Source organism: Pseudochaenichthys georgianus, chromosome 6 (genome assembly GCF_902827115.2).
Source record: "Pseudochaenichthys georgianus chromosome 6, fPseGeo1.2, whole genome shotgun sequence".
NCBI lineage: Eukaryota > Metazoa > Chordata > Actinopteri > Perciformes > Channichthyidae > Pseudochaenichthys > Pseudochaenichthys georgianus.
In genome coordinates this window covers 17,969,400-18,113,578 of record NC_047508.1, presented here as the reverse complement: position 1 = coordinate 18,113,578, position 144,179 = coordinate 17,969,400, and the positions used below count along the sequence as shown (strand labels likewise).

The following is a 144,179-nucleotide window of genomic DNA, read 5'->3' as shown; positions in this document are numbered from 1 at the left end:
GTATCATGCCTACATATATGACGTTTGCAGAACCCTCCCCCCCGTGAAAATCAGTTTTGTATTCAGCGAGTTATGATTGATAAAATGCGCTGACACTTCATTGCGCCTGCCAGACAGATTACACTGAGTGGAGCGGGTGACCGGTCCAAGATGGCGGCCCCACGGCTCGTCAGCGCCAATAGGCAGCAGCGGTCGATGCGGCGTCTACTCTTTATATGTCTATGTGTTAATCCATGTGTGTGTGGAAATAACGGACGTGACGTTGTGTGATCTCTCAGCAACTGAAGTCCGTGAAATATAAACACCACTAAGGTTCAAGGGTCAAGGGTTTTTGTTATCAGATGCTAGCTACAGTGTAATTTTGGCATTTCAAATCTTAGATCCCGAGCTCCTCCAACAGTGCAACATAATATAAATAGGACATAATAAGAAAAATACATAAAGATAAATAAAAAATAGTGCAAAATACACCACTTTTGGTTCAAATTATGAAACCAGTAGATTCATTCATTTATTTATTTATTTGTGTTACTCCAGCTAAATCGATGTTAATCCATTTATGTGGTTGTGGATTTACTGTACGTTACGTTGTGCGGTCGCGTAGTAAGTGAACACCATGCTACCGATTACTGTCCGGTGACCATGAACGCACCGGACATCTGCTACAACCTCCTCTCTGTCTGACTTCGCCAAGCAGGTAATGTGCTGCACCGCATGCCTCCAATATTTGTAATGTTTATTGCAAGTAAATCAGTTGTAGTTACATATCTTTTTAAAGCACGAGCTAGCTAAACACATATTAGCTTTACTTGACCGGAGATATAGTGCAGTGATGAGTCCTATAACCCGGAAGTGAGTTCGCATTTTACAACTATTAGTTCCCTCGTCTCAGAGTCAATGGGATTTCTCCATAGGATTTTGGAAAACAGCTCGAAATAAGATCTGTGGAAAACGAACCTGCTTTATAAATGCACGTTTTGTTCAGCCGGATAATCTCCACATATCTACCCCTTTTATACTTTTCTAATCATAAATCTAATGGCCAGAAGCAAAATGCTAACGTTATGCTATAAACTAACTACAGACCATGGATGTATAATAAGAACCTTTAGAATAATTACCTTTTAGAAGTACACAAAAACATAACTGCTAACAATGTAAATGCTGTGTTGGAAAAAAAAGTGAATGTAAGAAATGTCGAGTTAAATACTTTTGGCACTGTATATACAAATCTTGGAAAAATGCCTTTGTGGCTGTCATACTTGCATACAGTGGCAACTAATAGTATTATGAAGAAATGTCATGACAACCATCTTCAGGACTGTTACTGCACGCTGATTGTTGTGGTCCTATTTAGGACAAAAAGTTCAGAGCTGTCCTTGTTCCAGTCCGCCCCTGATTGATTAGTGCTTTAACTCGTAAATTACCCCCAATGTTAAAGCTTGTTGATGATATGTGAGATTGTAAATTGTCATGCATTCTAAAGTGTTCACTGTATTTTTTTCCTTCAACAGATAGCCTACCAAAGAAATATCAAACAGCACTTTTAAGAGCCTTTTTCAATTTCTTCTCTTCTCCCTCCTCAGAGCTATATTCCCTACTTTCTTCCTGTCTTCTCCCAATTTTTACCACTCTTTTATCTCTTGTCTCTTTACCACTTTCTCTTTGTATTTATACACACACGTTACGCACACACACACACACACACACACACACACACCACACACCACACACACACACACACACACACAACACACACACACACACACACACACACACACACACACCACACACACACACACACACACACACACACACACACAAGCAAAACTTACAGGGAAATAAAAAATGGTCTTATTCGAGCTGGGTAAACACAGTAGACGACGTTTGCAGTGTATTATACTGTAGTACGCTATAATTCTAGATTATATTATAAAAACAATTTTATATATAGGATTCAACAGATTAACATTATCACTATACTTTTTGTCAAATTCAAAATAGTGCTTTTACAGTGCAATGTCATGGTCAAGCTTGTAAGATAGTAGAAGTTGTGTAACCATACGTTCGATTACATAATATTTTACCGCTGAATTTTAGCTTTGCTTTGAAATTGTACTAAAACTAAGTAAGGGGCCATTATTGCATTGATACTAAATTAATTTACTCAAATTAAATAAAAATGCAAGTGTTTTTATTCTATTCTAAACAGGATACAGTTTTTGTTGTAGCTTGGGGAGGGACTTACAGTCACGGACTAGACAAAGGAAAATTAGTCAATATTTGTATTTGATTGCATTCTGAATTTGAAACCCAGTTTTAAATGACCTTGTCTTTTATTTGTCTTTATCTCCAAAGAATGCCAGGACCAGGTTCAACTTCGAGGCAATGTTCAAGCTGCTGCATGTCACTCAATGTGGCATGCAAAACTTGCAAGTTCTGCAAGGCGGTGCAGCCCCGCAAACTGCGCCTTAACAAAAAGATGGAGAAGTTTGATACAAAGGCAAACACCTGGGTCCAGGCCCAAAATAGAAAAGAAGAAGAAAAGAAAGCTAAACCAAGCGAGGAACAGCTAGAAGACGCCATTTTACTTGCCGATTTACTTTGTAAACAACTGAAGGTACATTTTTCAATTTCAATTGTATTGGTTTTGTGCCCGATGTACTGATTAGGTTGATTGATTATGTGCTTGTAATTTTGTAATGCTTGTAAGTGAATAGGAATACACTGGGAATGAAAAGCAGCTTGTTGTGGTAATGCATGACTACTTTATTGAAGGAGGAAGAAGACAGGGCCAGAGCAGCATCTAGCAGGAGCAGAATCCGCTGGGTAGGCAAAGATGCTCAGGGGCGTCCTCTAAAAAGGAGGGACAGAAGTGGGGCAACCTGCCGACGTACTAAAGGTTTGTGCATGTATACAGGTATTCGTGATTAACATATCATTTTTTGTTTTGATTTGTTCGCAACATGATTGGTAAGCATGTTTTAGCTTAGAGAGGTATTGAACAAATATCTGTTATTCCGTTGTACGTATAAAAATAGGCCATTGTAATAAATAGTTAGAGTTGGTTAGAACTGTTTAGAACTCTTTTAATGCATAACATTTGCCTGCGATTGCCTCCTGTTCTCTATAATTATTATCTGTTATCAATATATCTATTATTATTATATTTTCAGCCAGAACTGTTGCCATTAACAGTCCAGTGACTATGGAACCAGCTGGAGCAACCTCTGCAGTACCCCCCTCAGCTTTTTGGTAGGATGACATTTACTATCATTGGAAGTTAGGAAATGTGTCAACATAACATCAAAGGAATACGTGATGCAATATGAATACGCTGTTGTGATGCTGAACATTTTCTTTTTTTGTTTGTTTCCAGAAGATGAGATTCAGCAATTACAGGAGCTTTTGGTTGATCAACCATCAACCTCTTCCTCATGGTGCCTGCGCCAAAGTGCTGCCCAATTGGAGTGGCAAAAGGCAAGGTCCCATCACTTGGACAGCTTGCTGTCTTCAACTGTGGTACCGGAAAGGAGATGCTCACATTGCTCCGCTCCTGCGGTCCTTCGCTGCAGAGAATGCATGCCCCTTGAATGGTTGTGTCATGACTGTGACGTTTCTAAACACAGCATACACACCCTTCATAACAGGGAGTCCTTCAATGAAGGATATTTCAAATGTATTCCCCCAACAATGTCACTAATCAAGACAAATGACATGTTCACTTTGAGACACCAAGGTATTTCACTTAACACAATTTAGCCCCAAGTGGTTATTTTATAACTTCCCTAATGTGCTGGTAGTTTAAGAACATATGTTTAACCTCTCTTCACAGATCGTCTTCTGCCCACTGGTAGGCCTTCACACTCATGTAACCCTGAAGGTGTTACAGAGTCTATAGGCAGGCCTGTCATTTTCGTCTGCATTAATGGTATGATTTTAAGTGTTCCTTTTGTCACCCTAATACAGGTAATGAATGCGATTGTTTTTACTAAACTGTGTTTGTTATTAGGGCGTTATGATTTGCATCTGCCCAAGAGGGTGTGCAACACATGCCATTACGAGTGGACACCTGATTGGGGAGACCTCATTAGAAGCGGTTACTGGCCAGCTTCTGTGAACGGAGACACATTATATTCCACGGATGTCTTCAAATCTTTTGAGGACCTGAAGACTGTGGCACCAGGTTTGTCCAGACAGGCCTTTTTTGCAGATGCTGGAACGGAGGACACAGCATTATGGGAGGGTAAGATGACTTTCACTAAGTATTGCATAAGTAGAGGGCATTGTGAAAGGATGCATTTTATTTTGTGTAGATGAAATATGTTGATTGGAAATATGTTTATGTCAAAATAACTACATTGAAAAGCTTACACTGTTACTGAAAGTAGTTGAACTAGTGTTACATTAGAGCTAAAAACCTAGCACTGGTACAGTAGATGTAGGACATACTGTAAGATCAAACATATCATAATCACACTTTTGTTCTTTACTGAAGAACACAATTTGTATGATGAAAAACATTGTGCTCTTCTGTGGGAAAAAATGGGATTCTGTATTGTACTGTATAGAGTCATGGTGCATATGACAAAAGCTGAAATAATGTTCCTTCTCTTTCAGCATCTGCCAATCCTAACCTGACCTTCACTTTTCAGGATATCGTGTGTTAGGAATACTCCTAATAGCCCCCCTCTAGCCTCCAACCACTGTGAAAGTCTTCCTGTTTCCTCGCATTATTCTGACATGTGTAAGGTAACAATTTTGCTTCTCAAACTTCCAGACAGGAAAAATCCATGGAGATGTCTTCCAAAGGAGCTTTCTGGAGTATATGGCCTGCCAGTACGAGTGCCAGAAAATGATGTGTGAGGAACCCTTCTCATGCCCAGCTTGTACTCCCAAAATGTTGGCTGTGTCAATGGATGGGAATAGGAAACAGTACCGTTTCCGACTGTCACAGAGGTACATCTTTGTTGTATGTCAATTGAATTGAAGAAGTAGCCTATCAATGATGATAATAATGAATTGAATATTTATTTTTGAATTTAGGATCGATGAACCACTTTTTAAAGGGCCGGTCATCATGGAAGACTCGGCTGTCACAGACTTTGTTGACAAAGTCAGAACAAATGTAAAATGTTTAAGCACCGCATTTTTTTTCCTATCATTTTTCTAGCCTTTACTTGTTTTGAGAGTGTAACATTAAAATGTCTTTAATTGTAGACCCCAGGAAAAGGTACATGTGGTACCAGCCAGTGGTCAGCTGCTCGAGAGACAGCCAGAAGAGCCAGCAGGCTTGATGAAGAAGGGTTAGAGGTGGCTGTATGTAGACATGGAGTGCTACTGAAAGCTCTCAACATGTTCAGAGGAGAAATATTTGCCTACCCCTTGTTCCTTCAAACGCAGTTTCAAGCTACAAACGTGCATTTTTATTGCACAGATATTGCTTGTAAATACTGGCCCTACCTCGAGAAAGTGGCAAAGACAATGCCAGAACTGCGACCTTTGCTGAGCATGCAACCGTTTCTCTCGGTCATGCATGCCAAGGCCCATTCCACAAAGTGCGAGGTAGGCCCACTCTTATATTATTGTGATTGTAAGAATTTTTTATTATTTATCTATGACATATAATATGTGTACTTGTTAGATTGTATGGAGTGGGAGAAATTTGGAGGGTGCTGGTTCGACGGCCGGGGAAGAAGTGGAGATGGTGAACAGCTTTCTGTCACGTTGTGCCATCACAACTAAGTACATGACAAAATCAGGTATGTCCTCTTGTCATTAGACCAACATAATTCTGTCTTGAAGTTATTATCCATCTCTTACTTTACTTTATCTTTGTCTTTGATGTAGTCTGTTTCAACTGTACTAGAGTTTTTATGAGTTTATTTCCAAATACCCAAGTTATATGATCTGCTTGTCAATTTTACTTTTAAAAACAGCTCGCAATGACATGTTGACTGTCCATGCAATGGGATGGAACAGACGGAAGCAGGAAAACCTTCATGTGGTGTTGGCCAAGAGATATGTCAAGGTAATTGGCCATGTAAGCATAGGCATGACAAGATTAGATTTGTAAGGCTAATGTGCAAACCTGTCACAAACAAATAATTGTCCAAGCTGGTAAAGTGTTGGATACTGAGTGCTTGCGCAGGTCTGGAAAAGTTTGAATGATTAATTACTGTTTTCAAGACATGAAAAGTTATGGAAATTTGGGTGAAAATCTTGAAAATACATCTGTATCTGCAACATCTTTTTTACAACAGACAATCACAATGTTGGAGGGTGAGACTCAAAAAATGAAGGACACCTGCGAAGAGCTTGGATGCCCTGAGGACAAAGTCCAACAATGGGTTAATGATGTTAGAGACTGGGCAACAAACGGTATGCTGTTTCCTAACTTGATAATATAACATTGTTATTTAACGTATAGTATTAACACCAATGTTTTCTTTGTTCTCAAACTGTGTTTCTTGTTATTTACCAAAGACAACACATCAGGCGACAATCAGTCTCTCCAGAGGTCCATTGAGCAGCTATTTCTAGGGCTGTGCCAAAAGAAAGCTTGCCTCTATAGACAGACTGGTAAGTTATTATTATTCAGTTGCAGTCATGTAATTAAAAAATTCCATTGCACATTGTTTCTGTAATCTTTTTTACAATTACGTCATATAGACAGCAATAAGATTCGGCAGTTGCGTCGCAAAAGGTTAAGGGAGGAAAAGACCAAACTCTTAGCGGCAATACGCCAGTACAACACCGGACAGCCTCCTGAAACAGAAATCCAAGAAGAAGAGGTGGAGAGAAGACTGTCTGCAGAACAGCAAACAACAGACAGTCTAATATGGCCATGGGAAGTGCAAAGTGATGGTAAGAGCTTCTCTTGTTTGTGTTTATATAATATGTTTATTTTCTGGCACTAAGCAAGACCTATAACACCAGCTTCCCAGTCAATGGACTATGACCGGTCACTTATCCTACTGGTGCATGCCTTGGTCGGTAATGGTATGCTTGCTGTTCCTCTCTCTTCAGAATCGGTGTCCATTTTGGCCCAAAAAAAAGTCTTCGATGCCTACATGGGCAAAAGGAGACTTGTGGAGGAGAGGGCCATAATTGTGAGGGAGATGAGGCAGCACTGCCTTTATCTGAGAAGTCAGGCTGACAAGATCAGGATGCAGATGCAACATGTGTCTTGTGGAGGACATAGTGGTAAATTCCATGATACCATACCCAAATACTACTTAACATCCACAGTGTGTACTAGTAACAAAAATGAGATGCCTTTTCTCTATTCTATTCTCTATGTTCTGCCCTAGACATGACTCAAGAAGGGAGAGATGGATTAGCTAGTCTTCTAAAGAAAAGACTTGCTGACGTGGACACACACATCCAGCATCTTTCTTCGGCCTACAGCCTGGCAATCGGACCAAATGCCCCTCAATGGCCTGATGACTCTGTGGAGAACCATGACCAAGACAGTGACATCAGTGATGACAGTGAGGAAGACCCTGATGAGGACATCACACACACCCTACCCCCACCTTGAGGAAAGGACGCTGGAGCACAGCGCCTCTCTCCCCCACCCTACCCCCTCCTTGAGGAAAGGACGCTGGGGCACAGCGCCTCTCTCCCCCACCCTACCCCCTCCTAGAGGAAAGGACGCTGGGGCACAGCGCCTCTCTCCCCCACCCTACCCCCTCCTTGAGGAAAGGACGCTGGGGCACAGCGCCTCTCTCCCCCACCCTACCCCCACCTTGAGGAAAGGACGCTGGGGCACAGCGCCTCTCTCCCCCACCCTACCCTGAAGGACACTAGGGTGTACAGCAGGGGTGGCCAACCAGTTAGAGGTTGAGAGCCAATAATTTCCCTGCGTTACTGCAAAGAGCCACATCATACACATAGGCACACATGCTGGGTGTATGTCCCCCCACCTCTCTCTCTCCTTTCTGTGTGCTCCCTCAGTCTCTTCCTCTGTGTGCCACTCTCTCTCACATGAACATCTAAACATTTACAATAATTGACCCACACACTCGGACACACCCTCCCTCACAGACACACATACCTCTGCTCAGTCAGAATTCTTGTTAATGTCACACACCATGATATTGACTGAAATGTACTTAACCTCTCCTACCAGTATTAAGACCAGAGGCCAGTTATCGTCAACCAATAACATTGTGTGCACTCGCACACACAACCTCTCACTTCAAATAATGTGAAAAAAAGTTGTTATCTTACTATGCATGTTGCTTCTTTGAACTAAGTGAACATTCTGGAATGAATTGCCTTGAACAATCCTTAAAAATGTGGCTTGTGAGGAATATGTAAACGTTTGTATTTAAAACAAACCCATGACTAAGGTTGGTTCAAACATTGCTATGTATTGTATTTTAGTTAATTCTCCTCACATGATAACTATCTCAACCTTTACCTAACCCTCTGACTGACAGAAGCTCTGCTGACAGAGATGCACTTTCTCTATTTTTTATTTCTTTACCACAATTCACCTATTCGGGAGTCCTTCTGTGTCAGCAACCAGCTTTCCGTGAGCAGGCCCCTCTCTCCACACTCACACACACACACCTACCTACAACTACAAAGTGTTGCTGTTTAGGGTTGAAAACATTATATTGAGTTATTACGGTTTTATCTTAGATATTATCTTCAGAAGCAGAACTCTCCCTTCACTGTCACATTGCGAGTGCAGTAAAGCCTGCCTCCGGTGCTGCAGGATCTGCATTCTGATTGGCTAAATCACTTCTGTATTTAAAACTGTGTAACGATTGGCCTGGAACTTGTGTGTTGTTTACCCTTTGTGAACTGGGATAAATATGCGCAGAAAAACACAAAATTCTATATGAATTGAAGTTCACAAACCATGGTTTACGTGTCAACTCACTCATTTCTTTGTTGAAGTTCACATATCTGTTATCTGATTAAATAAATGCTATTTTAGCCCACTTCCGTCCAACTGGACAGATGTTATCCAATACCCATAGTCTGACAGGTATTCACCTGGCTTTCTTAAAGTAAAACAGGTACACAAGTTCACAAAATACATTTATTGTCATGTTTCTCACACTAGGAATGTAACATTAAAACAGCATTCATCTACATATAAGAGGCAATGTATAAGCTGTGTCCAAGTTCTGACACCCATGTGCAACATCTGAACTGGCTCATATATTGTCTTATTAATGTTTCTCATAACTAATTGTATTAAAATAAACTCATTTTCCATCAACCAGCTTGTCACAGGAGTCTCAATGTTTGTCACACCCTCTGAATGTACCATTACAACAGCATTCAGCTACATATAAGAACACATACAAGTTTGTCCAAGTTCTGACACCCTGTGCAACACCTCAACTGGCTCATATCAGAATCAGAAATCCTTTATTAGTCCCACAGCGGGGACATTGCCACTTGTTACAGCTAAAGTGGCATAGCATCTAAACAAAAACGGATGCATACCACAGAATAAGCTAACATATAATTATATTATATATAATTATATTTAAAAACATTTTAGAAGGTCTCACGAAATACTTTAATGTAAATTAAAATGTGAAGGAATGTGTGTAATGTTGGTGATTGCTATGGGGTGATTGACATTATTCACCCACGGATGTATTGTTCCGCACGGACATTTTAGTTAACCGGACTTCCTGTTGATGTGAAATCCGAAAACATTTAAAGAAAATAAAATAATACTTTATTCCGAGTGTGCTTGCTTTTGTATTTGGAGGTCATCACATAACGTCATTGTAATACACGGTTCGGCTGCATTAAATATTACATATCTGCCGTAATTCTATATTTATAGAGCCCTGATGAGAAGACTTCTAGACAAACATGAATAACTGCCGCCGAAACTGAATATGTGACGTGGATCATAAATATGTCAGCAATTAAACAACATCTTAAATTTCTCTTCACAATATAAGTCTCCTTGCAGTATCAACACTAATTCGGCTGACTTTTATATTTGATCGAATTGGTAGATGGGCTGTATTTACACCATAAAGGTGCACAGCTGATAGAAAGGTACACCTAGTGGTTAACCACGTTATTGCATTTATTATTTGTATTATTAAATATTAATAGGAGACACAGACAGACACACTAATAAAGCTTTATTTAAACATTAAAGAACACTTTAGGTTAAGGTCTTCTTTTGAATAAGAAAAAAGCTTTGGGGGTAGGCTATATAGATAAATATTAAGCCTGACTAAGTACTAATATTGCTTTCCTGCAATGTTAACTACTGTATGTGTAAGCACTTATTTGAACTGATATTATACATATGTATTATACTCTTATAATATGTATGTAGATAGTATAAGAAATGTGCAGAATGGACAGTTTAATGGTGGAGGTATACACACATATTGAAAGATGTCTTGTGATGCACTGTTGAGGAACCTGCGACCAAAGTTTTTCATCTCCGCCTTGTCAGGTATTGAACATCAATAAATAAAGAACACAGAATTATTTAATATAAAACACAGAATTTGTGTGATTATACTAAATGATTTACAAATAAACACCACTGCATATTTCCAACTATACACATGCTGATGTAACGCAAATGTTCCAACTTGGGATCAATAAAGTATATCTTATCTTAAGATGATCGATGGCTACTGCCATATTTGCAAAATGTGCCTCTGAACCTTGACAAGTGCATGTTTCAGGCTTATCAATGAACAAAGGAGGGGTCACAGACATAAGACCAGCTGTTAAATAAAGCTCTTCTGACCTTAGCTGTCATGTGGGTATATATTAATGCTGCCCATTATGGGCACAAGCAATTTTCACCAATTTGTTAATAATATATTTTACATTTGAGTGTTTCCTATCCCTTAAACCTCCAGGGATGTACACAGTTTTAATACTGGCAACTTCCTATTGTGTTCTTAAAACGTCTTTTAAAACTACAATTCCCAGTAGAGACCTGCCATAGAGCATGTTGTGAAACACACAATAGCCAGCATGTGTAGTTCTGGGGACGGGGTGGGGGAGGGGGGGGGGGGGGCGTACTCATCCTAATCCAGTTTTGAATAGTCTGCCATGGTTCCATCCCATTTAAAAGTGCTGTTCGATGCTCGGCGTAACCCACGGCACACTGCCACAATCACAGAGCTTGAGGACTCGTCACGGGGTTTGTCAAACATAGCGGAGCGAATACTTCTGTGTGTATGTGTTTGTGTGTGCCAGGTGTGATTCACATGGGGGGATGGGCACATAAGGGAGGGAAACACATACAGTGTGTATGTGTGTGTTGTATCTGATCCAGATGGTTACTCATTTCATTTATTTATAGCGGTCATTGGTGTTAAAAAGTTGACTAAATCATCAACAATTCAATGAAAATGCTGATCAGCAATTGTATATGTTCAAATGTCTACTGTGAAGGAGATCATAAGCCTTAATGCAATCGATGTAAAACAAAAAAGTTTTGATTGATGAAAGTAGTAAATCGGTCAGATTTGACCCGAAGACAACAGGAGGATCAATGACCACATTTTGTGTTTGCTTTGTTGGAGTTTTGTCAGCTAGGAAGTCGAACTGTTTTGTTGTTATATGTAGGTGTGTATTTCAGATCTACATTGTTGTCCTTTTGGTACAAAGAGCATGTGTTGCGGTCATGTTGCCATTAAGAACAAACTGGAACAGAAATTCTCATGTTGTCCGATTGGTTTATCAAGGACTAAGGAATATCGTTTTACCTCCTTAATCTCAGTAAGATGCACACTTATGGGATACAACTAGGTGAAAAAATGACATTGCCTACTCCTAGATCTAGTGCCACTAAAGTCCCGTTCAATCTGTAGACCATTCGGGTCAATATAAATACAATTAATGCAAAGCTCCTTTACCCTTGACTCGGCTCTCCTGTGTCTGCACACCCTGTCCATTCTGGTGCTGTTACCAAACTACATGTAACTTTCCTGACAGCAGCCGAGATGTTGCAGCCCCAGCTGACCAGACCATAAAAAATTGCTTATGCCATCACAGAGTCATGGAAGGTCTGACGTAGTGCCCCCTGCACTCCAAAATACCTGTCTCCTCAGCAGATAGTCTGCTCTGTCTCTTCTTGTAGATAGCAGCAGTGATCCGACCAGTCCAGTTTATTGTTCAGATTAACACAAAGGTACTTGTTAGATTTCACAATCTCAATCCCTAAATATTTATAATATTATTTCATGGGTTATATCTATTTGAAATGTGGTGTAGTAGTGTCTCATGACACAATATTGAAGCATTTGACTCCATGTTGCAAAAAGGGAAATGTTTTAATAAAACAAATAGATTTTTTTTTCACACGCACACACACACACACACACACACACACACACACACACACACACACACACACACACACACACACACACACACACACACACACACACACACACACACACACACACACACACACACACACACACACACACACACACACACACACACACACACACACACACACACACACACACACACACACACACACACACACACACACACACACACACACCAAAACCTTAACATAATCAACTTCTTAGATCAAAACAAAGTGCAATCTCCTAAAGGATGACAGGTATGAACGTAAACGAGAGAACGAGAGGAGAAAGTGGTTTGAAACATATGATCCCCATTGAGCTGCTGGTTGACGGACGTGCAGATCAAGGTCCTTTTGTGTCACTGACTTGACTGAATTGACTGGCAGGCTCCCAGGTGTCTTCCCATTTTCTCCCACTGAAGAACACAATGAATAAAAACAACCATAAGATCATTGCATGTGCCACAAGATAATTTCATATGCATGGGTTATCATAAAACAACAAATTACTTAGGGTCAGTTTTGTAGAAGCCTGATAGTAAACTAGTTATGAAGTAATACATTTATTTATAACGCAGTCTAAAAAAAGCTAACCAAAGAGCTGTGTTCTCACCATGACGCGCAAGGCAGCCAGCAGACCATTACCTCTTCTCTTCCCTACACACAGGCACACACAAACAGACAGACAGGCAAAAACAAGTGTTAGCCAGCGACCACGGGTAAATGCATTGCTGCTTCATGCTCTGTCAGTTTCAACATCTTACCTTCTCTACCCTTCTGTCTTTAACTCCATTGTAGTGGAATATCTGCTGCCTTGAGCATTTTCTGCAGCCTGAAATGGTGCAAATAAGAAGTTATTAACATCCTCCAGACGAATATTTGATTAATGACTTTCATATAGGAAGAGAACATTAGGTAATCTGCAATGTGGCCTATTTGTGTCCAACTTCGTTTTTGTTTTATTTCATGAAACATCATTTCTAACCACCTTATAAATAAAGACAAGTCATTGAGCAAACCTTTATGGTTATTAAAAAGAGAGGGATTATGGAGACCTGGATCTGATATCTTGTCTGAAATGTGCGTAACTTGTGGTGTGCAAAAGGACTTGGGAGAATACAGCCATTTATTTGTTCAGTAGGATGTACCACAAAAACAAAACATACCCTTATTCCTCTTCTTCATCCCTTCACCTGTGGCACTGCTACACCCATTTGCTACAGAGGTAGCAACTCTTGGAGTGGAGGAGCGCTCTGTGGGCAAACCTGTGACAAATGTAAGAAAGTGAAATGTAAGTGACGGTAGAGATAGCATAGATAGCATCACAACCTCTGTGGGCTATAGATGATTTTTTCCCTTTAAGTTCCTGATATACTGACTTCAAATATGGAGTATGTCAAAATGTATTATGTAACTTAAATAACTTTCATAATATTTTTTGTTAGCGTCCAGCTATGACTTTATCACAAATCACACCGTATTTATGGAAAGACGGTTTCCCTAAGATATCTGTGAATTGTGTTGTACTTCTGTTGTATATGTAAAATGACCTTGGGTTCCTTGAAAGGTGCATTTAAATGACAAGTGTTATTATTATAAACCATGATGCCAGAGGGCAAATAACACTCAACACTCATTATTTAAAATGTAATGAATCACACAAACAAAACACTAACCCTTCTTCCTCCTCCCTGGCTGGGATGCAGCCGATGGTGAAGGGAGTGAATAGGTGCTTGCAGCTGGGACAGGGATGAGTGTCAGGGTGTACATCTCCTCGGATAGGTTTCCTACATAGAAGTAGAAAGAGTAGAATGGATGTATGCCACCTTCTTCAATGTACAGAACCTCCTATTTCACTGGAATTCGCGATGAACTATGCTGTGCTACTTACCAGAGGACTCGGTGGGGGTGTCTGCCGTGGCAATGTGAACTTCTGAAAAAGAAAAGGTTACAATTTGTAAAACATACAAGTTGCTGTTAAAAGTGACAATGACTTTGAAGCTTACAAAAATAACACAAGTTTATATTGCATCAAGTACAACCACTCAATGCACCATGCAAACATAACTTTACCACAGAAAAGGGACACATTGGTCTCTCACCCCACCAATAGGAATGTCCTCATAAGTGCTAATAAAAGTAATGACATTAAGTTCTTAGGCGTTATTTGTCTCATTAGGCAGTTCAACAAATGTCATTTTGAATGGTCAGCTCCTGGCTGTTTATAAAATCCTCATATAACGAATATAGTCAGAAAAAAATAAAAAAGAGTGGTACAATAGACTTCTGCAATTACTTGATGTGGCTGGCGAGTTTTCCGCAGGAGGCTGTGGGGTTTCGGAGGCTGCTGCAGGCTCTGTATGACTCCAACCTAGATTAAAGAAAATAAGCTTTGGATAGCATCAACATCATCATGTCCTTCACTAGTTCTCCCATTTGAATGCTTGATTTAAGGAAGAGGTGTAAGTTCATTGCTGTCAATTACCCCTATGGGCTCCTCCTAAACTTTATTAAGAAAACGAAATCTAAGTGTCTAATTTCATTTCCAATGACATTATTGGTTAATTCTACAAAAATGTAAGTTACAGTACTACCTACTTAATTTCTTTATTCACTTTAACAGACAACAATACCTTTCGCAACAAATTCAAATAAGACCTCCATCTTTCGGAGGCAGGTCGAGGCATCGGTGCTGACATTGCACCTTGGCATCATAATTTCGCAGGTCCATTCCTTCTTGATTCCAGGCCGGGCTAGGAACAAGACGCCTCTGGCTCCAAGGGCCTGACATTTTTCCAACTTCCAACAAACCAAAATATACATTATTTCAGAACAATTATGCCCTGGTTATTTACAAAGGCAAAACCAGTTGTTAAACATAAATCACATATACTGCTTGCACAAATATTCAACCCCTATGCAATAACAAAGACATTTCTTTTATGCATGCATTAACAGCCTTAAGATTGTTGCGATCAGCAAGTAGAATCTTTGAACATTATTCTGCATTGCATTTCTCTTGGCGGAATGTACACTGTGTATCATCTAGGTTTGTGGAGCAGCACTGTGGTTTATGAACAGTGCCATAGATTCTACGTGGGATTAAGTTTAGAGCCATTCTACAACATAAACGTCGCAATTTTTGTATCACCTGCAGTATTTTTTTTTAGTCTTGTGCTTGGGGTAATTGTACTACTAGAAGGTGAGTATTCACTTGGATGCCTTACAAGTATACTAGATGTTCTGCATTTGCGCAGAGGCTCAATCACAATGTTGAGATAATATCTCTATCTCTAAAGTACACTGTGGAGTATTTATAGGGGTTCTATAAGATATAATTGATTATGGTATTCATAATTAGGTTTCCATTAATGTGTATAATCACCTCTAACTATTTTTTGTTGTGATTAGCTTAGAATAAGCCCTTCATATATACATAGCGAGCCGGTCTATTTCACTCTCTTCTATTTGCCATGTTACGACAGTACTTCAATCGGAAGAAAAAAAACACTGGCTCTAGAGAAGGCCTTTCATGTTGTTATGGCAATGGATGGCCACTGTAGGTTTTTTTACACGCTTATAAAGGGAGAGGTCCTCAGTTGGTTGCAATTTCGAAACCTCACTATTACACAGCGTACCTTTCAATTACATTGAATCAAATTCAGCGATGATTCGCCAAAATTAAATAAACATAACTTATCCCTGTGTCTACAGTAGTTGTATTGACAGGGAGCTGACACACTGATGAAAATGTCTATTTCGAATGTAAGTTGAATTGGATAAATGATTAAATAGTGCAAATGTATTTAGCTGTGTTCTGTCAGTGCTTTAAAACTTGAATGCACATATAGTCAACGTTCTTTTGGGGCACACAGTTCATGCAGGTCATGACATTTGCATAATGTGCACCAGCTCAAAGCCCATTTCTACCTAGGGCTTTGAGCAGCAGATTTGTATTACGTAATTATAATCAGATATGGTCAGATATTACATTTCTGTATCAAATGTAAATATGTTTTCAAAATCCAGAATGAACAAGTACAGGGCTGTTATTAATTATGCCAACAAAAAAAAAAAGTCCATCACATACCACCAATGCAGCTTGATCCCTCAGGTGGGATGAAGTTGTATTTCTTTTTTGGGCCTGGACCCAGGTGTTTGCCTTTGTATCAAACTTCTCCATCTTTTTGTTAAGGCGCAGTTTGCGGGGCTGCACCGCCTTGCAGAACTTGCAAGTTTTGCATGCCACATTGAGTGACATGCAGCAGCTTGAACATTGCCTCGAAGTTGAACCTGGTCCTGGCATTCTTTTGGAGATAAAGACAAATAAAAGACAAGGTCATTTAAAACTGGGTTTCAAATTCAGAATGCAATCAAATACAAATATTGACTAATTTTCCTTTGTCTAGTCCGTGACTGTAAGTCTCTCCCCAAGCTACAACAAAAACTGTATCCTGTTTAGAATAGAATAAAAACACTTGCATTTTTATTTAATTTGAGTAAACTAATTTAGTATCAATGCAATAATGGCCCCTTACTTAGTTTTAGTACAATTTCAAAGCAAGGCTAAATTTCAGCGGTAAAATATTATGTAATCGAAACGTAAGGTTACACAACTTCTACTATCTTACAAGCTTGTTTTTATAATATAATCTAGAATTATAGCAGTACTACAGTATAATACACTGCAACGTCGTCTACTGTGTTACCAGCTCGAATAAGACCATTTTTTATTTCCCTGTAAGTTTTGCATAACAAAGACATAAATATATGACACTGTTAGTCGATTGTAATGCTATATATAAATCGTGAAAAGTGTAAGTTCTTACCTGTGGGCACACTACCTGTGTGTGTGTGTGTGTGTGTGTGTGTGTGTGTGTGTGTGTGTGTGTGTGTGTGTGTGTGTGTGTGTGTGTGTGTGTGTGTGTGTGTGTGTGTGTGTGCGTGCGTGCGTGCGTGCGTGCGTGTGTGTGTGTGTGCGCGCGCATATAAATACAAAAGAGAAAGTGGTAAAGAGACAGAGATGAAGATGGTAAAAATTGGGAGAAGACAGGAAGAAATGTAGGGAATATAGCTCTGAGGAGGGAGAAGAGAAGAAATTGAAAAAGGCTCTTAAAAGTGCTGTTTGATATTTCTTTGGTAGGCTATCTGTTGAAGGAAAAAAATACAGTGAACACTTTAGAATGCATGACAATTTACAATCTCACATATCATCAACAAGCTTTAACATTGGGGGTAATTTACGAGTTAAAGCACTAATCAATCAGGGGCGGACTGGAACAAGGACAGCTCTGAACGTTTTGTCCTAAATAGGACCACAACAATCAGCGTGCAGTAACAGTCTGAAGATGGTTGTCATGACATTTCTTCACAATACTATTAGTTGCCACTGTATGCAAGTATGACAGCCACAAAGGCATTTTTCCAAGATTTCCAAGTATATACAGTGCCAAAAGTATTTAACTCAACATTTTCTTACATTCACTTTTTTTTCCAACACAGCATTTACATTGTTAGCAGTTATGTTTTTGTGTACTTCTAAAAAGGTAATTATTCTAAAGGTTCTTATTATACATCCATGGTCTGTAGTTAGTTTATAGCATAACGTTAGCATTTTGCTTCTGGCCATTAGATTTATGATTCGAAAAGTATAAAAGTAGGGTAGATATGTGGAGATTATCCGGCTGAACAAAACGTGCATTTATAAAGCAGGTTCGTTTTCCACAGATCTTATTTCGAGCTATTTTCCAAAATCCTATGGAGAAATCCCATTGACTCTGAGACGAGGGAACTAATAGTTGTAAAATGCGAACTCACTTCCGGGTTATAGGACTCATCACTGCACTATATCTCCGGTCAAGTAAAGCTAATATGTGTTTAGCTAGCTCGTGCTTTAAAAAGATATGTAACTACAACTGATTTACTTGCAATAAACATTACAAATATTGGAGGCATGCGGTGCAGCACATTACCTGCTTGGCGAAGTCAGACAGAGAGGAGGTTGTAGCAGATGTCCGGTGCGTTCATGGTCACCGGACAGTAATCGGTAGCATGGTGTTCACTTACTACGCGACCGCACAACGTAACGTACAGTAAATCCACAACCACATAAATGGATTAACATCGATTTAGCTGGAGTAACACAAATAAATAAATAAATGAATGAATCTACTGGTTTCATAATTTGAACCAAAAGTGGTGTATTTTGCACTATTTTTTATTTATCTTTATGTATTTTTCTTATTATGTCCTATTTATATTATGTTGCACTGTTGGAGGAGCTCGGGATCTAAGATTTGAAATGCCAAAATTACACTGTAGCTAGCATCTGATAACAAAAACCCTTGACCCTTGACCCTTGAACCTTTGTGGTGTTTATATTTCACGGACTTCAGTTGCTGAGAGATCACACAACGTCACGTCCGTTATTTCCACAACAACACACATGGATTAACATCGTAGCCTTTGTTTCTGCTGAAAGAGGTCTCGACCAGCTAGAGCCACAAGAAAATCGGCGAAATCGAGTGTGAGGATTACAAAATAAATTAAAAACATCTAATTTTGACAATAAAAACCGACCAATAGGCGCGGTAGACCATTTGCTTGGCACTTCCGGGTATTTCTCCACTGGTTAACAATACCGTGTAGCTGTCACGCCTTTCACGTTTTGAAAACAGGAAACCGTGACATCTTCACGTCTCCCAGCAATGGTAAAGCGTCACATGTTCACGTCTCACCGTGATACCGGATTGAAAACAGTAGTATTAAACTTACCTTGTGTTTTCACTCTCACTTAAGTCCCTCTCCCTTTGCCATCAATCCAAAATCAGCTGAGCTGCAACATTATACAGACAGGTAATAATCAACATAATCACAAGGACACAATATGGCTCTGCTAAAAACACTCACTCTTACACGCACCAAAGTTATATATTGATCTATTATTTAACTCCCTCCACCCCCACATACAATCCCGTTTAGAAGCCCCTCTTCTCTAATTCAACAACGTTGAACGAAATGACATTAAGAGAACGGAATTTACAATTAAAAGGCTGTTCAACGTGTGTTGCTAACTTGCTTCGGTATGCTAGCTTAATCTGTTATCTGTAAACGTTCCCTAAATCTACTAATTTAGGGATAATCCACTGACATCCTTTAATACACATGTTAATTTGAATCAGATGTACTGATAATATCCGCAATATAAATCTTTAAATGTCTTCTTACCTTTAAAAGTCCGTCACGAACGGTCTATTATGCTGCAACTCTACAGCTCTGCTAGCCTTGGCGCTAACTTCCGGGGAACGATTGAGAGGCTCCACGATCCGCCATTGCTGTAAAAAAGTGGTCCATTGGAGTGAACAGAGATGTCGTAACTCTCAGTCTATATGGCGCTGGCTAAACCCAAACTTAGCTTTCATCAAAGATTCTTAATGAGAGGTTGAAAACCGTCTCTGCTTTCATGGAAACCCCAGAAACGGGTTGTGACGGCTGCTGTTCTTTACTGAATGGTTAGTATAATCCATGTAGGGTCCAATTATTTGTGTTGGCCAGTGTTAGGTGTTTTGTACCCTACATCTATGTTAAGCTGTTCAACGTTCTACCAACACTATTTTATGTAGTTATTGTTGTGGAAATATTTTCCAAGGCCCATAACTTTGACCCAGTTTATCAGTTCAAACTGTCCTGACTGAGCACACGCACCTGCAACCTTGGCTGCTGTGCTCTCAGTGTTCTGTCTCCCTGTTCCTGCCTGTTGGCGTCAGCTGATAGAGGTGTTATGATTTTATCTTGTTATGCAGCATGTTTATGATGCTCTCAGAACTAGTTAAATACATGGGTCTGAGGGAGAGTTCTTTAGAATTAACGTGGCAACCCACCCGTGCAGTCTCAGCGTGACTGCTGTGATTTGTGATGTGAATGCTCCGGCCGAAACTCCAAATAAACCTCCAGTGTTTGACATCAAAAGCTGCTGCTCTACAGTGTCTCCTTCCTGAGTCGGTGACTCCCACTGCATTGCTACACAGAAGTTTCCCTTACAGTTATAATATAAGATAATACATTGAGAGAGCTGAGACAGGCTATCCAAGCGTATCTGTTTGAATGTCCTTAAATGACAGTATTCCAAACATCAGAACTTCTGTGTATGTGATGTGACTGACAACCTGACATGGTTTAGCCTTTTCCCACACCTATTACTTGCCTGATCAGCCTGCTCTCAGCTTTCTCATTTGTGGAGATTGCAGTGGCAAAGTGTTCCTGTGTAGCTGGAACAGCACTCTGCAACCACAATGTTGCACTGCTGTTCCAGACCGCACACTACTCCACACTCAACCTGGCTGCTGTCCCCCCTGTCCTCAGCTGCACTGAAACAGAGCAGCGATGGCACAAGCCAAGAACCATGGTAAGTACAGTATGTGTTCACAACCAATCCACGGTTTAATGAGTATTTCCTTTGTGCCATGAGCTGATCTAGTATGTTGCATCAAAAACCTTTTCAATTAATTTGACAATTCTTTTGTGTAATTAATAGGGTGTGAAACCAGGCAGAGTGAGTGACATGGTGTTCACTTCCACTAAGCCAAAGCAGTTTACAGTTGCTGACGCTGTAAGGTAATATCTATTGTCCTAAGTAATTGTATGTAGCCTGCTCCAACTTTGTGATTGTTGTCTGAGTGTACAATTGTTCTTAAAGTCCTAATTATCATATAAACATGTTCAAAGGCGTACACGTTACAAGGCCGTGCGGGGGTAGCTGCCAGACCCAGATGTCCTCAAAGTCAGCGAGGCATACAAAGACTTCTCAGCAGAAAAAAAACTAATGGCTCATTACTCAACTCAACGACTAACACTCTTTCAGAGGATATGTTGGAAATGCACACATTATATATATTTTTTGCATCTACTTTCTGGATATTGTACATCTGTTCATCTGTTATATAAACTAGCTTTACTTAAATATGCAGAGACTAATTGAAATGTTTAAATATGTATTTTCCCCCCTGATATAACATCAACCTATGTTTTGTAAAAGTTTATTAAATGAATCTGTAAAATGTTATCATATTGTGGATTTATTAAATTATGTATTTTCCTTTGTTATTAATGTGTGCGTTTGTTTTGAGGATATAATTCATTAGTACCTAAACATAGTATGGTATAACTGCTTTTTGTAATGAAATACACAATTTGTTTGGGAGCAAGAAATCTTTTAATCGTTGTTGCCCAGGCTTGCCGAAATGAATGGAAACTTATCTCCCGATTATAACATTGTGTAACTTGCTGCTGTTAAATACCGTCAAACTATGTGCAATATGTGCTTTATTTTTTTTATTTGATTTGTAGATTTGATTTGTTTTTATCTGTATTTTTGAAAATTATGTAACTTTTTATCTTTTTTTTTAGCATATTGTTTATCATATTATAACTTAGTACTTTTTTAGCATATTGTTTATTATAACTTAGTACTTTTTTAACGCATGTAAGATATTCAACACTAAGCTGTCTGTGGCTCTTTCCTGCTGTAACGCTGCACATGTCCCCTCTGTGGGACTAAAGGTATTCTGATTCTGATAACGGGACGAATTTGTACAAAGGGGCACACAGCAATGTAGTGCCGACTTTCTTACACGCTGGAAGGCCAATCGCTTTTTTTTTACCTGTTATTGTTTACTCTTCCTGTCTGCCTTCTTCTGGTGATTTATCTGACGTCCAGCGCTCCGTCTTTTTTAAGCTATTTTCCTTTCTCTCTCTTGATCCTCCTTAGCAAAGGTCATTATAATCCTTGACAGCGGCCTGTAGCTCTTATTATACATCCATGGTCTGTAGTACTGTATTAACAACGTGTCACGTGTTCAGAATCGAGTAACTGTGAAATGTGCAATACAGCTGTATATAATATACAGCGTAGGTAGGCTATATTGTTGGACTACTACATCTCACCCTATACCTCATTACACTTATATTTCCATAAAATGTATACTGTACAATATTTTCACAATGTTTTACCACTATTGTGACAATTGGCTTTGACGTTATTGCACTTTTGTCAAAGCAAATTGAACTCTAAATGTAAACATAAAAACACTGTACAGCACTACACGTAGCCTACAGGCATCTTCATTCATGGTGAATCATTTCTCAAAAATATTTTTACAAGGTTTATTAACAAGGCTTTTTGTAATGTGGCTGTTTCAATTGCATGTGGTTCACCTCGTGTTAGTTGCTTCTGCCACTTTACACAAATAAAAACTCATGAACTGTGGGTCCAGGAGAATCTTTATTGACAGGCCTGAATCGCAAAAACTAGACTCAGGCCTTAGATGAGACCATGAGTTTCATTGGTGGCAATGCACTGCTCTAACTGTGCTGCAAAATCCAAATAGCTCTCATGATGGCCAGGTAGGCGCAGGGTCAGAAAGCAGGTGGACGACCTGGGGGTAGGGATGTTCATAGTTAGTTGATAGTGAATGTGTCTTTAATGTTCTGTCTCATTGATTAAGTTTACCAAATGTAAATGATCATTTTGTCATGAGTGCTAAAGGGACTAAGTTTACATGTGAACATTCTGTCAATAAAAATCATAATCATAATTTATTAGACAAATGATAAACAAATCCTCTCCATCAAATTAAGTATGCCTTACACATTATAAGAAAAATATGATGAATTCATAATGTTGGCATGTATTTTGAATATCCCTACCGAGGAAAATCTCCTTTCATCACATGCATCTGCATTCCCTTCATTGGAACGTCCCATCCTACCCAGAAGGTGACCAGTTGTCTTAGCTGTGTTGGGGATGCTGAAGGAAATGGAAATAAAACAATAATTTGAAGAGTAACTGAAACATGATAGCATATTATGAATATGCTTTAATAAAGCACTCATCGGTTAGAAAGTCATCGTCCCAACAAAGTTACAACACTTTTTATGGAAGAAAATGAAATAATAAATCCCTGTTTTTAGAACTAGGGCAAAGCCATCTTAATGATATCCTGCCAGTGATGTCACAGGGACAGTTGACTCCTCTTTTGTAAACTTTAACTCTTAAACACACTTAGAGAATGAACAAATATAAAGAAAATCGATTACCATTCTCGATGAACTGGCGAAGATACTCTGCAACCTGACTTTTGACAGTCATAGAGTACTCCCCTTCGTCATCTGACGACAACTCCAAAGGCCACTCAATATGGTCAAGTGCGGTCTGTAACGATAACAGGTATAAAAAAATCTGTCTTTTAGAATAAACAAAGATCTAGATCAAGGAACATTGTATTTTGTAAAGCTATACCATTGTAAACATAAATTAGTTATGTTGTCCAATAACATCATTAACACATTGCACATGTAATGATCTTTTGCAAAAAAAACTTATTAATAGTTCACTTTCATAATATTTTAGATGGACATGCTGGAGTCAAAAAGATATTTAACCACATCTGCCCTTCCTGTCAGGAGTTGGAACACTTCTGTCTCCTTTAAGCCCTTCCGGATTTGTTTGATCTGGCGCATTATACGCCCAATTACCTTAAAGATGCAATAATTGCGACATTATGTTTATTACCAAGTAAAGTATTACAGTATATGATTTACGCTAGTAATAACATAGTTGTTGGAATGAATACATATTTATTTATATTCTAAGCCAGGTTCTTCAATGTTGTCTAAGGACCCCTTATCTAAAGAGACAGGACACTAAAGAAGAGACAGAGCAGAGCAGGGACTCCATATGTAAAACTCAGTTGTGCATTAAACTGGACCTACAATAACATGTTGGGTGTCCTAATAAGCCATGATACAAACTAAGGCTTGACAATAATATTATGAAGACATACAGTAGACATGTGTACTGTTTCTTCATGACTAGGCTGATAAATGTGTGTTTGTGTGTGTGTGTGTGTGTGTGTGTGTGTGTGTGTGTGTGTGTGTGTGTGTGTGTGTGTGTGTGTGTGTGTGTGTGTGTGTGTGTGTGTGTGTGTGTGTGTGTGTGTGTGTGTGTGTGTGTGTGTGTGCATTTACCGCCATCTGCAGCATTCTGTAGAAAAGCCATTTCCTGTTGTCCACAGTGACCCCTGGGAGGTCCCGTGTGAGTGCCAATGCTGTGATATCCTGCCTGTCAGACTCACTGAGCTGACTTTCTCCATCAAGCTTTGGTAATCAAATAATTATAATCAACGGATTCATTGATATTTAGTCAGTGTTGGGGTAGTAACTCAAACAAAGTAATGCGTTACACATTACTAGTTACTTAAAAAAGCAGTAATCCCTTACTTTACTTAGTAACTCATTGCTGAAAGAAATTACTTAGACATTTTATTTTTCTGTCCTCCCATTATGCAGATTGTGATAGTCGAAGACCTATTTAGTAAACTCAATTTACATGGGAAAGTTATTAAATTGTTATACATACCAGCCCAACTGTCTGTCGGATGTCCAGGTCAGCAATATCCTCCAGCTGTATTGTGGCTGTGTCCATGTTGCCCCCAAGCAACACGTGAATAACGGCTGGGCAGAGACCAGATAGACACGGACCACCATGAATGAAAGAATGCCCCATCATCCTGCCTGCCATAAGGAAAAGGTCGCTCTCGACTAATATCTGTGAGGTTGAAGGAATTAGGTGGTCCTGCTGTCCCTCAAACAGCAAGGTAGTGTTGGAGTTACCTGTAAAATAAATATATGAGATGGAAAACAAAAAAAAGTTAAATGTTTTGTTTCACTAATATTGTAACTTTTTTCTATATCAGATGTCCACCATTTACTTGTACTTGTTTTTTGTGTATTGTTTTTTTTTTACTATTTGTGCACCTGTATGTGTGGCTTTTTATCTAGTGTGTCTTGGCCTGTGGTGTTTTTCTCAACTACTACGGTAGAACGTATTGACCCTTGGAAACTAAATAACTAAATGAATTTGAATATCTACCAAAGTTGATGTGGAACCCGTGCTGGAGATTTTTCATTATCAGGCTGAAAAGGTGTCGGGTCACACCATCTCCAGTGGCGACATCCCCTACAAAATAGAAGGAATTGCACTTAAATGATAGACAGGAGACAACTAAACCAGAATGAAATCAACCAAATAATTGTAGTATGTACCTTCTAAAGTCCATCTTAAGGGCCTTGACCACTTAGTTTGTCGGCTTTTATAGAAGCTTATTATGGCCATCTCCTGCTTGTCCACATCTTCATGGATATCAATGCTTAACCGAAGAGGAGCCATCTCCTCCCTCTGGCCAAGCAAATTCCTCCTGAAGACTTCAGTGGCCCTCTGAGGGTCAGCAACAGTCTTCCATGCTGAAAATACAGTGTGAAAGCATTTTAAATGGACCAATTCATTGAAGTGCAATTTGAAAAATGGTAATTTAAGTTATCAGCATGGTCCAATTGGGATCAGGATGCCCTAAATAAAGGGACAACATTGCTAACCTGGTACACTTACGTGAGCGACGCTACATGAATAGATCTGATTGAACATGATTGACATTACATTTACAATTAAATACAATTTACAATTTGAATTAGACTTGATGCTGAAAAAAACCTCTTGGCTAACTGGCACATTTACAGAAATGTTGATTAATGTGCACTGTCCCTGTTAAATAAAGGAATAAATAAACCTGAATGCAACTCATTTTATACAGCCAGGTCAAGTTAAAAAAGCGTCATTAAAATGAAATGACTAAATGGGAACTAACATCACTGCACATAAATACAAGTAGGCTTATTGAATCAACAAATGTCTGTTATATCTAATGTTGTTATATCTAACTTGTGCAATTCCTGTGACTGTTAGTGACCCCAGAATGCACAATTCTTCAAATACACAATGTTAGGGGATAATAACACATGTATCCCTCTTACAAAAAACTGCTTTGGGTATCAGAGGGTTATAACATGTAAGTACTAACACAAAGTTTGCATTACACCGGAGAAAACAAAGACATGGGAAAATGGATGATAATACAAACCAAAAGAAAAAGTACCTGCATCAGGAGCCATTGTGTAAATCTGTGACGGTCCAGCCACACAATATTCATTCCTGTGATCTGCTTGTCCATATAGGCTTTCCTCTGAGCCTTGATTTGCAGTTTCAGCGGGGTGGTTACTAGAAATATGTTTAGATGTTTTTAAAATAATTTAACAAAGTATTTATTGTTAAATTGACTTAAACGTTGAAATACACTCAAGAACAGACAACATACATTTGACAAACAAAAAACGTTGGTTTTATTTACCTCTCCCCGCATGTGCTGGCGTGAATTTCTAAGAATTCAGCAGGGACTGTTGAACTGCAAATAGGACAATTGGTCTGCGCAGAAAAAAAAAGCAATTAAAAATAATGACATCATTTGTTTATTGTATGCTCCTAAAACCAAGGCTAAATACTTAAGTAAAATTACACTTGGCAATAAACTGTATCTGTATTTAATTGCCTAATATGCTTCATAATAAACAGAAGAAAACCCCCAGGGAACTACACACTTTACTGAATTCCCACATCCTGTTTGAACTTTTTTTTTTGTAGGAAACTCAGATAAGGATGTGAAATGTGTTGGGTCTAACAAAAAGTTAGTCACTTTAAGTTAAAGATCTGATATGACCTCCACAACAGTTTCCTTTGAGGATGACACCAGCAAAACCTCATCAGTGTCAGTGTCCCCAAACTCATCGGATTCAGCATTCTGGGAATTAAAAGTATTACTTGTAAAATCTTATGTCATAATTATGCAAAAAAGAATGTGTGGGCTTATTCAAGTAAATGTAGGCTTATCAACTCACATAGTCTCTGCACTCCTCCAAATGTATGCCGAGGAGTTGGAGTGGCATGCTCTGTCCACATTTGCGACAAGTTGACTTTGGCATCTTGGAAAATTCTGTAGCATTGAAAGGCAGTGGAGAATCCTCCAGATGTCCTTGCTGAGGGACAATGTAGAGGGAAATTTTTCCTCCGCTGCAGACATTCTTCAGTTGAGTTCCAGTATACCCTTCAAGTTCTGGAGTAATTACCGTAAGATTTCTTTGGCCACTGCCACCTTAAATAAAATAAAATATGTAAATACATTGGTAAACATTGTTTAAATGTGGTAAAAAATAATTATGTGATCCCGATATTAATATAACACCTCTACCTGTAGCCTTATAGAACAGCCAATCTCCGTTGAGGGACTCCAGCTTGGGAAACTCCATTTCAAAGATAGCACGGATCTGAATGTAAGAATGCAAATAGTTTAGAGCATTTATGGATTAAATGCATTCCAATTTATATAAAAAATAATTAAACTTGGTTTTACCTCACTATGGTCAGCATCCTCTGGGATTAGCGCACATCTTTTGCCAAGGCCAGCCCGCATTATTTTCAAGTCGGTGCTTGCATTTGGAGTTTTATTTGATGGCCTTGGCAGAGCGACAACACTGAGTTTCACACTTTTTACCATCCTGGGTTTTGGAGGATGTGAAAATCTTTTTTGGCCTCTTTTTGGTCTTGGTCCACCTCTTCCGAAGTGTCCAGGGAAAAGTCTAAATCAATGAAGAATGAATGAGATGGTGTGTTAAATGCACAGCATGATCTTATTGAAGAACTGGATTATTTCAGATCTGTATATGTTGCAATTTAAACAATTACCTTGCCATCTCAACCTGAATCCCTGAAGTACTAGGCAGCGGGGCAGCAGGGGGAGGAGTGGCAGCAGCGGCAGCATTAGGAAGTGGGTGGGCGGCAGAAGAATTCCCTCTTCCAGAAGAATTTGTGACATTACGGGATGGACTAGCCCCAATGGTTCGGCCAATTAGCTCAACCAGGTTTAAGGCCAGTGCCTCGACATCTTTTAGGTCCTATTGGATACAAATACATAATCAACAGTGAAAAATAATGCATGTTAATTAAATTACTTTGAGTATATTACTTTGAGGATTTCCCAAGGTAATTCAAAAAGTTGTTAAATGACACCAATTAACTTATTTGCGTTGCTTTGTCTCTGTTTTCTACATGGACAATATAACCCGTTCATGCGGCTTATGAGTTTATCCTGGTAATGATCATATTTGGGATATGTTTACATGAGCATAGTTATTCAAGTAATTCACATACTGTACTTCGTTAAAATCTAAATCTGAACATGGTACTGATTACTGAATAATTTTTGAGTCGGAGCCATGATTTTTACAGGAAAAAACTTGCTCATCACGTAAACTCACTTAGCGGCTATGCTGGTCATTTAACACTGTCATTCACATCGGTCCACATTGTTTGTATTTTTGTTAAGTCACTTGGCTCAAGGAGGTGTTTTGTTAATATGTGTTCCTACCTACTATTGCTGCTTAGCTTTAAAAATGTACACCAATATGACTCTTAGTCTTAGCTACTAAGTCGCTACTTGCATTTTCAGGTAATTGTGTAGATAACTTGTTGGCGGGATAATAAGGTAGATATGTGTGCTGGATATAGTTACACACAACTGTTTCTTTCCATGTCTGTAGACCAACCAACTAACATATTTGGGTTATCTTCATGCTCAAAAATAGATAGAACAACATTAATCCTAGAAAGCATAATTCAGGGTTCATACGGTCATTGAAAACCTGGAAAGGTCATGGAAATTGAAAATGCAAATTCCAGGCCCTGGAAAAGTTATGGAAAACAATATTTTTCCCAAAGTTTTGGAAAAGTCATGGAAATGTAACTAAAGTTGCGTCAAATATAATTTACATTTAATCTAATCGCTGAAATAATCTGCAGTCGCGAGCTGTTATGTGCCATCATGACGCGCATGGTGTTATTTTTTAATATAAATGCGAGCTGTGTGCTCGAGTCTTCCTGCCTGTCGGCTGAACTCTGCTGCTCCGGGATGAGGGTCAGCTACATTATCTACGGTGCGTTCGTTAACTGTGCGGAGTCACTGTGGCACAGACTGCACCGCTGGTGAACAGCTGTTAGAACGGGCCGTTCAGGTGTTCAGAGCAGAGCGGCAGAGCGTGATGTGAACCGAAACGTTTTTCTGTCGCAATATCATTTAAGGAATCGTTGAGCTAGCTAGCTAGCATACATTGTCACTATCTGCTAACGTTAGCTTTAGCCTTCGTGTTCTAATAGTTTTTTTCATAGGCTATAAACAGAGGTGGTATAAGTATAGATATTGTACTTGATTAAAGGTACTCAGATCTTATACTTTAGTAGAAGTAGGCTACTCAGATCTTGTACTTAATAAAAGTAGAAGTACTCAGATCTTGTACTTAATAAAAGTAGAAGTACTCAGATCTTGTACTTAATAAAAGTAGAAGTACTCAGATATTGTACTTGAGTAAAAGTAGAAGTACTCAGATCTTGTACTTGATTAAAAGTAGATTAGAAGTACCAGAGTGTAGGAATACTCTGTTTCAGTAAAAGTCCTGCATTCAAAATGTTCCTCAAGTAAAAGTAGAAATGTATTCTAATCAAAATATAGTGAAAGTAGCGACAGTAAAAGTAGTCATTGTGCAGATTGGTCCATTTCAGAATAATATATATGATATGTTTTATAAAGATTGATCATGAAAGTGTTCTCAAAGCTGGTAAAGGTGCAGCTAGTTTGAATGACTTTGTAGACTGCAGGGTAGCTTGTGGATTTACTCCAGGTGGAACTAAAGTCTGATTTAACACTTGGTTATATTTCACATCATTCATCCACATCTGTGAAGTAACTAAAGGTATTAAATACATGTAGTGGAGTAGAAGTACACCATGTACCTCTGAACTGTAGTGGAGTCGAAGTACACCATGTACCTTCAGGTTCAGGTTATTTATTTGTACCCGTAGGTAGTTTCTGTTTTCAGACAAAAAGGGAAAAGGGTTCCATCCTGACACTAAAAACAAATACAAACAACAGACACATCTCTAATAAAGGACTAGTAAAAGTACAAGTATACCCTGCTCAACCAAATCTCAAAATATTTAAAAAACATTTTAAGAAGGAAAACACTAGTACAAACATGGACATTCAAAATTCACAATTAAATAAATTAATAAAAATAGTCATCTGTGTGACGCTCCATGATGTATTAATTTGTGCAATAGCTGCTGGGATAACACTGTTTTTATACCGCTTCGTTCTACTCCTTGTGACGAGTAACCTCCGGCCCGAAGGAAGAAGCTTGAATTCTGAGTGCAGAGGGTGGGAGTCATCGTCTAATATGGAGCTGGATAACCGCTGTAACTGCCTGAGGTACAGGGTCTCTAGGTTTAGCTGTGGCTCAATTAACTGTAGTGGAGTCGAAGTACACCATGTACCTCTGAACTGTAGTGAGTAGAAGTACACCATGTACCTCTGAACTGTAGTGGAGTAGAAGTACACCATGTACCTCTGAACTGTAGTGGAGTAGAAGTACACCATGTACCTCTGAACTGTAGTGAGTAGAAGTACACCATGTACCTCTGAACTGTAGTGGAGTAGAAGTACACCATGTACCTCTGAACTGCAGTGAGTAGAAGTACACCATGTACCTCTGAACTGTAGTGGAGTAGAAGTACACCATGGACCTCTGAACTGTAGTGGAGTAGAAGTACACCATGTACCTCTGAACTGTAGTGGAGTCGAAGTACACCATGTACCTCTGAACTGTAGTGGAGTCGAAGTACACCATGTACCTCTGAACTGTAGAGTAGTAGAAGTACACCATGTACCTCTGAACTGTAGAGTAGTAGAAGTACACCATGTACCGCTGAACTGTAGTGAGTATAAGTACACCATGTACCTCTGAACTGTAGTGGAGTAGAAGTACAAAGTAGCAAAACATTGAAATACTTAATAAAGTACAAGTATCTCAAAACTGTACCCCCGTATAGTACTTGTTGAGTTTATGAACTTAGTTACACCAGTGGCTATACAGATAGAAAGACTAAGCTTTGCACAGAGGCATGAAAATACATTTTCAAAATGCTCAACTGTGCTGCCAGAATTATAAACTGACTGCTACACAATTACAAGAAATGCTTTTATATATTTCTATGAGATGTGACTCTTTGGCGTTTCTGTTATTACCTGCTGCTTTAGTTGTTCTGACTGCTAAAATCTTCTGTTATTCCTCATTTTAAAGCCGATATTCTGTGGGGTCGGGGGCTCGGATCCTTGTCACCTTTTTCATACCTGATGAGTTTGCATCCCTGACTACAGTTGCTTTAGCGTGTAGAAGCTAGTAAGCCTACTATTTGATTTGTTTTAGATAGGCACAACATGTTTCATATGCAAACCTTATTTTCCTGTTCCATGTTCAAATAAACCATTTTCAGTGGTAATTTTTTTTTGGTCATGGAAAATTAGGTAAAGGTCATTGAGAAGTCATGAAAAAGTCATTGGTGAAAAAGTGTATGAACCCTGATAATTACCATATTCAGGTCCATGTAACGACATATTTTATGTAAAAAAATTACATAAAGTGGAATTTATAGTTAAAGTGTTATCAAAAACATTAAAGGAATTTTACTTCAGAATTTCATTGAATATGTTATCTGTTAAGCTAGCTAGTGTTGGCTAACAGGCATGTGGCCAGGTAGCATTAGCTTAAAAGTATTTTGGGAAATATGCTAAACATTACACACCTTTTTAAAATGTGAAATTTAAAACACATTCGCTGGATCGTAAATAAAATAAAACATATTTAAAAAAGATGGAACTCACAGGGGGTTGATTCGGGTTGTCCATCTTGAAAGTTGGTCTCTTATATCGAGGTATGTCTGCCAAGCCCAAGTCTATCACTGTATCAAAACGGCGCAGCGCTCTAAGCCCCGAGGGTACTACCGCCATCTACTGGCTGCAGTGTTTTTGTGTCATGCATTATTGCATGAGAAAAACTAGAACACTCAGTAGCTATAACAGCATTTGGTTAAATCAGATGAAAGAATATAATTACTTATATTGACTGTGCGTGGGCCTGGCAGTGGCAGATTAATTTCAGGCAAAAGTGTGCACAATCAACGGTAGGGCATGTATTTTAATTGTTTTAATAATTTATATGGTTATAAAATATAACATTGAAACACTGACGCAAAGAACAAGTATGTGGAATGTGTTATTAAGTAAGTTTACTTGACTACAGTCCAGTTCTGTATCCTACATAATAAAATATGACAATCGTTAATTTCTTTGTCAATTACTTTTATCACATGAATATCCCACATTTGTTTTAAGCACTTTAAATGTTAGAAACAAATATTATAGTATTGATATAATATGTACAATATTTAAGTCCTGTACTCTGCAGGTACAGATAGATAGATAGATAGATAGATAGATAGATAGATAGATAGATAGATAGATAGATAGATAGATAGATAGATAGATAGATAGATAGATAGATAGATAGATAGATGGATATCATATATAATAATAATAATACATTACATTTATAAAGCGCTTTTCCTGGTGCTCAAAGCGCTTACGAGCAAGTAAAACAAAATAACAACAAAAGTAGAAAGTGCTAAGCTCGGAGGAATAAGGGCAAGGGGTTATATAGATACTTCATTCATCCCAAATTGTGAAATGTGTGGAAACAAGTATAAACACAATAACATTAAATACAAATGAAAGCAATAGACAGGAATATATCAGTGGAAAGGACACGGTGAATATTATAGCATTTAATGTAGCCTTACTATGAAGGCTGTGTATGTGAAAAATAAAATAAAAATAAACATTGATTGATGTGTCATTTCACTAATGTAAATGTTTATGATTAATATTGACATAACTTTTGTAGTGCTTGTTATACTGTTGGCTAGTTTAATATACACCAATGCATTATATTCTCATAAGTGATTATCTACGTTTCTCAGAGAAACAGCCCTGTTTCCAGCATTGTGACTATGTATTTGCAAAGGATGATACAAGCAAAACAATCTAATCATAAAATTAAATAAAGTTGTTGCATAAATGAAGTGGAGTAAAAAGTAAGAATAATTCCAGTCCTGTATCCTACATAATAAAATATGACAATCATGAATGTCTTTCTTTTTATGAAATCAGTATCCCACATTTGTTTTAAACACTTGCAAATGATATATGCTAGAAACCAATGGATTGATATAATATTTACAATGTAAAGTCCTGTACTCTGCAGGTGCTGGTAAAGAGCAATACAATGACAAAACCTTTCCAAACAAAACAACTAGTTGGTAGGTAGGTACGTAGGTAGGTAGGCAGACAGATAGATAGACAGACAGATAGATAGACAGACAGATATAGATAGATGGATATCATATATAGATAGATACTTCATTCATCCCAAATTGTGAAATGTGTGGAAACAAGTATAAATACAATAACATTAAATACAAATGAAAGCAATAGACAGGAATATATCAGTGGAAAGGACACGATGAATATTATAACATGTAATGTAGCCTTACTATGAAGGCTGACCTAAATACGGTGCTTTTCTACAGATTACTTTATTACTACACTGGTAAAGTAAAATTAGGCCGATTAATAAGATGTGAAGTGCTTTGTAACTTTGACCCGCTTGACTGAATACACAACAAACAATGAAAAAAGAGTTTTATCTGGGCTGCTTCGCTGCCAGCTGCTCCCCCCCCCCGGGACCCGAAAGTGGCGTATCGCCTGCACTTCAACATCAACGAAAGTGCAACAACATGATGATGAGGGTGATGGTGATGAAGAATGCATCTAACGTTCCGCTGTTCATTATAATACAAAAACAGGAGACCTATCATGCTATATGTAAATGATATACTGTATGACCATACCTATATAAGGTATATTTACATTTTATTTTTCAAAATACCAAACAGATCATTTTTTAGCCATGCCTCGTTTCGCTCATTTTCGCTCTATTCCAAGCCCGTTTTTGACAATTCTGAGCAGCAGCTGACCACGCCCCCCTGCAGAGCCGGCGAGAGTCACGTTACCATGCTTGCTGTGATTACGAGTGTGTAATAAACATGTCATCTCAGAGCAATGCATGTGTTTAAGCATATTATCAATTTGATCCAGAGACTGACCCTGAAGCCGCGGAGGTTTTAGTGGAGGTGCAAACATCTCGGTTGCAGCAGGACGTTTCTGAATGGTTAGTTGACAAGCTGTTGTCCCTATTTATTTTACTCTGTTACGATGCTTGCTACTTATTCCGTTCATATTTTGGCTAATTAGCAAGAATGCAATGTGTACAGTTTATAACTTCGAGCTTGTAACGCAAAAACAGCAATACATATATATATTTATAAAGGGAGACATTCATATTTTCAGCATAGCCTATACAATGAGCTCATTGCGTTTATTAATAGTTTACAGTCCTTTTCTTCCAACATCGTGCAACAACCGTTGGAAAGTTCAATAACTTAGGGTGATAAAAAGTATAACTCCAACACCTCAGTTGTCAGCAATGTGTGCATTTTCATGTGTTTTTAAAAGCTCAGTTATTGACTTCTTTCTACAGGTGTACATGTGCAAATTGCGCCACGATGCCTTCTGAACGGAGAATGTGTGCTGCATGGAGATACCACAGGTAACATTTTTGATAGCTAAGTTGTCTGTTTAGAGAATACATTTTTCACATGTCATTCAATATATGTTTATCACACGAGGTCTCAAGACGGATGCAGGAACTTAAGGACTCTGTAACCTGTATGGTGGACCATCCTGGATTGGAGCCTGTGTACCTGAATGTGTTCTCCCTGCAGAATGCATTGAATATTTACAGAGCTGAACATGATGGACTACAGTTGAGGCAAATAGAGCAGTGAGTGGTTTGTTTGTTTGTTTGTTTGTTTGTTTGTTTGTTTGTTTGTTTGGACTGAAATTGTAAAACAAATGCTAATATTGTTCATGGAAATAAATACTGGTGTATATGGCTTTATGCAATCTTTCATTGTACATGTACCATTATATTATATTATATACTACACAGCAATGGCATAACACACCCATGTGTATGACAACAAAAGTCCACACACAACCTTATGCTTTTGAAATCAGAATATTCTTTACCCATCCAAACATGAATAATCACGACACATTTGATATCAACTCGGAACTTTATTGTCAAAATCAACGGTTCTTTGAACCCATAAAAAAAAAACTAAATGTACTTGTATTTTGTATAAATGACACTAAATATATTTTTTAATGATTTCAGGCGTCACAGGTATCTAGCCTACAGAAGCTTTGTGAGCGGGTGCTGAGGCTTCCTTGGACGCAGGATCAGAGTGGTGATTCCGGCATGCGTTGTCCTCAGGATACGCAGGGAGTTTCCTGATCCGCGAAATGTCTATGTTGGGTTCAGACAGCAGCCAAATTGAACCGTGTAGCATACCTGGCGATGACCTCCTCCCTGTCAGGTCGCTCATAATGGTGCAGGGTCCACAAAGACTTGGTCGAAGATGAGGTCCATCAAGTTGGCCACGTAGGGCTGTGCAATGTTAAAAAAAGCACAACAAAAAATGTGGTTTAGATTAGTATATGCATGTAAAAAACTGAAAGTTTTTTTTATTTTATATTTGTAAATAGTTGTATAATAAATATTTTAAACACTTACGGAATGTGGGGTCAGTCTTTACTGGTTTTGCTCTGCATTCTCCCTTCCTGGCCTTTGGGAACTGCAGTTTATACAGAGGGTTTCCAGTGGATGTAGTGGCTTGTGCACGCTCAGCGTTTTCATTGTAGTGCAGGGCTGCCAGGTACAGTCTTTCATTTCCGCCATGAGAAAAAAAAATGTAAATAATAGCAAAGGATGTACAAATTGCCACTAATTAGTAAGTATGTGAGGTGCTGGCCTGTAAAGAAGAAAACATAGTTAGAACAAAATCATCTCAACTTAGTATTCAGGATGAGAAAATACTATTTGGATGAATATAGTCTGAAATCCCAAAAGATGGGGGCTAAAACTCTCTATTTATCAAAGCTCTTTGCTTAGCCTTTTCCAATCTGAGTTAGTTTTGAACCGTAACGTGCATGCTGTGTTTCTGACTCAATACAGATGATGTGTTGGAGAGGGGCTGAGCTCAGTAGACTGACTGTAATGAGTGCTAGCCACTAATTAGCCTGTTGCTAGAGGTAAGGCCTCGTCAACAACAACAGACCAACGGGGCTTTAGCTCTGTTTTACTCGTGGTGTGTGTCCCCCCTCGCATACATACACACAGTGTTGTATCCTAACTAGGGGTGTAACGGTATCCGTATTCGTCCCGTACCGTCACGGTTCGGACGTCACGGTTCGGACGTCACGGTTCGGACGTCACGGTTCGGACGTCACGGTTCGGCACATGCAGTCACACGACGAATACGCCTTTTTTTTACGAGTAGGAAAAAAGTCTGTCCTTCAAGGCAGTATCCACTACACTATTTATAATCCAGGGGACGGTATTGCGCCTAAAAGCTGTTTGCCAGCCGCCCTTAAACAACAAATGAAGAACAAGAAGAAACACAACAACAAAACGAACTAAATACAAGAAGAACAAAAGTTAGTATGGCGATTTCAGATAACACACAGGAGCTAGAACCCACCTGCTTCTTTTAAATCAGCTGTGTGGGAACATTGCGGGTTCCCTGTGGACTACAATAACAATGAGGTGTGCGAGTGGTGGATCCGACGAGGACGGTGTGTCGGCGTTGTTCGATAGCGGTGCGGTATGCTAATGAGAACACGCCAAACATGCTAAATCATATCAGAAGGCATCACCCAGGTTTGCCAATCACCGGAGCCCGGCAAAAGACAACAGCTGTTCAACAGCTGATCCCCGCTGTTTTTAAGAAGCCAATAGACATGAGAGCCGTGAAACCAAAATAAATAACGGAAGCTTTTGGCATATGTTTTTCAACGACATTGCGCTCTTGAAACACTTTCTTATTATTTATGATGTAAGACATTCTTTTTAGTTTTACAGCTTGATGAAACCTTTTTGTTTGACATCAGCCATTATAGATAATATGGCCATCTGAGTGTGTGTGGTACTGTTTATGGTTTGTTTTTAACTGTTTAATACAGTTAATTATTCAAAATGTCAGAGTTCCTTATTTTGAAACTGAAACTTGCACTACTGTTCAAAAATAAATAACAACAAACCTGGAATTATGCATTTGGGACTTTTTTTTGCTTTTTCTTGTTGTACCGAACCGTGACCCCCAAACCGAGGTACGAACCGAACCGTGACTTCTGTGAACCGTTACACCCCTAACGGAGCGTCCACACTACAGCTTCAAAAATAGCTTGGAGCTGGGCGTGTCTGGAGCTTGGGGATTTTATTCAAGCAATGCGACCAACAACCAATCACATGAATCTCCCGCCCCCGACATACAAAGCAAAAACCCCCGGGGATTTTATGCGAGCAATATATATATATATATAAACTCCCCAAACAGGCAAAAACCTACCAGTTTCCCCCACTGTCTCTGCCACCTCCCTCCATGCCTGGTTCCTCCGGTTTGTATCCCGGTAGGTGAAGAGGGTCTGGTCATACAAAACCGGGTGATTGCTACGGCGATAGTTAGTTTCTCCTCCAACTTTTTTTGAAATATAGAAATGAACGGCGGGATATCTCTCCCAGCTTAGACGCGGTTTGATTGGCTACGGCTTCAGCTGTCAGATTTTCAGAAACGGGATTTGATTGGCTGGCGCTGGCTACTCCGGCGTCTCCGGCGTCAGAAGTTGAACATTGTTCAACTTCTGTCGCCGGAGACGCCTGAGACGGACCGCTCTGCTACCCACAATTCAGTTCGGTTAAAAAGCGAGGCTACGTGACGTCACCCCATTGAAAGTGAATGGGCAGATTGGAGCTTTCGACGCTGTAGTGTAGACGGGCCGTAATCCTAACACATCCCCATTTATATTCATGTGCGCAAATAAGTAAACACACAAAAGCTTTTACATATAACGCTGCAAAAAACGGCATGTCTCATTAGCGTAGCGTAGCTTAGCTTACAGATCGATGATATCTGATCGTTCTTACAGACTACAATCACAAAAGATTTGACATATAACACTGGAAAAAACGGCACTTACCTACAGAAGATTACGTTCGTTATTATAACTTACTCAATATGATTTTAGAGGATACAAAATACTACTAAATAGGAGAATAAATACTTGTGTTATCGGCTAGGGCGTGGCTTTACAGCCTTCACACAGATCGCCATTACGGCAGTAGGTCGAGATGGGTCTGGCTGCAGACCGCAGCAAGGAGGCGGATCCTATAGGGGCGTTTCCTATAGGGGCGTTTCCTATAGGGGCGTTTCCTAACTTTTTTTATCGAATAGCAACTTAAGGGATTCCAGCTGCTTTTATAAATCCTCGCAGAAGAAGTCATTGTTCTAGTGATGGGAATTCCGGCTCTTCTTGGTGAGCCGGATCATTTGGCTCACCAAGAAGAGCCGGCTCCCAAAGGGCTCTTCAGTTTACCACATATTATACCTTTTAATTAAATCAAATGTAGCCCTGTTTTGACTAATGATTTATATGTGTACACATATATCACTTAAATTATTCAAGACATTCTTTGTACTAAAGTATTCAAAAGTAAAAATTACATGTTTAATATAAATTATTTGCTGTGGCCAATTGTTTTCATTGCATTTACAGACCCGTGTAACTCTCTGATACCACCCAATGAATGCATTGACTTGCTTGTAGAACCACGCTACACAAAACAAATGGCAACACCTATAAAAACTATTTTAAAAAAGGGGCTACTGTATCAACCTATATAAAGTATATAAATATAGTTTTTCTCCCTGCAGGAGAGGGGAGCGTGCTTTGAGATCAACTGCTAGGCTGCAGCGGGGAGAAGAGGGGGACAAAAAGAGATCTCCGTCCTCCGTGTTTTATTCTTATAGAAGTAAGAAGAGAAGTAATGGGTCAGAAACCCTCCTTTTTACGCAGCGGTCCAGACATAGACATCATAGCTACGGCGACACATATTCAGTTGCCAGTTACTTTTGGCATTAGGGCAGGGATATCTTTCAAGGTTTGACATAATGAATTGTGATACTTTTAAAGCAAGCAATGATGTTTTCAAATCTTTAATCAAAAAGCTCCTCAAAAACACTATAGAAGCAGTTCCTGCCGTTGTTACGTTAGTTCAAACAGTATAACGGACTACTTTTCTTAGCGGATGCATGTCAATTTAAATCAATACATAAAACTATCTTTTAAATCAATAAAATCTTTTTCTAAATCCATAAAAGCATTTCAATTATTATTGGGAGTCATGTCGTTACTTTGTTGAGAATGTGGCCATGTGTAATAAGCGGGATAATGTCCACATTGCACATTGCATAATGTGCCTTCATGCCGATCTAGATCCCTCCGCAAAAACAAAACAAAAAACGGCTCGTTCGCGGGCGAGAGCCGGCTCCCGTCGTTCACTATAGGAAACGCCCCTATAGGAAACGCCCCTATAGGATCCGTCTCCTTGCTGCGGTCTGCAGCCAGACTCTATTGAGTAGGTCTGAACATGTTAGCAAATGCCTGATAATTAAAATAAGAGACAAAGTAAAGACTGCGGAGCGTACAAAATAAAATGTTACAAAAACATATAAACACCTAACCGATTACTATTTGGGTTTGAGGCGACATTGATACGGCGAAGCTACATGCTACATACTACAAGCTAGAGATAGCTTTATCAGGAAAAACACCGCTAAATAAAAACGTACAGCTTCAAAATTGGATGTGTCCTCACTGGCCTGGTCCCGGATGGTTGGTATTGATCCCGGGTTTAGCATTAGTTTGTCAACAGCACAACGTTTAACTGGCTTAGACATCCTGGCAAGAGTAGGCAAAAACACAGATGTGACTGGGGTTAATTTAGCCTACCGATAGCCTATATGCGAATGAGAGGTTTGGCAATGCACGTGGCCGTGGCTCATTCCCCTGATAGGTGGAGAGTTGACCAATAAGCGGAGCACCTCTTTGTGACGTAGAAAAGTGTTGAAATCTGGATCCGTTTTTTTCAGATCCGTTGCAGCCACTTTTTTAGAGATTTGGCTAAGGAGGAAATAGAGAGGGTTGTGTTTTCTGACACTTGGTGAGTTCCCTGGAACACCGGGGACACATATTCATGTATAAAAGACGTACAAAGGTGCATTTGGCATGATAGGTCCCCTTTAAACAAACCATCATGCTCTTACTTTGAAATCATGCGGAAATGTAGTCATCAGCTGGCCATCACGTGGTTTCCGAAAATAACCGAGTGACACGAGTAGATTTTAGCCGAGACCGGCGGAAAATATGTCTCACAATTCCGTGTGTGTAAAAAGACGATCCGCGAACAGAGATTTGAGATCCGTGAACAGAGATTTGAGATCCACAAGCGCATTTTTGGTCCACAAATACAAAATGGATTCAGAAATGCCTGATCGAAAGTTGTAAATGTTAAAGAGATATTCACAGACCTTTTTTTTTTATTTGTGAACATATTTAGCGTATTTGCAGATCCGTTTTACACTTGCAAATGTATTTGTGAGTTTGCAAATCTTTTAAATGCATTTGTGGATGTTGTTTTACATTTACAAATCACATATTTACACACAAATTATTTTTATGTTCACACAAATAATTATGAGACATATCTATGCCCATACAGTGACGTCATCGATGACAAACGAAGCCTCGCTGCCTGTCGATACCACGTGACTGCTTCAGGAAGCGCTTCTGACAGATAAAAAACATGGGATTCGAATCAAGATGTGTGAACCTTGTGAGGAGAACACTGTCGTTTGCCAGTTTTGGTTGTACGATATTTTTGCAACTAGTTATAATGGAGCCAGCAAAGAAGAGAAGAACTTCCCCTGTGTGGGAACACTTTGATCTGATTTCACCCAATAAGCCGTAGAACCTTTCTTTTTATAGATAGCTGCAGATTTTATTGCTCCACCTCTCACTACTCTTTTTAACCTCTCCCTCAGCACTAACACAATTCCAAAATTGTGGAAGTCAGCGTATGTCCTGCCTTTGCTAAAAGAAGGGGAGGCCACCTTATTAAATAACTATAGGCCAATCTCTAAGTTGTCAGTTCTAGCTAAGGTTCTTGAACGCTTAGTGAGTGAACAGGTAAAAGTGTTTTTATGTACAAATGACATCCTGTCTAAACATCAGTCAGGCTTCAGAAAGCAACACAGCACCATCACTGCCACAATGAAAGTGGTGAATTATGTGGCGATTATTTTAGATAATAAGCAGAGTTGTGCAGCTCTATTTATTGACCTTTCAAAAGCGTTTGACACCGTCGATCATCACATTTTAAAGCAGAGGCTAGCCAGTATAGGCATGTCCAGCCATGCAGTGGGGTGGTTTGTAAACTACCTCTCTGAAAGGTCCCAATGTGTTCATTTTTGATGGGCTGTCTTCTGAGTGGTTGAACATTGCAAATGGTGTTCCCCAAGGTTCTGTTTTAGGTCCACTTTTATTCTCCATCTACATCAGGGGTCGGCAACAGGCGGACCGTGGTCCGGATCCGGACCCAGTCGCTGAACTATACGGACCCGGAGCTATAATCAATACATTAATAGGGAATTTTTCGGCGCCTCCCGCTTTTTTAACGCTGATTTGGGTGACTTGTGTAATTCGTGGAGAACCGAAGAGTTTTCGTTTTGGGGGTGGGGGGGGGGGGGGAGTCAGTCTGACTGACGGACAACTTCTCACTTCAAAAAAGAAGAAGAAATCTAGACCGCAAAAATAATTAAACAAGCGATTACCTGTTTTTCCTGGCCAAGGACAAGTTCCTTGAACACAACACAAGCGTAACGTGTCTTCACTTGGTATATGTCTCGTCTGAAAGGAGTGCTGACAGAGAGCACCGGAACGCCGCTCCAGCCCTTAAAATATTGCAATACCCATAAGGAGCCGTACACATGCCACAGTCTCTGCGTGGCTGTGTCTTTAGTTGTAAGCACAGTGGCGATCTGTTGTTATTAGCATCTGGTTAGCTAGCTATGCTAACAAATTTAAAGCGCTTTTCTACAACCAGGTGGAAGAGAGCTCTCTCCTGAGAGGCTCAAATAACCTCAGCTCAGTGAGGTTAAGGCACACCTTGATATGATCATTATAGTTATTAATGAGACTAAATGAAAAACAGGTATAAAATACTATGACAGTAACAAAAAAGTTGTTAAAAATAACAATAATAGAGTTTAAAATGGGAGTGATTTGTAAAATATCCAAAAAGAAAAATATGCTTACAGTTCTGTTTCATATGGGTGTTGAGAGATGTATCCATAGATCTCTTAATGTTGCTCTCAAAGTGCACCAGATTGATGCTTTTAACTTCAATATTTAAACCCCCCCCCTAGAGGAGGTTAGGTTCCCCCCCCACTTAAATCATGTTCATATGGATAGGATACTAAATACATTTGCACACATCTTGTGTCCATATCTTTCTGTTTTGGTGGTCATGCCACACCGTGCACATGCATGCATACGTGAGTCATGGTGAGATATCTGGATTAAGAGGTTGCTTTTTCTTTGCACAGCTTGAAAGAAAGGCCAAATTAATGGGCTGTGATTTTAGTTTTTTCAAGCAGAGGTTGAGTTCAATAATTTGTACGACCCTCGGAGGATGTTGTAAAAATTGAAATGAAAAAGGTTCCCCACCCCTGCTGTAAATAATCATAAAAACCCTTGATTTATAACATCTCTGTCTCCTATGATCTGAGTAGAATAGCAGTTAATTGAAGCATTATAGCACGGGCCTTTGTCAGATGGTATATTACGCTGGTTTTTTTCTACTTCGAATAGTTCTCTGTTTTTTCACCATACCTGTGTTTGCATCACTGTAACCAATGAGCACCTGCATGTGTGTATGAGAATGGCCCTGACTCCATTTCAGCCCAGATCTAAACTCCTGGCAGGACAAGCTCAAGCTCAATTATCTCACTGAACAGAACAAAGTGAGTGAGGGACAGAAAGAGAAACTTTAAACTGTTCAGTTGTTATGATGTAAAGACTGATATGTTCTATAATCGTCTGAAATTGTTAAGTCATGATGTGAAACGGTTAACAAAGAAAAAGGGAAACTCGAGCTGCTGCTACACTTTATTTTATTTATCTAAAATTAAGCACTTTTAAGATGCACATATTTTCAAAAGCTATTTTATTTATTTTCTCTATTTTATTTTTAAATGCAGCCCGAGAGGAACATTACACATATCCACAGTATTTAAGTAATGTTAATTGACAATAAATTGTTGTTTTTGAATTGTACTTTCTTTATTTGATTGGCAGTCAGTTGTTGATTACATGCAGACGTTGATAAAGCTACAGGTCACTTCAATATATATCACACTAATTCATAAGGCAACTTAGACATTTTGATGTTTCCGGACCTTTGCATGGGGACATTTTCTCTAACTGGACCTCGTTGAATTTTAGTTGAAGACCCCTGATCTACATCAACAGTTTAGGTGAAAATGTGGATGAAGCTACTTTACATTTTTATGCGGATGATACCGTGATGTACTGTGCAGGTCCCTCCATTAAGGAGGCTGGTGTTAAATTACAGGCTGTTTTTAACACTATTCAGACTCAGCTCTCTGAACTAAAGCTTCTTTTAAATGTTGAGAAAACCAAGGTAATGCTCTTTTCTAAAGCTAAAAAGACACCAGAGCCTGTTTTAGATATTGTAACTACGCAAGGAATAAAACTTGAAGTGGTTACCTGTTACAAATACCTTGGTATCTGGCTTGATGATTGTCTCACTTTTAAACTTCATGTCAATAACCTGCTTAAAAAGTTGAGGGTTAGGCTAGGTTTCTTCTACAGGAACAAGTCCTGTTTCTCGCTTGAGGCCAGGAAAAGGCTAGTCACTGTGACCTTTTTACCTGTGCTGGACTATGGTGATCTGATGTATATGAATGCACCTGCCAATTGCCTAAGTTAGATGCTGCGTATCACAGTGCACTGAGATGTGTGACAAACTGTAAAGCATTAACCCATCACTGTACCCTGTATGCAAGGGCTGGTTTGCTTTCACTAACTGTACGGAGGCTCAGTCACTGGTACATTTTCATATACAAAGCCATGTTAGGGAAACTATAGGTTACTTACGTAACCCCAGGTCACAGAGTAACATGAAGTGAGATGTCTCACTATGGGATGCCACTCATCGCGGAGCAAACAGAAGCATCAATCTCATTACGCCAATCCTGATTGGCTGGTGATCTTGACATCAGCGTCAGGTAATTCACCCACTATAAGTAGCTTGCGCCACGACGCATGCGTCATTCAAAATAAGCACCTCTTCTCGCTTCACCATAGCAAGGAGGGCCGTCTGGTGAGACATCTCACTTCATGTTACTCATAGTTCTGGGGTTACGCAAGTAACCTATAGTTCTCATTAACACTCCGTTCGATGTCTCACTGTGGGATATTGTAGCTCCCGTATTGCCAGGCGAGCTTATCTCGAAAATCACCAAACCGACCTGCGTCTTCGGTGCTTTAAACCGAGCAGAGTTCGAGGCAGCTTGGGCGAAGGACTGCTGCTGCGAAAGCAGCGGCTGGACCCTTCGAGGGAGGCAGAGGTGGAGTGCCTCGTCCTCCTTCTTCTTCGTCTCACACCTCCTTTGCATGGAGGCGAGAGCGGAGCCGAAAATTCCCTCGGGAACGATGGGCATATCCGGCACATCCTCCTTTTCCCGGTCTGGGAGGTTGGTGAGGTTGAGCCATTTCGCTCTTTCCTGCACCACCATGATCCCCATTACCTTGCCGGCCTGCACGGCGCAGTGTTGGACACGGAGACAAATGTCCGTGACCGCTGCCATCTCGTCCATTCCTTGACTAACAAGAGAAAGATTCATTCATTTAAATAAATATTTAACAACAAATGGGCCGGTTCTAAGGGGTTATTCAGTTAAGCCCGATGAGATACAGCTGTGCACATGTCATCATTAACAGACGTCGTTTAAGAGTGACGTTTGAGTTAACGAGGACATCCCAATTAATACCTGAGGACTCCTCTGTCCTCGCGTCACCTCCTCGGGTCCTTCTCACTTCGGTTAAATGGATTCCTTGCGTCCCTCACTTGGGTCGTTTCCCTGCGTCTAGTCCCTCCCACCAGGGAAGCATGGAGAGACGCAAGGAAACCACGAGAAGCAGGGAAATTAGTTTTAAGAGCAATGGGACGTCCTTTCCTCCGGGGCGTCACGTGAAGCGACGTCCGTTTGTGATGACGCTGCACAGCTTCATATTTGTCTAATTATATAGTTGACTTTTCATTCAGGAAGTGTGACGCTGCGCCGTCAGTATGCTTGTCCATGTTTGTGATTGGTCGAATGCTCCAAATACCACCCTTTCATGTGAACGCGCACCTAACTAGATAGGACATGGTTGGCTTGAGCGATCCACTTGATAACCCGCGTCGTAGTACCGTTTAGCGAGAACGCGTATGTTTTGGATTAGGCCAACCGGCTAACTCAAACATATCCAGGTTAGGTTGAACCAGCTTCGTAGTACAGGCCTCCGATGTCCTCTACAGAGGACACACAATAAAACAAAAATAAAAATATATAGTTTTAGTTTTTGTTAGTCATTATGTTAATAATAGCCACTTGTGTGATCTAAAAAAAAGGAAATGTGAAACCTTTTTCTTACTGGGTCTCTCTGTCACGTTTACATAATGTGCTTTCTTATCACGTCATCTGCGGCTGTTTGCCTTGTGTAAATGTCAGTATTCAGTCGTATCACCTCAATTATTGGGAAAGGGTTCACTTCTGAAGAGCATGCAAAATAACCACTTAGAGTATCTGATAAAATCATCTAATTGGAGGTTTTGGATAATTTACCTAGAACTGAGTACCCGGATGAGCACATGCAGCTCGGGGAGGCTCGGAGTCGGCTCGAATTAGGTGTGCTCGATTTATCACAGGGACTGCACCGCTAAAACTGCCACTGAGCGTTTGGTCGAGCAAAGCCAACCCCACCTACTATCAGCACTTTTCATCTGAAATCAATGTGAGCCAGCCATGTTCAATTAGCCTATAAAACATGTAATTGTCGTTATAAAACAAGAGTAGCCACTGATCACATCATTGGTATTAGTTTGTAATGAGATTAAATCCTGATAACAAGGGGTGAAAATTACAGTCAAAGATTAAATCTAACCTAAAATTATGTTTTTCTAAATCAGGAATTTTGGTCACGTCAAATCACACATAAAACAGAATAACAGATACAACACTTTATATTGATTATGTTACATTGTGTTATATTTATTGAATTAGTTTATTTTTATGGGAATGAGTGACTGACATCATGTAGTCTATGTTATTCTTAGACATAACCCTATACTTTAAAAGGAGTTTATTTTGTATATTTTGCTTACAGTCCTGAAATAAACAACGTTACCGTGTATGGACCAGTAAGTGTAAAAGAGATAGATGCTGTAATTATCAATATATTGTTTAAAAATGGTTTAATCTGTTCCTTCTGTGTTTTATTACACAGAAATGCTGTAAGAGGAAAGAGGAACGTGCTGTTATGAATTGAGAGGAACATCACTCTGCCTGCTGAAGCGTATATGATCCAGGCCTGTGGAGCTTTAGAGTATATCTACATTTAAAGTAAGTTTCTACCTTTACAGGCTTATTAACTTGCTCTGAGCATTGCTGTTGTAGTCATAAAGAAAAGCCCAATAGAGAAACAGATCAGCTTTGCTTGAAACAGCTGTGACTCAGGAACCAAAAAGGTCAGTAAAATCTCTACTGCAGCTTTCAAACTCAAACACAATGTCGTTTTCAGATACACCAGAAACGGCCTTATAGTGGCCTCGTATTCCCAGACACTTTTAGTGTGGTTTGAACTAGATGTGCTTGTAACCCACAACACGCTTTTTTCTTAATATCACATAGTCAAAAAGGTTAGCTCAGGCCATCTTCTTAATGAGGAAGGATCGAGGGGTGATGGAGCACACCACTGCAGTGAATCAGCCTCTGGGTTTGTGCTGACAGGGCCATAGTTTTACCCTCCTCATTGCTGAATACATTTATATTTGTATTGCTTATGCCAAGGACTTGGTCACAACAAGTTTCACGATGAACAGGTTATTACGTAAAGTATGCTGTGCTGGGTTACTTATGCAATTGCATGTAGTTTTGAAAGTGGACACTAGATGGCAGTCTTAACCAGGATCGACTTGAAATGCCAGTAATCCCATTCATCACGTTTTAAAACAGTTACCCTATCTTTATTGATTTGTGGTTCTCTTACTTTCAAAAGCAATAGGGTTTATTTATCCCTACTTTTAGATTTGGATTTTTAAATATAGTATTAGTATAGTATATCTTTTTCTAGAGCAGTCACAGCGTTGACTCCATAAACAGAAGGTTTAGGCTTTACTGTCGAGAATGTGTTTGCTCATTACCTCTTAAATGATAATAAGCCGTACACTGTATGATTGTGTATACTTAAGTATGAAAATAATTATAATTTAGCAGAATACGATGTAATATGACACAAAACTAATTCTAGAGCCATGTTATCCACTTAAATATATATATATGTAATTGCTAAAATGCTAATGACATGCTCTGTCAAATTAAGCAGGTAGCCCGTAATGTCTGCCATGTGTGCCATCTGTGGGATGGTAGCATGCTGACATAATACACATTAATAACCAAAATCTGCTTACACTGATTTTAATTCGTTTTACTGTTATTTACGCATAGGCCTATACCAAAATATTACACACATTCATCTAATTCTGTACAATTGTTGGGCAATCCATCTAACAGCTGCTGAGCTATTTCAGTCTGGATGAAATTGGTGGGCTAACAAGTCGACCAAAAGACCACATTAAGCCAATATCATCCCGAATGCCCTGCTGATAGCATGGCTCAAAAACAGGAGACGGTGATGTGTCTTCGGCTGATGGCAAAAAAATCACCCTTTCTTAATTTTCCATTTCAAATTATCCCCCCTTCTGACATGCTTCACCTTCCAAATTAAAACCGTTTCTCGGTGAAAAGGCTAATTTGCACCCAACCATGTAACTGTTGTATTAAATTATCCTCTAGGCTTATTATTAACCTTCAACATTCGCTTTATAACCTAATCAAGCTTTTTTCAATGTGCAATGGAAATATATTTTCCAGCAATCTTGTTGCCCTGGCCATATCATGTCATTTTTCCCCCATCAGAGTATAGAGCAGCTGAGGTTACAGAGATATCATATCATGGCCATGTCTACTGATCATATTTCCATTGTTGAGGTATACTAGAATATATTTGAATTGTGCAATTTTCCTAAATCACATTGGTTTCGCATACAGCATCTCTGTGTAGTATTCACCAGGTAAATTCACTCTCTGTCCTAAACGGCTTGTTGGAGCTCCTGCCCCCCCCCCCCCCCCTGTGAGCCCAGTGTGCTCTGATTGATCGGGAGGTTGCGAGGCTCGTTGCGAGGCTCGTTGCGAGGCTCGTTGCGAGGCTCGTTGCTGCTCGCCGCTGTTGCGAGGAGCGGACAGGTTTCCGTGTCTGCGATACAGCGAGAACAAGCGAAACTCATCCTGAGCACACACAAACACTCACAGCCGAAGTAAAAACAATGTGTGGCTTGATATTGATTAAGAAAAAGGTTTATAACACTGTGAGAATGGGTCTGCGGAGAGCATTTCTCCACGATCCCAACTCGTCTATTACCAGCGTTCAGTCAATGGGGACTCCCTGTTAGTTAGCCAAGGGATCCTGGTGTGTGAGGTGCTCCGCGGATTGGTCCATTTGGGCCAATCCGGTCATTTGTTGTTGATTTGGGTGTTCACACGTCACAGAACCCAGGAAGCAAACAATGGAAAATGAGAAATCTCAAACAAGGCGTTCTGGGGCAGCAGACAGATCTTTTCTGTGTTAGAGTTTTACCCACAGGGTGTACTTTGAGGGTTTTTGACTCTGCAGACCGTTTACATGCATACAAACCTTCATAACACACAAGGGGACGGGTAATAACCGGAAAAGCATGACATGGGCCCTTTAAACAAATCAATTAATCGGAACCTTAGAAATATAGCAGCATTACTTATTATTAGCATTAGTTATAAAGCTCAGTCTCTACCATTTTCCTTATTGTTTTTTCCTGGAGTCTTTTCATTGAAATAATATTGATTTATTTCTGACTTATACAACACTAGAACCATGGACCACAGCTGAATCAATTAGTTAAATACTATCCTGTGACTTATATGTCTATCCCCATTGAAGAATAAACTATTTCAGTTTTTTATTTAACTTTCATTTGAGCCCTTTTCGCTGACAAGTAAACTGAAGTTTGACTGCTCAACACCAGGGTTCACTGTTGCGCCAGAGAGATATCCAACCTGATGTCAATTGCAGGAGCAATAGTCTCACAGCATCTCAGATGAAAAACAGCCACAGTCCCTCAGATCAGTGGGCAATCTCCAGTTCATGGTGCTTGTTAAATTACTTCCAGCCCATAGACATTTTACAGCTATTTGCATTGAACACTTTGTGTAAGTATTACAGTATGACTGCAGTTATTTTCCGAAAGTCTAACCTTAACGAAATACCTCACTGTTGTTGTTGTTGTTGTTGTTGTTGTTGTTGTTGTTGTTGTTGTTGAGGAATAAGGAATATTGTTTTGATATTTTAAATGCTCATGCATCCATGATGACTTTTGTTTAAGGAGTACTGAGGGGGGAAGCCAGAGCTTAAATGGTTTTAGGGGGGAAAAACAAAACGGCTTGGTTAAAGCCTGTGAGTGATCCCAGCGAATACCCTTGAAAGTAATTCAGATCTTTTTCAATGAGTTCTCCTGAGGAACAGAGAAGGATACATTATGCATGCAATCTATTATTAATGGTCTTGAGTCATGTTACGATCAGACGTGGGCCTTGAGAAAATATATGAAAAGCCTGATCCCCTATGGACATGTCCCTAAACATGATTATATAAAAGCAGCTATATACTTACACTGTACATTATGTGATTTATTATTTACAGCAATTTCCTTCATTGTACTTTTACATGGCAGGATTTCTGCATGTATTATATTCTAAAGTTTTGAGGAACTTCACAAAAGTATGCGTACATAACAGATGTGCTCACTGTTTACATTACATTTTGTTCATTACTTTTTATACCAAGAAGCCTCATCATGGACCACATCAGTGACTTTTTATTGATCCTCTGAAGCGATCCAATTAAAACTCTTTGCTGCTTCATCCCGAGAGTCCATTGGCTGACAACTGTTCTCGGCTCTCCACGGCCCCGCCCCCATCTGTCAGGCACTGCGCTGCAACAGCACTGTGACTGTTGATGCACTGGCGTGAGATACTACTCTAACTTTATACTGACAACTTGGATGGACTTTTACTAAAAACAGAACAATATTTAACAGCAGGACTTGTTCAAGACGCGTGCGTATCCAAACTCCACCGTTCTGGATATTTCCCTCCACTTTCCCAAGCCTTCTTTTGCAGTATGAAGTGCAGTTATGGCAAGGAGTAGCAAGTCAGTAGCGAGGACCCTGGAGGATTTGACGCTTGACTCGGGCTATGGTGGAGCCGCCGACTCCTTCAGGTCTTCCAGTGCGTCACTGTGCTTATCAGAGGCACATGGGGGGAATCACTGGCATTTAACCGACTCGATGCACAGTCGACACAACAGTCTAGACACTGTTAACACGGTCTTGGTCGAAGACGCCGAGATCCTGGAGAGCACCGAGCAGTGCGCTAAACTACCCGAGCTTGAGGATGTGCCGTGGAGCCTCGGGGAACTGGCGAGCGCACTGTGCAGGGACAAGGAGATGACCCTGCCGCCCCCCCCGCAGGACGTCCTGCTCAGGCTGTCGGAGCTGGTCAGCCGGGCCCTGGTCAGGGTCGCGAAGGAGTCGCAGCGCCTGAGTTTGCGCTACGCCAAATGCACCAAATACGAGATCCAAAGTGCCATAAAGATCGTCCTGTCGTGGAGCGTGTCGATGAGCTGCATCAGCGCGGCCCTCAGTGCCTTGTCCCTGTACAACATGAGCACGGAGGATGACAAGTTCAGCCGCGGTAAGTCGGTGCGCTGTGGACTCATCTTCAACGTGGGAAAGTTCTTCAGGTGGATGGTGGACGGTAGGATCGCGGTCAGGATCCACGAGCACGCGGCAATCTACCTGGCTGCGTGCATAGAGAGCCTCTTTCGCGAGGTGTACGCGCGGGTGCTGCGCAGCGCGCTACTGGAGCGTGATAACGGGATCCCCAAGTTTACTGTGGAAACCCTGGACCAGGCCGTCAACACTGACGCAGAGATATGGGGGTCTCTGCAGCCCTGGCAACACCTGATATGTGGGAAGAATGCAAGTGGTGAGTTGTAAACACTGTCAGGTACATGCAACAGGGTCCTGGTCCACTTCAAATTCATACCACACAAAGAGGTCATTCCTATGCGTAATTTTCCACCTGTAGACTTCCCCCATTTTACAGTAGATATTTACACCATAAGGTAAAGGTTCTTTACTGGATTTACTCCAAACATATTAAAATAGGAGATGTATTATATAAATACATCCCTCAAATTCTTGGTGTCAGATCTCTCATAAGAAAAGGTTATATGCCACCATCAGTCAGTCTCTCTCTTTTGCTGTGGAACTGTGAACGTTACCTCAAAGACATCAGTGAAAGAGCATTTCTGCAGAGGCTGCAGGCAGGTGATGACTGGCTGGATGGGAGAGAGTTTTCCTCTTAAGGCCAGATTGCCTCCTCCGTCTTCTGTGCAGTGTTACATTGCAGACGTTATTCTCGGATATTCTCCTTATACTGTATGAGACTGTTTTGATAATGCACAAAAGCAGGGTCTGATTTCCCCAAGCTTAGTGCCTCGCTTTGAGAGCTTTCAAGGGCTCTCCCCACTGGTTTTCCTACAATAATGCCCTGCAGAGGTATGTTTTATTATTTTCACCCAGAGAGGAGAGAGCACTTCATCCCTGTTTGCACTTGCTGATTCTGGTACACAAACAAAACCTTGCCTCCAGTTTTTCGCATTCACTCTCCAAGTGTTTGGACATACTCACTGGTGTGGTCAAAGCAACTGTAATTCTATTCAGACTCAATGCTGCTTAAACAGCAATACATCACAAACCACTCAAACACATGCTGGTCCCTGTGTTGATGGACGTTGTAAAAGTGCTGCAGTGGCTCCTCTTGCAACAGGTTTACGTAATGAAAGACCTTGGGGGGACCTATGTGCTGTGATGCATTATGCAGACTGATGTGAATTAAACTGAGTTATCGAGTGACGGGGAGAAAGAGAGACATACAGGCACACAGAGAGAAACTTAGAGAGACCCTGTGACTGTATTGATGAATCACCAACACCAGCCTGGCATTATGAGAAGAGCACTTTAATTTCACTGTACCTCGCTGTTTTAAAGGTACAGTCATTCGTTTTTGAGGAAAACACATCTTAACATATGTACCCTTTGTATATCTGTTTACAACAGTCTATGATTTTAAGGCTTTAGCTGCACAGTTCGAATCATGTTGTTCATTCTGGCATATAGTATGATTTATATTTACTAAACAGTGCATACATCCAAAGACCAGTCATCACATGCAGTTCAGACTGCAGTAAACGTCAGAGTTGACAGTATGAGCGTTTACTGTACATTATTGAATGTCAATATTCAGCCAGTCTGGACACTCCACTTGGCATGCAGCAAGCCTCCAGCTGCAGAAAGAGGTGTGGTGCATGTTCAGTGGTGCATTGGACCGGTGAATAGGATGAGATGCAAGAGAAATATCCAGAGCTTGTGAAAATATTGATGTGAGGCCTAAGACTTGGAAGTGTTTGAGTGCCTCAAACCTATGGTGTTGTGTATGTGTAATGTAAAGAGAGCTTTATAGTGCCTTTTACTCATTGTCTTGGTGTTCTGGCACACCATTCTGGTTAACTCTCACTGTGTTTTTACTTTACACCATTGCCAATTATCAAATCCTTAGCAACCTGCTATTTTACCAGCTAGTTATTCCTATGAAGAGTTGGTGGAAACAAAAGCAGAAGGGTGATAATATTAATATTAATAGTTGGCCAGATATCCTGGATTTGTAAATAGAAACGTTATGCTAATAGGTTAGCCATATCAACTTAAGGAGTTATCAGAGATGTGTTATACAGCTTGTTTTTGCTGTCCACAAGTGGCAACAAATCCACAGAATGTTCAACAGATAACATATTTTGCAGATACCTGTTAAATAAGCTCAGTTTAAAAACTACTTATTAGTTTATACACATGGGTAAGTGCCATATTTTCCCCCCAGCAACATTCTCCCTTGTACATTTTCCATATAAAGTTAAAGGTTGATAATACAGCCTGTCAGTATTGTGTTCAGAACTTGTTTCTGCTGCAAGAAAGTCAGTTATTTAGGCCAGTGGAGTTGTGCCTCTGTTGGGGCATCAGAGGAATGTCTGGTTGACTTAATATAGGAAGTTCCATATAGTGGAAGATTTCCATCCCATTTCTTATTGTGGCACTGCAGGACCTCTAAGATTCAAGATATCCTCTAACTGCAGTGACGGATTAGGCCGAGGCACAGCCGCATCATTCTTTGTCTTCCCAGTAAAACCAAACATTCAGTCACTCTGAGGGTGGGTTGACCTTAAGCCACTGCCTGCCAAATTGAACTTCCATATCGCTTCATCCATTCCCTCAGTCCCTCTCTGCCAAGAAGGAGCAATTGAGATGATTTTTCCATATTATGCTAACGCTGGTGACCCAGCTTTGTCAGGAGGCATTTTTGTCAATAAGTTACTAACCTTGTTGGATGCAGGGCTGTAATCGAGTCCTGTTCAGGACAACACATCCTCACTCTCAGGTCGGCCTATGTTGACGTTATGTCAAGTCCCCTGCCGGCTTTTTCCAACGCAAGGGGGGGGGGCCTTAGCGTCCATTTTCAACGCAAGGGGGGGGGGCATTAGCGTCCATTTTCAACGCAAGGGGGGGGGCATTAGCGTCCATTTTCAGCTTTCCGGGATGTCCATGTGCTTCTATGGACGCTCATGGAAGCACGGCATTCGTTTGTGTCGACTGCCCTTAAAGGCAATGTGAGCGTCCATTCTCATTGGATAGCGGAGAATTGTACACCCGGAAGTAAATATTCCCCTTACTGACGATTGATTTTACAGTGATATCTGCACTACTCATCGACTAAAAAACACCAGATTATCCTTGTTAATTACACAACATTGATTGGTTTAAATTGTGTGCAATGCTTTTGTATTTTTCCCCTTCGATTCGGAGAAACAAATCTTTTTTCGGAGTAAAGGATGGCAGAAGACACTACACTACCCAGAATCCCCAGCTATCATTTCTCCCTGCAGAAAAAGAAAACATGGCCGAACTTCGTTTTATTCTGGGTGTAAAATGCCTATTTTAAAGTTAGTTTGGCCATTAAAATGCGTTTTGATGTCATTTGATGCGAGAAATATGAGTTGTTATTTCAGATTATGTGTGCAGTGGATGTACATGATCTTTAGTTTGCTAGTTATTACGAAGATTACTTCAGGAAATTGCGTCCAACGTTTTCATTGTTACCAAGGTGGTTGCTAGGGACGCTGCTATCGATATTATTTCTGTTATGTTGTATAACTGTTTAATGGTGTTATCTTTATTGCTACCCCCTTCCCCGTCAATGTATAGTGTTGGTCCACAGCGCAAACATATTAGTTTAACAAAATCCGCATCTAAAGATACGTTATTTCCCCCTCTGCAATTCCAGTCTCACATCTCACAGCACATCGTCATTAACAAATACCGGAAATAGACCGAAAACATTTAAAAAAAATAAAATAATACCTTATTCCGAGTGTGCTTGCTTTTCTCTTTGAAAGTCATCACATAACGGCATTGTAATACACGGTTCGGCTGCATTAAATATTACATATCTGCCGTAGTTCTGTATTTATAGTCCTGATGAGAAGACAAACATGAGGAACTGAAAACGTGACGTGGATCATAAATATATCAGCCATTAAACAACATCTTACATTTCTTTTCACACAATACGTCTCCTTGCTGTATCAACACTAATTCGGCTCACTTTTATATTTGATCCAATTGGTAGATAGGCTGTATTTACACCATAAAGGTGCACAGATGATATAAAGAGACACCTGGTGGTTAAAGCATGTTATTGAATTTCATTATTTTTATTATTAGATATTAATAGGATCCCTATAAAGTATATTCATTACTCGTTATTCTCTACTAATAGTTAATTAAAGACTGTATATAATGACTATTTTGCACATCCCGTTCAAGATTTCAAGATGTTCTAAGGTTTATTGACATATCATATAGGCCTACACAACTGTGGTGTAGTTCTGCATTGAATGAAAAACTTGGGTCGCAGGTTCCTCAATAGTGCATTACAAGACATCTATCAATATTTGTGCATACCTCCAGCAATGTTAACTATGTTGAAGCACTTATTTTAACTGATATTATACATAATGTATTATACTCTTATGATGTATGCAGATATTTCATCTCCGGCCTTGTCAGGTATTGAACAATCAATAAATAAAGAACACAGAATTGTTAAATATAAAACACAGAATTTGTGTGATTATACTAAATGATTTTCAAATAAACACCACTGCATATTTAACTGTTACACATGCTGATGTAACGCAAATGTTCCAACTTGGGATCAATAAAGTATCTTATCTTAAGCTGATCGATGGCTACTGCCATATTTGCAAAATGTGCCTCTGAACCTTGACAAGTGCATGTTTCAGACTTATCAATTAATGTAATGTAATGTAATGTTATCAATTAACAACAGGAGGGGTCACACACATAAGTCCAGCTGTTAAATAAAGCTCTTCTGACCTTAGCTGGCGTGTGGGTATATATATTAATACTGCCCATTATGGGCACAAGCAATTTTCACCCATTTATTAATTATATGTTTTAAATGTGAATGTTTCCTGTCCCCTAAACCTCCAGGGATGTACACAGTTTAATACTGGCAACTTCTTATTATGGGAAATACGAAAACGTCTTTTAAAACTACAACTCCCAGTAGAGACGTGCCATAGAGAACATGTTGCGAAACAGAATAGCCAGCATGTGTAGTTCTGGGGACGGGGTGGGGGAGGGGGGGGACGCGGTGGACCCGTTCAAATCCAGTTTTGGACAGTCTGCCGTGGTTCCATCCCATTTCAAGTGCTGTTCGAGGCTCGGTAACCCTCGGAGCACACTCTCCAATCACAGAGCTTGAGGACTATCACGGGGTTTGTCAAACAGAGCACATGGTGTAGTCCAAACGATAGCTGGGGATTCTGGGTAGTGTAGTGTCTTCATTGCCTTTAAGGGCAGTTGACACAAACGAATGCCGTGCTTCCATGAGCGTCCATAGAAGCACATGGACATCCCGGAAAGCTGAAAATGGACGCTAAGGGCCCCCCACTTGTGTTGAAAATGGACGCTAAGGCCCCCCCCCTTGCATTGAAAATGGACGCTAAGGCCCCCCCCCTTGCGTTGGAAAAAGCCGGCAGGGGACTTGACATAACGTCAACATAGGCCGACCTGGGAGTGAGGATGTGTTGTTCAGGAACATAATAGACAATGTTGTCTTTCCCATGCTAATCCCCCACTCTCCAGCATAACGTTTTAAACTGAAATTCCAGCCTAATGTGTGCACCTTTTAGTTTTTTTATCTTTCCTCCGCACCTGCAGCCAGGCAACAGCATAGTGACGTCAAGCAAGCATCTAGCGAAGACACAGCCCGCTAATGCTATGCTAAACTAAAGGGCTGCTCGCAGTAGCCAATTAGAGTAACCACATGGTATCAATCTTCTTATCTAATTTCCCCAAATGCCAAATTTAAACTCTCATAGGTGATCAAGAATAGAGAATCTGTGCATTGACCTCTGTGAACTTTGGTACAATTACTGTCTACAAGATATGTTGTATAGGCAAGGATCTATTTCTGCAGAATTCATCAATTTATAAAAATAAGGGGATATCGTTTTTTATTATTTTTGTATGTATTTTTATGTCTACTAACACTAAACAGATATATCCATAATTACCATATGCTATAATGCCTGTTATACACCCACTGCCCCTCACAGCTCTGCATTGGCACTTTAGCATATGGCAGGCCTCCCACACACATACTCACTCGCACACATGCAGCAAGATGTCAAGGGGGGGCTCCTCTCACTATGTCTGAGTCAGTGTTATTTGCAGGTGGGTGTTGGGTTTCCCTTCTTCAGCAATGGTATCCTGTCAGAACAGGAACATGCTCAATATGGTGGGATATTTCTTATGGCTCCCCCTAGACCGAGGAACACAGCGATTCTTTGATTTACCTAACGATGTGTGTATGTCACAAAAGTCTACAGCAACATGATATCCAGTGCTCAGCACCCTGAGGACACATTTCTAATCACGCTTTAGGTGTGAGATGACTTTCAAGTTGGGGCAAAGCTGATTTGGTTGAAAGATTTAAAGGAACCTTTCACCCTAATGTCATATATATATACAGGTGTACACCCCCTCAAGCGCTTTGAGGTCAGCTGATCAGCTGCTGCTAATAGTCCCAAAAACAAAGAAAAAGACCAGGGGAGACTGAGCGTTCTCATCGGTAGCCCCCAGGCTCTGGAACGACCTGCCCCCTTATGTAAAATTGTCGCCCACTCTTGAAGCTTTTAAATCCACCTAAAGACCCACCTCTTTTCCCTCGCTTACCAGTCAGTCTGAGCTATGTCATACCTATTTGTATGCTTTTACTGTCTGTCCATAGCCTTTATGTGCCTTGTATTTATTCTTATGTGTGCTTTTTTATCTATTCGTGTAATATTATATTTGATTATAATGTTATGTTCATTGTGAAGCACTGGCAAACCCTCTGTTTTTAAACTGTGCTATATAAATAAAGTGGATTGGATTGGATATAAAACTGATGTAGGCAAGGAACCTGGCAACTGCGAGCGCATTTTGTTTAATGGTGTTTTCATGTGTTTTTTTTTAACTCACATGTACAGGTGGCCAAACATGCATGACTTTGTGTTGAAATATTTCCAGTGCAGCTATAGGTGACTTCGTTAAAACCAAATTTCTCAAAAACTCATCGTTAAAACCATTGCATTGTTTCTGGAACTCTTGCCAGGTAGCCTTAAAGTGGTAGGTGAACATATAAGAATTAACCTGCTTTAATCAATCATTTTATATTGATTTAATGATGTGTAATATGAAAGGGGTAACCCACATTGAGTTATCACCAGTTTGCAGTTCCCCTCAGTTCTGTAGAGCATGTTTTAGCTCATTGTTTTTTTTCTCTAGTCCACAAATAGACTGTTTTGGTTGGCAGTCATGGTTCTCATTAGCATCACTTCCAACTGCAGAAGGCAGCTTTTTTTTAAATACAGCACTGCATGATAAACCCACTGTATGCATCATTCCCACCAAATATCAGGCAGACACAGAATTAGCAACTGCAGTAGCTTCTTTGGTAGTGAAGCATTTAGCTTTTTAGCTCCTTGTTTGTGTTTTACTTCCCCAAGACTTTACTGTTTTGGTTCAGTCTCATTGTAAATGCATGAACAACTTGATTCGTAATAAATACAAAATAATTAATGTTTATCTAATTAAACTTTAATTTCAGTTTGACTGGATACAAATTATATTACAAAACTGATATTGTGCAAAGAATGAATGTGATATTTTTTGTCAAAATGCTTGCACTTGTTCCTTATATTAACATATTGTTAAAAGACATGTGTTTTTATTTAGACATGTCATTTTTCAACGACTTCCATTCAGAGGGCCATTCATCATTGAGCTGTCAGAGATACAGAGGCACAACAGAGAATGTAGACACAACTTGCATCTGTGTGGAAGTGTTGCCAGTAGCATCTGAAATATAACACTGTTGCGGGGTAATTTCATGTAATTTGAACAACCATACATGTTTCTCTGGGGCATTGTAATCTTCCCACTCATACTTTTCTTGAGTGAAAATCGCACAATCCCTACAGCACAAACATCACACCTCTGAGGCAATTGGGGAATTGTGGAAAATCAACAACTCAACATGCACATTTGGGGAAAGTGGCTGTATACAAAAATAGTAAATTACAGTACTGTAGCACATCCCATCGGACACCATCGGACGGTTACAGTGTGAAGTGTAACCGAGGTGGGATTTTCCTTTAAAGCCTTATGTGTACCCTACACTTAGCACTAGACATTCAAAAGTGAGACTTCACTTTTCCCTGACACAAACATCATGTGTGAGAACAACTGAAGCACTTGTTGAGGGTATGATGTGTATGCTATTAGAATAGTGACACTTTACTGTTTTTACACTGGGTAGATATTGTGCTGTTTTAGTTTAGAGTGTCGCAGGGGTGAGCAAGTGCAGGTTCCATTCACAGGTCTTTTGTTCCAGTATCAAATCGTCGGCGTTACATTGCGAGGTTGGTGCCTGGTGCACACATGCTGTGGGGAAGGCAGGCAGACAGAAATGATTGCGGTTTGCAGCGGTACCACTCTGTACCGGTGGAGACCAGTCCCCATTAGGTCCGGGAGGAGAATATAACATATCTGTGCAAAGAAACCCCTTACACAGCAGCGTACACTTTAAGGCATCAACCCACACAAACGGCAGACTCACAGCCACACATGGCCCAAAAGCAAATCTGGTATTAATTGCAGGTTGCTACGGGGAATGAGGAATGCTGATGTGACATGGAGTCTGGTACAGAGAGGGAGAGCTCCAGCCAAGCTTACTTCAGTTGATTAAGAGGAGACAGGCGATAGAATACAGTTGATGCAGTACACAGCTGGCAGTGCCTGTAAAACATTTTCTTTCGTCTGTTAACTTCCATTGTTTGTAATGCAACTCCGATGATGAATTTAAAGTTGAAGTTGCACAATTTCACTCATGTGATACATCAGCTGCTGGACTTGCTCAGTATAAATCATCTACGATATAAATGTGACTACAGCCATTGAACACCACAAACAATACAACGAAAAGAGTATACAATTGTTAAGGGTCCTTTCAGTGATTATTTCCAAGCTGACTGAAATTGTGCCATGTTTTTAAGACAATAGCTGTGTCAATTTAATCAACATTTGGATATCTCTTCAAGGTTAAAAACCACAGGGCAGTTCTGTGATGGCATTTGAGTAAATGACTGCTGGAGCTGCTGCAGCAAGGTCTCATTTTGGAGGTTTTTCGAATGTTCTGCTTGACATGAAAGTGAGATTAACCCCATTATAGCCCTGACAATGTCAACTCCGAATGTGCCCTTTAAAATCATTATTTCGATTCCTTCTTGTTATTGTAGAAGATTGGGTGACATTATTGAGGGAGCCTCAGCTGTTTTATTTGTCTGTTACTGGGGCATACTTGTTTCCCTCTGGACTACATTTTCTCGGATGACTGTCAGTTTTGAGTAAATGTTCGAATACAAAAGTAGAAATGGCTCTTAGAATGATGATGACCATTAAAACATATCTATGCTAGACCTGAATCACAATACACTTTGGAAGAAGAAGAAGAAGCAGAAGCAGAGGGAGAGGCACAGATGGCAAGGATCAAAACAGGAAAATCCTTAAGAGAAGCTGTGGGTGACAGATGAGACCAGGACAAGCACTGCGTTCCTCATATAGCAGTAAGAAGAGTCTCGGCAAACAAGTACCAGCAAGTGGATTAGTTAGGTGAAGCATTAGTGTGTACTGCACTGTGCGTTTGTGGCTCTACATTCCTATTGTTATGTACAGCGAAATGTTCCCATTCAAATAACAGCCAGGCTGGCTGGAAATAATACGGGTAAACAAGCTTTTAACTTGTCTTCCCTCTTTGATGTGAGCTGAGCTGAATTCAAAGACATTGACTTGTTACCATAAAAACAACTGATACTTCTGATAGAGAAAGTTGCATGCCGAGACCTGTCAACAACTTCTGGGATGACAGTTGGTGAACTGCAAACTGTGTTCCAAGATATTTACATAACACACACACATACACACATACTTCTATCCACTTCCATTGGATAAATGCAAATAACAGGTTTTCAGCAAGTGCACAGTAGCACTCTGCTAATCCATTTTAGCCTCTTGTTTGTTGTTCAGTCTCTCAAGATGACCGTCAGAGAAACTGCCGTTGGCAATATGTTAAGTTCATTCATTTTGCAGTGACTGTTAGCCAATATAGTTAGCCTCAGTTGGTAATACAATCATATAAATAATAATTGCCTAAGATCGAGCAGCAGTCCAGCCCCACACAGTCAGTCAGTGAATCAGTGCTCTTATCTGCCCAGAGCACCAATTGAGACGTATTTGAACAGCTCTTCAGAATTGTTTGAGATGGATGGAGACACTCATTGAATAGCTCTCACTTTTTATGTTTAAACTTGCTTCTGCTACAGTATCTCACCTATTTGGAGATATTCACTTTTTTGCAGACAGTCAGATAGGAGGATTGAGTCTTATGTCTGTATGTTAAAGAGAACTTATGTACATTTCAGTTTCATACTTGTATTTGTAACATCTTAACATGCTTTAATGTTCAAATAACAACTTATTTTTATTCAGCCCCCCTGCCGAAGTATCTCTTGATAGCTCAGGTGTTTAAAGTTGACGCCTTGTATTTTTTCTGTGAAACCAAAAGAGAGAATGTGCATTTTCAAGATGTCAAACTTTTATTTTAAAGAACACCCCTCTTTCTATGTTTCTTAATCCTTGGCTTTTCAAAAAAATATAACAAAAGAATTGTCAAGGTGAAGAAAATCTGAGCTGCCAATGTTCATCTCTCCTGTAATCAAGCTTTAAAGGTCCCCTATTATACTGTTTTTCATTATTATATTATAGGTCTCAGATATACAAAACATGTCTCTGAAGTGTTTGGCTCGAAAAATACCAAACAGATCATGCATTGTAGCATCCCATAATCCCCTCTGTTTCAGCCCTGTTTCAAAAGTGCTGATTCTCTGTCTGTTACTTCAGACGAAAACAAGGAGCCACTCCCCACGCCCCTCTGAGAGAGATTTGGTTAAAAAGAACACAATGGTGCTCTAGGAGGAGATTCAGGTGATAAGGTGGGGGGGTGTTTGGTTGGTTGGTGATTGGCTAATGGTGACACAAGCCAAAAAATCGTTATGACATCATGCCAGAATCTGATCAGCTCATTTTCAGACAGGTTTTTATATAAATGGATCAAGACAAAAAGTGGGACACATGTCTGTGTATAAAATACATGAAAAAGTGGATTTTGCATAATAGGTCCCCTGTAAAACAATAAGTCATCGGGTTGGAAACATGTCGAGGTGAGATGAGCTACTATTCTTTTCAGTCTTTCAGTCTCACAAACCCCTTTATCCATGTGATCTCCGTACATGATGAATGCAGAGCCATTAGCTGTAGAGAAGATAGTTCAAGTGACAGAAATAAACGCACTCAGCCTGTGACACGCTGTCTTTCCCATACAACGTATTAGGGATCGACCGATATGGCTTTTTCAAGGCCGATACCGATTATTAGTAATCAAGGAGACCGATAACCGATATTTGGAACCGATATACATTTGCAGTAAAATCAGAAAATCTTGGTGTCAAAATGTAGAATAACACAAACTCCAACACAACTTCTTTGAAATGCATTTAAGCATAGCCTATATTATGTTTAATGAACTTTTAAAACATCTTACAACTGGTTTCCTCTCTGTGCCCTTTTCTTTAGTGCAGCCATCTGCAATGAGTTAGAGAGACAAGAAGTGGGGCAGCAGGCTGACATGCTTGACTAACAATAATGCTTAATTTATTATATCAAACCAATGCCTGTCTGTCTAGCATAGCATCCCAATAAGCTGCTAGCAACTGCAAAACACTATGCTAGCTAATGTTTTGCAAACTATTAAAAGTGAGGCTATTGCAGTAGACCTAACGTTAGACTAGTAGCCTCACTTCTAATATTTTGCTAAACATTTGCTAAATACATGTAGATTAGCGAATGAGCTTCACATATCAACCTGAAAAACTGCGAGGCTTCACTCGCAGCCCCCCCTCCGCACCACAGTTCCGCTGCAAGACGCTGCACGCTGACTGACTTCCCCCGTCCCTGTGTAACTGGGAAGCTGATAGAATTAGATCAATAGATCGTGCTGTTTTTGCAACTTCAGCATAGGGGATTGGGATGTTTATTGAACTTCGGGTTTCAACTGATTTACCTTCGAAACACATGTATGGCTCTGCCGCTCAGCGCTGCTGCTTGCCTCTGTCTGTGTCTGCGTTCTTCGCACCTGCCTGTATTCTGAGAAGGTCCCGCCTCTATGGCTGGCTCCCGCCCGGAAAATCTTCAGTGTTGATTGACACTTCAGTAATAGCCTATCAGATAGCGCTGTGGGCGGGACATTGCTCGTGTACAGAGAGTGGTGACTGCAGACAGAGAAACGGCCGCATCAGAGCCAAAGTGTTATCGGCAATTTTATAAAAAAAAAGGCCGATACCGATAATCGGTCAAATGATGAATATCGGCCCCGATAATCGGCCTGGCCGATAATCGGTCGACCCCTACAATGTATACTCCCTGGATGACATGCAGTAATTATCTATGGATATATGGATATAATACACAGGGTTGCGCTGAACTCTGCTGCTGACTGTGAATCATTAGTGCAACTTTATAACCTGCTGATGGTTTGAAGTCACCCGTCTGCAATGTTCTTTTAATGGCTAGACAGTATACCATCAACCTGAACATACTCAATTACTTGTCATTCGGTCTGACAAATACATGTCAATCACTAACTGTGTTCCCACACTTCCCAGAAAGCCTTTTCATACCTTGGATGTGCCTGAACTTGTTTTATTGGTTTCCAGATGAAGGGATCAGTAGCGAAGGTGATAATGACAATAACACCAAGAGAGCAAGTTTTTCTAGCTGCAACAGACTGAAGATTTGCACCCTGCTCTTTTGGCAGCAATTCATTCTGGAATGTTAAGAGTACATTAAGGTGTCTGTTGGTAGATAAATAAGTGTAACCTTGGACAGCGAGGTCTAGAAAATGTGATAAATTCTACAATGCCATCAGCAAGTTGTAATGCAATAATAGAAAGTCTTACTGAAATTAGTATACATCATAGCCAGAGTTTTATACTAATACTAAGGTCACTATCACCATTGAGAGGCAAAATACTGTAGAAGTAATATCCAATTTATTTCACATTTAGCAATTATTAGGATTACTTGACTAGTAAACAAATGTAAGATTAATAAATTCTAAACTAGCAGCATTTGTATTGTTGACAGCTTTTGCTTTAAGGGATCTGAAAGTAATCAAAATTGAGTACATTGGTTGTATGAATACTCAACATATCAAATAATCCTTATATGTACATATTTAAATAAACCCCCTGAACCAAGAAATGCTGATGACCTCACTCTCAATGATTTACAATGGATTACATATTTTTAAGCAAACAAATGCCAAATTAAAATATGTTCAGTCTCAGAATGATAAACTGTGTTTTCATTTGGATTTGTGATTGTTTGCTTGCTTGTAACCCATGAGACGACATGAAGCAAGGTGCACGCACTGTGACCCAGTAGCATTTCTCAGAGGCGTTGAACCTGCTGATGCACCACTGATTCAGATGCGACGGACCGGTATCCCATTACCTCCCGTGAGAGCTCAGAGCACTGACCTTCCGACAATGTGTGTTATGCCTATACTACACTTTATGCATCTTTGAGAAAAGTGAATGCGCCATGCCTTTTGTTTTCTATTTTCCAGTGGGCAATTGCCTCAATCATAACTTGTGATCTGTAGAACTAAGCCAGACGGTTTTAATAAGATTACTTAAGATGGGTATACAGGGATGTTTTCTATTCATTTCTTCTCACTCCTTCTCCTTCTTTGCCTTCTGAATCATTTCTGCTGCTCTTTGCTTCTTCTCTCTGTCTTCCTTCTTTATTTTCTCCTCTGTTTAAGGCCAGCTTTTCTATTCAATGTAGATAGAATTAGTCCACATTCTGCCATCGCCTTGAAGGAGAGTAAGTGCCGACTTGAGGTAACCTTGTCCCGTCCTACACGTCTGGCAGCGCTCTAATAGTCCTGTCAATCCAGACATGGAAGGCCCCCGCTGTGGAGCCTCGGCCGAGCCGGAGACAGACACATGTGACGCAGCCATGACAGATCTCCTCCAGACCAAACTGTAATCTGTTACGGTAGTTTGTACAGCGGAGTGTGTGGGTGATGTGAGAGAAAGTCAATGAGAAATGTGCCAGGCAACAAGGCTTTGCCTGACTGTCAATCAACATTTTTACATTAGAGCCACAATCCTAGTGTGCAACAGCTTTTGTTTAACAGCTGAACATTGGATGTCTTTTCAATCCTTCACTCGGACTGAGTGAGTTTGCTCAACCCCGGGCTGAACTAGCGGCATATGGTACAGATTACCACGAGAGAAGGTATATGTCCATTTTGTTCATGACATCTTTTATTACTAACATATGCTGGTTCCTGCTTTACTCCCATTTCTTTCTAAAGTGGAGCAGAGACTGGCAGAATAACAACCACACTGTGAAAAGACAGATCTAGGCAGCGACTGTAACTTCTGCCCTGAAAAACATTCAGACATTTCACTGTATATTTTCATATGGCAGCCATCGCAGGGAATGATACCTTCAAAATAAATATGTCCTTGTAATGTAATTTCGAGTAAGGGACATTGTATTAATCACTCATTTCACTATCCCATCCGGAGTATATATGTACTTGGCATATCTGCTCTGCTACTTTTTAAAGTCTTAACTACATGCAAATGTAATGGTTGCAGATTAAGTAGATCCTTCTAAAAATGTAATACGTTAAAAGAGTAGAACATCTTTAAATATCCCTTTTTGAAACTTGGAATCCCTGTGGAGTTTGGTATACCAAGTTGCACCCAGTTGCAGTTCTTGATTGTCTGTAGGCCTCCTAATTCCTATAATAATTCCACAAATGTGTCTTCCTATCTCCCCTGCTTTAGACATCGGTAATCTTATATTTAGGAATGTTTTGTTTTCTTTAGAGTTTGGGTTGTGCAAAACCCTTTGGTTGCTCCACCACTGCACCTTTTTGCCCATTATTACTGGCGCTAGGTGTGATGTCACCTCCAAGATGGCGACAGCAGGAACCACCCATATTGACCTATAAGGCTTTTAAAAAGAATGTATACTGGAAGTTGGTTAGAAACAGGTGCCTTTAGCGAAATGCTAACATAATGAGGCTAACATTACAATACAGTGACAATACTAGCATGCCGATATTTAGCAGGTATAATGTTTATACCAGATTAACCATGGCATTTACATGATTGCATTTGCCAAAGCACCAATACAAAGTAAGGCCAGGATAATGTCATTAGTTTAGCAAGTCTCTAGAAGGGGCTCTGAATATCTGCTGCAAATCACATGGCAATCCACCTATTGTTTTTTGAGATATCTCATACTGGACCAGTGTGGTGGAATGAGCCCACTGAGCAATACTGTAGGTCATGATGTAGCTCAGAAACGTTTAAAGTTAAAAGCAATGTTTGTGTACTGTTTATCATTTGGTAGTTTTTAATAACCAAAGCTAATTTTTGGGAAACACCCACACAACTGCCATAGTACAATTTGGATCAAAGGCCACTATAAATGACTCAGCCTTGTCATTATGCTCTGCCTATTCTTTGAGTTCAGTCCCTGACTCTCGTTGGACTCACAGAAGTTTAGAGCTCTCTGACTCACTGGATGGAGAGGAGTTGAGTGGATGACACACTGCTGGTGAGGCAGGTGTCTCTGTCACTCTTATACCTGGCATGATGTTGCATCAGCTCTGCCACACCGACATGATCCACAAAGACTCACTCACAGCTTGAAGTCTGTTTTGCAAAGGACAGAATTAGGAGCAGTGGAAAGGATGAGTTACGGGATGCTGAGAGGAAGGGCTGCTCACTTTCAGATAATCTCCAATCCACTGAAAAATACATGAAGTAAGGAATTCTCATGAATTCTATGAGCTGGATGAATATTGTTTATTCGATTCAAATTGTGTGGCACGCTGTTTAGTTTCTCCCGAGAAAAAACAGGATTAACTCCTTTCTTGTCATTCGAATTGTTACCTGTTTCCTCCTAAATTATTTCACCCCCTGCTGGAGGAGGAAATGTTTGATCTACGAGGCCAAGAGCTGTGTGGTTAATACCTGAATCTGATTAAAAGATCAGACCTCTATCTCAAGGGTGGAAGGAGATTCACACACCAGTTGCAACACTGGTTATATCTTCTTGTCCCAGTGTCCCAACATAATCATTAACCTTCTCCACCTAATACCCCGAGACAGTTGCGAAATGAAAAGAAAATCCCACCTCTGAAAATGCCAAATACACTCCCATTCCACAAACTGGATATAAATAATCGATCGTCTCCGTGCGCTGATGACTGATTGCAAAACTGATTTCTACAAACATAACCTTTTGCACACCTGCAGAATTTACACTAAAGAAGAAATGATATGTCCGACCTCAGCTATTCCCCCACAGAGATCGGCAGCATTTTGTGTCGAGGATGTTCGGTGTGCAATCACATAGATAGAGGGAAGAGAAGCAGATGGGGGGCAGGATGGGGATAACATAGTGGCTGAGAGCTTGAAAACAAGAGGCTACACATCGTGTTGCTGTGTAACGGTACGTCCACACAGCAGCTTTTCAAAGATCTTGAAAATCTTGGAGCTGGGCGTGTCTGACAGCTTGGGGATTTTTTGCGAGCAATGCGACCAACAACCAATCACATGAATCTCCCGCCCCCGACATACAAAGCAAAAAACCCCGGGGATTTTATGCGAGCAATATATATATATAAACTCCCCAAACAGGCGAAAACCTACCAGTTTCACCCACTGTCTCTGCCACCTCCCTCCATGCCTGGTTCCTCCGGTTTGTATCCCGTTAATAGTTCTGGTCGTAAAGAACCGGGTGATTTGCTACCGTAATTTCTCGTTTGGAATATGAGGAAATGAACTGCGGTCTGGTTCTCCCTGCTTACATGCGGTTTGATTGGCTAGCGCTTCTACTGTCAGATTTGCATACACGTGTTTGATTGGCTGACGCTTCCAGCTCAGCTTCAAAAGTTGAACATTGCTCAACTTTTGAATCCTGGAAATCTTCGCTTCGCTCCCCCACAATGCAGTTTGGCGAAAAGCGAGGCAAAGTGACGTCATCCCCATTCAAAGTCAATGGGCAGAGAAGCGTTGGAAACGGTGGAAGATTCGTCTAAGGCTGCGGCCACACGAGGACGAAAACGGCTAAACGCATAGGATTAACGCAAACGCAATCGCAAACAAGCTTCCGTCCACACGCAATAGTTATCCGGATAGTGTCTGTCCACACGAGACCGCTCCGTTTAGCTCCAACCGCTGGAGAAGCTGCAGTACATATGCAGGAGCCTGTACGTGGCGCTGTAACTTCCTCCACAAAAGCAGCGAAGAAGCATGGTTGTCATGGTTGCCCTTCTGTTTATTCTCCGCAGTGGGGGCCGAGGGAACCGGGCAGAGTGTTTCGCCAGTCAACGTGTATTAAAGTTTAAATCTTCCGGACAAAATTATAAAAGTGCCGGTCAAAGGTCTTCTTTGTTATTTATTGAGCTTTAAAACAAATGAATAACGAATCTATATAATATAATAATAAAATACACGGAGCCTCTCTTTTTCCTCCCTCTCTTCGGACAGCGTCAGTGTCTGTCTCATGCAGCAGCTGGTCCAGTAATGAGTGACCCGGCCGACAGTAAAAATAAACATATTTATAGATAGTTTAGGGAGTTTGAGAGGTAATTAAAATAGCTAAGGGTGATGATCTGACTTGAAGTGTGTGTTTTGCTGCAGCGGGAGGAGCTGCAGGTGGGCAGAGCTGCGTGTCTCCGTCCTGTCAGATTAGACTTCACTCGCGTTTAGGTCCATATCGAGAGAAAGATAAATAATCTGAATTCAGGGTGCAGTTTACTTTGACGCGGGGGTGAGCAGCAGAGGTGGGGAGAGGCGGGGCTATTGCCTCATCATTATTGCTGTAGATGTTGCACAAACAACTGTAGCATGGTCAATAGCGTCCGGAGCATGATAGCAACTCTGCGATCCGCCATTGTTGTTGTTGTTGGTGGCGAAACACTTCAGCACTGGCGCAGGGGTAAGCGGAGGTGAGCAGAAGAGGTGGGGAGAGGCGGGGCTATTGCGCAATCACTATCAGTGATCTGAAAATGTTCGGATAGGGCGCACACACGGAGCCGTTTGACCCCCCAGAGAGTTGCGTATGCCTTTCTATCCACCTTGGGACCCGTTATCGTTTCCTCAGTCGTTTAGTGCCGTATTCAGTCGTCCTCGTGTGGCCGAACGGTCTATATGACACTAAACAGTAATGCAAACGACCGAATTCATCCTCGTGTGGCCGCAGCCTAAAGCTGCTGTGTGGACGTACCGTAAGTGTGTGTGAGAGATGAAATAGCTGAGATCTGAAGTGAACTATCGGTACGTCCACACAGCAGCTTTAGACGAATCTTCCACTGCTTCCAACGGATTTATGCAAATCTGACAGTAGAAGCGCTAGCCAATCAAACCGCGTGTAAGCAGGGAGAACCAGACCGCAGTTCATTTCCTCATATTCCAAACGAGAAATTACGGTAGCAAATCACCCGGTTCTTTACGACCAGAACTATTAATGGGATACAAACTGGAGGAACCAGGCATGGAGGGAGGTGGCAGAGACAGTGGGTGAGGTTTTCGCCTGTTTGGGGAGTTTATATATATATATTGCTCGCATAAAATCCCGGGGTTTTTTGCTTTGTATGTCGGGGGCGGGAGATTCATGTGGTTGGTTGTTGGTCGCATTGCTCGCAAAAAATCCCCAAGCTGTCAGACACGCCCAGCTCCAAGATTTTCAAGATTTTTGAAAAGCTGCTGTGTGGACGTACCGTTAGGTTTGCCTCTGCTGGTGAGGGAAGCTGAATCCCTCCAATTTGATGTATTTGGTTGTCTGTAAGTTCCTCCAACCAAGTAGGCCAAGCGGCTCCTTGAAGCATCTCTGGCATGGTGACTTGTAGTCCGGCACTTGAAAAGATGAATAACAGCAGCTCGGAGGCAGGATATGCTGCAGCAGTACACTGGAGCACTGATGGGTGAAGTGTGTGTGTGTGTGTGTGTGTGTGTGTGTGTGTGTGTGTGTGTGTGTGTGTGTGTGTGTGTGTGTGTGTGTGTGTGTGTGTGTGTGTGTGTGTGTGTGTGTGTGTGTGTGTGTGTGTGTGTGTGTGTGTGTGTGTGTGTGTGTGTCGGGATGGCAAACGGAAGAGAAAGAAAACAAAAGATTGCTGGAAATACCAGCCTTCAAAAAGTTTTTTTTTTTTTTTTTTTTTACAAAGATGAACTTTTCAGCTTTGTAATCACATAGTTCTCATCGTTAGGACTCTGAGTACATTCACTCATAATATACTGTAGTTAAGTTCAAAATTGAGGGACTTCTACCTTATTGGAATATATCCATTTAATGCCGCTTTAGACTTCTGCTACACAATATATTTCAGAGGAAGATATGGAGCTTTTCATTGGAGCAATTTCCCTTACATTAATTTGGCCACTATAACTCAATAGTGAAACATTTTCATATAACGTATTACCATCACTCTATAAAATATAAAGCACTGTTACAGATGAAAATACTGAACACTAAAAACATATTAAAGTTATTCTTCATATTAAAGGTGGGGTAGGTAATTTTGGAGAAACCAGCTCGAGTGCGCTAGAATTTGAAAATACACAACCGGAAAAAATCTGCCACTTCCTTACAGAGCCCCTCCTCCAACACACACGAATGCGCACATGACCAATGAAGGCACGATATACGTTTGTGCACAGATGGAAGGCTGACAGGCAGGTAGGCCATCCAGTTATTTTAGCCGGGCCGGCTAAAATGATTGGTCGTGCTTTTTACAGCGCCACGGCTTCCACAGATTACTTTTTTGTATGGATTTTTTGTCAAAGCACTTAAGATATTCATTGCTATCGGGATGTTAAGAGCATTCCATGGAATATAACAAAAAGTGTATCTCGAGCCGGTTTCTCAAACTTACCTACCCCACCTTTAATTGCTTTTATTTTTGAACGTTTAAGCAAATTTCACTGCTCACCAGTCTTGATTTTAGTACAATTTCTTTGCATTACTTTTGCAGTGGATTATTTAAATGGTGATATTGCTATTTTACTTCCGTAAAAGGTCAGAGTACTTCTTCCACCACTTCCACCTGAACAGCAGTATGAACCTGGTTCACTGCACGTTTTGTCGCACAGCACAGTGAAGAGGAAAAGTGAAGCGTTTACATCACAGAGGAGCTCCAGGTAGCAGGAACAAGCTGAATATGACTTGTGTTTTCTGTTTAATAATGTATAAAGGAGAGCAATTGTCCACCAAGAATAATGCAACAATCAAGTGCGGTTTATTTCTGCTCAATCTTCAACAGTTCAACAGTTTAAAATGGGACTTGTTCGACATGTTCAATGATAGCAGCTGGCAGTGTTACCCTGGGAAACCTGTGATGGATGAAAACCTCAACACCACCTTGATATACCAGTCTACTCCAAATTCCTCTGTGAACTGTGAAGCTCACCCTATAAAGTGAGAACAGCTCCTGCTGATCATATATCGAAGGCCTTAGATCCTCACTTCACAAAAATAGAGTAAACTTTTATGTTTTATTCCAGAACCTCCTTCTTTTCCTTCAGCCCCAGTGTTGTCGTGCCAGTATTGCCCTAACTGATGATGCCTTTTGACTGCAGCTCTCTGCCACAGGACGGTTTAAGACGGATTCCACTGTAAAAAAAAAAAGGGCTGGAGCTCCCTGCCCTTTGCCCTCTCCCGCCACTTCTGGCTGTTTAATCACAATAACAGAGGCAGAGAAAGGGCGCCTCGGGGCAGATGAGTGATGTTGACCCATGTGTTACTTAAAAACATTATCACGTAGAATCACAGTTTCAGGCACTGCAGCTGAGGGGAGCAGAGGGGGGTGTGGAGTAACAGAATGAGCCTCAGGAAATGACGAAGATTCAGACTACGATTTTACATTTCATCCCGAGCATCAGAGGCAGTGCACTGGGCTCTTCCTCCCTGTAACTATTGTGCAGAGCAGACGATATGAGGCTAAATAATTGATTTTCTTACTGATTTCAGCATTAATGGATGAAATGAGGAGGTCAGATTCAGGCTGATAAGAAGCTGACAGCATTTCTCGTGTCACCTCTGGAAAGATGCCAACACTCGACTTTTACCTATGTAGACACTTTATATTTAAACCAGTTAAATACATATCAGCGTTCTTCTGTTACAGGTCCTGTTTGCCATGTTTTCTACACTGGTGCTGGCTAATCCCTGCCTCACAATGACTATTATGGGGGATAGCACAACACGTTGTCCTCTAGAAACGCATTATCCCTGCTGCTTTGATGTCATAGTATATACACACAGACCAGCCAAAGTGGTATGGACGGTGTTCGAAGATACTGTGGGATTTGATTTTCTTCTCTTGACAAGGATTACTACTTGAAATTCAAAACCGTCTAAGTCGTTTGCATATCCATTCTTGCAGGATGATAGCTGGCCTGCCCTGTTTAATCTCTTCCATCAAACAGCATGTTGGATTTCTGATTTTGGGGATAACATAATTGCTTGTTACCAGATTTGATTGTAGGGAAATACCTTGTGAAGGTTTAGAGTGAATGTGTTGAGATTGATGCTTGACAGTGAGCGTCACATTGTGCATATTCAAAGTTGGGGAGCTGCGAAATGTGTGTGTTGAGATTTGAAATGCCCTCTCTTTGCAATGCAGACGCAAGCAAATAAATCATGTCCGACTTATCACACGTGGCATGCCTCTCAAGGCCTGATAGTCAGCTGGGGAAAAATGAGAACAGCAGGATGATTTTGATCTGCTCAGGGATCCGGGACAGATAAATCATTCAGTTACCTCCAGCTGACAATGTAAAATGTTCAAGATCTTTGATTTGAACAGCAGCTCAAGTAAGTGGGTTGTGATAAGCTCCAAGATAAGTTGAGAAAATCCTGAAGTGCAGCGTCCTTATCTCTGCCGGGCGTAAGCCTGTAGGGGGATCTTCTTATTTGGATGTGTGTGTGTGTGTGTGTGTGTGTGTGTGTGTGTGTGTGTGTGTGTGTGTGTGTGTGTGTGTGTGTGTGTGTGTGTGTGCGTGCGTGCGTGCGTGCGTGCGTGCGTGAAGGAAGAACATGAGAAATCTCCAACGAGGCGTTTTGGGGAGTTTTACTCCCTACAGGGTGTACTTTGAGGGTTTTTGACTCTGCAGACCGTCGACATGCATAAAAACCTTCATAACACACAAGGGGACGGGTAATAACCGGAAAAGCATGACATGTCTACTTTAAACTTATCACATCTATGTGATATCACACCTCACAACAAAGGTTTATTAGAGGTGTGATATCACACCTATGATATCACACCTCTAATCAAAGGGTTCATTAACATAAGTAGTATGTGTGTGTGCGCGCGCCCACGTGTATCAGCCTGGCCATGGCTAATCTTGCAAACTACTGGACCTTTGTGCTCATTTGTGACTGTATGCTCAAAGAGGTCTCGTTGTCGTTGATTCATTATTTCTGGAAGATCTTTTATTGACTTTGTTATACTTTCATTGACTGCTGACTCCTTGCGCCTTTTAGCTGGCCGGTAGGGGCTGCAGGGGCTGCAGATCCATTTAAAAACGTGTTCACATTTTTAACAGAAACATTGGCAAATTCATTTTATACCAGAAGAGCTATGATTCACTAAGGCACAATATCAAATGAAAAAAATCCTTCTTAGTGGAACTTTTTCTACCATCCTGAAAGTAAGGCAGACGGTAGAGAAAATTGAGTGTGATGTGTTTGTTTAAAAATATCTTCTGTATGGATAAAAAGTCAATGACTTATCAGTGTCTGTCGAGGAAACCCTTATTTTCATATTTCAGCCTTGGTATTTAATACATTATGAGTGGTTTACTAATGAGTATGAGGCAGCTCTGTTCACCTTATGTTGTCTCAGGAGAGGAATCTTTTCTGTTTTGATATATTTTAAGATGAATGTGAAGAACGTCACCTTGAGTTTATTTGGCCTTCAATCCTCAGTTTCTCCAAGACAGTAGTGGACTTCTGCAAACTGACAGCACAGAATTGATTAATGAAACAAGACACAGACATTCGTCAGGCTCCACTTCTTTCCTTATATGTAATTTCATTCTCCTATGCACCGTGTGCATCAGAGATGTTCACAAGTCTTTTTTTGCAAGTCCAAGTCAAGTCTCAAGTCTTTGTGGGGTGAGACTTGATCAAGTCTCAAGTCTTTGGTCACGAGTCCAAGTCAAGTCTCAAATCTCTAAAAAGATAAAAGTCTCATGTCTCTTCTGGTTGTAATAAGCCTTCTATTGTCTGCTGCTATCCGTCTGTTAAGAATACTGCACAGCTATATCTAAGACATTCAAAGCATTTACTGTGTTATTATACACTGGGTCTCTAATGACATATTTTAAGTCTACTATTAATAAACATATTCCTCTATCCTCTCACCAGCCAGTGTCATGGTAACCTGATAAACCTGTAACATTAACGTTACGTGGTCAACAATAAACCTGTAACCTGCCTATAAATCCACAGATGTATTTATGTATGTAACTATGTATTTTTCTACGTTTAACGCAGCGGAACGTAATGATTAACGTTACCGACCTTTTTTATGTCATGTCAAGAGTTGGATGTCAACGCCACTCAACTCAAACAAGTGTTACAAACATTCACTCATCTTTTCAAATATGCAGTTACAAAGCTAGTAGCAAGCTAAGTTAACATTACATAGCTGATGCTGAGCTAAACATGTTTGCTAACCGTCCATGCGTTAATGTGACTGACCTCTCCGGGTGAGTTTTCAAGTGCCTGATGAAATTCGACGTTGTTGCGCCAGCATCCTTGATTTTGATATTGCAGACTTTGCAGTGTGCGCTCCTTTTGTTGGTGCCGCCGGCGTTTTGTTCGAAGTGTTTGTAGTTGAACCTAATTACAAGCGGTACAGCCGCAGGTGTGCCGCCGGTCGCCATTGTGTTACTACGAGGTAGTAACAGAGGCGCGCACGTCTGCGTAATGAGCCCGGCTAAAGTAACTGGATGGCCTACCTGCCTGTCAGCCTCCCATCTGGGCACAAACTGATCTCGTGCCCTCATTGGTCATGTGCGCGTTCGTGTGTGTTGGAGGAGGCGGGCTCTATAAGGAAGTAGCAGCCTCTAGCAGATTATCTCCAGTTGTGTATTTTCAAATTCTAGCGATCTCGAGCCGGTTTCTCTCAAATGTACCTACCCCACCTTTAATACGCCAAAAATAGAAAACACAATGATTGTTCACGAGTCCCAACACACGAGTCCAAGTCGAGTCTGAAGTCTTTTGGTCACGAGTCCAAGTCAAGTCTGAAGTCTCTGTGTGTGCGACTTAAGTGCGACTCGAGTCCGAGTCGCAGACTCGAGTCCCCATCTCTGGTGTGCATCAAAGGATACATATGTGTGTCTAGTTCCTTGTATTTACTCAGAAGCTGAATCAGTTTCGCAAATTGAATTCAGGGGTACATAGCATGTGCAAATTTGAATTATATTGGTGCAGTTTTTCTCTTGAATCATGGGATGTTCATACGTACATCACAAGCACAAAACTCATCTAAATCTCGCTCTGCGTCCACTGGAAGGGCATCAGTGGATTTGAATCGTCATTAAGGAAACAGTCAAATATGTTTTCCTTTGAAAAGCTCACTTGTTTGTTCTCTACACATGGAAACAAAAGGCATAGCTTTTTTTGAGCTTCCTCGTGTAACACCGGATAATGGAATGAGCTGGACATGTTCTGACAGAAATGATATATAGTATCTTGTTCGATTTTGCTCTTACACTTACTCTAGAGTCTAGACTCTTGACCATTATTACCTACACATTTAATATGTTTGAAATCAAAACAAACAAGGACACAAAAGCTATCTTTAAACTCTGGCTGTGTGATGATGTGGTTTTTTACATGGAAATGTTAGCTGTGCTATGAGAGTTGTACGTGGATTCACAAACTCATTGAATATGCTTTTGATTTCGTAGTGGAAGGCTCATTAGCCCATAATGATGGGTCTTTAACAGTCCATAACAGCTCATCTCTGGGGGCCCAAACAACCGTAGTGATATCAATGTTAATGCAGTTCAAGTGGAGAGGAGTTTTACGTCTCCCTCATTTTAACACAATTGTGTCACATCAGATTATCTGATCAGTCCTTATGAAATTAAGTCCTATTAATTAGTCATTTCTGTCCTTGCAAATGCAGCACCATCCACACTCCTTCACAGTATCAGTGTGTTAGGCTGCAGGGGAAGTGATCGTTCAAAATCATTAATTGTTCATCTCTGTCTGAACTTGCCTTGATTTCACATATTCACGGGAAACTTTGGTAATATAAAATTGCCCCATGACATCACAGCACACTTTGCGCCTCGTTGGAAGTATTGGGATGAGGCAGCGTACTGCACAGAGGGGACCCACATGCTTGGGTTGTGGTCACGTTGGTTTTGGAGTTTTTGGGCCCATGGTGTAATGAAGGAAAGATGGCAGAGAGCCACATAAGGAAAAGCCTATTATGAGAACAACATTCCCAGATCCACATGCAAAAAGCCCCGAGCTCACTATGCGATGACAACACTCAGTTTGCTGATGGCAGGAAAATGTAGTTTCAGACAAGAACTGAAAGACGAATCACACATTGTTGGACTTCATTTATTTCATTTTTGTGAGTTATTGAAGCATGAACACAATTACGTACAAAACAGCAAATAAACATTTAAGGTTTGCTTCTATCTTCAAATAGGAAATCATTTTTTACGATTTATTTTGTTTTTGGGGGGTGAGCATATTCCGTTGATCATACATTATAAAAAAAAAATTGACATCTTGGAAAATACCTACTCGCTTTTTTTTGAGGAGTTAACTCCAGCAAATGATTAGCATAGCTTAGCATGAAGACTTTTTGGGATGGAGTCCCGCTAGCTCAGCTGTTTCCATCTTTATGATAAGCTAGCTATATATATATATATATATATATATATATACAGTGGGGCAAAAAAGTATTTAGTCAGCCACCAATTGTGCAAGTTCTCCCACTTAAAAAGATGAGAGGCCTGTAATTTTCATCCTAGGTACACTTCAACTATGAGAGACAGAATGGGGGGAAAGAATCCAGGAAATCACATTGTAGGATTTTTAATGAATTAATTGGTAAATTCCTCGGTAAAATAAGTATTTGGTCACCTACAAACAAACAAGATTTCTGGCTCTCACAGACCTGTAACTTCTTCTTTAAGAGCCTCCTCTGTCCTCCACTTGTTAACCCTTCTCTTGCGTTAGGTCATACCCCCCTTCCCATGCTATTTTTGGTCAAAATTGACCAGTGTGTTTTGCACAGTGATATTTCTGGAACCTCTTATCCAATTTTGATGGTTGACATCTCATTTGAACAGTCAAAGCAAGTAGAATCAAGGGGTGACAGACATAATGATACCAGGGGTGAATTTCATATTATCTTTGGCAGTAAGTTCAAAGATAGTGCTTATTTTACATTACTGTATATTATAAAAATGCTTGCCATGTAGGCTGTGTTTACTGGAGATGGAAATGATTTAGTTAGTGTTGTAGCTGAGATTCTTCCCGTTCCAATGATGTATGGGATGTATTGATTTGAGACAAGCAAGCCAGTGTTTCATGTCATGGTCCGGACCCACCGGTGGGCCCATCAAGTTCAGCATTCACTGTGATGAATATAAAATAAGTAGGGCCGGGACTTTAACGCGTTAATTAAGATTAATTAATTACACAAAAATTAACGCGTTAAAAAAATTAACGCATTTTAATCGCACTTATTTTTTGCACAGCGGAACGTTTCTCACTGGATGAGTTTCAGGCGTACCGATTATACTGGAGCACCAACTAACGTTCATGACTTCAGCATGGGACTTCAAACAACAACAAACCACGGTGAACAATAGTCAAACATGAACGAACAAGCTGATGAGACCGCTTTGGTCGGCCCCGTGGATGGGACATTTTGTTTTAAAAAACGGACGGATGGAAGCGTCGATAAGAGCACGGCTGTGTGCAAATTATGCAAAAAAGAATTTGCATATCACCGCAGCTCATCGAGCCTAAAGTATCACCTAAATGCAAAGCATGTAGCAGCTAGCGTGGACTTTAGCCCGACTCCGAGTGCAAGGAACCACACCCTGACCCAACCCACACTCAACCAGACGACTGGTTTCAGGGCCAGGATAAGTAAGTCCACGTCTGAGAAAATAACCAGCTCCCTGGATGGGCTCGACATTAAGGACTGCCCGATGGCCCGGGGCCATCTAGTATTTAGCTCGGGCAATGAAGCCTCACCTGCTGGTTGCCCGATCGGGCAATCTATTATGCCAGTATCATGCAGCTCGCGGATCTAGTAATGAGTGACCCGACAGTAAAACTAAACATATCTATAACTAGTTTAGATAGTTTGAGAGGTAATTAAAATAGCTACGTGTGATATTCGAACCTGAAGTGTGTGTTTTGTTCCGCTCACCGCTGCATGTGCTTATGCAGAGCTGCGTGTCGAGTCTCGACTCGTCAGCAGCAGCTGATCTCTCTCTCCCGTCAGATTAGACTTCACTCGCGTTTATGTCCATATCGATCAGATCCAGCTAGTTCTAGCTAATGATAGACTACCTGCTTATTAAAAGACAACTACACAATAAGTGTCGCTATGCAACTGGATGAGGCCACAAAGTATAGCGCAACATTATGCATTTGTTTACATGCCCACCGGAAGCCCGAGGCATTACCAACAGATCAACGCACAATCAACCCATCCAGGACATCTCTTTCTCCACATTAAGTGTTCGACATTAGAGTTGACTATTCTTGTCTGTCACATACTCTTCTTGTCTGTCACATAAGTGGCGCAACTGAAGCGGTATTGCTCTAAAGGGAAATTATTTTTGACTGAAGATATTTAGATTTGCCGGCTAACGAGAACTCTGACGTGTGCTTCGCGGATGCGCTCGGCTCCTCTCGACTGCTGCTCGGGTCTGCTCGGTCAGCTTCCGGATGAGGAGGCATTCGTTCGACCAATTTACAGTAGTTAACATTACAAACATTTTTAACAGGGGCCATAATAGTGTAAATAATGTTTGTTTTGGCAGTTATAACTGAATGTAATGTTTTCTACTTTTTTCCATCTGGGAAGGCATTTGCCTTCATCAGATGGAAAGTGTTTTGACCAACAACTTAAGTATTTCTTATAGCTATGCAGGGCATGCAAGCGAGCAAACACAAACAAGAACAAACAAACAAGTGAAATGAAGAATACAATTGAAATTGTACAATATAATATTGTGGTGGTTCATCTTATAATTCAGTCTAGAGAATGCACCAGACAGCATCTAAGACCTGCAAAAATTAAAAAATGTCTAGGGGGACGGAGGCCCCCCCCAAACCCTTCGTGCCATTTCGTCCGCGTGCATTTTTCAGGGCAATCTCTATTGGGCTCAGGGCCATCTGTAAATTAGCTTAGATGGCCCTGTGCTTAAAAATGCGATTTTTAAAAATGCGATTAAAAATGCGATTAATTTCGATTAATTAATTACAAAGCCTCTAATTAATTAGATTAATTTTTTTAATCGAGTCCCGGCTCTAAAAATAAGACATTGATACTCTTTTCTTCAATGAACATTTATTGAAAGAGAAATATACCATAACAGAACATGTATGTTCACGTGTGTTCACGCACATAGTTGGCAATGCAAAATGGTGGAATGTCACCTCAGGCTCCTCTCCCTCAGGGGCCTCTATCTCAGGGGCCTCTCCCTCAGGGGCCACTCCCTCAGGTGCCTCTTCCTGGTCTGTTGTAGGCTCATAGTCTGGATCGCTGTTGTCTTCCATTTCTGAGACATCTTCCTCTATCTCCTCTTCATCTGGTTAAAAAATGTGTCCAGAGCCTCTCGTACAGAAAATCGCCTAATCGGTCGCCTGCTCATTGTGTCAATGAGTCAAATGTGAGCAAGGCACAATTATAACTGCTTGAGAGCCAGTAAGGGAGGCGCATTTAGCGCGAGAAAGTGAGAGGTTTGTGTTTCTCGAGGGGCACAGAGCTCGCACCTGTGTGATACATTGTATCATACAGCTCGAGAAAGGGAGAGGTTCCCGTAGTGTGTGTGTGTGTGTGTGTGTGTGTGTGTGTGTGTGTGTGTGTGTGTGTGTGTGTGTGTGTGTGTGTGTGTGTGTGTGTGTGTGTGTGTGTGTGTGTGTGTGTGTGTGTGTGTGTGTGTGTGTGTGTGTGTGTGTGTGTGTGTGTGTGTGTGTGTGTGTGTGTGTGTGTGTGTGTGTGGATGTTTTCCATCTGCAGGATGAACATAATAGACTCATACCCATTCATTTTCTATGGTCAAATCTGACCGAAAACGTCAAGGGTGTTTCACTGTTGAATAAATCACTCAAAATTCAATGCAAGTGGTGATCATCAAGTGTATATGTTCAGAGGCCTAGTGTGGAGGATAACATAAGGTATTGAGGCAATTGGATGAAAAACACAATATTTATGAATAAAATAAAAGTCATTCGGTCACTTTTGACCCGAAACGCAAGAGAAGGGTTAACTAATAATAATAATAATAATAATACATTGCATTTCAAAGCGCTTTTCCAGGTGCTCAAAGACGCTTTACAGTGGTGATAAAACATGATCAAATAGAATTGAAAAGTTAACTGTATTAATGGCACCTGTCCACAACCTCAAACAGTCACACTCCAAACTCCACTATGGCCAAGACCAAAGAGCTGTCAAAGGACACCAGAAACAAAATTGTAGACCTGCACCAGGCTGGGAAGACTGAATCTGCAATAGGTAGCAGCTTGGTGTGAAGAAATCAACTGTGGCAGCAATTATTAGAAAATGGAAGACATACAAGACCACTGATAATCTCCCTCGATCTGGGGCTCCACGCAAGATCTCACCCCGTCGGGTCAAAATGATCACAAGAACGGTGAGCAAAAATCCCAGAACCACACGGGGGGACCTAGTCAATGACCTGCAGAGAGCTGGGACCAAAGTGACAAAGGCTATACCATCAGTAACACACTCCGCCGCCAGGGACTCAAATCCTGCAGTGCCAGACGTGTCCCCCTGCTTAAGCCAGTACATGTCCAGGCCCGTCTGAAGTTTGCTAGAGAGCATTTAGATGATCCAGAAGAGGATTGGGAGAATGTCATATGGTCAGATGAAACCAAAATAGAACTTTTTGGTAAAAACTCAACGAGACGTGTTTGGAGGAGAAAGAATGCTGAGTTGCATCCAAAGAACACCATACCTACTGTGAAACATGGGGGTGGAAACATCATGCTTTGGGGCTGTTTTTCTGCAAAGGGACCAGGACGACTGATCCGTGTAAAGGAAAGAATGAATGGGGCCATGTATCGTGAGATTTTGAGTGACAACCTCCTTCCATCAGCAAGGGCATTGAAGAAGAAACGTGGCTGGGTCTTTCAGCATGACAATGATCCCAAACACAACACCCGGGCAATGAAGGAGTGGCTTCGTAAGAAGCATTTCAAGGTCCTGGAGTGGCCTAGCCAGTCTCCAGATCTCAACCCCATAGAAATCTTTGGAGGGAGTTGAAAGTCCGTGTTGCCCAGCGACAGCCCCAAAACATCACTGCTCTAGAGGAGATCTGCATGGAGGAATGGGCCAAAATACCAGCAACAGTGTGTGAAAACCTTGTGAAGACTTACAGAAAACGTTTGACCTCTGTAATTGCCAACAAAGGGTATATAACAAAGTATTGAGATGAACTTTTGTTATTGACCAAATACTTATTTTCCACCATAATTTGCAAATAAATTCTTTAAAAATCAGACAGTGATTTTCTGTATTTTCTTTCTCATTTTGTCTCTCATAGTTGAAGTGTACCTAGGATGAAAATTACAGGCCTCTCTCATCTTTTTAAGTGGGAGAACTTGCGCAATTGGTGGCTGACTAAATACTTTTTTGCCCCACTGTATGTGTAGCAGCAGAGCGACAGACTTATAGCGTGATTTCTCATCCATCTTCCCAACTTCAGTGAGGACAACAAATAAACATATATCCCAAATTGTCAAACATGTTATTTAAATACAAAGCTTGAGTCCGCACATTGTTAGCGTAACTTGTCAAACAAACTCGAAACAGGTTGAAGCAGCTAATGAAAAGCAGCTTTTGTTCTAGTCAAATTCTAACAAAACTTCTAACGTGGTTTTCTTTATACACTCTTGCACGCTGTATTGATCATGAACATTAATCTTATTTTGGAATTATGGAAATATATAGGCTAGCTTTGTGCACCTGCTTCCAGTCTCTATGTGAAAATATGGCTATGTTACTAATGCTCAGAGATATGTGCTGTTAAAATACATACATTGGGGTCTGTAATAATCATGTCAGTGATTATAATGTTTGCATAGCTTGTATGAAAATGAAGCAAGAGGGATAATAAGAAAGGTATGTAGGCTCAGGCTGATTAGAGCCTGGTCTCCAAACGCTGTGCTGAGATCTGCAAACTGAATTTCCTCTCGTACCTGTTGTGTTCTGGTGGTGTCAGGTTCCCTGGGGGGAAGGAGATTAATATGTCACACTGTGTCTCTGATCCCTTACCCTCTGTGCACTCATTACACTCTCTGCTGTGTCGCCTTTGCCCACATCCACGGGCTGATCCAGCTTTTGACTGAACTAAAAAAAGCATTGATGTATGAATACAAAGTAGCTGCTTCATTTTTTCCACATGTATAATAAATATGTCCAGTAAGCTGCTACTTCAAACTTAGAAATCATCACTCGCGTTGGAAATCTCCTCCTTGTTTGTGTCCCATGAGGGAGTAATTAGGCATCAGGAAGCAGTTTAGGATAAAAGAAAATGTAGAGAAAAACAGTTGGTAATCCGTTGTTGCACAAGGAGTTAAAGAAAGAAAGAGAAAGTGAGGATTAATCGGAGACACATCGAGGCTTTCTGAGGCCAGCTGCAGATGGCTATGCCTCTCTGTGCCTCTCCTGCCATTTTGAACTGTAATCTCTTTAGACCACTGACACGGCTGGAGGCCAGCCAAAATACTTCTGCATACACAAAAAAGAAATCAATCCATGAGCAATAGAATCAAGCATCTAACCATTCAAATGGCCACACAGCAGCGTTTGATCAGCACGTATGAGATCAATGAAGAATAGTTCTGTGTTCAGCTGTTTTCCAAATCTCCAGAATGACAGCAGCACGCAGGCCATGTGCCTCTCAAAAAACACAATAACATCAACACAGTTCAATACAATACAATATGATAACTAGGCAATCCATGAACTCATAAACTGGCAAATGGCTGACTCAACACTGCTGACACAATTAGTCATAGGTTAGCCCACAATAACCTTCAGAAAACAGTGTTTTTTGCAGGGCGATTTTATTGCTTTGCTTTATATTGAACAGTTGTTTTTGTTTTGGGGTTGACTCCCTGTAGAGGAAACTCTGCTTGCTTGTTGTAAGTGTCATAACAGATATAAAATGAGGACAAGAGAAAGGTCAAGATAGATGAGGAGGAACATTTGTAGAAAGTCACAGACAACACATTTATATATTCCAGTATTCAAATAATAAGTTGTGAGGCTGACCGTTGAGCGGCCCGGCCAAGCAAGGAGGCAGAGGCAAAACGTCCCAAATACAATTTATTAAAATCATGTGCACATAGTTCACAGCCCCAATCCTGCTGTTCTCCCTGAACACATCCTGCAGCCACAAGGATCTCACACCACTACCTCGAAACACAGAAGAGGTTTCTCAATACTCTAATTTCCCCTCCTCGACTCCTATCCTCGACTCCTATCTTCGAGACTTAGGCCCGCCCACAGGAGATGCGAGCGGAGGACTGAGGAGGGGAACCGAGGAGAGAGGAGGGGAAGCAGCAGGCGGTTAGAGAAATGAGAACTCCTCCCCTCTGAGCGGTCATTTTAAAGAGATGTCCATTAATGATGACAGAAGGCACAGCAGCCCTCTGTCTGATGGACAGATGTGTTCATGACGACATATATATTTACTTTTAATTCATTGACAGTGCGGTATAATGAGACAATAACAGGCTCCAGATGCAGACATATACACACAAATATATTTATGTAAATATATACAATTTCAGAATCAAACAAGTATGAGAGCACTCTCATAATAACGTAACACACTCAGCGACTTGATATATCCCCCCTCCCTCTCTCTGGTCGCTGAAATGGGGAATTGAAATTACGGGCCAAAAGTTGTATTAACAAGTATTAAAAGTAAGCATAGGACACCAAACCAAATGAGACCCGTCTGTCCGCCGCATCTACGCACTGTACAACACACACCTACACACTGTACCACACACACACCTACAGCTCCTAAAGCATAATCAGGCTACAGCCGTTTTATTATGTGAAGCACTAAATGGTCTTCGAAAAATATCGACTCTTTGTTTGTAGATATCTACTAAACTAAAGCAAATAAAGAGAGTAGGTCTGTTATACTGAGTGATATATATTGTATATATAGCTGTTCTCTCTGGAAACATCGCAACGCGATGAAAGCAGTTTCTAAAATAATATCCAGGGGATGCATGCAGAGCTGTCATTAGCTGAGATAAGTCCGGCCGTGCATCACGCCTCCACCGTTCCCGGAAATGCATCTGTGGAGGAACTATCAGTGTCTCCTCGGTTAGAGCTCCTCCAGAGCTCTTCCTCGATTCTCGATGCTCGGTCCTCGATGTGCATTTAGAGAAATGAGATGTCCTTCAAAATGGCGCGCTGAAATCCATTTCCGGGTCACAACCGGAGGACCGAGGAGTCGAGGATGGGTAATTAGAGTATTGAGAAACCTCTAGAGCCTAAATACCCACATACTAATCAACCAACAAGACACAGGTGAGGGGGGAGGAGACAACACAGGGCACCAGGTGAACACAATCAACAACAATGAAGCTATACAACCCGTAACGGAGGCCGAGATCTATGGGCCACCATGACATAAGTACATCTCTTTTAAAAGCTTTGAAAAATGACCTTACTTGCAGGAATAGTTTGATATTTGGGAAATACGTATTTACTTTCTTCAGGAGAGATATGAGAAGATCAATATTCTAGTTTCCTAAAATGTAAACAGATAATATAACATCCTCTCACTGAACTAATATAGTTCATAACACATTTCTCTAATTTGTCTTAGATTTGTATCTTTTATGTTGTATCTATTTTAAGATACTGAAATCTATATTGCTTTTGTTATAATTAAGGTAACACACTTTTATGTTATCTAATGACTTTATAGTTGTTTGTGTTACAGCCAACTCTGTTGAATCATGATATGGTGGGAACCTTATGTATACTGTCATCTCCTATTTACAATCACTAAGAATGCCTTTCCATGCAAATGGCCTCTGATTATGTAATGATGAAGTATGATTTTAGCCGAAAGGTGAAAGCTCTCACCTGTTTCAAACACTTGTTGCATCATTCTTCCCTCTTCCACAGCCGAAACCTGCTGAGCATATTCCTTTTACACTGAACAAAAATATAAATGCACACTTTTGTTTTTGCTCCCATTTTTCATGAGATGAACTCAAAGATCTAAAAACATTTTCTATATACACAAAATAACCATTTCTCTCAAATATTGTTCACAAATCTGAAAAACTCTGTGATAGTGAGCACTTCTCCTTTGCCGAGATTATCCATCCCACCTCACAGGTGTGGCATATCAAGATGCTGATTAGACAGCAAGATTATTGCACAGGTGTGCCTTAGGCTGGCCACAATAAAAGGCCACTCTGAAACGTGCATTTTTGCTTTATTGGGGGGTCTGGGGGGGTCCAAAAACCAGTCAGTATCTGGTGTCAGGGGTAGGGGTAGGGTTAGGGTAATGTTGTGAATCGAGTGGCCTGTGTTTGTCATCCATAACATACGCCTGCCCATACCATAACCCCACCACCACCACGGCCACTCGATTCACAATATTACCCTAACCCTAACAATATCTTTGTTCAGTGTATGTTAGATTAAGGGCAAGAGCTGCTTTTTGGGACCTTGGACACCTTTGGGTCAGAAACCCTACACACCTACAAAGAGAGTCTGTGCATAAACCTTTGAACTACTCCAGTCTCCCCTCTGGTCGTCAGCTGCATTCCTCCTGCTCCAACTTGTTATTGCTTTTCGTCTTTACTATTCTGCATACGACAAATGCAGCCTAACAGGTGTAATGGCAGGTATCAGATTTCAATCCCCCTACAGGGAAGTTAAAGACAAACCACTCAACTAATTTCACAAATGATAAGTGGATAGTCAGAGAGAGGTCATTCCTATTCATTAGCCACAGTAGTTATTAAATCTTCATTAGCATAATTATGTTGTCTTTGGCATACCAGAGACATTGACATTGTGGCAGCTGTAAAGGTTGGGTCAATTTCAAAAGCATCGCAAACTGAATAGCTCTGTGTTCCACTGTTACAAATGACGACTTTGTCCTCTTTTTTGGCCAAGTTTAATTCTCAAGGTCTTTGCATAGGGAGTGGGACAGGAACAAAGAGGAGAGGGAGGGACAGTGAGAGGACTGTGCCCTGCATGCTGTAGTCATTAGTTTGTGTGGTGGGGAGCTTATTGCTTCCCACTCGTGTTAAGTCAATCCAACAATTTACTCTGCTCCCTCTCCTCTGACAGTTTCATGTACGACTGTTATGTCTATGGACGTTTCTGGTCAATCAGTGCAATGTTCTGGATGGGTGAGCCAGCGGTCTGTCAGCCCTCGGGTTGAGGCCGTGCAACTCCTCGAGGCAACATTAGGGTGGGTGGGGCGCTTCATCTTGGAGCCCCTTAGCTGATGGCTGCAGGCCAGTGGCTAGGACAGCCTCCAGCTATTGAGGTCATCGTGGCTTTTTCTGGTATCAACACCCTCAGGATGTGTGCTCAGCTTATCCCTGGTTGTTTGTTTTCTTAAGGACAACATGTCACAATACCATCCAGACTTCCTGTGTCCTTATTTAGCCACATCTAGCTGCTAGTTGCTAAACATTAGAGACATTAGGAGACACAAGCTAGATGAAGTGTAATGTGGCAGGGCTTTTAAAACACTGATTACAGAGTCGACAACAAAGGCCTATTTTTGTGCATTAAAAGTTGCTGACCTGCAGCTGACGGGGGGACGATTGTGTTCACATGCTTCTGCAGGCTTTCTGTCCTGCTCTCACAGCCCACAGCCACACATACAGTACTATCACATTTTTCCTCCAAAGGGCATCAGCTTCAGCGCTCCAACCTTCACATTGTATTTTTGTATCTGTTGCATCTGGGCTTGCTCCAGTGTTAATTTTGGCAGCTATTTTTGAGTTAGTCTTAGTCTTAGTCTTTAGACGAAAATGGTTATTAGTTTTAGTCACATTTTAGTCATTTCTATCCTTTATAGTTTTAGTCTAGTTTTAGTCGACGAAAACTCAAAACGTTTTAGTCTAGTTTTAGTCGACGAAAACTCAAAACGTTTTAGTCTAGTTTTAGTCCAGTTTTAGTCGATGAAAAATTACATTTTAGTTAACTTTAAGTCAAAAGGTTTTCTCTCTTTAAAACCAATTCAGTTAGGCAAATACAGGTATCTGAAATTGGAATCTAGGTGACCGTATCAAGTGTTGAAATTTGTAAAGCAACATTTCACTCTCTTAACCCTTTACTTAGTTAGTTTGATATCTCTAGCCTAGACTCTCACATTGGTGCAATACTGTTGTGTTGTCCTTGCTGATCCTCTAAGGTAAGGATAGTGCATACACATAGATACAAGTGGTACTGGTAACATAGTGGAATGTTCTTTACTCCAAGTCAAGAACCAAAACATTATTTTTTTTAGCCTTCTTATATTTATTTTCCGAAACCTCCAATAAAAGTGAAGACACGTATGCCCAAAACAGAGCAATAAATGATGAACAATGACATGACACCTGAAGTTTTGGATCACGAAAATTACAGACTTGAGTTAGCTCAGTGACTCAAAATGTAGTCCATTGTAGACTCTCTACATTTATCAATGGTGTGTCAGTAACTTGTCAGAACAGAGGGTCATCCCTCACAAGATGCAGTGCAAAGCAGTAACTTGTATAAATTATAAAGTATAAATTGTTGTATAAAACTATCCCTCACCTTAACATTATACGTTTCTGTACCTACAAATAAAATAAAATGTTGAAAGTGCATACAGTACATACCTATAGAATAAGATAAACCTTGAATAAACTTGGCCTTATAAACAATCAGAGGGAACCACCTCTGTAGTGCACTCTCATATAAAGTAACAGACAAAGTACAGACATCCGTAGTAGCATTAACAACCTTTTAGCTGATCTCTATTCAGTTTGAGGAAAGCACTTCTCTCTAAAATGACTCTTGCTCTATTTCGACAGCCACGAGTGAGGTCACCTGTGATGCTAAAAACTCGCTCAGCAAATGCTTGAGATGCTGGCATTGCCAGAAGATCCAAGGCAAGAGGTTTTAGGCTCTGATAAACAGAAACCCTGTGCAGCCCAAAAGTCAAGAGCAGTCTCTTTGTTCATGGGCTGTGACAGCTGCTCCTTGAACTTCAGCATTTCCTGCCTGACACAGGGCTTTGAGACTGAGAGGCTAGATCTAGATGGCCGGCTTGCACTTGCTTTTGACAGGAATCTAAATCTCGGCCGCTTTGTCTCTGGTAGTGGTACCTCTCTCCTTTCTTCTTCATCCTCATCAGTCTCCTCCTCCCGTATTACTGGGGACACCATCTGAGCAATGTAATCTTCTGCTTTTCTCAGAAGCTCCTGGATTTGTACGTCGTCATGCTCATTTTCAATGAGTGCTTCGGGTGAGACTGTAGGGTCGAGGAAGCATGCTGCAGCAATGAGGGGGAGAGAATTTTGTATCACTGGGATCAAGAAAGCAGCTGAAGCGTTGGCCCATGTTTTCCTTCATCTTCTGTGACAGGGAAGCTAGGTCCCTGTGGCAAGAACCCTGGGCCTCAGGGAACTCAGAGAGGTGAGCATTCAGGTCCAGGAGGGGCGGGCAACACCAGGGATAAGGACATTGTGTCACTCTGGAGCATCTGGGTGTGCTCAGCAAAGGGGAGGAGCAGATCTCTGAGAGCAGTGAGCTTCTGCCACTCACTTGGCAGTAGACAGTCCCAGCCCATTCCATCAGCTACCTGAACAAGGGAGTCCTTCACTTGGAGAAGGCGTGATATCATCAGGTATGTGCTGGACCATCTAGTAGGGCAGTCTTTGACCAGAGTGAGTCCACACAGCTTTAGCAGTCGCTGAATTGCCACAGACGACTTGCGGAAGAGCCGGACAAGTACTCGTATTCTGTCAAGGAGTGGTTTGACACTCAAATCTTTCTGGATCATGTTCACCACGAGTTGCAGTGTATGCACAACACAGGGGGTCCTCTCTATGGCTCCGTACCTAGATAAACAAACACAGAGAAAAAGACAAATACTTTATTAATCCTCTAGGAAATGTAATTGCCATGAGCAACACAATGCGATACAATATACAACGTATTAACACACATCTTTACATCTATACTTATTATGATCCATACCGTTACACTGTCACATTTCTGGCTGTACATTTGGTTTTGTACCAAGTTACTGTTGATCTTTTATACTCTAATATTTAGTTTATACTTGAAGTCATATATTTGCACTATCTTACTTTTTACCACAACTGCTGCAAAATAATTTCCCTCTGGGTAAATAAAGTAATATAAAATGCTAAATAAGAGAATATAACCAAGCACAGCTCAATGTCATTGAGCTGCTACTGAAAATACTGAAAATATTAACAGCTACAAACTAAAAGAATGTACCTTCGGTCTTCGACAACCTCAGAGTCTTCCTCATCACTCTCCTGGGATTCTTCCTCAGAGCTGCTGGGCTCATCTTGTACAGTTTTTTTGAATGCTGCAACCATGTTGCTTCCGTTATCTGTTATGACTGTCAGAATTTTGTATTTTGGTATTCCCCAGTCCTCTGTGCATTGTTCCACACAAGTCTTTATAGACTCTGCAGTGTGTGGGTGGGAGATCTGGTCAAGTCTCAACAATATGTGCTTCGCTTTATTCTCCTGAGTGCAAAAGTAACATGCACTAATTGCCAGGAATGATGCTGTAAACCCTTTTTTTGTCCATATGTCCAGCCCAATTGTTACTTTGCGTGCTGTGGCGAGTCTTCTTTGAATTTTTGTTTCTCGTCAATGTAAAGCTTGTCAACTAAGTTGTTTATTTTTGTTTTTTTGGGTATGTTCAGCCTCTTATCGAAGGTCTCTATCATAAGGATGAAATCCTCATCCTCAACTGTACGGGCAGGTAGACCGGTGCGTCCAATCCACTGGGCAATGACCTTTTCTTTGGTGCCTTGTTCCAGCGAGTCTGCTTTATATTTTGGTCCTGAGGAAGAGAACGCTGCTGGGATAGTTGACTGTTTATTCTTTGCACCAGGTTGCTGTTTGGAGTACTCGTCTCTGGGATCTAGGTGAGGAAAAATAAGATTGCATAATTACTCCCTATACAGAACTACAACGCCTACAGATGAATTCCAATTAATTAAATGTAGGCTAATCCCTTTAAAAATATGCCTTTGGTAATAGTATTATCATTAAAATATAGTATATCAATAATATCAAGTTTAGATTTTGAAGATTCTAATTATGTGATAATACAATACAACTAGCCTATTATATATGCCTACCTGGCCTTAGAGATAAGAAAGTATTTTCAAAATAAATTGCCGTGTACTCTTAAAAAACACACAATAATTGCAGTGACTAGATAGTTATTGCAATGCAAGCCCAGCCAACATTAGCCTGGAACTTGCCAGAATCATTCATTTGCTACCGGAAACTGAAAACGTGTTTGCAAGAAAGGCTAAGCTAACATAGATAGTTAGTACATTTGCCTCTAGTAACTAGTGACTAGCTAGCAGTCTGCATTGGCAATGGCAACTTGTCAATGCAGACTGCCCAGTAACATAGACTTAACGTTAGCAAATGTATATGCTTAGTTAGCGTTACCACATACGAGTTAGTTACGACTTATCATGTAACGTTACAGTTAGCTAACTTACCGTGGCATAAATAGCAGGATGGTGCGCCTTCAAGTGCCTCTTCAGGTTAGTCGTATTCTCCCAACTAATTTGAAGCCACATGGCGTCTCTCCTTCTCCCGCAGTTGCAGTGCAGTGTGTTTTATTTCTTATCTAACCGAGTTATAAAGAAAGTTGGTCCATATATCTATTCTTTTTTTGCGACCAAAACTAAAAAGCGCTTTTCGCTGAATCCGTCATCTTCACTGTTGGGATATCATCACCACCTGTGCTGCTGCAGTGAAGCTGGGGTGGGCGGGGGTGAGTGAGGTGTGCAAATTCCCAGAATCCCAAATAATTCAACCAATGACAGGGATGCATTTTGAAAGAGAAGACGGACAATTGTAGGAAATAATATCCTGCATTTTTAATGTCCGATAGTCCACCCTTAACACCATTCGTCTCGTTTCGTCTCGTCAACGCAAAAACTACATTTACATTTCGTCATAGTTTTCGTTATCAAGAATCTATTTTTAGCTCGTCATCGTCTCGTCTTAGTCATGTAAAAAAGGTCGTTGACGAACATTTTTCGTCATAGTTTTCGTTAACGAAATTAACACTGGCTTGCTCGAACGTCACAATGTCACAAAGTCACAAGAGACAGCAGAAGCCTTTTTGAAACTGACTGATGTCACATTCTGGCATGAATCTCTGCAACATTTGGTTGACTGTCAGATCTCCAGATCCTCTCAAGTCTATTGACCATCCATCACTGTCTCCCTGTTTTCATTGATTTTCCCTTTCATTTCCGCTCCCTACTCCCATACACCCAACTCATCACTCCTCACTGTCTTCTGTAGACACACACCTGAGGATCACCTGAACACTATAGTATTTTTTTAAGTCTCTTAAATTGACAACATGTAAAGTTCAAATTATAAGACATGTGCTTGGTAATAATAAAAACACAATTTAATATTCTATTATAATGTATTCATTTATTTAATGGTTTTCCCTAAAACTCCCAGGAATTGTTTACTTGGGACTTGAGTGTGGACTCCGAACAGTCTCATAATACACACTTGTATTTCCGGATCCACACTTGTGTTTTTCAATGTGCACACACACACACACACACACACACCCACACACACACACACACACACACACACACACACACACACACACACGCACACACACACACACACACACACCACACACACACCCACACACAACACACACACACACACACACACACACACACACACACACACACACACACACACACACACACACACGTGTTCCGTTTCATAAGCATGTAAATCAAATCAAAATACAGAAACAAGTTTTACATTGTATTTTTTTATCCACACATATTTGTTTTCCGTTTATAAAACAGCTGCACCTGCAAACACAAACCGCTTTCTGTGCACGGATCGCTGTGCATTCGTGTGTGGGTTTTTGAGACTCCCCTGACGGTCACCCGATTCATACTTGTAATTGTTTCTATCTATAGCCAATCAGATGTCTCCTCAATTCTAAGCCAATCACATGAGCACGCCCCCACGAGGGTATGATTTATTGCGTTCATGACGTAGCGCTTCATATATGCATTTTACGCTGTCCGGAGCTGACAGGTCCATGGAGCCTGCCTGCAGGCGCTAATCTCAGGACAACTCCACTTTCCGAACAGGAAATGCACGCAAATGCAATCTTTTATATTATTAAGGTACAGCGCCACTTTCCGAACCATTAATGAATGCTTGTGTACACAAAAACGGCAGGCAAAACCGTTTTAAATGTGTTTCCTGTATGGAGAATACAGCTGCTTGGTTTATGTCTGTATGAAGTTGCTGTGAGTGTGGAGGGATCAGCGACAGGTTAGCTTAGCCTAATCGATCAGTGGCCTGTACTACGAAGCCAGTTCAACAGACCCTGGATATCTTCGAGTTATCTGGCTTAACTAACCCTAACAAGCGAGATCCCGCTAAGCGGTCCTACGACCATACTTGCCAACCTTGAGAACTCAGAAATTGGAAGCATTTCAAGCTGTTAGAACTGTTAGCGCCGGAGCCTCGAAGCGGGAAACAGACTTTTAAAGATGGTGTACATGCCTTTTTAATAAAAATGTTGAATGAAACATTCAAAAATCTAAATAAATATAACTTAAATATACATGACCACTTAAATTAAAATAAAGTGAACATTAACACCAATATTATCATTTATCTTTAACTTTACTTCTCTGACTCCCTCTGCCTCTTTAATAATGTTCCCACAGTCCCTCACATTGTATGAATGAATTGAGGTAAACTGCTGACCCCTTTGTTTCATGCTCGCCCAACCACAAATTCTTTGACGGGATGTGGCTGAGAGTAAACTGGACAAAATAGTGTATGTAAATGTTTCAAGCGGAAACACAGTAAGTAGCACAATATAATATTTAACAGAACTCAATATTTAAATGTCCCTTCGAACCAAAGAGTCACTTTCATCCAATCAGAGTGAATTATTCACAACTGTTGTCTCACCAGGGCTACAGGAGAGAAACACACAGATCTGTCCTTCGTTTGTGCATGTGTTGCACTCACATGAAACCCCCTCATGGAGCATGGCTGCCGTCTGGTGCAGAGGCGTCTTCTGCAGAGTCACATTACCTGTCATTCAGGAGGTTGCCACGTCTGATCAGAGGACTAATCCTGCTTTAGTGGCAAACATGAAACACGGAGCATTATTTCCTGTTCATGGACCCAATGCGTTTTCTTGCATGTGACAGATAAAGCCAAAGAAAATATCCTCATCTCCCCAGTCTCATGGTCTATGTTGACTTTATCAGTGGTTTTCTTCTCTTTTGACATAGAGCAAATAAAGGGATCGCCAACCACCTCCCCCTCAGGGAGGATATGAACGGCTTGCCAGTCAGTCATTGGCAAATATAAATCCCTGCAGGGGCCGAGGAGCACCGGTGTGGCACAAGCTGCTATTTTTCACTGACTTCCTTTCCATTCACAGGGTGATGTGAAGGCCACGTGAAGCTCAGCCTTATTCTTGATTCAGTAAACCACTTGTCTGCAATTACTCTAGTACATCATTCTATAAAAGTCATTAAAAGTAGTTCTGTAAAGACCAGAAGCTGTCCCGTTGTTCTCTCGTTTTTTAGGCTACAAATGAAAGTTTGATTTTATCTAAATTAACTTTATCGGCGGACAGCAATCAGAGAGATATTAGTCAGGCGCTGATGATGTTTTGCCATCTCAGTCCCACAGCTGCACGATTAGCAGTGTAATTCTTATGCAGCATTTTGTCGTACTTTTTTTGTGTGTGAGTGTGTGTGTAGATAGTTTCTGTCCTCATTACACCAAAACTGAGAATAAATTAGAGCAATGTGGCTCAGAGTTTTGGGAACTCAAGTTTTGCCTGTATTTATCTCTCCTTTCTCAGTATCACTTTCAACAGAAAGTATAAATAGTCTTTTTTAAAGCATGTGTCCTAAATTATTTTACAAATGCTGAGATGTAAATAATTGGTATGTAAAAGAAAGTACATTTCAGTAACTTTGCAGTATATTTAGATTTCTTCTTGTTTTTATATTGGTGGTTAATGTAAATCACTTGATTACATACTTTATATAACTGATTACAGTGTTTTTCTGTGAAAGTGTATTGAAGAAATGGCCTGCTTACAGTATATGCAGAGAAATGCATTTTCCCATTTAAGATCAGAATTAAAAATGCATGAGCAACTATGAAATTATTGAAATACGATATGAAAGATACATCATGCTTCAGGATAATTCTGTACTTGTCTGAGCTTTGCTTGAAGGAAAAAGGTTTGTCAAGTAACTCAGTTGATAAACATTGAATTCTCTCTATTTTGTATTCCCTGCTAACATTAGCATCACTTGTACTCCAATGTTAAATGACTACTAATCAAGGAAAATTAGGTAATCTCTGCCGGGAATGTATTGATACAATCACTCTTATCTCTGCTGCTGCTTCTTGTCTGAGTTGTCTCCTTATGCAGTAAATCAATAGGTTTTCATTTGTTCTCTTTGTTATGGGGCCTGCATGTTTGTCATTGCTGTATGGCAGCATAATCTTTTTTTTTGTGGCGAGTGGGTGTAGGGAAGAGGATGGAAATAAAGGATCAATGAATGATTTTTTTCACAAACAATAGCTCTTTATTTCAGCACCAAGGAGCTTCTAGTTTTGAAAGAGCTTTGCTATTAATCATTGCACAAAAAGAAATTCAGGCAGGCACTCCATGATACTAATGGTTAGGAGACAATGTTGCTTTTAAGACATGATGTAGCAATCCTTACACCTGTGCCGTAAACAATTTTTAATAAAATGCATCATTTACATGTAAAATAATAAGGACTATTCCACAGAGGACATACAGCTATTATTATACTTTTTCAAAGAATCATCCAACAAAGCATCCTTTACCAGGCGTCTAGTTAACAAGTGGACATTAGACTCTCAGCACCGGGAGCTCAGAGAGACGAGTGTCCTTAAACTGCTTTATTGAATATGAGTGTGGACTGCTACTTGGAGAGGTCCCAGTTCACCTCCCAGGCCCTGCCGTGATGCCCTTGAGCAAGGCACCGGACATCCCCCTTCACTCCCATTGCTCCCCGGGCGCTGTACAATAGCTGCCCACTGCTCCTAGTACTAGACTCCTGGTACTAGGATGGGTTAAATGCAGAGGACACATTTCACTGTGTGCTCTGCATGTGTGACCATTAAAGAGGGTTTCATCCCTCCAATTCTATCTATCTATGATTTAACAACTGGGCTTAGCCTTAGTTAAGCTAATGCATTTGTAACCTTATTTTAGGTTTGCCACTATAAACACCTAAAGAATATAACACAAACTGTCCAGTAAGTAGCATGTATGTTAGGTTTAGGGAGGATTTGTGATTGATTCTAGGCTAATAGTGTTAGACGATAAATAAAAAAATAGTACCTGAAAACATACTGCACTCCATATTTTACTTGCAATGTGTATACTGGTAAACAATCCTGCTCCTGGTACAAAGCACTTGTTACTCTAATCTCCTCAGGGACTTTTTCTTTTGGCTTTTTCCCTCCAGCAAACAACTGCTCAAAGGTTTCGCTGCTGCCTAACACACACAATATCTGCTTTGACTTGCAATCAGGAGTTTCTAAGTCATCGACTAGTGCTGTTCAGGTCGACTTTGGCACAAACTCCTGCCAATCAGCTCTCAAGCTTCCAAGCCCTGCTGCTTCACCTTTGCTAAGTACATCTTAGCATTTTCCTTTCACACGTTTCATCTGCTGCTTCCTGCCATCACACTGTGCACTCCTCAGAAAACACAACCCGCTGTGCTGTGCGACCACAACAACCATTCTGACTTTAAAGTATTATTTTCTCAACGACCAGCACAAATAAACATTCACATTTCCCTGGGCACATACCTGCCCCACAAAATTCACTTCTCCACTTTCATCACAAAGGTAATATATTTCATCCTGTGAGCTAACAAATAATTTTTCCTTTTTCCTTCCAGTTGCTACCACTCGTATGTTAGGTATAGTAGCACTGAGTGATTAAACCAAATATAACTCGCAATAACAGGCAAACCTCATCTACTATATCTCTTCACTGGGATATTATGGTTAGGGCGAGAGGGTAACACATCATATGATTTGTCTCCATATACCAGGATTCTCCGCCATCCTATCTCTTCTCTCTCCTCTCTCCATACATGTAGAGATACCTGGAAAGTTAAGTTCATTTGATGTTCTTTATAAGGTGATTGATTCACAGCATGGGCATTCTGTATATCCACAGCACTCAGTGTGTGAAATGTAATGTAGCTGTTTGTCAAGGAATACCTTTCAGAGACACATTTTTTTTCTACCCATCTTGAGTGTTTTGTTTTCACATCAATCACTTTAGGTTGGACGGCTCCCTGCTAAGGCTCAAGATGAGCCCCAAAATAATGAAAGAAAGAAAGCTTTGGTAAAAAAGTAACAGAGCAGTCGTAAAAGAAAGCTGAATTTATGGGAGTGGGTAAAAGTCACTTAATGGTCAAAGTTGGTACAGTTACTAACACAAAGATTGGTATTATAATCTACAGAATGAGAACTGTGTTGTATTCGGCCTTGAACAGGAACCTTACAGTTCCTATAACAGATGAAAAAAGGCCAAAAACAAATGTCATTTGTACTCAACGCATAGGTTAAATTGTTGATTTAGTGTAGTTACTCAACTTCAAGACCTTTTTAGCTCACTCCTTTTTTTCACATAATTAAAGAAGACTGTAGATACTTTTATTTCTGCTTCTGTTACGAACTCAGGAACTCAGGGTATAGGACCCAATTGCACGACCCAGGAGACAGAGGTAAAGTATTTGTAAGATACTTTATTTTCAAATAGATGAACAAAAATAACACTTTCTAATCTCTTGATGCGATGACGAAAAGTGAACAACAGAAAATCGCTCAAGTAGTGAGGCAACACATTCTCACTCCCAACCCGTCACATGTTGACGGTCGGTCAGGGCCCCTCCCCGTCACTCTATTACGCACAGGGTACCCCTTGAGAGTCAGTTTTCAACGGGCAGGGCATCATAGACCTTCATAGACCTCCCATAGCGTTGATAATAGACGCCATGAGAACGCTCACCGGCAAATGCTATACCCCGACGGTCGGTTGTTATTGTCAATATTAATATAATAATTATTTATTTTGTAATAGTCACACTCGATTTCGCCGATTTTCTTGTTGCGCACCTTTGTTGACACCTTTAATTAATTAATTAATTAATTAATCCATGTGTGTGGTTGCCAGGCAACACAATCATTTACAAACTCTTCAACTACAACCCTAATTATATTTCAAAACATTTTAGAAGGCCTCACGAAATACTTAATGTAAATTAAAATGTAATAGTGAAGGGCTGTGTGTAATGTGGTGATTGACATTATTCACCCACGGATCTATGGGTTTGGGTATTGTTCCGCACGGACATTTTAGTTAACCGGACTTCCTGTTGATGTGAAATCCGAAAACGTTTTTTAAAAATCAAATAATACCAGGGTTGCCAACTCTCACGCATCTGGCGTGTGACACACGCTTTCACTCTCAATCTCACGCTCTCACGCTGCCCAAACTATTCTCACGCCAAAAACAAGATGAACCGGCGATCGTTTTTGGTTTGTTATTTACAATGTTGAGTTGACAGCTGCTCAAGCTGTCGATCCGGTTGGTCAATCCCCGACCAGTATTGCGCATGCGCAGATCTAAGATCCAGTAGAAATGATTCTTTCACACACAGTGACGTCACGAGCTACCCACAATGCAACGCGCGCCATATATATATATTAGTGCTGTCAAAATGATCGCGTTAACGGCGGTAATTAATTTTTTGAATTAATTGCGTTAAAATATTTAACGCATTTAACGCATGTGCAGAATGGCCCGCCCCGTGCCACCAGTGGCAGCGCCAGGGTATGGCTGGGGCTACACCCATACCAAGAAATGGCTTAGCCCCACCATGAAAAATGATGTTAAAGTAAGCAAAATAAAGTCTGCCAACTTGCGCGGAGTAAATTGCACAGACAGGAGTTAGTAAGATTGCTTTCAGTAGCCACGGTTTTGAAAACTTTTGTCACGTAGTGATCGTCTTCTCAATAGAACATCTTTGATAACGGTGTGGTGTTGTTGCAGGAAGTCCCGACGGAGAATACTTTTGGGGTGCACATAACTGGTACGCAGGTTATGTGCGTAATCTGAAATGGTACCGTCACTTGTGTCACAAAGCGCATTTGCGTAGCGACGTACTTGTGAAGCTTTTCCAGAAGGCGGTTAGATCACCGGACGACAGAGTCGGTCTCCGTGTGCACAGACAGGGCTGCTGTTAACGTCGGTCTGTACAGCGGAATTGTGCCAAAACTACGCCAACCGGCTGCGGTGGGAGACTCCCCCCCCCTTCACTGGAGAACTGCGCTAAAACAGCTGATCACAACGTTCACACTCTGTGGTCACGAAGTACTCCACTAGCCCCCCCCCCTCTGTCGACTTTCCTGAAGTACTCCCCCGTTGATAGAAATCAACACGTAATGAATTAAGACCCCACGGTTTAATGAGTGATAGGTCTGTGGGTTGTCTTTCATTTTGACACGCAGAAAAATGTTATAATAAACATAGATACTGTATGTTAAATGGATATTTCCGCCTTCTTTTATTTATCTTTCCATTCCCACAACAATATACATAAATGAATGGCATATTTTGGACATAGTTCGAATGGTGATCATGATTAATACATTTTTAAGCTGTGATTAATCTGATTAAAAATTGTAATCGTTTGACAGCCCTAATATATATATATAAATACGCCATTTTCTTGGAGGTGCTAATATCCTGGAGGTGCAAATATAAACAGCTCGGTAACTTAGCCAGGCAGAGCGCACTAGGTTTTTTTTCTGAATTAACGACCGAAGAAATCGCTGCATGTCTTCGGATGACATCTCTGGACTTGAGGGGTGTGCTCTAGGTCGTTACCAGCGTAAACTAGAGCTGTGTGGGTTGTCGGATTGCCCTTACAAACTGCCTGCAGATGTATGGAAAAACGAACCATGAAAGTGGCCTTCGTCGATTTTGGCTGCATCTACGTCTAATTTCTGGAAACACCTGGTGAATACCCCACTTGTCACAATAATATTATCATGCCATTGCATATATGTGGTATTTTAGAGTTGACTAGATATTGATTAAGGCAATAGACTATGATATTCTGCTTGCACCTCGCGTGAAATGGCAGATACCGGAAGTGCGGTGTCGCACTCGGCCCAATACCCGTATGTGTGTGTGAAAGAATAACAAGTAAAAGTCTGCTGCTTATTGTTCTACTACTAGGCCAAAATAGAGTCAAAGACTATTTGAGAGAGAGAGTGCGTTAATTAATATATTAGGCAGTTTGGAGTAAGTCTGTAGATTTGTTTGTGTGTGTGTTTCACGTATAGGCCTCTCAAGATAATTAATTTTGTTGGATACATTTTCCCGGAAATGATTGCGATAAACGATAATATTGTCGGCACCGTTGTATGACCATTTTAGACCACTGACATAATGATAATAATAATAATAGTTCAAGTACATCCTTTCAAACTGCTAGTCACATCCTCATGTAAATGAAAATGTATCGAGGTCAGAAAAGTTATGGAGTTAATCTTTATTTATCGTACAATAAGTAAATTAATTGCACACAATAAAACAATGGAAACAAACATGTGTTTGACTTTCATTAGTGAATGAAACTGTGTGCCCTTTATAGTCTGTGTCCAATATTGTGTATTTGTATATTGTATATATATCCTATATATATGCTAAGGTCCCGCTGCTGACACGATAGCAGTCATTTAGTGCGCATATGTGTAATTAAACCCATGATATCAAAATCTCACTCCAGCCAGGAAACCAAAGTTGGCAACCCTGTAATACTTTATTCCGAGTTTGCTTGCTTTTCTCTTTGGAGGTCATCACATAACGGCATTGTAATACATGGTTCGGCTGCATTACATATTACATAGTTTGCTATTTATATTGAGCCCTGATGAGAAGACTTCTAGACAAACAGGAACAACTGCCGCCGAAACTGAATATGTGACGTGGATCATAAATATATAAATTAAACAAAATCTTCTATTTCTCTTCACAATATAAGTCTCCTTGCAGTATCAATACTAATTCGGCTGACTTTTATATTTGATCCAATCGGTATATTGGTATATGTACACCGTTATGTGATGACCTCCAAAGAGAAAAGCAAGCAAACTCGGAATAAAGTATAGCACAGCTGATAGAAAGGGACACCTGGTGGTTAAAGCACGTTATTGAAATGTATTATTTTTATTATTATATATTAATAGGAGACACAGATAGACAAACTAATAAGGCTTTATTTAAACATTAAAGAATACTTTAGGTTAAGGTCTTATTTTTGAATAAGAAAAAAGCTTTGGGGTATAAATATTAAGCCTGACAAAGTACTAATATATTGCTTTCCTGCAATGTTAACTACTGTATGTTTAAGCACTTATTTTAACTGATATTATACATATACTCTTATAAGATGTATGTAGATAGTAGAAGAAATTTGCTGAATACGACAGTTTAATGGTGGAGGTACACACATATTGATAGATTAAATTTAGAAAAGAGTATAACATTAGAAGGAAAAACGATGAAACAATACAGATTTCAGTATTCTGAGCCCCTACTCTCCCCATAACTGACAGCAACAAAAGTCCTACATTATTCAATTAAAATAAAGAAGTAAACACAATAAGTGTGTCTTGATATTGAGTAAGAAAAAGGTTGATAAACGCTGTGAGAATGGATCTGCGGAGAGCATTTCGCCACGATCCCAACTCGTCTATTAACAACGTTCAGGGAGCTCTATGCAAGTCAATGGGACGCCCTGCCCGTTGAAAACTGACTCTCAAGGGGTACCCTATGCGTAATAGAGTGACGGGGAGGGGCCCTGACCGACCGTCAACATGTGACGGGTTGGGAGTGAGAACGTGTTGCGTGAGGAACAAAAACATCATGGTATCAGGAGAGCATAGATCTGACCTAGGCATGAGACAAGACGAACTGACAAGGAACACTGGGAGACTGAGGAATTTAAACACACGACAACAAGACACAGGTGGAAACAATCAGGGGCTGGTGCTGATGAGCACAGGAGACACATAAGAGGTAGATAATCAGGAAACCTGGAATGACAGGTAAATGATGAGTGACAAAACAAACATAAAACAACATGAAAATGAAACTCCCTTAACATTTCTGTCAGTGCACAACAGCTTCAAGTGGCCTTCAGATCACACTGGCAGGTAATTTAGAATTGTTTTGGTTCCAGACCAAGGAGTTACTCGCAGTACGATTGAAAGACCTCTCCCTTTTTAAATATGATTTAATGTCGTCCATCTATGGTGGAAACATCCGGTTGATGGCCCCTGACATATTCAAAGGCTGTGTCACTGTTATTCATCCTTCACTTTGACATGGCTGGAGGATTGAGAAAATGGCATAACCCTGCGTGGGTAACATAAAGGTAGCTAATGTGACATGGCATGAAGTGATTCATATAGACTACTACTACACTTTCAAATCATCTTACGTGAAAGGAGTCAAAGGACGATTAGCGACCTTGTGTGCAGACACGTGGGCTGATCTGTAGTAAGGCAGAAAACACATCTGGGCTTATAGAGGCAGCTCACATGCTCCCAGGCACTTTATCGCCACGGCACGCTTTACTGTCAAACATGGACTAACACCAAACATGCACACAAGGGTCACTCATGGGTAAAGAGGGGGCATTGTGGGAGAAAATGAAAAGAAAATAGTTAGACCACAAGTCTAATGGCCGTGCAGAGGTTTAACTTTGATCTCCACTGATTGGAACAGGCAGCTAAGTGTTTTAGAAAACTCTAGAAGGCACATTTTTGTTTGAGGCAAAGGCCCCCCAAACCCTCCATCAAGTCCTTGTAAAACCACTGGCAGCCATGTCAGCATTATATAATGCATATGAGAGTATTCACTGTGAAGACAAAAGAGACTGCTCTTAATGGCTTTAGGGCACTAAGTGACCAAAAAGAAAGAAAACTAAAGATACAAGGTTGTTTGCCAGTTTACGCTTTGGTGCATTGCGGTGACCGTTGATTACAGGGCTAACATGAACATTACTTTTTGCATGCAATGTGATGCACTGGAGGTTGCATATTGCAAACATTGCACAAATTCCTCTTTCTCCCAACAAACATTATTTTGCTCTGGATCATGTGTCGACTTCCTGTTGCCAGTTGGTGCCACTATGACCTGTAAAAGTCCTCAGGCCTGAACCCTTATCGTGCATTCGGGATGTAGGGCCAATAGGAATATGCACATTGGAGTTATACCAACTTCCTGTTTCATTGAAAATTGTGCAAAATTGCCAGATTGAACTATTGTTGGTGCTCAGACTCTAATATATTACAGAACTTATTACTTGCAAGCCAAACAACAACAAGAAGTAAATGGAGAATGGATGGCAGTTCGAGCAAAAATCACAAGCCTATTAATACGGCTGTGGAGACTTTTTACCGCAAGACTGTTGACAGCATTATGTTAAACCATGACAGGCTTATGGGTGTTAGTGCTTTCATTTAGCTGAACAAGACACAGGACTCACAATCCTGTCACAAGGCTTATAAGTCCATGAATTCTCATGTCATTTGCCTGCTCCGTGGCCTTAATTGCCCAGAAACAGTTGTGCAATAGCAGTCAACCATGCATTCAATAATGACGGCACCTTTGTGCTAATCTTCACTAAAACTGCCTGAACTTGACTTACTTAATGCTCCAAGTTAGCCTTAAGTGGAGAAATTAGGCAATTACAACATTTGGGAAACAAGATTAATCTAAACCCAGTATCACGGGTTGGTGTACCTGATATAAAGCCTTAATTCAGGATTTCTCCAACACACCCTAAACGGGACGTATAATAATAGTAAGTGTTTTCTGACACTATTACGTTGTTACTGCATGTCAGCACCCCTACAGAATCTCAATCAGTTGTGATTTTCAAAGCAAAAACTTGTATGCCCCCGTCAAATACCTTTTCACTTCAAATCATATCAATTGAAATCCATTTTCTTGGAGAAAAACATATATAGAATATTTGACTTCACTGTTGAAAAGGTCACTCTTTAAAGAAAAAAAAGTTAAGCTCGCTGGGGTTGGCTTATTTCCAGCCCTGCTATGCAGCCAAGTGCGTTAAGCTGCGCAGATGAAGGGCCACAGCCGACCAAGCAGAAAAACAACTTATGCCTGCCTGTACTGGGCGGGGTGGGGCCGGCCGGGTCAGGTTTGGACTCCCTTGGGCCTGGGGCATTCTGGGACCAAGCCACCATTAACTACCACTAATGAGTCGAGTGTGATTGACCTGATGTGATGGGACATGTGGGGGAATGTGGCTCTGCTGGTTAGAGGGGTGTAGCAGCAAAGATTGCATTTTGATTGTAAAGATGATTCATCTCTGAGGGAAGAGAAGTATAATCAAGACGAATCCTGCTGGGGAAGTCATCCAGAAGAAACATTTCTCAAGAGTTTTGTTTTTTTTAGAACAAACTATAAGTGTCAGTTCAGTAATCTATGAAGTTCTTAGTTTGAGTAGCGCACTATTTTGCTTTTTTAAACTATCCACCTCACTAACTGAGCACATAGTTAAAGACAGAACTTGGCCGTTTCAACAATGACTCCCTTTTTGCATTTATATTCCTGGCGTGCAGTGTGTATGACTCTCACAACTCTAAGCAGGAACAGAGGAAAAGAGGGATACTATGTGTATGGGATGTGCGTGTGTGTGTGTCCATGCCTGTGTATTTGGATTTGAAGTGGCTGCTCCCTGCCAGCCAGCCTCCTCCGCCCTTCATGCCTTTTCACAGCAAAGCCAGTGTGCCTGAGGGAGAGGCTGGGAAAACATGTGGGGGAGAGCCTGGAGGAGTAGGAGGGAGACCCTGCCTACCTGCAGCTGACAGAAGTCAGGGCAGGCACCCAAAATACGATACCTTAAATATTTGCTTTGGCTCAGTTTGTGTGTTCCGTTAAAGGATGTACTGTTGGCAGGGGCAGTGACATTTTTAACCTGCAATAACAATCCTGCTTGGTAAAACTCGTTTGAAAATGTGTGTATTGTTGAGTGCATCATGCATAATACTTAGCTAATTTGTGTTTGTGATGCATTAGGCAGCAGCACTGTTTCTGTCTCTTGAGTTGTTGTGTGTGGGGAAGTTTTTGGAAAGATGAGCTCGCACGACTGATTTAGTGAATGATATTGCAAATTGCTCAATTACAGCTTGGCCGACGTTCCACCTAAGCATGAGAGCAATCGTTCATTCTGAAGACTTAACAAAGGGGACATTGTTTTTTGTCAGACTTTCCACTTTCTCCATTAGAAGCAATACAGTCACGGTGACCTGGGCTCCTCCCCTGAGGTTTGAAACATTGTTCAAAATTGAATGATTACTTTTTCGATACAAGTGCTCTCACATTATCAAAGTGACAGGGATATAATATGCTAACGGACGCCCTGAACAGTGAGGGTCATCCCCCGGAGGAGATGCAGGGGTCGGTGGGAGCAACAGGGAGCGGCACACAGCCCCAGGCCTCATCACTCTCTGCCAGGCATGGCCCACTTCCAGTGAGTGTCTGTGCTACAGGCAGCCACTTTGCAAAGTCAGAATGATAGATTACGCTAGGTGAGTTAAACAATTACCGTGCAATGTGGAGCTCTATGCCTCATGAATTGCTGGTCTCCCATCCTGAAACATCTCAGGGAAGAGTAATAAATCAACAGGGGGAAACGATAGTCGGATTAACTGCTCAAGTTATTCTTTGATGTTTATAATAAGAGATCTTGACTGTCAAAGACTCACTTCTTTCTGTTTTTCATTATCTCATGTGTAGGTTTTTTTAAAAGCTTTAACACAGGCCTAATACCATAAAAATGTACGCTTACGCACATGCACATTATTAAATAATGTCAAACATAAAAGAAAGTACATATTTAACTGAATTCTCAAATAAACACAGTCACATTGTGCTTTTATGCATGGCTCTTTATTGTGCAAGGTGTTGTCATGCAGATAACTGTCTCGTCTGCCCACTGTCAATACAACAAACCGCCTTCTGAAAAAGCTGGGAAGAAGAGAAAAGGGCATGCGTGACTCTATAGTGACGCACAAGACGCCAGGGGTCAGGTCTGTTTGCTGCGATGTCTGCAGTTATCGGATTATTTCTGCCAGTTTGCAGACATGAGACTCCTGGGGGACACAATTTAGATGCAGTACATTTGGTGGCTGGCAGTCAGGTATCGATACCCAATGGATATCATGCAGAAAGTAGCTTGCACCTGTGAATGTCTAACATTGAGAGATAAGACAAGGGTCATAGGATATATAGTGGCAAACAGTTGAATTCAGATAAGAAGTGTTTGGAAAGCAGGAAGTGTTTAATGTAGGTCTGTGTGAGTGGTTACGGTTCACCACAGATGCCAATGGAATGAGGCTGCGATGGACCTTAAGCATGACCAGGATATGGCTGGTGTTATTTTATGTTATTCTTATCGTCAACAAAACCAGTGAAAAACACCAAAACCAACAAGGCGTTAGTCATTCTCTTGAATCCTAAGAATAAATAGATTTGGCTTTACAAAAAGAGTCAGGGATTTCCTAAAAACACTGGACATTGTATTTCTTCGCAAAGTACTTAAACAGAAGTAAACAGTACATATCTTTTCAGATTATTATATTATTATATTTTTGTGTTTGAGCATCAGTACGGTTGGATGTGCCGTTGTCCATTGTAATTATTATGATATGAATAATCGCTCTGTGCAGTGTTGTAGTTCACAGATTTTAGTACGTCAAATACTTTTGGGTCTTCTCATTGGAATTCTTGAAAATAAGAGAACATCAATCTATCCTTGTACATTGGTTCATTTATTTTATATCTTAAAGTTGATTTATGTTTTGAGAATCCTCCCCTAATGAGCTAAAATGAAGTATGTAGGTAGCGTATTAAAGTAGGGTAAAGCATTTCAGCACTGCCTTTTTGTTTGACGAGGGACCTAAAAAGCAGCCTTCATGGTGAAAGCCCTGTGTTTATTGGACCCATTCATCCATAGGCTACAGACATCTAACATATGCAGGTGTCGTTGTTCTTTTTCTGCATCACCTGAATCCTAAGAGGCAGCCCTGCACATCCTGGCTCACAATTAAAAAGGGATAATATACCAACATTACTTTTGCAGGACATTTCGAGCAGTGTGTTAAAAACAGCCTGGAGAAAAATAGCAAAACATTTTCAGCGTACATTGTCCACTGAACAGCCCTTGCTGTTGATAACAAATAATGGTATAATCATTTATCATTGCTCCGGACAGGTTTTTCCCAGAAAACCTGAATCACCCCCTCTTCCTCTCGTTGCACATTTCTTATTCTCAGCATGTTGCCTTTTTCACCTTGGTTCTTTTTTACCTTACATGACACCTTAGTCAGTTCAGGTGCGAAAGGGAAAACATGTAGTGGTTACAGGTTTAAGGCAGTGCATACCAAACAGAAATGTTCATTAAACATAAGCTACTGTAAAAATGTGGATAAATATTAATACTGCATGAGAGTTGTGGTTTGTTTCTTTTTTGATGCACACCACACACTCCCTGGGAATATCTCTCCGACACACACACACAACAAACCATCTTTTCTACTTTGCCTCATAATCTTACACCGCTGAGTTTTTATGTCCAAGAGAGTCCACACTTAACAGCTCCCAGCTGCTGCTGATTGCCAGTATTTTCTGGAAAGCATCCTGCGGGAAGCGTTCGCCTCATGGATATTACACACAGACTTATTACCCTTGACAGAAGAAATGAGATGAAAAGAGAGAAATAATAGCAACATAGCTGCTTCTCCAGGCTGGAATAACACACAGCCTGCAGGAAGGCTGCTTCCCTCTGATTGGAGAAGATTGCGTAATTCTACTCGTGCCCTTGTTGTGCGTCGGTCACCCGGCACAAGTCTTCCCTTGGAGTGCGTGTGGGAGTGGATGGCCTATTGTGTGAGGATGACTTGCGTAGTACTCACATGTGTGTCTGTTCGTGTGTGTTTTACTCTTCTTATTCATGTCCGTCTCCTTTTTTTTTTAGCTCTTAGTTCCTGTGTTTTCTATTTCCGAGCTGCCTGCAATGATTCACTATACTAATCTGACCTTGTAACTCTTTAGTACCCCTCTATTCTTTTAGCATTAACTGATTCATCTTCCTAATATGGTTTGTATAAGATTGTATTACTGTATGAGCCAGTTATAAAAATTAAATGGACCACACTATGACAAATATTTTAACATAAGCACCTCCAATCGTCAAACACAAGAACTTGACCCTGAAGTTAAGTGACATATCCTTTTTTTCCCGATAGCTAATCTAAGGTATTAGTGATGTCATGAGGTGTGAATGAGATTAGAAGAATTGACCCAGGAAATGTAAGATTATCCAGCTTTATGTGTCGTTTCTAGCTGTTTTTTTCTACAGATTTTCTATTTTTATATCAATAGACTTGAGTTAAAAAACCCTCTATTGGACCAAAAGCTTATATCAAAAAAGCTTTTAGATTGTTTTGCATGTGCTTTATTAATTGACAGTTGGCAAGAAATAACATATTGGGCATTTAATGAAGCAATAGGGAACAGTTGACTATTTGCAAATACAGAGCTACAATTTTTTTTTAGGGATTCATTTCTTCCTGCCTGGCAAATAAAAAAAATGGTGTTTACTTTGGTCTCCATAAACCCCAGAGAGAAATATCTATTTCTGCTGGCTGCCTAATGCTCCACCGTGTTTACCAGGTAGTTGAATACTGCGTCTGTTTGTTGATGGGAAATTATGGCTGAAGTTAATATAGAAATATAGATTTGCTTTAAGAATACATTTCAAAAAGGAAATACCCTTTTATAGAATTGAACTGAACTGGAAGAGCTCTGCTCTGATCAAAACAGACGCTCGACTCCATATGAAAGACAGAATGGACTGAAACAGCTGTGAGTGATTTCTTTCTGTTTGCTTCTTGATCTCTCGGTGACTAATGGACACCTGCTTGAAGGAATGTCAACGATGAGCCGTGACTTCAATCAAGCAAATCTAATTTGATACAAGATGGTACGCACCGTTACACAGAACAACAGCAACACGGCGGAGGGCAGCAGGGTGACAAAATGATTTACTGGATGGTGTAAACGTCATGTGTCAGCAAGCGGAAGCCTGAGTGAAGTGTCCTTGATCAGGATGTGACGGTGACTTCCCATAAGCTGTAGTTGCTCTGTTGTGAATTTGAGCCCGACCTCTGACCTCTGCCTGTAGGAGGGTGTCAATAAAAGTAAACAATGGTATGGCTATAGTTATTTAGAACAAGAATAGAAGAGGTTGTATGTGCTTACAGCGGGCTCTTACTGACAAAACACCTACTGTCTGAATGTATTTCCTTTGGCGTGTTACTCATTCGTGTGTAGGAACACATCAGGGAGCTTGGGGCTTTCTTTCAGAGCGACACACTATTCAAGCTCCGGTGCTTTTTCAGTTCTCTGTATTAGAAACAGCAAGAGGACCTTCAGCAGGCTGTATCCTAAATGGTTGCCCGTCAGCAACAGGTGCCTTCAAGTGCCTGGGATTAAGACGTTTTAATTACTAATAATTATCTGTGTGTGACAGCGACATAGTTTGCTGTCAACTCCCCTGTATATAAGAGTTTGTGTGTGCGCATGCGGTTGTGGTTTATGCCATCTCCTTCTTCCAGATTTCTAATTTAAACTGACGTGTTCCTGTATACATGCATTTTCTCACTCGTGGTTGTGCAGTCCAGCTTTATATGGCTGGCACATGACTAACCCATTAAAGACTTGTGGCTACCTCAGACCATACTGTGGTCACCTGGGAGCCCATACTCTGGAGGTTAACAGTCAATCCAGGCACAACAACTGCTTCAACAAATAAATCATATTCACACCTCTATGTCTACGCCTGCACATACGGTGGGGATTATTCAGAATGAATAGTGCAGTGATTTAGAGAAGGAGAGGCATTCTAACACATCTGAACACACGTCACTACTCCATACCCCGCTTTCCATCTCACTATGATCACTTGCTCGGTATACATATGGTGGCCATCTGGCCTGGCAGAACAGAGCCGGAGCCCAGAGTGGGGCAGCACTACTGTGATCCATGTACAGTAACAACATAGTTAACCCTTTGGAGACATTATGGTGCACTGAAACAGTCTTATCTGGTGACCTCTTGAACTGTGTTTTTCCAATACTACAAGTCAAGTCAACAATTGACTCTCGTCCATCAAAGTTGTGCTTCTGTCCTTGTTTGTAGAGTACATTTAAGATTTTCCAGATCAAAGCTAGAATCTGCTGTCTTGGTGTCTTATCTGTCTGCGAAACTCAATGCCAGAGTTCCTGCAGAGCTGCAGCGTGTTTGGGGAAGTGCACTTCTCCCTCCAAAATAGATTTAAGTGCAGGGTAGGAGCTACACCGAGGTCAGAGTTACTGTCCCTCTGCTCTAGTCAACCCTGAGACCAGTGTGGATATTTGGGTTGAATGGAAACAAAACATTTAAATGGGCATTTTCACTGTATAATTACATGTAACAAATGTTTTTCAAAACTCATAGTGTGATTTCAGTTGTAGAAAGTGTTGTACTCCTGGCACAACCTCCAGGTTAAAGAGGCCCTATTTTGCATGTTGGGGTTTTCCCTTTCCTTCAGTGTGTTATATAAGTTGTTGTGCATGTAAATGGTCTGCAAAGGCTAAAGTTCCCTCCAGTGGGAGTGTCTCTCCCACGCAGTCAAAAATGTGATCAGTCCCTGCCAGAAATCAGATAACAGCAATAGTTCCACATTTTGGGAAACATTCTTGTCTTCCCTTAAACCATTTCCTTACATCTAGCCAAAGTACGTCATGTCGTTACTTATGGATTGTGACAGTTTTGAAATTGTAATCGCTTCAACAAGAAAACATAAATGGAACTCTCCTGAGGTACTTTGTCCTATTTGCCATTACAGTAATAAAGTGTAGAGGTTGGATTGTGGATGTGGCTTTTTTCTGACAGTGTTTGTGGGATTTGTTGGACCGTGCAGCGGATCTGTTCAGCACGGCTGCCTATCACAGAGTATGACTAAGGTGCCCTCAGTGACATCTTAATGGGAGCCCTAGTACTCATTACTTCTTCTCCAGTGACAGTGCTGTGCCTGGAGCATTATTCTGCTCCTTCTCCACTGAATGGCTGCCATATGGCAAACGTGACTGGTCCACTTAAAGAGTGGCAGGTGCCTTATATAAATCACTTTGAAACATAAGCTGCTGGGTCATGATTATGATGATTGCAAGTAAACATCTTGGTATACTGCGGTTTGACACCTGACACCATTACATTTCCAGGGAGCTTTGTGTTGCAGTGACAATCACAAGGAAGATAGTGACAATCATCATGCAAACCGGGAGAGAGAGGCCACAGTCGGTGGCATGTAAGAGCACCTGCTATAAGGCAGACAGTGCCTTGCATTACGACGAGAGAGCCAGTGAGTCACCTTGCCTCAGTCCACCCTGAGAGCATTCAGCACTTCACTGTCAGCTGCTCCTGTAATTCCCCCGAAACTAAGGTTAAGGAGCCGGGTGCTTGAAGCTCAAGTTTACCAGCAAGGTGCTTTTATTCATGATTTTTCAGAGAAAGTATTTGGTCCAAGATGTTCTCGTGCAGCCCTACATCACATGCTGGCAGCCGTGTGTGATTTCTCTTGTGGCTGGAACAGAAAATCAAGGAAAACCCTTGAAGAGCGCAGACCTCCGACCAGGCCAACTGCTTTATGCAATGTTGACGAAAATGACAAAATAATGTGTGTTTCCCGCAATGATTTGGATCGACTGTAAATGTTAGGTAGTTTTCCCTTGGCCTATACACCCTTCTACCAATTTCAGGAAATTCTGTAGAGTAGGATTTTTATCATGATCCTCTGTACAACCAACAAGCTTAACAGAAAACCGAACCCCTAGGTGGATAAATGAATGGCAACCACGGTGCCAGAGTTAGAGAAAAATACACTTTTCTCCTGGAAATGACGGTGTCTGCAATATTCAGCCAAATCTCACCTGTGGGCTTTAGCTGCACGTCAAAGGAGGCAGGTCACAAATCCTGCGGTCACGCTTTGAGCAGGCTATTTACTCTGGTATATAATTGCTTGGGAGGAAAGTGGGAGTGAGGAAGGTGCCAGAATAGCCCCCCTGCTGCTCCAAATTGTTTAAGATGGATTTCCTGGAGTTTGCACAACTGCTAGTCTAAGAGGGCCCATTTTGAGAAATAAAAGCAATAAAGGAGGTGTTTCAGAGTGGTCCCTGCAGAAACAGAGAGAGAGGGCATTTACTTCCTAATTGTCCTTGTTGGCTTGTCTGGGGATTTTGCTTAAAATGGTCGCTGTTTAGGACACCTGACACTGGAGCAGCAGATGGGGACGCCTCCTGCTCTTTGTTCCAGAGTCCTGCAGGTTGTCAGTTTCTCTCTGAACAAAGATGTAGATGAGATGGTGCCACATGGCTGCTGCTGGTTTGTAAGCAGCCCCTCGTCCAGATGCTTTTGCCGCACAGTTTTTATTACTTGTGTATGACTGGGGAATAGCAATCTTAAGAGTGGAGTATAATCAGAGCCATTCCTTTTATAATCAGTACATTTTAATGACTGTGGATTTAGTTACTACCTAACCACACTTTTTCTGTAAGGGAGGGTAGGTTCGAAAATGATTTGAGTATGGTGGGAGTGGGGGGGCTAAACAAAGACGTTTCTATTTTGGCATTATCAATACTCATGCAGGAACAATCTGTTTACAGGTTTTGAGGAGTGGCATTCAATTTAATTTAATCACATTTGAACTGCATGATTAAGAAAAGTGATGCATACATGTTTGGAGTACTCTTTAATATGCTAATAGAATTATTATTATTATTATTTGACATAACTAGATAAACATTTTTGTATTATGTATGTTCTGATTTATGTCAAACGTATCTCAGTTGTATTTAAACCAAGAGCTATTACTGTCACTTGATATAGCAAAAGTATCTAACTTTAATTTCCAACACTCTCTCGCATGCTTTAGCTGTCATTGGGAACAAGTTCAACGAATGGCCCTTAAAAGAAGTAGGATGAATGAAGAATGTCACCTTTGCCACAAGCAGCATGTGCATTCAATTAGGAGCATATTATGAAAAAGGAGCCATTAAAACCAAAGCTGCTTTTTCCACAGTGATTAAAGGGCTAAGTACAGAGTCGCTGCTTTCTGCCATTTCACGAGTTGACACCCTGCAAACGATAAGAAGGGTGCAGCACGAAGCTGCGGAGGAATGAGAAACTGTCAACAAAGCGAAATGGAGAGCAGACTGCCTCGTCACCCTCAGAGCGAAAAAGACTTCTGATTTTACACATTATTCCCTTATTCACATTATTAGTCTGTGACAGGTGCAACTAGGAGGCATGATTACTATATTGTCTGGCCTCTTTTTTGTCTCACTCTTCACACAAATACACAACAATAAGAAAAATATATAAAGGGTGTGATGAGATATCAACATTAAAGAGGGTAAGCTGTGTTTTTATTCGCAACTCATCCTGTAAAGAATATTCACAGGTGAGTTAAGAATTGTCTCTTTTCAGACTGCAGCCTTGAGCTTTATCATGACATTAATGTGATGTAACTCCCTCTCCGCTCCAGGTGTGCTCAGCCTACCTGAGGGTCTGACTCTTCACAGGGACCAGCAGCTGCAGCAGCGAGCGGGGAAGAGCGGAGATGGAAACGCCTACAGTCACTCTGAGCTGCGCTCCATCGAACAGTGTTTACTGGCTACAAGAGTGGGCAGCATCTCTGAACTCAGTAAGTTGTCTATGTGTGTATTTGTGTGTCAGTGTGTGACTGTAGAAGTCTGGATGGAGAAGTGAAGGACCATCGTTGACCTATCTCTCAATAAGCAAGGTAGTCTATGTGCCCTCGAGCAATGCAAAAGACCCACCTGTTTTAAAATTAGATTAAAAAGAATAGGTGTTGCTAGTAACACTAATGAGGGCTTTGTAGATGGCTTAACATAATGACCAAACCATATCATTCCAAACTCTCAGTCACAGGATTTCCCAAAGACTTACATGTGGAAAGAGACCTCTGTAAATCAAGTTGAGATAAACCAAATACCCAGTATAAAAAAACGAAATAATTTTTTGTTTTAATCAGTAGGTCCTGAAACTTGTAAGATTCCTCTATATCAGAGTAGAGAGTAATTTTCCTTAATTTTTGTATGCTGCGGCAAACTTTATAGACTTCATGCGACTTAAAGCTACTTTCATAGGATGGAGCATTGCCCCACCAACGCTGCACCCATTTCTCTTCATACATCTATGGCAAAAGCTGAATAAATGCAGCTAATTGCAAATCAGCCATTAGTTTATTTTGTGTATGTCATGTTACGTTGCATTATGTCTTCCTCCTGTCACAAGTCAGATTGTCTTCATTGAAAAAGGCAAATTAATCGCTCTAAATGTAATCGAATGGTCACCTAGTCACGGGCAGGTGATTTTAATATACAAGTGCTGTGCTTCCAACTTTGACGCAATACTATTTAAGACTACTATTTATGCCCCAGTGCACAAACAAAGGCCCATAAAAAAATGATTTCCCACTTTTGGCATGGAGGAACTTGACTAGCCTCGTCCGACGCCTTTGGGATGCATTTTAGCACTGACTGCTAGCCAGGCGTTATCAGCCAACACCAGTACCCAAACTCACTAAGGCTTTTTCACAGCCGTCACTTGTCACAGTAAGGAAAGCATAGGTGTTGCTAATAACATTAACAATGGCCCTGTTCTATTCAACTGTCCCAGTAAGTCATGACAGTGTGACAGGGAGTCAGCGTTCACAATAGCAGGACTCTGAAACTGAAACGGCAAACTGGAACTCAGTTAACATTAATTATTCAGAACTGTGCTTATCATACTGTGACTGGTCAAAATGTATTCCAGAAAAAAGGTCTGTACTGTATGTTCGCTTCTGGCTGAATGGGAACAAAGAACCCACAGCCAGGATCCGCAAGCCGCCTTTCCCAGAAGAGTGGAGGCTGTAATAGAAGCTTATTATTGCCCATGGTGTTGAATTGATATTTTCAGAGGTGGTATAGGGACCATGTTCTTTTGTTTATCTAGCATGTGTGAAAAGAGCATGTCAGGTAAGAACCATACCATTCAACCAAGTTGGTATTTAACTGACATTTCTTAACAGTTACTTAATGGATGAAGACAATATTTCGTAGAGATATTGTTTGTTTCCATAGGATGAATTCTAGAGAGTTGTCATGTTGGCTATTTGAAAGGTATGACATTTAGAACGCATATGTCCCCCTGTGGGTGAAAATAATAACTTTGTTGACTTCACTTCCTTCAAACTAGCCCCATCTGACCTACATTTTAATTTGTTTAATGTTTAGATTTATAACCAAAATACTTGCAAACCTAGGACATGTTTGCTTATACAGGGTTCCAGAATAATTGACCACGCAGATCAGGATAGCGGAACCAATAAAACAAAAACAAAAAAGTCTGTTTTCAACATTGGAGGTCGAAAATCAAACCATTCCACTGGGTTATAAGTCATATTTTACTTTACAATAATTGGTGTCGTTTTTTCCACGTAGATTTCATTTTTAGTTAAGTTTAAAAGTTTTTTAAATAAGAAGTCTTAGATCTAACTTTAGCCTATTATTGTGTGAAGTAACCTCTTTTAGCATCGGGACATGCTTAGGTAAAACTAGCATTTAGCGTTTTCCCGTTTTGTGCATATTTAAACAAATGTTTATGCACTGTCAATGAGATCCATTTTAATAACCCAGAGCTATTTATTAAACATACTGTATGAGTTTGACAAGCCCTCCAAAAAATTATTGAATGTCTGTCCACTCACAATGTACTCAAAGAATAATGGGCTTCTGCATGCTTTCTGAATACAAAGTCATTTACATATGGTTTAGTTTTGATAATACTAATAGGTTTTGAGATACTGATTATGTTTTCCCTCTTGTCCTCCCCCGCACACATTCCTCGTTAAATATTGTTTTCTGACAAACTCTCAAGGCCTCGATGTATCCGCAGTGACAAGCTGCAAACCACTGAGGACACATCTTCCCTCTTTCGATATAACCATAGAATCGCGACTCTCATTGGAAGTGTTGAACAGTCTTGTTTCTTGGTTGCGTGCAACTCTGCGGCTCATTCCAGAAAACAAATCTGATAGCTGTCCTCTGACAAAAGAATAACACATTTAGTCACATAAACACAAATTACCCCCCGATGTGCATGACAATATTTTTTTACAAAATAAATAAATCCACAAGCATAACAATGGTGAACGGGTCGTAGAGTCTGTTTCTGTCGTCATGGCATCGGGATGTCAAGACAAGGCTGGAAAAACATTCCCTGTATATCTAGTGTAAACATTTATCCTCTGAATAAACAGAGAGCCAATTCTCCTTATTGTATGTTTTCTCAGGGACAAGGCAGGGGGGGGGGCGCTCTGAGGCAAATCGCCTGTCCTCTGTCCATGTTGTATTGATGAGGTCAAGCAAGCACTCATTCTGTTATGTTGACACTGCAAACACACTGTGAGATAATGATGGATAATAGCCGAGCTTTGTCCGGTGCTAATGTCACAGCTCTGGAGAGGAATTCTGTCAATAACTATAGGATTTGCAAACAGACCCTCAAGCCCGGGATGAAAATGAATAATTGAGAAAAGCTGGAGAGCCTTATCGCCCTGACATATTGTGTATCTGAAAGAGACTTGAGATGGGGGAAAGAAAGGTATTACATTTGGGATGGTTAGAAAGAAATGCAGATTTTGGATATGATTTTCAAAAAATATATTTAATGTGATAGAAGAACAGTATAATTTGCATCCGATGCAGGGGACAGTCTATGTGCTGGCATTTAGAATCAATTTAAGAGGTTTGCTTCTGATTTACCTCTTTGTATTTATTTATTTTCTCTTCCACCAAAATGCCAAATTAGCATATTTGAAATGACAGTCCTGCAAATGCTGCAATTATTAGGAAACGTGGTGTGTCATCGTCACTCAGCCTGCAGGACAAAATCCTGAGAGAAATATGTTCCTCACAGCATTGTTTTTGTAACCCAATACCTATTGAATCCCCCCCGATCTATTTTTAGGGGCGGTGGTTATCCGGATCATACAAAATTCATACAGGCTTTTTCCATATATATATATATATATGGAAATCTATACTGCTCACAAAGTGATACAAGGTCAAACGGCAGTGACCTCTCTGTGCAGTTGAAATGTCCATTGGCTTAAACCCGACAACCAACAGCAGCATAATGCTCTTAAGCTTCTTCATGTAGACATTATGAAATATTCCTTTTCTTGCCAAACGCGAGATGAGTCTATCAATACCAATCTCATGTCTGTAAGATAAATAGCCCAGCTGTGTTCAAAGGTAACAACATATATTGCTTCATATTTGAACATGAGAGTGGCATCACTCTTCTAATATGTTCTCTTTCACTTATTTACTTCTTGGCGATAAAGGGAAAAAATGTGCCTTTCATAAAATGTCAAATTACTAATGACCAAAAATGCTTCTTTTTTTTAAACAATATGGAAGTCAGATTGAATCATTCACATATGACTAAAATATGACTAAAACATGGAAAACGTATAATGTTAATTGGGCTTTCTGAACAAACAACAAACTGGGAGTGTTTAGATGTTGCAACACATATTGTGTCTAATCCCCAATTTTGCATTTCCATTTTCATTGCAAAAACGTACCGAGCTTTGCACACAAAGTGAAATAGAGTAAATGTATTTAGTTGTTGTCTGTGAAACTTGTAATATTATTACATTAGTGAACAATTGTTGCTTTAGTTTAGAATTGACTTTGTCACATTCATTATGGCCATTAAACTTGTTCGCAAATTCATTACCGTATTACAAATTCATGTTTAGTCATTCCACAAAGGGTACTCTCTCATACAATGTAAGTTATTAATGCTGATTAAGAAAACACTCCTGAATATCATTATTATTGTGCGCAGAGCAGAACAAATGTTACCACAGCAAAGAAATACATTTCGAGGTGGAAAGAAATCTTGTCTTTTCAAAAACATGCACTTCACCTAAACTAAAGGGTTTTACATGATCAAATCAATATTTAATCAAAAAGGGAAATACACAGGGCAAATAACTATACTTTTTCAATGTCAACAATGAAGTATAAAGTGCACCCAGGTGTACACCACATCTCCCAGCCTCGCTCCTCTGAGAACATACCATTCTTACTCCAGAGACCTCTGACAGCTAAAGGATCGTCAGTGATGTTACTTTGAATGCCGTCCTTGTGCAAACTAAACCGTCCTGATTACTGCGGGGACGCTGTGTGCTTGTTCCTATCACAGTTAGTCTCTACAGTCGTTAAAATATAAAGTCCTTCTGAAAGTTAAAGCAGCATGGGTAACGATGATAGACCCTCTTAGGGAGAGTTCCACTCAAGCTATATATTCCCTTAACAATGTTTGATATTCAAAGAGAGCACGAGTTCTGTCGTTTTTGTCAAGCTGCTCCCTTTCTTCTACCTTTTCTTTCTCTCTTTCGTTGTGGGTCTTGTCTTTTTAACAAATTCTGATGGAGCATCTCCATAAAGATAGTGTTGGTGCCCTCCTTGTGATCTTATATGCGAGGTAATTAGGGTCTAAAATCTCGGGCTGCTTTGGAAATTGACAAAACTAATAGCGGGAAGAATGGCTTAGCATCTTGTCGAGTCAGGATGGCCACAGGCGACCATTAAATGCAATCATGACCGCATAGCAGCAAATACATGAAACACAGAAACTGTGATGATGGCAGCAGCTGCACAGTGCCGCCAAGAGCCATTCATCAATACACAAAGGAAAGCTGGTTACTGAATATTTATTTCCCTACATCATAAAGGCTTGAATATAATTGCTCCATCAGAATTGAGAACTTTCACCGCCTTTGATGCGGGTGTTCAATCAGTGCTAATGTCAATGGAAACAATCAATTCGTCAGTGTACATTGACCATGACAGCTGAGTTTGCATCTGCGTATACTTACTGCATCAGTTACACCAGACAGCTACGAGTATTGATGCAAGGAGGACATATATTTCAGAGCCAGGGGGTACCAATGCTCGAGAAGATGGTGATGTAGGGCATTCATGACAAGATATGAGTTTTAAGGACTAGGAGGCCTTTTGGCTGACTCGGTGAACAAATATTTGGCAAAAGAAACGCGCTGGAAAGAGGCTGAGGCGGTAAGCAGGAGAGCTCCGATCTCTTGGTCAATATTGCAGGCACTTTATTGCTTCCATTCACATTTACCTTTAACACTGAATGAACATCCACTGAAAAGGAAGCAGATTTTCCCTTTAAAATCTACATTTCCTAAGAGCATACTTCTTTTCTGGCAGTTATGCATTAAACAGCCTTCACAGTCTCTGGCGTAATGAGCGGTTTGGTTGTTATGTGGGTGCTGCATTGCCGGTTACTGACCTTAAAGGTGCCAACTCTAATACAATTCCTTGTAAATCAAAGCAGTGCCATTATGCACTGGAGACTGGCATATTTGTGTTATTTTGCTTTTCTAAGGAGATTCTAAAGCTTTGAAAACACAGAGAGCATTGCCCCGCTGCTTAAAGGTGATCAGTGAGATACCTGAGGAGCGGTTATGCTGTGTGTCCTCCACCTCTCCTCTTCTTGTTAGCATCAACAATTAATTACCCAGGATGAGGTATTGATTAAAGGCTTGAATCTTATAGCGAAAATGCTATTGGCGTGTTAGCTTATTAAACTGCTGTTCTTCTTTCAATCCTCTCTTTTGGCCAAAACAAAGAATCTTTAAGCCGTCACTGAAAATAATGAATCCATCTTTTTTGAGCAGATATTTCTGTGTACACCTGCTAAAATAGCAGCAGTAATCTCACTTTCAGCTGCTGCTACTTCGCTACTGTTGCACTCTCTCTGTGTTAGGAATAATCTTCTTTTCACAGTCTCTGCCAGCCTCCTCTGAGAATGTAGGAAATGTCACAGGGCAGCATAAATAAGACATGAGAACCGGCTGTTGCTGACCACCTCAGCTTCCCTTACCAAGCTTAAGAGGGCACTGTTACAAGCTTATCCTGTTGCTACAATTAAGAGGAAAGGCGCAGGATGACAGCGACAGAGTGAAGGTGCAGGGCTTTAGCTTAACATTTATACGCGAGGTAATCATTCCTGTCATATTTCCTTCTCATTGCGTCAGTAGATGTTGTCCAGCACAGCCCCCCTGTTCCCAAAGGAAGGCCGTGAGATTCACTGTTTTGTTGCATGAATGCTCTTCCCTCATTCAGGCATCCTTTTGACACTCTCCTCTCACATTGTCAAGGCTAAATGGAATCTTGGCAAGCGCCAAATAGCTCAATTTTGATGCTAAACAAACCCTTTTGTCCATGTAAATGACAGTTTGCTCCGTCTGTGTATTGTATAGGCGGCGCACATACAGTATAGCTCATTTAGACCGGATAACCATGTGCCGCCTTGCTCCATTACTTTTCCCATTGAATGCTATCAAATTGACCCGAACAACATGGTACAGAGTGGGTTTCTCTAAGATTGAACCTGCTTCAGAATTTCATTACATTTTCTCACAGTGCAGTGGGTCTAGACAGGAAGGAGAGGCGACATACATCTGACAGTGGTCACACTGTACCGCTCAACAGTGGCGGCTGGTGGAAAATATTTTTGGTCCATGGGGCTGTTGATATAGTGATTTAAAAAGGTTTTTTTGGAGAAATGACCCCTTAAATTAGGACTTCTGGTGATGTAATGGCGTGTTTCCAGTGCAGCACGGAGCTCGCTTTAATGCTGCGTTCAGACCGGACGCAATGCGAATATTCGCTTCGCTCTAAACGCTCCTATCGCATCGCTCTAGTCGCTTGAGTTTCACCGCGGCTGCCAGCTGTGTTTACTCGCATCATTCAAACAAGACGCGCTCGGGAGCTACAGCTACAACATGAACATATTTTACCGTGATTAAATTGTAATACACGTTTCTAAATGATGCCGACGTAACAACATACTGATACCGGTTAGTAAAAACCATGAATTAATGCTTTGACAAGTCTGCAGACAGACGGCAGGCGAAAAACCTTTTAGAATGCTTGTTTTCTGAATGGAGATTGGGTCGACCAGGCTAAGCTAACGTTGTATATGCTCACTCCACTCATAACAACGGCCTACAGACATAAATAAACCAGCGACTGTATTCGCCATGACACAGAAAGTGCCGAGCCGTGCGGGGCCCGTTTTTGGTTGCGTTTCCACTTAGCCTAGTACCGGCTAGCGGGTCCTAATTCACCGTTTTTTTCCTGGCCCCATAAAATCGTGGTTCTACGGCCAGGAACAACCAGGCTGAGTCGGGCTGAGTATGCTAAACTAGAGAGAATCGCTGGCAAGGGGGCTACAACTACAACAAGATGAACATATTTTACCGTGATTTGATTGTAATACACGTTTCAAAATGATGCCGAATTAACAACATACTGATACCGGTTAGTAAAAACCATGAATTAATGCTTTGACAAGTCTGCAGACAGACGGCAGGCGAAAAACCCTTTTAAAATGCGTGTTTTCTAAATGGAGCTTGGCTAAGCTAACGATATATGCTCCGGCCATCCACACTCACAACAACGGCCTATACAGACATAAATAAACCAGCGACTGTATTCTCCATGACACAGACAGTCTGGGGTTTGTACTTGTTTAACTTTTGTCTAGTTTCTGAACAGATCGTATCTGTCCCCGGCTGTTTGAAGAGCAAGCATGGGAAACAAAAGACAGCATTTACCTGTTTGCATCCAGCTAGCCATGTGAGAAGCCTCGTTGATACGTTTTGTCTTTTTCACGAGCTTGCTGTGATATATACAAATCGGGTTGGTCCGGTCCAAGGTCTTTAAGCAACAGTTTATCTCCCAAACTTCTCCATTCGAAAGGATTGGAGATTAGCTCTTGAACGGAATTGGGCGGGGACTGAGGTCCGGCGACTCCACCTGCACACGAAGCCATTCTCATCACCTTGGTCACTCACGAGTCTAAAAAACAACTCACGTCAACGCACGTAAGCAATGTGGGCGCCAACGTGAGCGCCCTCGTGACCAAAATATTTGACGGCGCTGATTGGCTGAAAGTATGTTTCGGCGGCACAGTTTACTATTGAGACTTTTGCAACGTGCTGGTTGCTGCTGTTTGGCTCGGGGGCTCCTTGCACGGCGCCCGGTAATGATAAACTAATGCCACGGACAAGGCCAGGCAGAAAACATGTGACTTATCAGTAACTTTAGACATCGTAACACAATTTTAAACGAGATTTTATTGTAGATTATACATTTTACTGATACAGTACCAATTGTATGATATTTACCTTGTTCATTAAAAATAAAAATATAAAATATATATTTTTTAAATATTTTTTTTTTTTAAATATTTTTTTATTTAATATTTTTTTTTATATATTTGTTTGTTTGTGGGAAGAGGTGGGGCGGCGACCCTATGGGCCGGCCGTCACTGCCGCTCAATAAGTAAGGTGCCACAGTCATAATTGTCCTCAGAGTGAAGATGTTGGTCTCCTCAACTATCTATGTCTGTGAGAGCAACTTCAAATTCATCTCTCGTTTTTTTGTGAAATGAGTTTTCTGCACTTAAAAGGCAGTCTGTTTTGTCCCTTGACAATACAAAAGGTGTTGAACATGCTTTTCCAAGAACTGTTTACTTAAAACCTGCCTAGAGAATATTAAAATGTGTATTACCAGAGTCCTCTCAAGCTTTGATTTTTCTAGCCCAACTGGATGACCTTAAAGTACTGAAAAATTATGCAGGGGAAATAGCTTGGAGTAGCTAATGTTTATCCATAAATATTCATTCTCCACACAGCGCAGTCCTGAGCATGCTTATCCTCCTGCTCTCCCCCAGTGAGTGGCACAGAAAGGACTGGGATGAACTCTGTTTCTTTTTCTGATGGGGTGCGGGGGAACTCTCGATTTCCCCTGACCGAGGGAGCTCTAAGGGGGCTGGATTGGAAGGAATGAAGATGGTTCCCTGATGTCTTTTTAAAGGCCAATTGCTCAAAATATTCTCCCTTTTTGCACCCTTGTGCCTGAACATTAACTCCTTCTTCAGTACTTGTGTTTCCCTGTATGATATGTGTGTGTATATTTGTGTGTTTGTATAGGTGACATAGTGTCCCGGGCCATGCACTACCTACAGCCGCTGTACATGAAGAACCCCAACAATGGGACGCCGATCCACCAGAAGAGCGGAGTTATCCACTGGGCGCCCGAGGCCATCTACACGCTGTGTTACTTCATGCACTGCCCTCAGATGGAGTGGGAGAACCCCAACGTTGAGCCTTCGAAGGTCACCTTACAGACAGAGAGGTGAGAAAGAAATCACTCAGCATCAAACTATGTATTATTCCATGACAGAAAATAGTCCCCAACAACTGTACCACTTACTGTTGTTTGGCCAATGTTTTTCTAAAACCTTTAGTGGCCAGCTGTTTTTTGATATTATAAAACATTTGTACTAGATAAGGAAATAGAAGGGTGTAATCCATTGTTAGTTCTGCTAATGTGTGGTTAACATTAACATTTGAATAACACCAGCCATTACACCTCTTGATTCGACCAATATTGTTTAGAATGAATGAATGAAAGCAACAAATACTCTCATGCTCACAAACTGAAATGAGTGTCATCACATTTATCGTAAAATGTTCTTATCACACACCATTTCTACACAGAGTTGCTTCAAAGCAGCCATACGCAATATTTGTATACATTGAAAAAGTATCACATGACTATTTCCAGGTGAACAATTGTGTTTGAAAGGATGAACCCATAAAGAATTGTTGCCTTAATCCTCATTTGTCTTCAGATCTACAGAGCATTTCGCGTCTTTTAGCTTTGTTTTGGTTCACTGCCATCAGACAAAGCAGTCAGCTGTTTTCAATAAATAAGCTTCCAAAAACCAACTGTACAGTACCTGTTCAGCACTAAAGGGACTAGCTGACAAACACAGTAGAGAATTTAGCAGCTAATGATATCATTTTTTCTCCGAAGTTCATTGAGTAATAGCTACAAAAATAATTAATATTTAACTTACATTGATACCAGGCCGTTATTTAACAAAGAGCACTAACAACTGACAGAACTATATAACATGTATTCTCACTATAGAACCAAAAGCAAGGTAGAGAAAACATGTAACAGGAACACCTCATGAAGAAGACATATAAAACAATATGCTGTTCAGTTATAGAATATGTTATACATGTGCTGGAATTGGAAGACAAATACATGTGTCAGTTGTTTAGTATCTAGATGTTAACCTGCCATCATAATTAAGCCATGACTAGTGTTTGATACATTTAGGCTTTCTGAACCAGAAAAGTAATGAAATCATCTGGTATTTTTCATTTCATTTTCATTTAATCGTTTATTTGAATCGGGACAGTGCACATTGATGAACACTTTAAACAAAAATAATGCTTAATACAAGTGTAAATGAGCCGGATTTTAGCTTTGAGCTTATTTCCATCTGTAGTCCCGTCACAACATAAGAACATGACATTTATATACATAGCAACAATAAATACATGATATCGAGGAAGAGCATGAGCAGCATACAAGTATTTACCCATAGACTGTATATATAAATGGACGTAGTGTCCGTGACGTCACCCATAGGATTCTGCAGAGTTGCCGTGAAGCCCTTAGTAGGCGGAGTCGGCCACTAACGGCTCGACTGTGACGTCAGAGTCTAATCCCGCCTGCTCCAAATAAGGGCCAAGAGGCGGAGCCGAGGCGGGACCTGCTGCTTCCGAACTGGAAGTAAACAGAGCGAGGTCAGGCTAAGAAGCTAAGCTAACATGAAATACATGCATACCAAGTTACTGCTAACAGTGTAGTTCCCCTATATAAACGTTACATTCATAATCAAATGAGACAATCTGCAAGAGAATTAGCTATATTTTTGTATTCTTAATGCTTGTCATTCACACGTTAAGAAAAGACGGACTCCACCGCCCGGACCTAACGGAGCCGCAGTGGGCTAGCTCCGGGACGCCGGCTGGAGCTAGCCCCCTGCGGCTCCGTTAGCTCCGGCGGCCACCACTAGGATAATTGGGTCCCCTATTAACATTTGCTCCCGTTTAGCATTATGGGCGTCATAGCCATAGACTATACAAGTCTTACCCAAGGCTGAATCATAAACTAAAATGTATGTATAAAGGGTTACGTCCTTAGCTGGCTAATAAGTAGCAAGCTAAGCTACCAAGCACACAAACACCTGCGAACGGGGTTAACATGTATAATATTATCATTTTAGACTTCTTGGAAGTTCTGTTAGTACATTCAAGCGCACAGCACAACATTTTAATTGTCTGATATTTGTAACAATATTCCCTAAAAGGCACAATCACCACGAATACGGCTAAAGGGTCAAGTACAGTAACTACAACTAACTAACGTTGTAGCCTCTATGGTTGTAGCCTAGCAGAGTGGACAAGTTGCTGTTAGCTGACAGAGGCATGTACATATTTTAATATTTAATATTAATTAAACAGATGAGTTGAGAAAAAATGCACCCCCCACACAGTGGTCATGAAGGGGGAATCTAACTATACAGAGAATATGTTTTTTTGAACCACGATGTAAACATGTTTATTTCTGCTGTAAAGTTGGGCATTTTAACATGGGGGTCTATGGAAATTGCTCCCTTCTGCAGCCTGCTCCTACTGGCCACTAGATGAACTGCAGTTTGAGACACTTCCGTATTAGCGTCCCGGCTCTTCCCCAGAGTGTACCGCTTGTATTTACCACATAGCAGTACAATGTAGCAGCTACGACATAATAAAGTGCAAGAGAAGATAAAAGTGCTACATAAAGTTCAAGAGGAGATACCCCTGTGTTAAAGTGCATTTAGCAGTGATTACACGTCTGTTAGTTGCTCAACCATTCTTTGAGTTGACCTTTAAAACTATTGAAAGTGGGACAATCCCGTATCTCAGTTGGGAGGCTATTCCACAATGAGCTGCCTTTAATGGAGAGGACATTTTGTCCAAAAGTGGTCCGTCTACGGTGGACTTGACAGTCTCCTCTGGTTTCTGACCTAGTGCAGCGTCCAGTGTGTTTTTTGTGGATGAATTCCTCTAAGGGAGGGGGGGGGCCAGTCCATGTAAACATTTATAAAAAAAACACATACTTTTAAAAGACTTAAAATGGTCAAAACTCGAGAAATTGTGTTTTTCAAGGATGGTACAGTGGTGGTATAAATTTGGCTTTCAGTCAAACACCTCTTGTACAGCTGTTCTATCAGTTTCAAGTTTGTGGCACAAGCAAACGACCAGTTTGTCAAACAGTATTCAATGTGGGATAGAATCATACAGTGGAGGTATGACTTTGCAGCATTGACAAAACATCAGAACCCTTCACCTCATGTTGTCCTGTGGGATTGTACCATTATTGCGCCTTCATTGTCCACTTTATTTCATCTACAATTTACACTCCTGCGTCACAGACACTATCCAGAGGTAATGTTCCTGCTCCTGTAACTGTAAACCTCTTCAGACTTTATTATATTTCTGGCTCTCTGTGCTAACCCCTGAAATGGCACACCAGATGTTTTCCTCTGGCAGGAAAGCACAGTTTTATCTCAGTGAATTGTCAACTTATTGGCTACTTTAGCGAGCCCTCAGGGTGACCTGAGCTGCGGCAGGAAGTGGCTGTTGAAGCCGGCGTCAGTATTTATAATTACCGTCAATGACATAGGGGGATATAATCAGCTGGCAGCTGTAGGACTGTGCTGGTTGCTTATACATGAACAACATAAGGCTTAGGCTATGTTTCCATAGTGTTAATTCCCCTGATCCTTCATCATGCAGTTTTTTGACACTTCATAGTCAGGAAAGAGAACAGTCCTCACAGTCCTTGTAGTTTCTCCTTATGAAATGCCTTATTTTTCTTATTTTACTCATCACATCCTGCTGTAGTCCTCAGTATTTCCTGCAGTTTGGTGGAAACCCCTGTCAGCATGCGGCAGAGGTGGGAAACAGTACTGACAGTTGAGCCTGAGCAGTCCTTCTCCAGGCTTTATCGCCTGCAGTGGAGCAAGTTATCAGCTATAATGTGTGTCCCAGGTCTGCTTTAGCTCTAATCACCATTGTATCAGAAATCACATTAATGTTTGTTTTAGTTATATATAGGCACATTGCCAGAGCCAGGAAAGCCCTGAGAGGGGAAACAGCAAGACCTTGAACCATTTGTGATCTGCTGTTTTCCTATGAGGGAACGCATTGCCACTATACGTTCCCTGCCTCTTGATTGGGTGTTGTGTGCCACTTTTAATGAATTCTGCACAGCCAATAAAGTCAAATGAGCTGTAGGTCAGGATCCTTTGAAGTAAGATTTCTTAGCAGATCAAACAATTATTACAGTAACAGATCCTCCTCGGAGCAGCATTGATCAGTGAGTAATTAACAGTGAGTGACAGATGTGGGCCGATGAGCCGCGTTCACACTGCGGTACTTTTCCCACAAAGGTTCATGCGAACTTAGTTCATGATCGCGTTCACACCAAAAAGAGCCGGTACTAAAAGTAGTTCATGCGAACCTTTTTACCCCCTCGAAAGTCCCTGCGAGAGAGCAGGGACTTTCGAACGGCTCTTTTGTGAGAAAAGAGCTATATTTCTGATTGGCTGGGCGGATTGCAAACCACGCCCCGTAAAACTCCCAAAAAGTTTTGTGAAGCCGCCATTTTATTATCCTCGCATTAGCATTAGCCCAGCGCAGAAGCGCAGAGAGACTAACTTATGGCAACACAAAATAAAACATGGGAGCGGTGGAGATGAGGAGGTGTCGGCGTTCTGGAGATTTACTCGGAAGCTGCTGGGACTCCCAGCTATATCAGTACTTTGTAGGTTTATATGTACGTAATCTGCGCGATTTGCGCGTCCACATCTCCACCTGCAGTGCTGCATACACATGGCTGAGTCAGCGATAACTCTCGAGGGGTGGAGGTATGCCCATTATTTTGAGTTCATCCGAAGAATAGACAGGAATGTGACGGTGAGGTGCAAACTGTGTCCAGGCCAGAAGCTGTTATCCACTGCTGGAAACACCACGTCAAACCTCAACAAGCACCTGCAAAGAACACATGCTAAGGTGGAGCTACCGCACACGCTATTTGTTGTTTGTTTATATCACAGTCTGTTCTTCTTCTCTGTCTTCCGGTTGTTGCCTGTTTTGAATGACGAATACACACTACCGCCGCCTGCTGGTAAGGAGAGTTATTGCCACTCACGCATGCGCAGTTCGTACGTGCTCGGCTGAAGTCTTTGCGGTGTCTGGTTCCAGTGCAACACATGGCCAACACGCAGGAGACGCAACAGAGTGAGCAGATATATACTGCGCAATATACAGATAGCAGGAGACAGAGAACAGCCACGGTCAGATAGGAAAACATTCAGGATCTGGATCAGTCTTATGCGACAATGGAAACTGAACTAAAGAGAACATTTGAAACTTTAGCAGTCTGCGTGATCTGCTTGCAGGGAGGGGCGGGCCGGCCCTGCGAGTAAAGTAACGAGTAAAGTAACGAGTTACTTTATGTAGAGAGTAACGAAGTAGTGTAATATATTACTTTTTTTACTTTTTTAAAGTAATATGTAATATATTACTTTTTTTTAGTAACGACCCCATCTCTGCTGAAATGTTACATTTATAATTTGTAGTTCAGGACCATGGACAATGCAGCTTCCTTGCATTGACAGTTCTCTGTGCTGAATTTCCTTTGTCTCATTTTTAATGTTGTGACCTGTCTGGTTTAAATGAGTGTGTTGCTGCTTTGATGAAGCCTAATTTGATAACGTTTCAAATTAATTTCTGAAATATTTCGTTAATAAATATTTCATGAGTAATATAGTTGTCTTTGTCACATTTTATTTGGCATTAGTAAATAATTATGCACATTTACAGATATTTTACATGATATCAGTGATAACACGTGTTATAAGGGCTATTTTGCACAATAGGTGTGCCTTGAGATTTGTACTTGTCCTTTGGTGTGCCTTGGGCACAAAAAGTTTGGGAACCACTGGTCTAATCCACCCCCAGGGACTTTTTCCGGTGTGAACGCGATCTGTACTTATTTCGCATGAACCTTTGTGGGAAAAGTACCGCAGTGTGAACGCGGCTCTTGTGTCAAGGGCAGTCCAGGCATCCCGACATCAAGACATCAAGCGATGTACTGGATAGCAAATCCCACAGGATAAATTAGCTAAGATACTTATATGATTAAAACGATGCATTCTGCAAAATGAAAAACCCGATGAAACTGTCAGTTTTGACACGCCATATGTAAATCCAATCGTTTTAACGATGTGTTAAAACTTTCCTTGATTAAAATCGTCAGTAGCAACACCTGTTCCATCATAATACTTATCAGTGGTCGTGTTTTGCATTAATGTCAGCTCATTGTTGACGTGAACAAAGTGTGTATTTATAGCCATGGCATGCTGTCAGAACAGTATGAAGGTCATAGTGTAACATATACAGTATGTATCCTCATGCATGCTGATGTAGCTGCAGTAAACACACTGACGCAGGATGAGTGGAGGAGAGAGGTATAGACAGGAAGAGAAGTTTTTTCAAAAAAGTAGGCCCTGCACATTTCCCATTGAGTTATTTTCTCTCAATGAGACTGTGGTTGGGTTTTCTCCGCATCACACCTTCTCAAGCGGCTCACTGTTAGCTCTGGGGTCAGGAGGATCAACAGTGCGATTGTCAATTCCTGCCCTGTTTAATCCTTGTATCGCAGTGGGTTTGCAAAACACACCCATACTTCTATAAGCAGATACTGAGCTGTCATAAATACTGTATGTTCACATGCATAACCATGCTCTGTTTACAGAGAGCGGCATGATGTTCACCAACGTCATGCCAAACAGATTAAGAGGGGAGCAATTACTCCCCCTGTAAAGTGTTCACATGACACTTGTAATTCCTTATGATTGCTACAACATCACAAGGCATTTTAAGTCATATAGAAATGCATTATATTCTGAAATGCATAAGTGGAGTTCTAGCATTTTTAGTTTAACACTAAGCCTTTCAAACATGATCACAGTATTATATCATTGCACTGCCAAGCTTCAGGTCTCTAGAATAGAGCAGAATAGATTGTGAAGAGATATAGTTTGGACAAATCTCTGTAGTTGACACTGACTGTATAAAACAGAATTTGTATTTGAATATATGATCTTGCATCAAAGTGTTTCTGCATGACATATCAGTTTGGGGTATTTGATTTCATCTTCTAGACATCCTGTTTTCAAACATCAGCTACAGCTAGCAAGATCACTAAAATTACATATGCAAATTTCTATAAGATGGATTTTCAGCAAGTTCCTTCCTTTCAAGTACTGGGTTTGCCTTAAGTCCAGTGTGTGGTCATGATCATGTGCCTCCATCCCCCCCTACAGGCCGTTCTTGGTGCTGCCGCCCCTGATGGAGTGGGTGCGCGTGGCAGCGGTTCACACGGAGCACAGACGCAGCTTCTCTGTGGACAGCGACGATGTTCGGCAGGCTGCCCGCCTCCTGCTGCCAGGAGTGGACTGTGAGCCGCGCCAACTCCGGTACGGCGCTGAAAAACCACTTTCTTCCCCCACACATACAAAACACAAGCGAGCACATTATCTGGACTTGCAAACTCACACATCAGTCATATGCGCATCCTCCCTGTAGTGTTTAAAAATAAAGCCTTTCAGGTGGAAAATATGGTGCACTGTAAGCGAACACTGTGAATCACTTGGTGTACTTTGCCCTTCAGAACGGATGACTGCTTCTGTGCCTCGAGGAAACTGGACGCTGCCTCTACTGAAGCGAAGTTCCTGCAGGATTTGGGCTTCCGTATGCTCAGCTGTGGACGCACAGACTTGGTGAAGCAGGCTGTCAACTTGCTGGGGCCTGATGGTATCAACAGCATGAGTGAGCAGGTCAGAGACAACATATTAAATAATGCATGCTCATTTGCACTGATGCACACACACACACACACACACACACACACACACACACACACACACACACACACACACACACACACACACACACACACACACACACACACACACACAACCTGTGGATCAGAGCATTTTGTTTGCATGGCTTCTTCATCTTTACATTTTCTGCGCAAATGCAGTCATGAATATTAAACCTCATTCTGACAGCATTTCCCCGCAGCCTTCCTGCCAAGGTGCTCTGCATTACATCAAGACCTGCCCCACCAGAGTATACAGAGTTTGGTTCGGAACCTTTCTGTGCTGTAAACCCTGGCCCAGAGGAGATATTGATACAGTATAGTGTCCTTTAAAACAATCAATAGAAAAAGATTACTCTCATAAGACTCAAGGTGCCTGGAGTGGAACTGTCAAGGATACAAGTTAATAGCAAAGGTTTAGTGGTGCTTTGTAATACTTTAGGTAAAATCGGTTTAAAGGGGACTTTGATATTTGTCTACCTGGACCATATTTTCCCTTGTGTTTGTGTCTGAGTGACTAATGTGGACACCATGTTCAATTGGTTCAGTATTGAGCGACAATGCTGCAGCTTCTTAACTGGCTGCAATGTAATACTATCCACATCTTCAATATGAGTTCACTAAAAGAGCTAGATTGTTATTATCAGTGTCTGACAACATTATTGAAATAACCCTGCAAAAGAATGTCACTTTATTCTTTACCATTTGCTTGATCCAGACGGTTTTCTTGATCTGGTACTAATTTCATTTAAACTTTACATTAGGTTGAAATATCTAAATCATACAAAAAGTCCAATGTGGGCACATGCAATTGTCTTGAACAATGTCTTTATGTACTATTTATAACATATACCTATATATCTATTACCTATTACATCTGTATTTATTTATATATGTCTAAACCCTGCACTTTATATTTGTTCTGTTGTGTAAGTTGATTGAAAACTAATGCAAACTGTATTTCGCTGTACTCGGTGCAATGACAATAAAGTTGAATCTAATCTAATCTGATGCCACTACCTGGGATATGATTATGCCAATTGGTGTTTAAAAATTAAACTTTTCAAACAATGTGATTTCCCTTGCTCTCTCTACCTGTTCTTGTGTAGGGGATGACCCCGCTGATGTACGCTTGTGTCCGTGGAGACGAGGCCATGGTGCAGATGCTGCTGGATGCGGGGGCTGATATTAACAGCGAGGTCAGTGCTGATTACGTTTGTAATGCTTTTCTGGTTTTCCACATAGGGTAGATCAAAGTCAAATGAAGGAAGGATTATCATTAAGAATACACATTGCCCTCTAAGTTTCTAGTTTTTGATTAACCCAGTGTTTTTGAAATGTAAATTTAGTGGGAGACATCAGCAATGCTTAAATCAAGGACGTTACAACTTTTGAAATCTTCATAATGTACCGTTATATGTTTGTGTTAGTTCTTAAGTGATTGTTTGTGAATACTGTATGTGTTGTATTGCATTGGAGAAAGCAATCATGTTGTCCTTCATCTCCCCTTGTTTGTTCTCCCTCATGTGTCATGCTGCTAAACATACAAGAGCTGTAGATCATGAGGCAATAACTGCTCTGCCACATTAGAGAATATGTTGAAAACAGATTTAATATTTCTTGTGCTATGAAACTCTTTTGCATTTGAGTGTATGTAGCGTTAAACATGACACAGTCACAGTCAGGGAAAATAAGTGATAAAGATCGGCTTACTTAAAGCCAACTTCTGAAGTCTGCGGAGAATTTCGATGACGTCCTTTGAATGTGCCGACTTCAGAGAGGAGTTCAGTTCAGGCCTCATGATCCTGGTTTTCCTTAGTCACCAACAACATGTCCCATCAGGCATTGTGTCAGTTGATTTGCAGTCCACTGCATTCATGACCTCTGGCCAAAGCACAAAGCACACGGTCTGCTGATATAAAAAGACCCGCTTTCAAAATCTTTATAAGCATCTGGTTTTGAACCTAGTTACATTTTGAAAGTTAAAGACAGATGTTGCTTGGCTCAGATGTGTGCAAAGTGCAAACATGTTTCTTTCAACAGCTAGGCAGCCTTGAAATGATTTATGTTCTTTAAATTCTCTTAAAGTGTAACACATTAGTAACCCTACATAAAGCAACTTGCTGTTCATAGTGTCATTTTATGAATTGAGTACAAATAAAAATGTTTACAGTAAGGAATCACAATGTATACAATGTCTTGTAAATACAGGGCACAGTAGTGAAAAGAATATCTTAAGTCTAGGGGAAATTATGTTAAAACACTGATAACCTGCATTTGCCTATAAAGCAATGTTGGTGATATAAACAGGTGCAGTACCACCTGCCTTGTCTTCTTAAAATGAGATTCATGCTTCATGATTCTCTCAAAACTGAAATGGAAGGGTTATTGAAAAATATATGCTTTAGGAATTAAGGCTCCATAGTTTTGTTATATCAAAATTGAAGGAGGGTGGTACAAATGGCTTAAAGTACATTTATGAAGCACAGCAACTTACCTATAAGTAAACGTTAGCCTACTGAAAAAGTAATACAAGATTATGATTATGATTTTTAAAACAAACATCGTAGTTTGTGGAATTTGTTATGTTGTATTGCAGATGAAAAAACTTAAATGTTTTGTCTTCATTATTGTCTCATTTCATGTCACTTAAGAAAACAATTCCTTTTGTGCTTCACTCATGTTTTTCACAGTTGTCATGCTGTCATTTGGCTTATAGTTACTAATTTCACACTGACCAGAGAGATGATCCTCAGAGAGGTACGATCAGTTCCCTATCAGATATGTGCGCTAGACTGAAACTATTATTACCAGGAGTAACCAGACAGATCAATCAATCGTGTTCATTAGGAGGCGAACAAAGAGACAAGATGTCCCCTGCAGCCCCGGGGTTTCTCATGAATTGCTGTAGTTTCTCCCGTAGTGCTTCCTGCCACCCCCCGCCCCCTCCCTGCAGCTGCTTGTTTTATGCTCCGTAGGCCATGTAGAAGTGTTAATGACTTCGTATCTCTCTCCCCCACCTTTCTCACTCCTACCTTACCCAACCCACCTACCCGTGTCCCTTCCCCAGGTGCCAAACTCAGTGCACAAGCATCCCTCAGTCTTTCCCGAAACGCGGCAGGCGACGCCCCTCACTTTCGCTGTGTTACAAGGACATGTGCCCGTGGTGCAGGTAGTGACGTCCTTCCTCACCTGTGATTCTCTCATCATGACCTCTCGTTGTGCTTCAGCTCATGGTTGGTCATCGTTGTCATTTTTGTCATCAAAGCCTTTGGTGGTGATGATGATAATGGTTCTCCGCTACGAGTTTTCTCCTGTCTCTCTTTTGTTACCATTTGGTTCTGTTTGTGTGATGTACAAATTGACCTTATCATCTTGAATGAGGGCATTTATCCAGTCAATGTTTGGGTCTGAACAAATGTGTCCTGTTCATTTCCCATTTTTGTGCAAATGGATTGCATTTAGCAAGTGGAAACACAGCGGTCTAAATTGTTATCGAACTCATTTAACTAATTCAGTTTGTCCTCTAATGATCCATCTGGATTCTGAATCATTATATTCAAATAGAAAAAAACGTTTAAGCTTTGTGGCACTACAATTTTATATCTGAGGACATCAGCTTAAAATAAAGAATGACATTAATAATATTAAATTCTGTGTAAACCATAAAGTGTATTGTTATTAAATATTATATTAAGTTGTGTTATATTAAATATGAAGTTGTAGCTTGTTAGCTTAGCCTAAATGTAGCATACAGCCAGGAAACATTACATTACATTGCATTTAGCTGACGCCGGAAACGGGGGATAATGGATAGCTTGTGCCTGTTCAAAGGTAAAGAAGTGTGCCTACCAGAACCTCTAAAGCTCAGCAATTAACATATTATATCTTGTTTGTTTAATCCCTTAAAAAGTACTTAATCTAAAAGCAACTTTTAAGGCTGGCTGCCAGCTAGCTTAAAAATTAGGCTACTGTGAAGATGTGAGAGTGATAGCAGTTGTCTGACTCTCAGCAAGAAAGCAAATATTCTTCTTCGTTTCAATAGAGGAAGCATGCACATTTTTAGTATTTGAAGAACAGTTTAAAGTATTTGTTAAAAATTGAAGGTTGGCTGTAAATTAAATGTCAACTATTTTCTAAACACATTATTTTGCATGACACAGTCACCAGATGAGAGAAGCCTGACTTAAGATCAATCTCATTATGGCCAACTGACTTTCCCTCTGCACCCCACCCCTCCTCTCTCCTGTACCTGTGTCACCACTCTGTACCCTGCCGTGCCCCCACCTGGCCTCTGCAGCTACTGCTGGATGCCAAAGCCAGTGTGGAGGGGTCCCTGCAGGACGGCATGGAGAACTACACAGAGACCCCGCTGCAGCTGGCTGCTGCTGCAGGTACAGACACAGTGTGATTCCTGTCCCCTGCCTCCTGTCCAACTGTATTGTAGCAAGCTGACAACACTAGCTGGCCACTTATACTCAGCTGTCTGATAACAACACCTGCCTGTCAGCATTACCACTTCAGAGGCACATGTATCCTGGGGGCTAGAGAAATAAAGACAAATACAGGCATGCGTGACATGTTTGCCTCACTTTCATTTCACTGGTTTAATTGTACTGTTTGTGTGTGAGCTCTGCCAATCTTTTTTGTCATGCTCAGGTAACTTTGAGCTTGTGAGTTTGCTGCTTGAGCGGGGGGCGGACCCCATGGTGGGAACCATGTACCGCAATGGCATCTCCACCGCGCCGCAGGGAGACTTGAACTCCTACAGTCTGGCAGCTGCCCATGGACACAGGTGGGCAACACACACACACACACACACATTCATGGTCCATCATGAATACACACTCCCGAGTGAATAAACAGAGGATATTTAAGAACACCGAACTGTATTCGGCATATAATCTTGTTTATGCTCAAAAACACAATCTCACCAGAGCATGTTCGGGACTAACAAACAGAACAACCATCTTGAATGACTGACACATTTGAGCTGAATAACAGTATGGTCTCAATGTGCCATAATATACAGTGCTAAGACTAAACATTTACATCTTTTTAAATAAAAGAACTTCCACTGCTTTGTCATATTCACATTCAACATGTTGCACAGACCTCTGTCTGTGTCAAGTCCAACATGTTAGTTTTCTACTTTATGTTAATATGTATAAACATGTTTGCTTTGCTTTGTTGCACACTGATTTAATTCACACAGGTTTTTAATTTGTTCTTGTTCAGCTTAACTGCAATGCACTGCAGACTCTGCGTTATGCTAGCAATTAATTATTATTAATTGAATGTGTAGCGACTAATGTTTTTTCCTAAATGACGAATGAAATATTTCTATTTATATATATTTTAACATTCTGTATTTCTTTACTCTGAAATGCAGCTGACCTGTAAAATAGAGCCTTACCTAATTTTTCCCCATGAGTTTTTGTACAAGTTTTCATAACATCTTTTACACATCACCAGTGTATTTAACTCAATTTGGCAGCAATTCACAGGCTACAAGGGTTGGGCTGCTATACTGTATATTATGAAGTGACAGTCAGCAAATCAAAGAACGGCCTTTTAAGATGGATATGTGCCTGTTTGCATAAAATGCCTTTTGCCCCATGGATTTTGAGTCTATTAATTTGCACTAAGCATCTGTTTATCCAGCCATACGTGCTAATTAAAACTGAGCTATATGAAGTAATAACAGTCATAGCTGAGGCAGTTAATTATAGATTGCTGTGGCAAGTCCGTAATGACCATAACTCAGTCACATCATTTTTATTATAATTTTGCATAATTATACAAATGCACCTGTTTGCCACTTGTGTTTGTATTGGCCTGGAGACTTGTGAAATAAAAAGCAATTCAAAATAGTCCTATAATCTGTAAGGATAAATAAATTCATTTTGTTTTTTGTGCTTTTGTCCTTCTAGAAATGTGTTTCGTAAGCTGCTGTCACATACAGAGAAAGGGAAAGGAGACGTCTTATCCTTGGAAGAGATCCTGGCAGAGGGTTCGGAGCTGGAAGCTAAAAGTCCGTCTCACATTGACCTGATCCGAACTGGGAAGGCCAAACTCAAAGCCCTGAAAGAAGCCATGTACCACAGTTCAGAACATGGGCATGTAGACATCACCATAGATATACGGAGCCTCGGTTAGTGTCTGCAAACACTCTTTAAAACAAGCATTCTTTTCTACATAATCATATTCTGTATGCAACATTTATACCTTCTTTTTGCATATTTGTGTGTGAATTTGGTTTTGTTTCACATGTGTTGACCCCTTTAATTAATTCCCAGGGGTTCCATGGACTTTACACAATTGGATGGAGTCTCTGCGAACGTGTTTCCATCAGCAACGCCGACCTCTGATCCAAGGTCTCCTCAAAGAGTTCAGCTGCATCGAGGAAGAGGAGTACACTGAGGAGCTCATCACGCATGGCTTGCCACTCATGTTCCAGATCCTCAGAGCCAGCAAGGTAGATTGCAATGCTGCTAATAACTTTGGCTTCTTCCACCAAGCCTTCTGTTCAGATCTTGTTTCCAGAGAAAGGTCCTTAAAAGGGTCTACAACAGATTAATGGCATATTAGATAAGAAGCTGTTTTCTAATAATGATGAAAATGAGTGTCCTTTGAAATTGAAAGCAGGTGCCCATTGATAGTAGTAGCAGGTAAATGCCCAGCCAATACCCATTATAGTGAATAAGGCTACTAAACAATCAAAAGAAAGTTGAGAGGATGAAGCCAAACAAATGCTTCTAAATATATAGATATAAAATAAGCATCAAAGAAGATCCACGTGACACTTTTACGCATTTATTCTTGTTTATTTTCTTAAAAATACCATTGTTTTGTAAAAGAATGAAATGACTTCTTCAAAAATATATAGAAATCCCAAAAAGAAAATGGTTATGTCAGAATCTTCATTAGAGAGGAGTTTCGTAGAGAGCGCCTTATGGAAGCCCATTGTTTCCTCAAAAGCTACATTTTGATCCTTTAAATGTCTTATTTTATGAAGCTAACCTTTCAAACATTATCTCTCTTTGCTGACTTAATGTCTTTTTGTATAAGACAGTCAGGTCTTCAGCTTCACAGAGAATGACAGACCTCCGGAGGCTTCCTCAATTTCAATAACCCAGAATGATAATGATTTATGACATGCCTCCTCGCTCCTCTCCGTTCCTTCTCATTAGATCAGGGCGCTGTCTCATTACCTAAGCTCATGATCCCCTTAGTGGGCCGTATTAGATTTAAAACAGCACATCATCCGGGCTGTCACCTCTGTTTGTTTTGCATCCTTTGCCTTGGCGTAGTTCTGCCCTACTGACGTCATTGCTGATATGATAAAAAAGACTGCAGTATACACATACACACGCACTTACATAAATAAAATACACAAGCAAACCTGCAGAGACCTGCTACGTATGCAACCCCATGCCAGCAGTATTTCAAACACACACACACACACTCATCCTAGCCTTCAGTGGATTGTTGCCGCGTCAATCCCTGTCTCTGTCTTGGTTGATGAATGGGGGGACCAGTGACCCTGATCTCTATGAGGGGCCTCAGGGACCCCCGTCACTGTTTGCTCCACCATGAGGGCCTGAAACACGTAGGGTCTGTTCATATTTCATTGTCTGCTGGTTTTGGCTCACTGAAACCTCCATTCAACGATTGAGTTAAATATAGCAGGTTATATGATATATATCAAATATGCAATTTGCTTTTGAAACTGCTGTCATAAAGGTGGACTGCGGTTCACGTGATTTGTTTCTGAATAGATTAGTAATTTATTATAAGATTAGGTAGTCAACACCTTTGCTAATATGACAAACATCAAGACAGTGCAACACAGGACATAGTAAGCACATTTTCTTTACAATTTCTACAGCAAGGAGGTCCAGTATGTCATCTGTCTTTCAGCCTTTTATCTCCCAAAGCTTTCGCCGACAAGCTTACATTGTACAATGACTCCCCCGGTGCCCCGAGCTCCCAGTCCTGGCAGCCAGCTAACGTAGCTAACAGCTCATTTAGCTGACGGCAGCAGTTGTTAGAGCTTAGCGTGACATAAACAACAAGTAATGCTTTCTGTCAATCAGGACACCAAAGATAATCAAGACAGAGCTTGACATCAGAAGAAAATACGTTTTCCTTAAAATATGATTCAGTTTCAATACACATTGATTTAGTTGTTTTTGTTTGATAGTGTCTTAAAGAATTATGCATTTACAGGAGATAAAACCCTCACCAAAGTTATATCTATTCTAGATGTGGATCTATACATTTTGTGTATTGCGAGTAAATATTTGAAACAATTCAGTGCATTTGTGTCCCTGGTGGAACGGTTGGTTGTTAATAGCTGTTTGTTGACGTCATGCTTCAGTGAGAGCAAGCAGCCTGACTACACACGTGGGGGTTGTAGTGTCGCGCACCGCTGATACAGCTGAATGGCACTGCCCCCCCCCTTCTCCTTTAGTTTGAGATCCCCACACACAAGAGGAAAGTTAGCTGTAAGTAGAAGAAGATCTCACTCCCCTGTCTTTCTCTTTCTCACACTCCTACAGTAGCTCTGCCTCTGATGGTGTTCCCCCTTACAGCAATCTCTGAGGAATTGTGGGTGTGAAATATTCATCTGATCCCCTTTCAATGGTGTGAGGTAGCCCCGAGTATTTGGCCCATTGGGACCATTGCTTGAATAAGGTGAATGCTGAGCGTGATACAAGGCTGCAGAAGTTATTCCTCCCTCCCTGTGCTGATAATTGTGTTGAGGATGTTTGTGTAGGAGAGGAGCACTAAAGTTAGTTCTTGTGTGTTGTTATATAACATGAACTCCTGGATATTGGCTGAGCAACGCCCGCTCAAGCAGCTCTCCTCCTCACCTGCTGATGTTTTGTTTCTCTGTCTGTGTTTTGTCAGAATGAGGTGATCAGCCAGCAGCTGTCTGCAATCTTCACCCAGTGTTACGGCCCTTACCCCATCCCCAAACTAGCAGAGATCAAGAGGAAGCAGACGTCACGCCTGGGTGAGGGCCGGCCTTTTCCATTCCACTTCTCTCATTGTGAAATATATACTGTTTAACAATGTAAAGAATACAGCATTCAAACAGCACATGAGCACTTCTTTGATGTATTTTTGTTGAATTGCCTGTTGGAGTTAATGCAGGAAAATGGGAAGAGCACGTAATGCCATCTAGTGTTCAGAAACTAGAATACAAAGTGGCTTAAATGTGTCTAGAACTGCCAAGAAGGCTTAGTTGTACACCCCGCTTTTTTTTTGATAATCAGAAAAGCATTGTTTTTCTCGCCACTTGGGTTTCAGATCCTCAATTCCTGAACAATAAAGAGATGTCAGATGTGACCTTTTTGGTGGAGGGGAAGCCTTTCTACGCCCACAAAGTCCTGCTCTTCACAGCTTCCGGCAGGTACTGGATTCAGCTTTCAAATGCCCAAGTATTCTTCCATTTCTATAAAAGCTCTGAAAATGTAACTGTAAGTTCTGATATGAAAAGATAAATGTATTCATACAGCAATGACCTAACAGTTGACATGCTGTGTTGATTTGTGGTTGTCAGTACTGTGCATGTCTTCCTGCTGATCCATAAACTCATGTTTCTTCCTGCCCTGGGGATCCTGACAGGACCTCCATTTCACACTCATGTCATGTTTCTTTGATGACAGTCAGTCCTGTCATCAATGGACTGTAGATCTGTCACTCACGTTGACTAAATGTCCCCAGAGAACAAAATAACTAATTGAAACCAACCCATTACTGAACAGTAGTTCAAGGTTTCTTTTGCTCACCTTATGCTACTATTAAGATGTATAAACATTTACCAAGTGTGAATAAAACACCAAATACTTGACTGTCTTTTTTTTCTTTTTCTCAAGGTTTAAAACTCTTCTTGCAAACAGACCTTGCGGTGAAAACACGTGCATTGAAATCAGCAATGTGAAATATCACATTTTTTTGGTAAACTTTTAAATCACACTTGCACTTCACATTCACACTGCTTCCTTCATAAATTCCTACTCTATTCATCCTTGTATGAAAGCTTCAATATGTTTCCTTCTTTCAGCTGGTGATGCAGTATCTCTACTGCGGGGGGGCCGACGCTCTGCACATCAGGAACACTGACATCATGGAGGTTAGGCTTGTTAGCACAGCGTTCACTGCAAAACTGTAGAATGTACTTTAATGTTACACTAACAACCTTTGTACTGTGATTGTAGATGAATAATAATAATGAATAAGATGTAGATCTCAAGTACCTATTACCTTACCTATTGATGTTGCACTGTTCAAAAAGCACAGTAGTATCCATGATCAAAAAAACTAAACTGGACGCTAAACTTGATTGTGCTTTTTTTCCAGCTTCTGTCTGCAGCCAAGTTCTTCCAGTTGGAGGCTCTGCAGCGGCACTGTGAGATCATCTGCACCAAGAACATCAACACTGAAACCTGTGTGGAGATCTACAACCACACCAAGGTGCAAAAAGTGAAAAGGATGAAAACACAAGCTGTGTTGTAAAACACGTTTAAGAGATGGTTGTTCCATGTTGGGTTGTACGAGGTACTTACTGTGTCTATAGTGTGTGTATTACAGCGGATTACCTGCTCCTGAAGAGGCAGCAGCAATATATTTTTTAGCTAAAAGAAAACAATATCAGTTTAAGTACGCTATATTTAGAATATTTCCCCCGCTGTGAGACAGCTCGTTCCAACAGGGAAGTGAAGCGTTTATATCTTTATATGCTCTCTTCAAAGCCACCAAACTCAATTGACAAAAAAACAATAACTTTACTTTGCAGAATCGTGGGGTTGCTGGTCTGCCGCTGCCATCATTGGTAAGTTTGTGTTATTCTGTAACTTTGTTGAGTCTGAACTAACCACAATAACACAAACAAACTAACCGATCTAGACAGCAGTAGACCAGCAACCCCGCGTGTCTACAAGGTGAAGTCATTGTATTTGTCAATGGAGTCTGGTCGCCCTGAGGAGAGCATGGATAACAGCTTCGGAAAGAACTGTGAGGAAAAGCAATCTACATTTTCCAAATGCGGTGTAAACTTAAATTGCTATAGATTTTTGAACATAAAGAAAACATTATTTGCTGCTGCCCCCATCCATCGCTGTAAATGTTTTGTGCTGTGACTACTGTCTGCTGCTTCAAGCTAGGGGAGTGCTGGTAATACGCTGATTTAAATATCTCATCCAACCCCACTTCTGTTTATCTCTTTAAGGTGTTATAGATGTCCGCTAATGGAACTATTGTTACTTTGTTCACAGTTTCTTGGCGCTCCAGACTTGGCGTCCTATATAGAGGGCTACTTCCTAAAGAACATGTTAATCCTGATCGAGTTGGAGCCATTCAAACAGCTGCTGTACGACACGCCTCCAGATAGCCCCGGCTCTGACATCCTGCAGGACCTGGAGAAAACCCTGGCCATCCGCATCCAGTCCATCCACCTGTCCTCCTCCAAGGGATCCATCGTCTGATCTCCTTCTGAACACAGGACCAGAGAATATTTAGCAGAGACATGACACTGTATTGACATGATAGAAAAAGATAAGACATTTATCTCTGTGAAGCTCATCAGTTGCTAATAAGCTTTTGTTATCATTACACAGATAGTCTGTCTGTTTGCCTTGTTGATATCTATCAACTAGTATTGAAGTAACATACAATGACTGTCATAAGATAGCTGCCACAGTTTGCCAATAACATCCCATCACTGTAACAATGTCCCTCATACAGCTAAGTAGAACAGTCTGTGTGTTGTTACATGTTTAACTAAATGGATCAGGTGGTACTACGGGGACACAGAGGGAGAGCAACAATCAGCATCAGAATACAATGTTGAGATGATGAACAACCTCAGCGTAATGTGATAAGCCATCAGTGTATACCTTCCTGGCTCTGTGAGGAAGAACTGCTGTGAATACTTGCTTAAACTTGTGGACTTGTACAGAGTAATTATTTGTATATTTGTCACCTTGCATTATCTGTGCTGATTAGTCCTTAAAGCCAAACAAGACAAACAACTGACAAGAACCTGTAATGTGACTGATGCAAAGAGGGACTTTCACCACGTGACTTTGGGCAACATGAGTGGGAAAGAGGACTTCCCCTATGTAAATATTGTTCATAAGAAACAGAGCTATTGATAATGTAACTTAATGTGTATATATATATATATACACGGATGTTTTCTCATGTGTCTTACTGTTGGATATCGCTGTAAAAACAAAAAGCTCATCTTTTAAATATCTATGTTTAAATGTTGCATGTCAGAGGGATGACTGTTTCGTTCTTTTCTGTTTTGAGTATTACTTTGAAGAGCTGTTCCACGCCTAAACGACTGAAAGTCGAGTGAGGGTATTTTTGTCATCAGCATGGGTCACTAAATGTTATGGTCACATGGTGTCGTCATTTCTTTGTGTGAGAGGGTCCAGGCCTGTCTATTCCTGAACTGGGAACATTGTTTTTCAGGGATTGTGAAATCACATGGCTTGTATAGCCTACTGTGTGTGTGACTTGATATATCTTTCCTCTATAAAGATTAATATAAAGGATACTATGAATCTGCTCATGGATTCTCCTGGTGCAGTCTCTTGCTCAAAACAGCAAGGGGACATCTCTTATTCTGTTTGATGTCAAATTTAAATGTATTTTTCTCTCCACCACTAGAAGCTCATGGTTTAGCTTTTTTTGTTGTTGCACCAAACTGGAAACAATCCAACACTGTCTTAGTTCACTCATTTATAGAGCCTGAAACATAATAACATAATAAAACGACATACACTTTATAAACTCTTCACATAATGTCTAAACATAAGGTAAAGGATACGTCCCCAGCTGACCCAGAAAGCGACGCAGGTTCTGGTCCAGGCTCTCGTCATCTCACGCCTAGACTACTGCAACTCCCTCC

At 40.7% G+C, this 144,179-nt stretch overlaps 2 protein-coding genes and 1 long non-coding RNA gene across 4 annotated transcripts; all 3 read left to right on the top strand.

Annotated features, from left to right (window-relative positions):
• The first annotated feature begins 4,869 nt into the window (after window positions 1–4,869).
• On the top strand, window positions 4,870–5,382 carry LOC139433983 (uncharacterized). Its single transcript, XR_011643378.1, has 3 exons — window positions 4,870–4,959; window positions 5,047–5,128; window positions 5,221–5,382. It is a non-coding gene; the product is annotated as an uncharacterized lncRNA (long non-coding RNA).
• A 102-nt stretch (window positions 5,383–5,484) lies between these two features.
• LOC117448461 (uncharacterized) lies at window positions 5,485–7,543 on the top strand. The gene is made up of 8 exons (XM_034085773.2): window positions 5,485–5,565; window positions 5,645–5,762; window positions 5,940–6,031; window positions 6,264–6,381; window positions 6,487–6,582; window positions 6,673–6,867; window positions 7,030–7,206; window positions 7,314–7,543. Exons 1-8 carry the CDS (start codon window positions 5,485–5,487, stop codon window positions 7,541–7,543), a joined length of 1,107 nt encoding a protein of 368 aa, XP_033941664.2.
• A 43,047-nt stretch (window positions 7,544–50,590) lies between these two features.
• On the top strand, window positions 50,591–143,825 carry btbd11b (BTB (POZ) domain containing 11b). Of its 2 annotated transcripts, XM_034085744.1 has the most exons (18): window positions 50,591–51,614; window positions 113,824–113,982; window positions 123,388–123,592; window positions 130,695–130,847; window positions 131,042–131,207; window positions 132,361–132,450; window positions 134,322–134,423; window positions 135,552–135,645; window positions 135,911–136,046; window positions 137,185–137,405; window positions 137,551–137,729; window positions 140,168–140,273; window positions 140,570–140,672; window positions 141,139–141,220; window positions 141,327–141,395; window positions 141,623–141,736; window positions 142,059–142,094; window positions 142,537–143,825. In XM_034085744.1, exons 1-18 carry the CDS (start codon window positions 50,762–50,764, stop codon window positions 142,744–142,746), a joined length of 3,078 nt encoding a protein of 1,025 aa, XP_033941635.1. In that variant the 5' UTR covers window positions 50,591–50,761; the 3' UTR covers window positions 142,747–143,825. The 2 variants fall into 2 exon arrangements, with proteins under 2 accessions (XP_033941635.1, XP_033941636.1); XM_034085745.1 differs by lacking the exon at window positions 142,059–142,094.
• Window positions 143,826–144,179: the final 354 nt, after the last annotated feature.

Coding starts and splice junctions, on each gene's coding strand:
- LOC117448461 (XM_034085773.2), top strand. CDS start 5,485: ATGCCAGAACTGCGACCTTTGCTGAGCATGCAACCGTTTCTCTCGGTC. Junction 6,382..6,486: donor TAGAGACTGGGCAACAAACG/GTATGCTGTTTC, acceptor TATTTACCAAAG/ACAACACATCAGGCGACAAT. Junction 7,207..7,313: donor GTCTTGTGGAGGACATAGTG/GTAAATTCCATG, acceptor GTTCTGCCCTAG/ACATGACTCAAGAAGGGAGA.
- btbd11b (XM_034085744.1), top strand. CDS start 50,762: ATGGCAAGGAGTAGCAAGTCAGTAGCGAGGACCCTGGAGGATTTGACG. Junction 51,615..113,823: donor ATGTGGGAAGAATGCAAGTG/GTGAGTTGTAAA, acceptor TCTCCGCTCCAG/GTGTGCTCAGCCTACCTGAG. Junction 130,848..131,041: donor TGTGAGCCGCGCCAACTCCG/GTACGGCGCTGA, acceptor TTTGCCCTTCAG/AACGGATGACTGCTTCTGTG.